Genomic DNA, 144179 nt, shown 5'->3' with positions numbered 1-144179 from the left:
TGTTGGAAAATGCACTTATCTGTGAGAGTGTCCAATCAGGAGCGGGGTGAGAGGTGAGTAACGAGGAAGAGAACAAAAATGAGATGGAGACACACGTGAAGATTGTGCTATGACGTATCTGAGATAAAAATTGGTAAAACACCAAGTTTAAGGTTTGATATTATAGGTGACATTGTATACTGCGCGAAGAGTGAGTTACAGACACTTAAATAAGTTACAGTGTGATAGTTCATGTCGTGGAATTTGCGGTTATATTTAGCATCACGAGGAGAAAGTGTGGACGGCTAATTATTACGCGCGAGCTAAGAGGACTTTGCCAGCGAGTAGCCTGCTCGGTTTCTGCGTTGAGTGCATAGCCTGAAAAGCCTAATATTCGAGGAAGAGACTGTGAAGGTTCGAAGGGATTCTTCAAGGCTGTTTGAGCATTGGAAGCATCGTGTTCAGGAGTGTTGAAGGACGACGCGGCGACTCATCAGTGCTGTTGCGTGAGTTTCATTTTGTTTGTTGCGCCGAGCTGTGAAGCGACCATTCTGTTTTAGGTCTCAACGATCTCAAGCTACACAACAGGCCTGCTACGAGTATTCATTTGACTATCAGTGTATTCAATTTGTTTATTCATGTTGATGGCCATTTAGTCATTTGCCGGCATTATATTTAGAATTTCAATTGGTTTAATTTGGGGAATTTAATGTGATTGGAAAATTGTGATTATTTGAATTTGTTTATTTGAATCTAATTGTACATTTGTGAATATTTTATATTTTCTTTAAGGAAATAGTTCATAACTATCTCCTGTGAAGATTGGGATTTTGGGTTTTATATATATTCATACGGGTGGTATATCTAAAGTAAGTAATAGCATTTATCGTGTAATAATTTGGTTTAGAGTGAACGTAATTAATTGTGTTAAAGTTATGGTAATTTAAGTAGGTGTAATACAGGATTTTCAGGTGAGTGTTCAGTTAATAAGTGTATGAGATAGAGACATAAAGTTATATATTGTGTGATTATTATAAATTAAGTAAAGTGACTATTAGGACTAAAAGTGAACATATAGTGATAAATTAGTAATTTAACTCTGTACATTAATTAATAACAGAAAGAGAGATCTTTCGCCAGGTAGGAATTCGGGGAGCGCACTTCAATAAAAATAGCTAAGACACGCCAAAGGGGTGCTACATAAAATGGGGGCTCGTCCGGGATAATTAATTAATGCAAGTAATTAATTAGTGATTTGTGCTATTAGCAATAGCAATTAGAGAGAAGTTTGTTAGTTTTCAGAGAAATTAAGCACTAATTACTGAGAATCTAAAAAAAAACTAATAGAAAATGGAAGCTAAGAGTATTGCAAGGGAGTTAGTCCAAGAGCTCAAAGAATGGTGCAGAAGAGAAGAATTGGATGATGCCCAGGCTCTCATGGTACTGATACCAGAAGATGTTGCAAATTCCCAGGTCGAAGACGCTCTAGGAACCATCTAAGCATTAGGGCGAGTACGAGTGAGAGGGTGGACAATCAGGAGTGCAGAATGCTGATCCAGAGGTTAGTCCTGGTCTGTACTTAGAAGCCATGGAGAGTGCTTTTGGTTCTGCTGAGACGGGCGAAGACCTGTATTTTGCCTTTAGATTGCTATAGCAGCAGCCAAAGGAGAAGATGTCTGACTTTCTGAGGCGCATAGAACTGTCATTGACCAAAGTAGTTTGTCGGGGAGGTTTACCCACAAGTCGTACTGACCGTGTCCGAGTGGCGCAGCTGCTAAGAGGAGCTATCCACGCAGATATGATGCTTGTTCAGCTCAAACTCCGAGAGAGAAAGGAAAACCCTACATCATTCTTGGAACTGCTGAGTGAGATCAGAAGTGAAGAAGAATATGAGTCATCAAGGATGAAGTTAAATACCTCTGTCCGAAGTGTCCACACAAATCCGACTACAGACAGAAGGCAGGATGATGTCAAGCGATTGAGAACAGAAATTCATGAACTCAAGTCAATGTTCACGGCCATGAGTACTTTACCTAGCCAGGTAGTAGAAGACCGCAAGAGACCTGATGCTATGACAAAGATGCACACTACAGAGATAAGTAACGAGAGTGAAGTAGCTGTGTTGAGAAAACAAGTGAACGACCTGCAAAAGCAACTGACAGGCCAGAAGCTTAACACCTCAGAATGCCCTACTTCAGTACTTCGAGTGGAGTCATCGAGACAAGCACCTAGTGATAGTAGAAGACAATCCTATAACGACTCAGATGGGAACTTCTGTTATCGCTGTGGTGAGAGCGGTCATTACTCTGTCAAATGTCAGAATGCAGAGAATCAGGCCCAAGTGATACAAAAGCTGATACACGCTCTAAAGAGAGCTAAACAGAGTGATACATCGTTGAAAACGGCAGGAGTTCGTAACACCGTATGTTCAGCTAAGAAGAGTGAAGTAATCACCATTGAAAGAGGCATTCCTCAAGGATTGATCGGCCCCTGTTCAATCATACCAGTGAAGATAAATGGCCAGCACTGTGAAGCACTTCTTGATAGCGGCTCTCAAATCCCAATTATCTTCGAGACCTGGTACAAGCATCACATACCTGATATCCCAATTCAGCCAGTGTCAGGGTTGGCGATTATGGGGGCTGAGAGACACAAGCTACCCTTACTTGGGATATGTAGTAGTGGAAATGGAGTTTCCAGAGAAGGTCACGGGCACCAAGGAGACACTTTCCGTCCTTGCTCTGATTTGTCAAAGTTCCAAAAGTCCTGAAAAGACACCTGTGATTCTAGGCACCAATGCCAATCTTTTTCAGCGATTGTCTATGCTCGGTCGAGAGACCACAGAAGTAGACCTTGCACAGACACTTGGCATAAGAACAAAGCACTCCCATGTTTGCACAGACACACCAATTACCGAGGGTGATGAGGGTGAAGTGGCATCTGTGAAGTGGATGGGCCCAGGCTCACTAACCTTACCTCCAGGGGGTGAATGCTGCGCTATCTGCGACGTGGAGTTGAAGAAACCGCTGGGTAAAGACATGTTGATGGTTGATGCATCACCCGCTACGCCATTACCAGCAGGAGTACTGTTGCAGCCTATGGTCGTGCATGGTACTGCCGTGGATGGTCACATCACTGTACTTATCCAGAATGAGTCTCAGAGAGAAACAGTCATTCCAGTTGGAACTGTCTTAGGTCAGCTGTGTCATGCTGATCCAGTCGTTCCATCTCTGAAGGTTGAAACGGAAACAGTGACTGTACCAACAGAGTTAGACCCTCAACTGATCCAGTTTGGCGACTCACCCATATCACCACAATGGAAAGTGCGACTCCGTCAAAAGTTATGTGAGCGAGCAAGCGTATTCTCATTGCATGAGTGGGATGTCGGCCTGGCAAAGGATGTGGAACACCATATCAGAATGACCTGACGAAAAGCCATTCAGAGAGCGGTCACGACGCTTAGCACCAGCAGACATTGATGATGTTCGTCAGCACTTGCAAGATTTGTTAAAGGCTGGGATCATTAAGGAGTCACGAAGCCAGTATGCATCACCAATTGTGATAGCCAGAAAGAAGACGGGGCGTATCAGAATGTGCATTGACTACAGGACCCTTAATCAGCTTACCACTCCAGACCAGTACACGACTCCTCGCATAGACGACGCATTGGACTGTTTGACTGGGAGCCAATGGTTTTCTGTCCTTGACTTACTTAGTGGCTACTATCAGATCGCCATGGCGGAGGAGGATAAAGAGAAAACCGCCTTCATATGTCCGTTGGGATTCTTCCAATTTGAGAGGATGCCACCGGATACTCGCCTTACTACTTGATGTTCGGTAGAGAGGTGAGACTGCCGGTAGACCAGTGTTTCGAGACGCCGAAAGATGGAACCGACGAGAGGAAACATTTCCAGTATGTTGAATGTCTGAAACGTGATTTACAAAGAGCCAACTGGCGAGGCAAGCTGCAGACAAGACTCATCTGAGGAACAAGAGAGCCTATGATCAGAAGGTCAAGTTTCAGAAAATTCAGGAAGGAGATAGAGTTCTGTTGAAGAATCTAGGACTCAAAGGGAAACATAAGTTGGAAAGCCGATGGAGTTCCATACCTCATGTAGTGGTTGGACAAATGCCGAACTTACCTGTGTTCCGGGTGAAACCTGAGGAAGAAAGAAGTAGGGAAAGAACCATACATCGAGATCATATATTACCAATTGGACAATCTGTGAGGATTCCACTGGAACAAGGGTGTGATGAAACCAACGTGAGACCCAGAACACGTTCAAGCAAAACAAGACAAAGACAAAAGAACGTGAATCAAAGAGAAGAAATGCCAGAGGTAACTGATTTATCATCTGAAGTGGAGTATGAATATTCTAGCAGACCATACATGGAGTATGTGAAACTTCTACTGAAGAGGAGAGAAACTCGTGATGGAACCTCAGTACGTTCGCAGTATGAAGAGGACAGAGAACCTGATACTGTGCAATCAGCAGAAGAACTGGATTCTGACGAAGGAAATGATGAGGAAAGTCAAGAAGAAGAGAGAGATTCGGGTTCAGATGATTCCGAAATGGATCTGGATACTGGGAGAAATGTTAAAGCACCTGGAGAAGTTAGTAGTTAGAAGTTAATAGAGTACCTAGCACCAGAGTAACTGAAAAGAGAAGAATAAAACCAGTGTTGAGATTAATATTTGATGAACCTGGAAAAGTCAGTGAGCAACCTATTACTATAGTTCATAGAGGAGTAACTATTACAATAGGCAAAAACTAGGTTTCCACTTAGTTATATGTATTCCATGCCGCGGTTCAGATTCAGGATTGGTAAACTGTAAATTACTTCCTGAAAAAGATCTAATTATATCATAATATTGCTGTTTCGTTAACCGAGTGTTGCCCTATATATATATAAAAAAAGATTATTTCCATAAGCCAATATTTTTATTTTGGTTATTTTCCTCAAAATGTACATTTCATGTTGTTAAAAATGTTTATATTCTGTTTATATGGTTAATGTATTAAGTTTGTTGGAAAATGCACTTATGTGTGAAGATTGTGCTATGACGTATCTGAGATAAAAATTAGTAAAACACCAAGTTTAAGGTTTGATATAGGTGACATTGTATACTGCGCGAAGAGTGAGTTACAGACACTTAAATAAGTCACAGTGTGACTCTTCTCCGTTTCTGCGTTGAGTGCATAGCCTGAAAAGCCTAATATTCGAGGAAGAGACTGTGAAGGTTCGAAGGGATTCTTCAAGGCTGTTTGAGCATTGGAAGCATCGTGTTCCGGAGTGTTGAAGGACGACGCGGCGACTCATCAGTGCTGTTGCGTGAGTTTCATTTTGTTTGTTGCGCCGAGCTGTGAAGCGACCATTCTGTTTTAGGTCTCAACGATCTCAAGCTACACAACAGGCCTGCTACGAGTATTCATTTGACTATCAGTGTATTCAATTTGTTTATTCATGTTGATGGCCATTTAGTCATTTGCCGGCATTATATTTAGAATTTCAATTGGTTTAATTTGGGGAATTTAATGTGATTGGAAAATTGTGATTATTGAATTTGTTTATTTGACTCTAATTGTACATTTGTGAATATTTTATATATTCTTTAAGGTAATAGTTCATAACTATCTCCTGTGAAGATTGAGATTTTGGGTTTTATATATATATTCATATACGGGTGGTATATCTAAAGTAAATAATATCATTTATCGTGTAATAATTTGGTTTAGAGTGAACGTAATTAATTGTGTTAAAGTTATGGTAATTTAAGTAGGTGTAATACAAACAATAGGATTTTCAGGTGAGTGTTCAGTTAATTAGTGTATGAAATAGAGACATAAAGTTATATATTGTGTGATTATTATAAATTAAGTAAAGTGACTATTAGCACTAAAAGTGAACATATAGTGATAAATTAGTAATTTAACTCTGTGCATTAATTAATAACAGAAAGAGAGATCTTTCACCAGGTAGGAATTCGGGGAGCGCACTTCAATAAAAATAGCTAAGACACGCTAAGGGGGCGCTACACGAGCAAAAACAAATTTACATTTTTACAGACAACATTGTAACACTGCAGTGGAGAAGGCGGGGCGAGACCGTGAGTCGAGGCCAGTGAGTGATTGTTAATGAGCGTCAGCTGTGCGCGCACCGGTCTCGCATCACAGAGGAGATCGGGAGCATAAGAGAACGAGCTACCGGACCGTCGATGAGAGAGGACCAGGCCTGGATTTTAGTTGTGGTTTGTTTTATTTCGGCGGCACTCGTCCGTTAGGGGCTGCCGGCTGTTTATGTTCTGTTATTATTTGTTTAAAGAGTACCTAGCATATGTTTTTTTAGGTCCTACTTTGATTTATGGAGTGTCCAACAACAAGTTTATGTACATACAATGTATAAAAAAAACTATAATGTCGTAATAATAGGCAGTTATTCGTACTTAACGTCTTGACTGACTCTCAAATGATTCGTTCCGCTATTCATCCGTCTAGGCCCCGCCTACCCGCTAACCTTGTGTCATGTGATTGGTCAGATGGTGTAGTCTATTGTTATTGGTCAAACGCGTTCATCATTTGTCGCAAATGGAACCCCACTACCATCATTACAGGATTACGGTTTACATGTGGTTGGATGTCATGTATATTATGTGTACACTGTAAAAAATATCTACTTGGTTCTACTTAAAATCATAAGTTAAGCAGCTGCCTCAAAATTTCAAGTAAAAACAAAATGGATTAATGAATTGTTTTAACTCATTATTTTAAGTGTTGTTAAACTGTGAATTGCCTTCTGTGAGTCAACATGACTATACCATTATTGTTGTTTCAACTTTGCTATGCAAGTTCAAAATAAAGTGAACTCATTAATGAGCATTCTGTTCACTTATCCCCATTAGTGGGTTCAACTTAGTCATTTAAATTAAGTAATGTCTTTGAATTAGGGTATCAAGTTAAGATGATCTAAAAGAACGTCTTGTTTTAACTTAACAATTAATTGTAAAAACACAAATTTGAGTACAAAAGTTTTTTTTTATTAAAACCAATGTTAAGCCAATACAAGCTATACAAACACTTCATTCATGAAATCATCTCAAAATTGTAATCAATACCAAACTTCAGTTGGGTGTGGGTCACATAATGAGGCTAAGATAAATAGAAGGGTTTCGTGTGAGCTTACACTATGAGGGGGTATCCCAAGCAGACTCCACAAGTATTTCTCAGTGTGTGTATAGAAGGTGGATGATGGGAAGTGTTTCCTGCAGTTGTCTGCAGTGCCTGTTGTCAACCAAGAAGTTGGTCATGCTGAATCTAGGCTAGATAGACCAATAGACACATACAGCAGTATAGATATCTATATTCAGCACCGTCAAAAAAAAAAATCACTGCCTGTCATCTAAGTTGTTTATCATTGTTATTGTTGTGTGACCTAATGAGGTTAAGTTGACTGATGATTACTGCAGGAAACATCTCACCTTCTATATGCACGTGCACACCCCTCTGCTTGTCATATGCCCATTAGGTCACCCAAAGCTGTACTGAACACTATTCATATTAACCCAAAAGAAAATAAATTCTTTTAAAAGCATTAGCTTTTTTCCTTACAACACTGAAATATTGAACAGGTTTTAAATGTAAACATTTAAAAAACCTTAAAAACATTAATCTCACAGATCAAGCTAACTTATACCAAAAGCTGTGCTGAACCCCAAACACAAACAAATCTAAAACTTCAGACTGCAGCTGGTTGTTTACAAATATTTGAAACTTGAATACAGTATACTTTTGACCCCATTATTTGAACAATATTCAGAATTAAATGTTTTCAGTCCAACAAAAAAATCAGGGCTCCTCTCCTGTTTGCTTAAGTGCTTTTGCCTTCAAATTTGGAACGCATGTCAACAGAAAAAAATGAATTCCAATCCTATTCTCAGGTGGGGCATGGTTTACAAATTATATCTCAGGAGCTTGTTTCGGATGCCGTGGACTCTGGCAGAGGCTTGATCTGGTTTGATCTTCATCACTACCCTCTGAATGAACTCAAAGGAATACTTCATGGCTCGTGGATACTCAAGGTTAACGCAGTAGATGATCCCTAAAAGCATGGCAAAGCTGGATGGCACATCCTTGAAGTTGTGAAGCACAACAGTCTCCTCAACCACAACTGCCACATTGAAGACCTCACGTGGAAAGGCATCCTGGTTGTCACCTTCATGGCCTATCAACAGGCCAAGTTGCATCCCCTCCATGGCTGCAGCCAGAGTCTCACCATGGGCCTTGAAAAGCAGAAAAAAAAATAGTGTGAATGTTTGGGTCAAGATGTACATGCTCTGCAAAGCTATTTAAGTCTCAGTGATCATAAACCTTGTTTTCAGGCTAATAAAATAGTCTTCTTGGGCTTTCAGTTGTGAGTGTGCATGTTTGTAGGTGCAATATTGGAACGTTACTGCAAGGGTGAAAACTTCAGTGTCCTCTCAGATCTGGGAAAGTGTATGTTGCACTGGGTCCTCTCCCCATCACTATTCTACCCCTCCTTTCTCCTCCCCCAACATTGCTCTACCCCTCCCTCCTCCCATCACCACTATTCCACCCAACCCTCGTCCTCCCCATCACTATTCTGCCCCTCACTTCTCCTTGCATCATCACCATTTTGCTGCCACAGGACTTTATCAACACCCATGAGTGTATCTAATGCAATCTCTTTGTTAAAGGTTGTCTGTGTGTGTGTGTGTGCGCGCACAAGTGTATATGTGGGTGGGTACGTTCATTTATAGGCTGTTATGCATGACAGAAAAAGGTCTTACGTCACACATCCTGATGATGTCTGATGGCTCTTCTCTTAGATAGTGTGGCAGACCCAGCAGAGCAGCAATCCTTCTCCTGTCGTTTGTGTCCTACAAGACAAAAATAAGCAGTGTTGAGATTTTATTGCAAACATCTGGTGCCCAATTTTACAATTCTCAGCTCGTCTACTCACATCTTTCTTCAGACAGTCCAAAATGGCTTTCAGTGCAGGCATCTTTGCCGACTTGGTCGCAGCTTCGTACACTTCCAGCAGTCGTGGTGCCAGGTCGTCAAGTCCATCAAGGAACGACTCGAGAAGGTCTATGCTTACGACTCTTTTGAACTCTGTCCGAACCTGAGAAGACAAAAAGGTTAAGAAATTAGAGAAAAGATTTTCAAAGCATAGAGTCATAATTTAGTAAGCTAAGGTTGTCTGTTGTCAAAGGCTTTCATCCACTCAGTAATACCAAAGTCTCTTTAATCATAGGCTGAGTGTTGTCTATTGTTATACCTGTCTCTCACAGAACATGGCCGGCCATCTAGCTATGACATCCCCAATGAGAGGTTGATCCCCTACGATCTCCTTTCTGCGCTTGGAGAACGTGGCAGACATCAGCTCATCTATCTGCTGGTGATCTGGGTCTTTTTTGAGCACTTCCACCTGAATTGGATTGCACAAGCGCAAAGGACACATAAGACAAAATAGTAGGCTTCACAGACACAAAAGCAAAGTGTAGGTAGTTACATAGGCAGGTATGTATGCAGTAATATTAGACAGGTATGATGTGTATGTGCATGTGTGTGTATGATGTACCTCCATCAACATCCGCTTTTCTTCCATGTCTTCATCACTTAGTCCTTCAGGGGGATCTGGACAGAAGTGGACCTCGCCCTTCTTTGACTTCTTCATACGTGGTCCCTTGGCTTATTCTCCTTTTCTTTTGTTGACCCTCACCTCTGGGCATCCAGCTGCACTTAACTTCTGTCGATAGTTTCCGAGCTTAAACTTCAGGCTGTGGAACCAGCCGTACCAACCCTTTCCAGACCCTGGCTCTTTTAGACTGGGATGCTTCTCCACAAGCGCTTTCGCAACATTCTCATAGTGTTGCCTCTCAGGATAAGGACTAATCTTTGACATGCTGTCTGCAAGTGTGTCCAGGATATCAGTTTTCATACCTTTAGGAATCACCAGCACAGATCCATCTTTTGCATATCTTCCATTTGCTTCTTGCAGCGTGAGTTCAACATCATGCGAGAACTCTGGAATCGGGAAGGGCTCAGGCCAGTGCTGGGAGTCAGATTCCCCACTACTGAGAGATGGAAGGCTGGCTGAATCCAATGTGGAATCCGAGCAAGCTGCATCAGCTGTGAACAACACTTTCAATGTTGCTCTCTCCTCAGGAAGGTCTCGGATGTCGGTCAAATTGGTCAGCTGATCCTTGAACGCAGGGTCCTCAAATTGTAAAATAAATCCACCTCTCAGGCCAAGGTTTGCACGCAACACCTGGCACAGTGCATCAACACTAGGGGGGGTGATTTCGATGGAAAGGCGCCTGATATCCATATCAGAGAGGACAACTCGCAGCAGCATCGTGGATCACTTCGGCCTGAAATTGGAGAAGAAAAAAGGTTTAATTCATTGTATACATACAAACAAATTGTTACTACAGAAACGATTTGGAAAACACTTCAAGAGGGTTAATTCTTTTGGATCAGGGTAGAAATACACAAACTTACAGCAGCCTTAATTCAGCAAGAATGTTCTAGGAGTGGTTAACAGGCGACCCTGGACAAGGTATGACACAAGTGGCATGTAGTCATTGAGATCCTCTGGTTTCACCAAGAGACACTCAGCAGGACTTTTCTTCACAAGATGGTAACTCCTCAAATGCTCCACATAGTAAGTCGAAAAAGGTTCAACGAAGAAACAAACATGACCATCCAGCACAATGCATATTTCCAAAATCCTTCCGAAGTTGGGTAGTCCACTTGTACTTCCAACAGAAATTATCATTCCCTTTGAATACTGCGTTCCATTTAAGAAGACATTAGGGGTCAGTCCAACTGTGTCAACATCACTGAATCTATTCAAGATTGCTAGTCTAAGACCACCATCTAAGACTCCCAGGCACACATCTGTCACTTTTGCTGTCTCAATCTCAGGCTTGAAAATGCTGGGCATTTCAAGATAATATGCAAGCATAAGTTGGTGTCTTGAGGCAAGGGTAAGCAGAATATTTTTAAAGTTATTGGCATCACGCACTACCTTCTTAAAGAAAGAATGCTTAGCCTCAAACCTGATTGTCCAACACTCTATTAAGGGTCCAAATCTTTGAATAAGGCAAGGATAATGTTCAATAAAGTGATGTTTGGGGCGCAATTTGTAATCCGGGAAAACTGTCAGTAGCAACTGTCTATGATCCGATATTTTGGACTGCAAATAACACAGCGAGTCTTCAGTGTGATATGGAGTCGCTAAGAGCTCAACCAAGTCTTTCAGCTCAAGGATTACTTCCCATGTTTGATTCCCTTCTGGAACACGGTGGCCGATGATGAGGGTAAGGAAACGCACAAGACTCCAATTTTCGTGGCCGTTACCACCTACAGTTCCACTCTTTTTAAAAGTTGAAAGAATTTTCTGAGGACAATTTCTCTTATCCGAGAATTTAAAAGGGAAGCTCTGTATTTCACTATTAAGCTCTTCTAATGTGAAATACTTCTTTGAAATCAAATCTGCAAGGCACATACTTGGTTCTACAGGCACAATCCCTTCCAGCACATCGTGTAAAAAATCAGGTGGAAAGCCTGTGCATGTGTGAAAACCTGTCAGGCTGTTGAGAGGGCAGTCTCGTTTCACACCATCAACAGATGCAAGGTCCGTCTGCTTCAAGACATTTACAGCTTCATCAAATGATTCTGGTGACCTTAAAACAAAGTTCCCAGTTCTAACATCACACGTTTGTATGTCTCGACGACTAGCTAGACAAAACCTACAGAACTTCTCAACATTGAAAGACTCTTGGAATCCACCTAAGGAATGTGCTGCCAAGTTGTCAGCAGCAACGAACAAGATGGTGCCTTTAACATTACACCCTAGTTTCTCTACAAACACACCTACTGTTTCAAGACATTTAATATCTTCAATCAGTGGCTTCAAAACACGATCATAACCATAAATCCTGACATGCTCAGCCTTGCACAGTAAAGCAAGGTAGATTGACGACAATGTTGACTTGTATCTAGAGGGTAAATTGCCAATAACCCAATACACACCACAGATTTTATGGTTTTTTTTTGATGTGCCCAAGGGATTGCAGATTTCAAAGTCATCAATATACAAAGTAATAGCTACACTTAGTTCTTGACCTGAGAGGATTCCATTCGATTTATAGAAGTCACCATCCAGAAAAGACTTGTAGTAGCCAGACTGTTCAACAGGTTTGTTTTTCCCCAGTGCTTGCAGTACCTCTTCTTTTTTAAGAAGATCTGAAAGTAACTTTAGAATAGGGATATAGATAACAGTATGAAACTTTTCTTGTCTGTTCAAAAGATATTCGACAGGTTCAATGACACTAAAGTTCTTTTTGTAATATAACTGTCTTTTGTAGTCTGTGCCTAAAGATCCTTCTCTTGAAAGGAAATTAAGTGGGTTAGCACTTTGAAATAATTCGGTCAAGGATGTCAAACATTCCTCAGATGTGCAATTATGCTTCTCCAAAACATTCTCAATTGACTCCCTAGTTATTTGTCCAGCACATTTTCCAATATCAAACAAATCATCCACAATTTCTTGAATCGCAGACTTTGACACATGAAGGACGGCTTGCAGTCGAAGGAAAAGGGATGCAATTCTGCGCTCAACTGACTTCTGTGTAGGCTGAGAGTCAGGTTCAGTCACTGAAACATCTGGTGACTCTAAATCAAAGTTATCCTGTTCATCATTGACAGAAGCTTGACTTTGACAATGGATAATAAGTTCAGGTTTGAAATTATTGAATGTAGAAGGCTGATGATATCGGCTTCTGTGAGCAGTAAAAGTTGAGGCTACTCTAGATGTAAAACAGCACCCCACAAATGGGCAATTCACAGTCTCTCTTTTTATCAAATGTCTCTTTAAATGAAGAAAATAATGTTTGATATTGCTTGGCGCTGAAAAAGTACAAAGTTCACAACGAAGTCTAGCAATGGGACTGGTTCCTTGTTTGTGGTCCGTCAAATGTTTTAAAAGTTCCACATGGGATTGAAAGACGGTAAGACAATTCGGGTAAATACAACTAAAACCTGTTCTTCCACGTCCATGCTTGTCCTTGTAATGATTCACTATAGTCTTTTCAATGTATGAGGAAAAATTGCAAAACTTACAAGTCCACTTCATCAAATGAGTAGCTGAGCCTGGTAAATCATAAAACACCTGAAACACACAAAACAGAAAAAAAAGTTTTAGCTGCCAAGTGATGTGAATTGCAAAAATGAACAAGAGCACATTTCTAATTAAGTCTAACTAACAAATTGGATATATGAATTGTTGGATTGCTCTTTAGCACTAGCTAACGCGACCGATGTTATGTAATAAATATAAAGTTCAAAAGAACAGCATTTATATAAAATAGAACTAACAATATAAGTGTCTTTACTGTAACTTTTGATCTGTTTAACTCATCCTTGATGAATAAAAGTATTGATACATCTTATTTCTTTCCCCCAAAAATAAAATAAAAATTCTTACTGACACCAAACTTTTGAACGGTAGTGTTTAATGTTACAAAAGCTTTAGATTTCAGATAAATGCTGGAAGATTTCAGATAACGCTTTATCAACCGTCTCTGACTAAACTGCTAGTTTTCTAGCTAAATGACATCACAGTTGTTGCACATATCAAAAGGTAATGATAGCTAACGTTAATCACGTTATTGGTTTCATCAACGCACATTCTTAATATCTACAAAACACTAACACTTACCAATGGCGAACTTGTTCATGCCAACACGACTCGTCTTATCTAACGGGAAAATGAGGCACCCGGCCGATTGAAGTTCGTTTGCTTGCTGGCGCGTAAATTTGTTCTTCTCGAGGCCTGGCTTCGTCGGTACGTTAGTCCCCCGCACATGCGCCAAGAGCCGTCCTCCACTCAATCTGATCATTTTAACTCATTCTTGATGAATAAAAGTATTGATTTATTTTATTTCTTTCCCCAAAAATAAAATAAAAATCCTTACTGACCCAAACTTTTGAACGGTAGTGTTTAATGTTACAAAAGCTTTAGATTTCAGATAAATGCTTAGATTTCAGATAAATGCTGGTAGATTTCAGATAACGCTTTATCAACCGTCTCTGACTGAACTAAAAGACTGAACTGCTAGTTTTCTAGCTAACGTTAACGGTCGCTGAAACGTGCCTTGCTTAAATGACATCACAGTTGTAGCACAGCACATACCACGATATTGGTTTCATCAATGCACATTCTTAATATCTACAAAACACAAACACTTACCAATAGCGAACTTGTTCATGCCAACACGACTCGTCTTATCTGACGGGAAAAATGAGGCACCAGGCCGATTGAAGTTCGTTTGCTTGTTGGCGCGTAAATTTGTTCGTCTGTAGTCCCCCGCACATGCGCAAAGAGCTGTCCTCCACTCAATACAACACGCCAAAGACTTGTAGCCCACTCAATTTAAAATGGCAAGTTCATTCAAACACCTGGAATTTGTGATTCATTGAAGTAACTTATGAACCTAAATTGGAAGATTGAAAACTCAAACAATTGAGTTGAAATTTCATAACACATTATTTTATGTCTGAGTTAATGACATATATAAGTTATCATAACTTTTTGATCAGATCATTTTTTACAGTGTAGGTAGAGATGGCGGCCATTTTACTGTACCAATTAAAGCCCGAGTCTGAGGAGGAAGAAGGTGCTAATCCACAACAAACTCCACCACGACTGGAGCACAATGTTTGTCAATGGCAAGTGACAACTCTTGTCATAAAAACTCCCAGTGTGACAACATGCATGTTGTGCTTTTGCTCATCAATGAAATAAAAAAAATATTTTTTCTTAAAATACTGTTCGTTATACTATTATTTTGTCTTAACTGTGCGTTGTCATGGTATATAGTATTTCAGAAAGTCGACGTTATAAAGAATGATTGTAGTTTCACCCAAATTGTGTCAAAATGCAAAGTTAATAGCAAGATAAACAAACTGTTACACTCCAGAAATAACGGTACATGCTAATGTTAGCGTTATATGCATTAGCTAAACACAGACATAAGGTACGAAAATATTTCTTGAAGTGAAGACAAAAATCAAGTCAGACTTACAGGTTGGGATTCGGTGGAGCTAACAGGTCCAAATAGAGTTTTTTATTTTCCCCTCTTTCAAGGATCGTCGTTTCACATACCCTGCAGTAAATGCGCCAAGATTATTGAACCAATGTTCGTTGAAATGATGCGCGCACAGTTAAACCCTGGGGTTACTCCTTTGGTATCGTTGGAAAAATGAATTGTAACCATTTTCCCCTCAGACGTTCTTCCTTTGGTAGTTGAAATAAGACCGACTGTGTCACACCGTAGAACACAGACTCAAGACATGATACACACGCATCACGATCGAGCGACAGTGTTCGCGGCAGTCTCAGCAAAACGTAGGCGGGCACTATGTATAGTGACGTAAATACGCAGGTGAACTATTCCATGTCTCGTTTGTGTGATTCAGAGTCGACTCCCATTTTTACAAGCAAATAACTTTATATATTCACCTTCGGACTTACAACTTGGCAGACAGCTTACTTTCAAACACTGTACCTTTGAACAATCACCTACATATTGAACAGTTACACTGATATGTGAAGTGTCAATGAGTTGCTGACAAGCACTTGTGAGATAAAATATTTTACATCTATATGTTTGTTTTGCTCTTTGGTGGAATTGTAAGTTCTGATTTTGTGTCTGTTTTTTCATCTGTTAACTAATTTGTTCATCATGTCCCAATCTTAAAAATACACAAAAAGTTTGTTTGAAGCAATATTTAGAAATGTTACTATCCTAACATACCACATGTGCTACATTTACTTTTAAGTAGTAGGTCTTTTTTATCAATAAATTAAATTCTTGTTTATGTCTCATTTATAAGTCATTCCTGATTCATACTCTACATTTGAACACTTTTTTGATGTGTCTGTCCATCATTGTACCAAAATAACATAATTTTATGCAAATCAGCCAAATGGTAGTAGTTTGAAATAATCGGCCTTCATTTCCTTTTAGTTGTCATTCTTTTTAGTACGCATTTCAAAATAAACGTAATTTCCTTTTGTATTATGCATTCTTAGGCACTTGTGGTTTTAACTAATTGACTTCCTAAAGAACTCATTCATTAAGGTATCATTTTCTTTGTGAATCAATTCTATGTTAAGCACTTTGAATTACCTTTGTGTTTGAATTGCGCTATATAAATAAACGTTGCCTTGCAATGCTGAACCGTGAGAGAATCGTTGATGGCAGAAAAAAGTAAAGACGAAAACGCAAAAGAGAGATAAACATTTTGTAAAGTATGAATCAAGAATAACTCATAAATGAGATATAAACAAGAATTTAATGACTTTTTATCATCCGTTGTGAAATTATTAAAAATTGAAATAATGAAATGTTTGTGAAAATAGTGCCAAATTGTACAATCTGGACAAGAGCTATTGTTACAACTGCAGAAGACTACCAAAAGAGAAATGAATGTTTGAAATTTACTTACTACTAAGACGTACTACTTAAAAGTAAATGTAGCACATGTGGTATGTTAGGATAGTAACATTTCTAAATTTTGCTCCACAAACTTTTTGTGTATTTTTAAGATTTGGACTTCAACAAATTAATTAACAGCTGAAAAAACAGAATGGAACTCTAGTTCCATTTTCATATTAACTCTGTCTAACCTATTTAAGTTTCATTTCCACTTGATTGTCAAGTATTTCATGTATTTGTTGTTTTGTTGTCTTTGTTTTGGATGATCCTTCAGTTTAATGTGCTTTTGTTCTAGTGTTTTGAGTTTATATGTATGCCAAATGCCTAAATGTATCCTTGAGGGCCATTTTTTACTGCTTTGGAGCATTCCATAGAACATTAGGTGGTGTATTTTCCTTGTTATTGTTTATCATTCAGAAGACTATTCAATCTCCATATGGTGTTCTTTTGTTGAACATCTCAATAAAGACTCAAATAAACTCCTGCATGGTCGGACACATCTCTGGCTCCTATATCACAACTTATGATTCTATATCTCTCAGAGCTGAACAAAAAAAAGTCAAACACTTGAATAGACTCTGTGAAGGTTGGGAAAAAAGGTCAATTGTTTTGTGTTTGGGTTTTAAAAGGCTTTTAAAGACCATGAATCAGACCATGTAAGTGTAAAATACTAAATCAAATTTTCTGTTTAATATATTTATCAATATAGTTAATTTAAATAAAAACTCCTGTGTAGAGATGGAAAATGAACAGGATGTATTTTCAGACAGGCCATGTTAGTTAAGCTTGCATCAGCTGATCTCATCAGTTGCAGCTAATCAATGTCAAACACAATATACTGTGTCCTATTTAAGTTGCTTTTTTATAGCTCATTTACAGCTGTTCAATTGTGCCACGCTGAAAAACCCACCTCCATCCCCAACTCCACAACATTTGACTGTGTCTATCAGATCATTTTACATCCATTTTGTTATGCATCCTGAATTAATTTTTTCCCATCTTGAAATGCATTGATCCTTGTTCAGGTGCACTCTAAAAATGGCTGGGTTAAAAACAACCCAATTGGCAACCCAGCGCTGGGTAAATATTGGACAGAACACATTGCTGGGTTAAAGTAACCCAGCACACTGGGTTACACATGTTAACCCAGCATGCTGGGTTATTGAAAAAAACCAAAATGTTGTCATTTTAACTATTCATGTGTTTAATTCTGGGTTGTTCTTGCTGGGTTATTCTTAATTTCTTCTGTACTTCATTGTCAATCAAGACAATTGACATTTATTTTTTAAAAATCATTTTTATTTGACTGTAAAAATAATTGTTAAGAAATGTTTTAACTTTTACAGCCAATAACAGCAATATTTTTAGATTTGCATGATTTAAAGAAAATGGTTTAATTATAATAAATAAAACATTTTCATATCAAACATTAACAAGCATTATAAATAGCATTACAAAATAACTAATAAAAGTCTCCACAATATGTAGCAACAAATGTCAATTAATAAAACTAACTAAATACATATAAATTATGTATAATACATTATGAATTACACTTAATACATTAAGAAACCAACCGTGTAGCAAATCAACTCATTAAATACAGGCTACCACGCTCGTCTTTCTTTACTATATGCACAAACCTTGAAAAGTTTGGTTTAAAACATAGGGAGCAATATAATTGACTGGCCGCTTAATATCCAGAGTGGACACCGAGAGAGATGTTCCTGAACCGTGAATGCTTGACCGCGCTCGAGGGGCACTCGCCGGTTTGACAACCCAGCGGCAGAAACAACCCAGCACATTAACCCAGCGGGTTTAACCCAACACCTTGAAAACTAAAACTACCCAAAAAGTGTTTAACATGTGGAAAAATAAAACAGCAAAACTACCCAACGGACTCAACCCAGTGGTATGGGTTAAAAGATAACCCAGCCATTTTTAGAGTGTGGTATCATTTAAGTATAAATATAATTTTGTTTATCACAAATCAAGGTGAAGGCATACATATTCCTGATGTGGTTCTTCATGTGGGGGATATTGCACTCCTACTCTGTTAATGCATTGCTTTATGGACCGGGTTTGTCAACAGCAGTTTCATTCGGTCAATCTTAAATATTGCTATTTTTTTAATATTTGACAATAGTGGTCCTGACAGAACTATATTTTTCAGACACGGCACAAAGAATTACGAACAAAGAGACAAAACATTATGCATGTATTACTTTATTTGGTAAATGAGGTCGATGAAGCTGTGCTGGAGATACCTCAGGTTACCTCAGGTCATGTAATGAATGCTTGCATCTAGATGAATCAGGACTAACTGGATGTCATAGTTCATTACATAAAATAGCTTGTATAGTTTCACTTGTGTATTTGCAAGTAGGGAGTGTCCTACTTAGACAAAGCCACCTTTCATTTTTTCAAGTGTTTTTATAGCAATAATCTAGTGCTTCAAGAGCCCATTGTGTTTGTGTGTGTCACAGTCCTGTAATAAACTTGTGTACATGTTTTGAAATATTTAGAAGTTTGGATAAGAGATTTTAAATTTGTATTAATTGTGACTGAACTTCTTTTTAATTTCTCTTAATTTATTTTAAACTGTTTTGGATTTAAATTCCTTTCCTTTTTTGCCCTTTTATTTTTTAGGTGTTTGCGTATTGGCTTCTGCTCATTGCTGTCATTCCATACCTCCTTTTAAACCTCCAAAGTAACCTACTTGAAAATAGATCAAAACTGCCAAAACACTTGTTGACCGCAACTCTAGGTGAGCTTTTCTTTCAAGCTGTTGTATCTATGACCTAATGAGACCTTTTAAAGTTCAGAAGGTTGTTTTAGGCAAAAGTGGAATGTAGACACATTAATAAGGAAACAGTAAACCTGATCATCTTGTCAAACATGTACAATGTTTTCAAACTTAACAACACAAAATAACACGGAACATATCAAGGTCATTGAAAATCTCATGCCAGTCTTCCACTGTAATTACGTCATCTGAATTACCTTAACAATGAAAGCTTTTACGCCCCATTAAAGAACCAGTGCAAAGCTGCAAACACTTAACAAAAATAAATAAATAAATATTAAGCCAAAATACAGTCAGGATTTATTCTAGGAAAAAGGTGAATTTGGGCATTTATTCATACATTCAGAAAAAACAGATAACATAATCTGATCAGATCACGTAATCCAATCTTGGTTTTGATTCGGATCAAACCTTTAGTTTGGGTTTTTAAGAACCTTTTTGTAGGATTTGGATCACTTTGATCCAAAAAAACTTGATTAAACTGATCCCATCAGAAGGGTGGATTCAGCATGGAATCAATGTCCAAAATGGAATGAAAACTTTAAAAATGTATAAAATAATACTATATTTCGATCATGCAGTATCTTACAAGATATTATATTTATTCATAAGGTTTTAATTTTATTTGTTCATCTGTCAGGCTACAGTGATTAGGTAAGCTTTAACGTATTCAGCCTTTCAGTATAGGCCTACTGCAAAGTAGAAAGAGTTTGGCCTCATAAAATAATCCTCCAAACAGCTGTCAAAATTGACCAAAAACAATAAATTTTATTCTGTCACTAATTGATATATATATTCATCACAATCGAAAATACTAACTAACTATTTCGTCCCTTGTTGCACATCCTGTTTGCTCGTTCTGGCAGAATGCAGGAGGTTGGTTAGGGTCTCCAAGGGGCTCAGGTGCATCATTGTCAGCAGATAGAGGGACATTGCGCTTAGTAGCGATGTTGTGCAGTACAATACAGGCAAGGGTTATGTTGCATGCTTGCTTTCTGTGGTTCCACTCTCAGAACTCCATTTAAACGCTCAATTGCTCAATTGTTTGTGTTGTAGGTCTCAGAGCAGCGGACTGCTGGAAGAGGATGGGGTGGGGTTTTTCTTGTTTTTAGTTTTTTTTAAATGTGTGTGTTTTCATGTCAAATAAAAATAAACCTATATTGACCCCACACTGGCTATTCAACTTGTTGCTCTTTACATATCTATAGTTCTACATTGCGATTTCCTATCCTGTTTGAGCACTGGTTATCCAGCACTGGTTATCCAGATTCTGGATCCTGAAAATTTCCTATCCGGATCAGATTGATCCAATCCGATGTTGCTTTAAAAAACTGGCTCCAAAAGTAAGCTGGATAATGTGATCACGGATCGCAAAAAAAGGATTACTAAATCCGGATCAATTTTATCCGGATTAAACTTTTTGAAAAACCGGGCCCAGATGTCCAAATTCACTGTTTATTTTTAAAATAATTAAATATGTAAAAGTTGACAAGCACTGTTTAATACTTTTTATTGGTTAGATATTTGCATCCAAAGGTTTATACAAGGATTCAGAATGACAGCAGTGATATGAAACATGACAATTATATATGTAGGTTAGTAAAGGGTTAAATACATTTCTTATTCAAATAATGTCAAAGCAGCGTAAATAAAAAAAAATGCAAGTTGTTTTAGATCAAGACAAAAGTTAGTTCTTTGATTTAAGCCCTGTCCGGGAAACATATTTATAAAAGTAGTTGAAGAGCAACAGTGTCTAAAGCTGAACAGAACTACACACTATAAAACAACTGGTAAAATGACCTTTTTTGTGTCAATTTGCGCAAATTTGCGCGGTTAATGTCACTTTAAAAATCTGTGAAAGACTTTATACAAAAAATATGTAAATCCTATAGTTGTTTTTTTACAGGGGAAGTATTTGTATGTTACAACGACAGAATGTTTTAAAGCTTCAAGGTTGATATGAAAATTGGTTTTACTTTATAGTACTTGTGTGGTACATGGACACATTATTACTTCAAAAGGCTCTGGGGCCACTCCAAAGGTCCCTCTCCCACTATTTTCCCTGTTCTTTCCCTTCGTGAAAACATTAGGCGGGCCTTGTACCGGCTCGAACACCAAAGTTTCAAGTGCCATTTCAGCCGATAGGAGGCTGCTTAGGCAGCAACGGCATTAAAATTCGTCTAGTTAAAAGTTGTCCTACCACTAAATTAATTTTAGAGACATTGATTTAAGATCAAAAACTTGCTCGTTGTCGCTTAAAAAGTGCCATTCCTGTAATTAACTGTAAATCACTCAATATCCGAATCTAAAGGGCGGCTGGCTTGACCATGTATTTTCAAACTGCGGGTGGCTTGACCGCAGTGAATAACTGCCCATGGCCTTATTTTTTCTAAGTTCGTGTCCCTTAAGGAAGAACAGTAATGGTTACACGTTTGTATGTATTCTGTGCAAACCAAAAATGTAAACGTTGTTTGAATCGAAGACTTCAAGCTCAAATTTAAGGAAACACAAACAGGTGAGTGATTTGGACCTTCACATTGTCTACATTTTACAGACTGTTAACTTAAGATAAGTTTGAGTATTCAATTTGATAAAATAAATAACAACAACACTGAAATCATAACTGTATTGTATTACATTGTTTTAAACATTGTTTTCTTAAAACATTTTCATTGACAATAATTCAGTTATTCTGAATATACAAGGTCAAAGTCCCAAGAGGCTAGTTGCATGATCAGCGAGTGTGGGTGGGCTTACTTCTGGTCGTTACGGGAAAATAATGTTTTTTTCCGGGCAATAATATGAGCGCTTTTTAAATAAAAAAGTTCAAATTGATTTATCCGTGATATAACAGAAAAACCTCTTTACATTGCTGAGATCCTCGATAGGCCAACACAACACGATATAACAAAAAAGAATTTCATTCTCCATGCTCATGTGGTTAACCAAAATCCATATATGGGTTAATGACAAATAAGAAAATGTCAGGTGGTGCGACCATATATTAATTTAAAATAATATACATTTAATGTATTTAGCACTGAGTATTTTTCCCCTCATATATAAGAAATTTAACATAAAATCATGCCAAAATATTTTATTAAGAATTTTATTGAGAAAATTAACATTTATTTCTCAGTTTTGTTCTCTGTTTGTATGTTCGGACGGTCGCACCACCTGACATTTTTGGTCTTTCAAACACCAAAACTCAAAAAATCTATTGAATTTCAATAAAATGAAAAGGGTTTCTTATAAAGGACATATTGTAGATCCATTTGATATATGACATGTATTTATTCAAATTCTTTTTAGGAAAATAATGAATTTGGACACAAAAAATACATGTCACGTCATTGACCCATATACAAGTCATGTAACATGAGATGTCATATGTCTATTGTGAATTTCCACAGAGCTGTTTTTGCTTTGACAGTTGTGGGACAAAGAAAAGGATTAAAAGCATTTATTTCCTCTTACGATGTGAAACCACAACACATATCTACACGGCGGTAGCTATGACTGCGCGATCAATGGAATACAAACGCATAAAATCCCCAACAAAAAATCCCCAAAACTCGTCACATGCCTTGACAAACGAAACATGCGGAATCCCGCAGGTTGAGATCCTAATCTGAAAGCCATCATTCAGTTAATACTCTCGGGCCAGTTGTTCAAAGGTAAACTGATCGGATTTTGGTTATCGGATTGGATCAAATCTTGAAAATGAGTTGTTCAAAAGGGAAAGAAGGATTCTGAAATCAGATTAGATCATGGAATCCAATCCTTGTTTTAATCTGGATCAAACCTTCAGTTTGTGTTGTTCAAAACTTGTCAGTGGGATTTGGATAACTTTGATCCAAAAAAAACAGGATTATCCTGATCCCAACAGGGGGTAGGATTTCAAGGTGGATTTCAGGAAGAAAATGTAGTAAAACTTTAAAATTGGTCAAATAATACATTTGTATCATTTAGTGTATATACTTTTATTTATATTCTGCACTTGACTTGTGTAACCGTTGTAACAGTGATAAAGTAGACATAGGCTAACAATTAAGCTATTCAGTATAGTAAAGTAAAAATAAAATAAAAATTATCGTGTCCCCATGAAATAATCCCCCAAACAGATTTCAATAAACAAAAATAATATATTCATTTTTCGGTCATTCATCACCGTATATTAATTTCAAAGAAACAATCATCAGAGATGAGCCTGTCAAAAATAATGTCTAACAATTGCATCCCTTACTATACGTCCAGTCAGTCCCTGATTCTGACAGACCACCAGAGGTTGGTCTGGTTCTTCAACAGGCTCAGGTGCATCACAAACATCATCACAGAGAGGGACATTGCGCCTGGTAGCGATGTTGTGCAGGACGATACACGCAAGTATTATGTAAAGCGTCTCTTCAGAACTCCATTTAAACGCTCAATTGCACATCTTGTTTTGCAATGAGCAGTGTTGAAGCGTGCCTGCGCAGGTGTGGTTGCTGCAAGAAAAGGAGTCATCAGCCATGGTAGGAGTGGATAGGCACTGTCTCCTAATATTATGCCATCCGGTCGGTTGGTTTGGAGCTCTCTGTATAAAGCACTCTCTCTCAGGATGCGTGCATCATGAACAGACCCAGGCCACTTCACGACACAGTTTGTGATGATGAGGTCAGCATCGCCCACAAGTTGGATGTTGATGCTGCGCCTCCCCTTTCGGTTGATGTACTCCCAATCCCTCTCATGAGGTGCTTGGATATGCACATGAGTGCAGTCAATAACCCCAATAGTATTGGGCATATTCCCCAAAAGAAAAAACTTGTGCTTGGTCTGGGCAATCTGGACATCCTTTGGAAGTGAAACAAACTGATTGACCAGGATGGCCAATGCAATTGACACAGCTTTCACTACATCACTCACAGTTGATTTGTCCACTCCTATATTGTCACCAACAACTTGGTAGAAAGTCCCAGATGCATAGAAGCGCAGAGCAATGAGGACCTGTTCTTCCACAGACAGACTGTGGCTCCTTCGGGTTCTCCGTTGAAGTTTTGGCCTGACAAGGTCTGCAATGTACTTAATATCAGCATTCCCAAAGCGAAAGCGAGCATACAGTTCTTCAGTGGTGTATTGCTCCAGTGGTTGTGCACGCTCAACATACACCCTTTGACGGTATCCTCTTCCACCAACACGGTGGTAGCGATGGACAATACCTGCCATGTCAGTGTCTCTCTCTAAGTCCTCTGAGAAAGGCTGAATATAAGATGGCTGTCAAATACCCACACACCAATTGGCTGACGTGCTTGTGTTCAATTAAATCAATCATGCCCAAGGCCTACAAATACTATGTTCACTACAACAGAAGCGGTGAAACCATGGACTCAAAAGGACCTAATTTCACTGTTGCAGAAACCCATGCACTGCTGGAGGGTGTTAAGTGCCATTATGCCTCAATAGTAGGAAGCGCTGTTGCAGGTGGAATGGTGACTAACAAAAGGAAGAAAGACATTTGGGTTGAAATCACCCAGAATGTAAATGCAATGGGGTCTGGCCAGAAGAGGACCTTGGAGCAAGTGAAATTTAGATGGAAGAATCTGAGGGCCAGAGCAACGAAGGACCTTGCTGAGGCAAAAAACACCCAAACAGGCAACAAACCCTTTAAGAAAGGTGAATACACAGATGTGGTTCTGGACATTATTGGAGGTGAGAACTCTAAAGCTCTGCATGGGATTCATGGTGTTGTAGGGGATGGTGAGCCTACAATTGTAGAGGAAAGTGAGCAGGTTCTTCCTAATGCAGAGGAAACATTCATTCTGGATCCTCACTGGTAGAGCCAGCAGTCACAGGAGCTCAGAAAAGAGGCTTGAAGCATCCTTTGCCGAATAATAATGATGATGCCTATGAATCACTTCTTAAACGAGAAACTGAAAGAGCAGAAGCACAGATACTCCTGGCAGAGGAACAAATCAAGCTGACCAAACTGCAGCAAACCAAAGCGAAACTTCAGATCCGCCTCCTAAAAGCAGGGCTTGGAAATGCTGGTCTCTCCTCCTCAGATGAAGAAGAACCCTGAACATTCTTTATTTCGTTAACAATTGGATATTTAGCCATTTTATTTTTTAAAGATGTTTTCAAAATATCCACTATGTATTTGTTAATGTATATTTGTTTTTTATTTGTTGTGGTTCAGATGAGGGGTCATAAAAGTAATTATTTAATATAATAATTATTTAATTAAAGTTAAATTATGAATGGAAGTGGATGTTTATGTTATTTTTGTGTTTTGGCTCAAAATAAACACTTACAGTGACCCTATGTTGGCTCTTACTTCTACCTGTTCTTTACATAGCCCACATTGTGATATGTTGTCCCATTTAGAGCACTGTAATCCGGATTTGGTAATCTTGAAAACTGTGTATCTGGATCAGAGTGATCCAGTCCAATGTTGCTTTGAAAAACCGGCATAAAAGTAAGATGGATTACCTGATCCTGGATAGGAAAAAAGGGGATTTCCAAATGCGGATAATTTTGATCCAGATTAAATGTTTTGAACAACTGGCCCCTCATGATACGGATTGTATAACTGGTTTAAAACACCACCACGAAAGTTTACCTTAAACTGTTTCGGGTCTCGCTTAGACTTACCTATTTTTCACCTTTTGAAACACAATACTATTTTTTACATGCTTTGCCCAAAATTACTGTTCTGACATGTTAAATACCAAGATAACTTCCTCGAATTTCTTTAGACAGAGGACTATTGTCAACACAATTTGTTCATGTCTCTCTTTCTAGATTCATTAAAGGCCCTCTGCTTCCATCTAGAGGAAAAGAACTAAAACTGCAACTACACTTGCATCCCATTCACTCAAGTATCTTTCTGTATATATGATTTTAAACACACTACAGCAAAGCTGATTAATAAAAAAGCTACATATGACCATTCTGGAACAAAAGAGAAAAATATATATATAAAATGAGAAAGATAGAAAGAGAATATCTGTGACAGATAATGCCTCTCTGTCTGGGCTCAGTTCCTGTTGCAGTGAGAATCATGAATCATGAATTTTCTCTCTAAATGTAGGATGAGGAAAACTATTAATGATGTCTTTCCTGACTGCCAAGCATATCCGCCATGCCTTTCCTGTGTTTGCGTGTTTTTTTGGTGCAGCAAAATATATATATTTCTAGAAAATATTAACAGTTTAACTTTAATATAAAACATAAGGAACTGACTTTATTTTGTTTTTTGCACCTATGATTTAGTTATAAAAAAGTCCCTATCACAAAATTCCGTGTACAGCAAGAGCAGCCGTTTTGTTCTTCATTTTTTCTAAACTGCATGTGTCTACATGCTCATGTTACAGCATGTTTCTGCATGGTTTTCCTGACTGTCACAGCATTATATAGCTGCCATGCTCTATGGTTTCCAATGGTTACTGAAACTTCATCTCAGGCATGAGGCTGGGCATTAGGGGGTCCCACCATGGAAACTGAATAAGCTTCAGTTCATTGGATCCCACGGCCCAATGCCAGGAGTCACATGGTACCACCATGACCAACCCCCCTATTCCTTCCCTTTAGAATCCATACATGAGTGGGGGAAGGGAAGGAGAGGAGGGAAGTGGAGAGAGAAAGAGTAAGGGGTTGAAAGTATCAAGGCAAGGTGTTATTTACCAAATTAGCAAATGGGAGAGAGAGATTGAGAGAGACAATGAGAGAGAGCGAGAGCGAGAGAGAGAAAGAGAAAAAGAATATCCTGTATCCTCGGTTATACTGGAGAGGAGGAAATCACAGCTACAGCATTGAACCTGTGCCTGTGCTTCAGCACATAGCCTGAAGCAAAGGAACACCACCAGAGAGAGTGAGAGAGAGAGAATAGGAATGATCAGGAGCATTTGGAAAGATAACAGGCTGTCGGAAAGAGGGGACTGAGAATGCATCTCAAAGCCTCATCTTCTGTGAGCTCCCTGGCTTTGTGAGGACATCTGTGGATTTTTGTAAGGATTCCCAAATTAGGAACGCTGTTGAGGGAATATATCACTGAGAAACAGGAACATTGGGAATACTGTGACCTGAGTGGGAACATGAGGCGGAAGAGGGATTGCTGAAGCATGGAGCAGGTGAGACAGAACAAACACTTACACACATACAGACATGTCACTCTTGCTACCAGCAATGCTTTGGACAAAGATGCTCACATCGCTTTCAGGCAGCGGAACGATCCTCAGTATATGTGTATGTTTCAGTACACTACAGTGCAGCTTGCTTTTTCTTAGCTGATGTTGTTTACATTTTGTTCTCAGGGTGATGTTGTCATGCAGAGAAAGTCCCACAGCATGTCACATACAAAAGGGATGGTGTCAAAAGTGCGAACCATTGCATATTATATTTGATACAGGGCTGCTAGAAATCTGATATTATTAAGTTTGCACTCTGAATGATGAAAATGCTCCTGTTACCTGAACAGTTCATCCTAATCGATAACCTTAAAATGGTAGTTTTTAGTTTGAATAACCATTCTCTTGCAGTTTAGAGGATGTCAATAATTGTACGTCTAAAAACATACATTATTTTTATGAAGTGTAAGATAGGCATCATTCCACAGTTGTTTCTCATCACACAGTTACAATTCACAAAAAAAGAGGCTGATTCTCAAGAATGAATTTGCAGATTGAGCATTATGTCACTCCATCTAACTGCTTAGGCATCATGACACTGCAATTCTTTGCTCTTTGCTTGTGTGTTGGCGTGTGTGTATGAGCTGTGTCTGAACGCTGTATAGCTTTCCTGAACAAGATTTATCTCTCCACAAGCATGTCACATGCTGTTTTTCCCGCTCTCTGTTGTTGAATTATTCATACACACATAGTGCACATAATGCCAATAAATCACGTCTTGCATGGGAATAACATCAGCCAGTTTAGGTGATGCCATCCACATGCAATTGTAACCATTTGTGGCACTGGATGCAACCATTGGATGGTTGCTAGGAACAAATCAGTGAAGTGTAATGTGTGCATGTGAATATAAAAATAAAGATACAATGGACACACGCTGGGTGTAACTTGTCGAAGAAGAGCGGAGAAAAAGCTTTGTTTACTGTCATATATTAAAATGTGTGAAGCAGAAGAAAATTTCTTGATTGTTACCCCCAGATTTATAGTTTGACATTCACATCTGGATACTGACATAATAAGACTGAGCTATGAGAGGAATAGGAAGATGTTGTTATGTAAAGTATCTGGACGATGTGTGTATGCTCCTGCATGGAGCATTGCCAACAGGCAAATTACTAGCTGGGCAAACAACAGACCACCGTGGGCTGAAATTAGCAGTAGATCAATAGTTAGTTAAAAACAGTAAGATACACACACGCTTGCTTCATAGGTGCAATGTTTTATGTGTAATGAAGAAATGAAACGTTAAAGCTTAAGGTTTCTGATTCTTATGGATAATATTTGTTATACTTGACAATCTACCGTATACAGTATACAACAAATAAAGTGTGTGTGTGTGCATTTAAGTGATAGGGTGTTGGTGAAGGTTGTCTCATTGATCACATATGGAATGACTCCGTACTAGATCAGTAAAACACATTAAAACCTAAAACTAAAAATAATAACTGGTATCATCTCTCTATAGTTTCACAAGAGTAGTTTGCCGGTTATTTCTTATATGTAAGAAGTAAACTGTACCACGTAAAGTTTGGTGAAATCACATATAAACTGTAACACACGTAGAAGTAGTATATTACACAGAGCAGAGACCTTTGTGTAGTGCTTTTTGTACTCTTATGCAATATATCCAGCATAATATTTTTTACAGGATTTAAATTACACAATGAACATATTAGAAAAAACATACAGGATTTGCATCTACCGATATATGTATCATATTAAACATTTAAGGATCAGAAAGGTCGTCTTGTGTTTCAACATTTGCTCAAAGGAAGTGATGTAAAGAGAGAGGAAGGGGAGGTATGTATGCCATGCCACATGTGAATTAGGAGGAAACAGGACGTTAGAGCTGTACAAGCGCAGTGAGATGCTCTCGGTGGTCAAAAACTGACTCTCAGCTCAAAAATGGAGAAAATGGTAGTTCATGTAACACAAAACCATTCATAGAATTTCCTGCTTCTGCCGACATCTTTACATTTACTAAAGTTTCCTGTTATAATATGGCAATGGCAGGTAGTTTGTGTATAAAATATACTGTAAATCCACTACAAATTTACAGTATCTGCTAGACCTGGGTTTTGTGTATTTTCTTATAGTCTATAAAAGTTTACTGAGACCAGCGAAAACTTTGAATTAAACTATATACCAAATGCATTAACTCAGATCAAATATTTACTTCATTATTAATTTAATATTCAACATTCTATATTTATTCAGGAGTCACCCAAAAATAAGTTTTACTCCATAATTTACTCCCTAACATGCCAGGCTAGGTGTTTGTGACTTTCTTCAGTCGCACAAAATTGGAGTGATTTTGAAAGATGTTCCCAGCCTAGTAATGGCATTGGTGAGTAATCAATTTTTTTAACTCTAAAAAGCGCATATATCCTTCATAAAAGTACCCTATATGACTCCAGGTGGTCAATGAATGTCTTTTGAAGCAAAATAAATATGTTTTGGGTTGAAACACAATGTTGAAATCATGAATATTTTGGGGTGAACTATTCCTTTAAGTGTAGTAATTTGTTAAACAGACAAACACATTCAATGTGCACAACAAAGCACAGTGCAGTATGCTCCTTAGATTGACTAGAGTGAACGCTTCAGATTTACAACAGCCTGTAGTAACCACTGAGGACATTGGGTCACGAACTCTGCGTCCTCTCCCCCTCAACACAGACACACACAGACACACGTCCCCGCGGACCCCTCAGATCTAAAGCTGAGTACCCTTATGGAAAGAAAATATATTTCCTATCATATAAATAAAAAATATATTAAATGACATAATGGTGTATTAGAAAATATACAGAATAATACATTGTGTAAATATATTACAATATATTGAATGATACATGAGGAATTGCCACTTTACATATATTGAAAAATAAATGACAATATATTTACTTATGTGTCAAAATATATGTCATTTTATAATCAGTAATATACTTTAAAATATATTTATGTACATGTGATAAGACGGTACTGGATGTGTTAAAATGTATTGACCATAATGTATTTACTCATGCCATATACACACACATATGGAAATATACAGTATATTGCTTATGTTACCCTTCTAAATTTCAAAGTAATACAACATTAAACACTAACAGATGGCCCCCTATATTAATATTCAGCAAAAAGACATGCAATAACACTTACATTTAAACATTTTACTCTCCTTAAGCAGTCAGAAGCAAAGCATGCGGGAACTAGAAATCTGCTTTAACAAATTCTGTGAATGTGTCCATATATGTGTATAATATACAATCACATTTATATGGGAACATATATGTGCAATATATACTCGATAAAAGATCAAATGTGATGAATATTAGATTCATTTTTGTCTTCGTTTCTAAATATATTTATATGTGCAATATATAGCCATACATTGTCAATTCATATATTGTTGTATATCGATATAAGCACCAACTTCCAATATATGGAGATGTATTATGTAAAATATAGCATTATATTTTGCGGTATATTCCAATATATTTTTGTTCCGTAAGGGTGTCCACTATAACATAAAAACCATACACTGTGTATTACAGGGTGCAGTCTCCATGATAGACTGAATGACATGAGGATGGACTGTACAGTAGCTGGAGAGCTGTATTAAGAGCACAGTGTAGATATAATGAGATAAACATATGGGAGGGATTCAGCTGTGATGAAGGCTTTGTTTAACAAACTTGAACTAACATTGGCTTTTCAACCACGGTTGGCTTCTCCTTGACTAGCAATGCCAAGATCATGGGTTTAATTTCTAGATTTATTTTAATCTTTATGGAAGCAGACAGATTTATTAAAATGATCATGAACAATCATTTCTGTCAGCTCTTTGTATTGTGGTTTTGTTATGACACATAAAGTACACAATATTCTCATGAGACTGTTTTCTCTGAATAATATTTAAAAAGCTTTGAGTATCGCAAAACACTGTTTCTTTACACTCTGCCTCTCTCTGTAATGACAGCCACATGGGTTGAGTCGGTTCCAGGGCAGAGTGCCACGTTCTCTGTATTTCTCTGCATTGTTTCAGGTTCAATGCCCTGAGGATGAGAAACTTTAAGGTGCTCCCTGATGTTGTCTAGAGTTGTGCAGTCCTAAAGTCAAAATCTCTCACAGGTATTAACACTTCAGGTCAGTTCATATTAATCCAAAAAACAAAATAAGCGTACAAATGAAAAGTTGTGTTATGTCTTTATCCCACCGTGTCCTAATTTACTCTGCTGTTGAGTTTGTTAACTTGATCAAAGTGGGATAACAAGAGAGGTCGCTTTGGGATTATTTGCCCGGTCTCTGTAAATGTGCCGCTGGTCGGACAATAACAATGAGCCAGCTTGAGTAGACTTCCTACTGTATATTTACTCAGCAGTCGTTTCACACCCAAGACTTCCCGCAAATCAAACCAACATACCACACAAAGTCAGCTACTAATATCGCTTTCTTTCAATGGAGATCAGAACATGAAACCCCTTTGTGCGCTATTTTTATTCAGTGTTTCGTAAAAAGTCCCAAATCCAACATTTCTGTGTGCTAAAAGGACAGGTCTGAAGCAGTGACCTTTAAATCAATACTACATTTGCATGTCTATTTTCTGCATCAGATTGATTGATCTGTCATGACCACAGCGTGACCTATGATCTTGACTAAAGTGCATTGCATCTTCATATTCTGCAGGTTTAATTTAATTTCAAATAGTGATATTTTACTATCGTAAACATAAAAAAAAAATATTTTATCAGAGTGAAAGTCTAGTAACCAGTGACTAGAAATATTACAGATACTGTAGCAAAGCCATGGCTAATGTAACTTCTCACTATAACAAACTCTATGTATCTCAATATCTCTATCTCTCTCTCCAAGTCCTGCACCATCATTTTTGTTCAGCTGTTATGTCTTTTCGTTCTCTTCTATCGTTTTGTCTGGGTACAAAGAGTGCTTTGTTTGCGATGGCCTTGAAAGCACCGCGCTGTGGCAAGAAGTACTCGCTGCGTCGCCTGTCATGTAATACGCCGCGCCATCGCCAGGGGGAGCGCCGCGTCTCTGACTTCACAACAGTGCATGCAGCTCGCAGTGGGACAGGCCGAAGGAGAAAGGGAGCGGATTCACATCGGGGCGAGGGAAGAGGGAGGGCGCTGCGGTCTCACCAAACAACGGGAAAATAGGCGAATGGACGGAAGAAAAGCCGATAGGTGAATGCCACGGTGCTTATGTCATTTTTAACAGACTTGTTTTTTTACATTTATGCAAAACATCGCATTTACAACACATTCAACTCGAAAGCCCCTCTCGGTGTCCCCCTGCTAAACAAGTTAAGCAGTCCAATGAATGGAGTTGCATTTTGCCTTGTCGGAATACCTCCGTATCCAGAAAACGAAGTAAGTGTAATTTACGACTTTTCCTTACTAAGGCAAACTATTGAGATTGTGTAGATGTTGAAATATTTACGCGATGTGGAGTTTGAAAGCAATGGATGTGTTTGTGTTGGTCAGAGAGAGAGAGAGAGAGAGAGAGAGAGAGAGCATGATTTCACAAGAGGATTAAGTAGCGTGGCGGTAATATGTAAAACTGAGACATAACTAATGTTAGTTACGTAAAGAAAATAATTCTAACCTTTAGTATGGATTCATAATCGGTCACATTTTTATAATCTCGACATAACGGTGAAAAGCGAGAATGTTACGCCATTCGCACATTGTTTTCAGTGTTTAGCTGTCAATCACTCCACATGCTATTTACTTATCTGATTTAAAATCTGATTTAACAGTTTAGTCACGAGTACAGTCTATTGACGTTGCGTTTTTATAAGTAAAATGTAATTTCTGGAAAAAGCTAAAGTAATATTGCTAAATAATGACGAATGAAAAACATATGTTTTGAATGAAATGTCTTTAACACTTTTACGTCATAACATTGTATCATTGTATCTGTTATCGGTTCCTCTTTCGTCTTTGTGTTGGGTGGCTTCTTAAGAAAAGGGTTTTAAAACAAAGATACATAAACAGCGTTTAAATTTGAGTTAACCGTGTATTTGTAAGGGTGTGTAACGTGCCACATTGCAGCATCACTCAATTGTATGTCTTATCTTTTCCTTTTGCTACATCTGTTCTTAAAGGGGAAAGATTTTCCCATGATCTTTTTTGTGCTGATGTAAGGCAAGAAAGAAATGAGCATCTGCAGTATATGCAGCAGGAATAGATGGATTTTGTGCATCATTAGCTAGTGTATAGATCACATTACATGATTACAGTAATAGTGGATTTACTGCACAGTTAAGTCAGCAGAATAAATGTATCTGCTCATGATAATACGGTTTAGAAGCGCAGTGGCATTCGTAATGGATCATGATTTGCATCACAGGGTCTGACCATTCTGTACCTTCATTACATTAGTCAACAAAATGCATGTGTCATGGGCAAACAATCAGAGCATGATGTATTCTTTGAGTTATAATGAAAGTAATTGTACAGGTTGAATAAAATATGCTTCTGTGAGTAACATCCCTTCCATAGATAAAAGAATGTCATATGGGTTTGAGTAATGACAGATGTTTTTCATGTACTATCCCTTTAACAGACTTGTTGGCCCTATCTTTGCAGATAATGTAAAAGTTACTGTTGACAATTGTAGCGTAATACTCTTTAAGAGTTTGAAAGTAAAGTAATCTTGATACATGTGGTGACTTGAGTATATGCTAAATTTTGTATTGAAATATAACATGAATCTAATTTGGGGACCCATGACTCAAACCTCCATCAGGAATTCAAAAGACATCTGAAAAGATCAAGAAAAGTGTGCCAGATCCCAAAGGTTGGGTGAAAGATCTAAAAGAGTATAAAATATCTTCTTAAAAAATGCCCAAATAATCTATAAATTGTCACAGAATGTTACGGACCACAGATGAGGTAATGCAGAACAATACACTTTTTAATATTGCACACATGAGAGAAACCGGATTATAGACACAAGGTTACAATGATGAGAAAGGACAATGCACAAAGGAACACAATGGGAATATATAATGTTCAGTGATGAGGCTGATGACAGTCAGGTGCTGCTGATGTCAAACACGGGACAGGTGAGGGAGTGTGGAGAATGCTGGGAGGTGTTGCCCGGGGGGGAAATTAGGGGGGAACAGGCATGGGGAAGAACGTGACATAAATTTATCCCAGTGTTGTTTTCTTCGGGTGCTTTGGTGGATGTGTGTGTGAGCGAGAGAATGTGTGTGAAAGTGTGTTGTCAACAGTGACTGCCTCTCTCTCAGTCATGCCTAATTGAACCGTGATTCAATTATCATAAAGCGGTTTGGTAGAGAGGGAAGACAGGGTTAATGGAGAGTGAAGAGAGAACATAATACGTTTCAGATCATTTGGAGAGACCAGCAGCCTTCAATAATTCTTCTACCTGTTGGGGAGATCCTACACCTACATTCCTTCTGAAACTCTGCACCTCTGTCATTTCTGCTCCCATTTCACATCTTTTGAACATGATTCTTATCTCTGCCACTGTTTACGTTCCACTCAAAACTTCTGCTGCTACCCCTATTCTTATAAAAAAACTGAACTGCTAACTTTCGTCCAATTTCCAACCTACCGTATGTCATGGAAAAGGTGGTGGCCACTCAACTACAGTCATTTCTAGCTCACAATGATCAGTTTGATGTATTCCAGTCCGGTTAACTTTCTACACCCATCACAGCACTGAAACCGCTTTAGTAAGGGTTATGAACGACCTTCTACTTATTGGTGACCCAGGTAATCTTTCCTTACTCTTACTACTTGATCTCAGCTCAGTTTTCAACTCCGTTTGTCACAAGCCGTTACTAAAGCCCCTCTCAGAGATTGGGATCACAGGAGTAGCGTTATGTTGGTTCCACTCTTATTTGGCAGACAGACAATACTACATTAACATGCATGACTATAAATCTCCAATGGTCTTACTCAAACTGGGTGTTCCACAGGGCTCAGTTCTTGGGCCATTACTACTTCTTATTTACATTATGCCAATTAGTCAAATTATCCCCCGCCATGGTTTTCAGTACCACTGCTATGCCGACGATATTCAGATTTATACCTCTTGCCGACCTGAATCTATGCACCAAACTGCTACTCTGTTGTCTTGAATTGATGAGCTAAAGACTTGACTAAACTCAAATTTCCCCAACAAAAACAAAACTATTTCTCCAAAACTCGATCTAGAAACTAAGCTACATAAGTAGATTTAGACAGTTAAAGATTCTTGATTAAACTCAGGTGCTTATATTAGCCAACTTTCTAAAGCTGCATTTTTTCAACTTTGCAGTATTGCAAAACTCCTTCACATTGGAACATGCATTTATCACATCTTGCCTCGATGGCTGTAATGCCCCTAATTCTGGACCACAAGCAAACTATGTCTCTCATTTGCAATACATTCAAAACTCTGCTGCACTCCAGTTAACTTACACCAAACATTCTGCCCATATAATTCCTGTTCTATAAAAAATTTACCTGCTACTTGTGTCCTCTCGTAATATCTAAAAAATCCTTATGCTTACCTTTAAATCGCTGTATATTCTTGCTCCTATTTGTCTCGCCGACCTACTCTCTTCCTATATCCCTGCCAGATCACTTCGATCCTTTGGTAAATTGCTATGTTTACCAAGATTTCACGTGTCATCTCTAGGATTGAGATCTTTTTTTGTAATGGCTCCTAAACTTTTGAACTCACTGCCCCTAACTCTTAGAACAATTTCCACACTGCATGAATTTAAGACTAACCTCAAAACCTATCGGTTTAATTTATAATTCAGGTCATAATCTGTTTTTTCTCAAACTGTTATGGTTGTACTTGATGTTAGCACTGCTATTGCGATATGCAACTGTAATCGCACATGTTCTGATTTGTGTTCTCCGCAATGATTGCTAGCACTGCGGATGTGAAATTCTAGCACAGAATGAACAAAAAAGTCTGCAGATGTAGTATGAACCTGGTATTGAGTAATGTCATAAGAAAAAGGAAATAATTGCATTGCAGGCTGATTTAAAATGTACAGATTATGAAAATCTTTACAATTGTACAGAAATAATAATCTGTTTAAATATGTAAAATTAGTTTTAAAATACTAGCTGCCTATGCATTTAACAGCAGGTGACAATGGTTTGGTTCTCCTCATCATTTAAAAAGAGGCAGAGGCTTCAGAGAGGCTTTAAGTGCTAAGTAAAGAGAATGTTTAAACCATAGACTGTATAAAAGATGGATGTAGTGTTTGTGATGTCATTCGTAGGTTTGTGAAGAGTAAAAATGAAGCCTAAAGTAGGCGGAGCCGGTCGTACCCATCTTGGCATCGCGCGTCACTCGCGGATAATCAAAAATGGGCAAGGAGGCAGGATGTGGGTGGAGCTAATGTGCCTGGTTAATGAAACAAGCCACGCCCGCCAAATTCAAAGGATTGGCTGTTTGTCGTCTGAAAGATTGCTGTAAAATACTGCCATAACTTTGAGGTGCTTCTTCGTTTTGGGACTAAATCATCGGCAGCAGCTGCCGATGTCTCTGATGGCTCATCTTTGCTCTCTTTGAAAGCTTTTCGATGCGGATTGATTTGCGTCGGAGTACATGCATGCTAACATTCGTATGCAAGATTATCCCAACTAACATCCGCTTGCAACATAGATACTACTATCCCCATCGACCTAAAACTTTGAACATACATAACATTTTGAGGAATTAAATAGCTAATTTATTGCAAACCATTGCGATATGCATATTGCGATATGCACGTTTGCGATATTTCGATATATTGCACAGCCCTACTAGAAATATATCCAAATTGGCTGGTCTCACATGGGGGAGTACTCATAGAAAACGCTTGCGCTGTCTCAAAAACTTCACAGTCTGGACCCTGAGACTGAATTTATAAATCTCAATTATTTATATCATTTTTCTTCTCAGAGGTGAAATCTTCATCCCCATCGACCTAAAACTTTGAACATACATAACATTTTGAGGAATTAAATAGCTAATTTATTGCAAACCATTGCGATATGCATATTGCGATATGCACGTTTGCGATATTTCGATATATTGCACAGACCTACTAGAAATATATCCAAATTGGCTGGTCTCACATGGGGGAGTACTCATAGAAAACGCTTGCGCTGTCTCAAAAACTTCACAGTCTGGACCCTGAGACTGAATTTATAAATCTCAATTATTTATATCATTTTTCTTCTCAGAGGTGAAATCTTCATCCCCATCGACCTAAAACTTTGAACATACATAACATTTTGAGGAATTAAATAGCTAATTTATTGCAAACCATTGCGATATGCATATTGCGATATGCACGTTTGCGATATTTCGATATATTGCACAGACCTACTAGAAATATATCCAAATTGGCTGGTCTCACATGGGGGAGTACTCATAGAAAACGCTTGCGCTGTCTCAAAAACTTCACAGTCTGGACCCTGAGACTGAATTTATAAATCTCAATTATTTATATCATTTTTCTTCTCAGAGGTGAAATCTTCATTTATGCATTTGGCAGAAGCTTTTATGCGAAACAAATTACAGTCACATTTAATCAGTTCTGCTATATAATTTTATGAGTTTGTCTGTGCCCTGTAAATTGAAGCCATTAGGTTTTTGCTGCTATTGCAATGCTGTACTATTTGAGGTACAGAAACTGGAAAGATCTCAGAGCTGAACATGAGTAGAGAACCATTACAAACAGAAGCCTGTGCACCCCAGCCTCATTTCATGCTGCGAAAATGACTGATGATTTCTTTGTAAATTTGTGCTTAAACATTCATCTTGCAATTGCCACTAAGATTTTATAATTAGCTGTGCATGATGACCTGACTGAAAGACAGATCGATATGGATGGAAGTAAAGTTCTGATGAAGTTTATGTGCTCTGGCTGGATTTTAGCTCACATCACTTACTGCATGGAAAATGTGTGTATGTTAGACAGAGAGAAGGAGAAAGAGAGTGCATATATGAGGGTTAGAACCCATAGAACGGAGGTCCTTTAGCACTCAGGCATTGACTTTCTCCATACGGTCATTTAGAGCTGCTTTATGTAATGTTGAACACTTTATAGTACCTTTAACTTTTCTCTCAAATTGTTATAATAGGATTTGGGCAATACTGCGATTACACTTAACCTCATTTTAATGCAATCATTCGATTTAAATTGTGATTAAGCTCATAATCCAAGTAAGCATAATCAAAGTAACATGTACGCCGGTTTTAATCTCAACATCAAGGCATGTAAACACCTTGATCCTTAACCTTTGGGTAGGCATTTCCATCGTATTTCTATTCATCACTGCGCCAAATAACCAGAAAATACGTCCACATAACAGTGTTTTGCATTTGTATCTGAGATCATTTATTGTGCTGTGTATTAAAGCAAGTAATAGGGCTGCAACAACTAATCGATAAAATAATACGTTGTCAACTTTGGCCCCAATTTGGACATTTTCACTTAGGCGTGTACTCACTTATGGCTGTGTGTTAAATTATTTTAAGGGGACAGCAAATGTACACTGTTTTACAAACTGTACACTCACTTCTTTACATTGTAGCAAAGTATTATTTCTTCAGTGTTATTACATGAAAATATATAATAAAATAGTTTCATAATGTGAGGAGTGTTCTCACTTCTGTGAGATACTGTGTATTTCTATAACCATAAGTATGTGGAAACTCAAGGATCACATCCATATTCTTGTTTAAAATTAAACCGTGAATTTAATTCATCATGGCTTCCACTCCTGTCTTTAGTAGGTGTTGGAACAAGGCCGGAGAGATTTTCTCCTATTTCGAGTATCTGTGGGGTCAGACTGATGCGGTTTGATGGGGTCTGGGATCAGTGTTCCATTTATGGTTGAAATTTGGACTCAACACCAGATTCAACAAAGCATTTCGATTGGATGAATAAATAAACCATTACTTTTTAATTGTACCCGTATTCCTTCCAATTGATCAAGTAGTCTATTAATGTCCAGTAAGTAAGTGTTTTCAATTCTCTCTCATCTCATTCTCGGATCACTTTAGTGCTTCTTTGAATTCAGGAATCTATGCAGTGATTCAGGAACTGATGCACAATTCTCCATGATGCTACAAACCCAAATTTAGATCAGCTGCCTTTTGGAGAAGTCCAAATGTCTGGGTGTGGCAAGATGACACACAGCATCCACCGCTGACCTGCGGGTTTCAATAGCATAATAGTAACTTCCTATTAATTATGTGTCTGAACTGCAGTCTCATTACTGCTGCCTGAATGTCATAATAATGCTCCACCCATTCAATATCGCTGACTCATGGTATTGAAATGCAGAAGCAAAGTGTAAGACATGTGTGAGCAGTATGTGTGCGTGCGATTGGTCTTTATTCGGGGAGTGTTAGTCGCATTGTGGAGGGCCAGTAATGTTGGAGCTGTGCTTGAAGAATGAATCGCTGTAGGCTTTAGATGTTGAACGCTGAGTCCCAGATGGGCGTTGGCCTCCACAACTACTCCCAGCGGATGACAACACAGATAATGGACTACTTATTGATCTCCTCACTCGCTCTCGCCCTCTCGATAACCCAGCGTGAACCTGAGGAACCATTACACAAATTGTCTTCATGTTCGTGATTTTTTACCATGCGGTGACTCCTGTGTTCTGTGGTAAAAGCCATGACAGTGACTCCGTCTCAACCAGAGAGTCATGTGACTGATACAGCCACAAGCTTGTTTTGTTTGCAAGCATGCTTGTGCATATAGGTTCTGCTTTTGATTATAGTCGATACAAGATTGCTTGTTATCTGTACAAAAACCATGGAAAAGGTTATTTTCTAAAATACTGAAGTTATTTACTACAGAAGTAGGGTGTTATGATATTGATAACACTGTCATCCTTTTGGTTGAGTTGCTTGTGACCTGTGTCAACATATGTTTTAATGATTTATTTAATACATTTTGTGGTTTTATTCAATTGCATTTCTATAACTCTTTTTAGAGTGTGCATTGTTGCAAAGTGGCTTTATATTAAGTTCGTATTAATGCAATAATGAGAATACATAATTGGTTCTTAAACTGTTTCGTTGTAAGGCCCCTTTTGTGTAGTGTGCATCGCTTTGCCCCCCCCCCCCATAAAGACTAATGATTTTTAATTTATAAGTTTAATTAAACCAAAAGCATTTTTAATTATACAATGCTGGAACGTCAATTCTTTTGGCTGGTCGGCTTATTTTTCTAATGTTCGATTGAATATAATATATGATAAAACTCTATATTTCATAAAATGCCACAAAATCTGTGTCCCCGGTAATCCAATAGCCCACAGTTTTGTATATTTAAAGAAACTAACTGAAAAATATATATTCAGAGTGCTATTTATCAAGACTTATGTTAGTGTATATTAGTTTAAATATATTTTTCCTGTTATAACTGTAGACTAAAGTTATCTTAGTTTAACAAAATGAAACTATGACAACATTTTTTAATGAATATGTTGCCTCAGAAATACATAAAAAAAGAAATACACAAAGATAAGTTCAAAACACTATATATATATTATATATATATATATAATATATATATATATATATATATAATAAAAAACGGGATATTAAATCTCAATTAATTAATCTTGTATAGAAACATAAAAAATTAATAAAATGACAAAAGCATATTACAAAATTGCAACAAAAAAAAACACATAATACAAACATAATGACTAAAAATCTTAAAATAAAAGCTAATTTAAAATATGAATAAAAGTACAATAAAACTCAAATCAAAACTATAATCTGCTGTAGAAAATAAATGTACGATTTAATCAGTTTGCAAATGGAAAGAGGAGTTATGACACCTACATCAAATTTGAACCATATCAATGCATCCCAGTTTGATACTCGGAGTATCTTCCCGAACACCCTGACCAGTATGACAAATGATTTCTCTGTTAGTCCGTCAAATTGGATTCAATTTTATTGTGAAATGGTTTGCAATGCATGCTTGATTATGATATTGGAGTAAAAGTCAACACTCATTCTGTCAGAACAGAGTGGGCAGAGGTTCATGTTTGGGTGAGGGTGATGAAAATGCCTTTCCTCCAAGTGCATGAACATTTCTGTGTGCCCTACAGAAAGGGTGAGAGTGGAAAACCAGAGCAGAAGTAAAGGAATATCAGGGCAGTTGGGCAGAGCTCAAGGCTGTTATTGGTATTGGATGGGTAGGCGTAATGGGAATCACACAATGGGTCTTTATTTCAGAAGAACACAGAGGACACAGCAGCTAATGTAGTTCAGCTTGTTGATGGTACACAGCTGGTGTGTGTTTGTGCATGGGCAAGAGAGAGAGAGTAAGGGAGGAAGCAGAGAAGGATAAAGAGAAAGATCAATCATACTGTATATTTAGCAGTAGTCCAAGGTGTGAGGTCATTGTCCAGTTTAATATATAATGAGTTGGGCAAGTTGATATAGGCTACATAAAATTGATATATCGGTGCAATTATACATTTTAAATGCGTTTTTTGCCCTTATTAAAAAGCATGATCTAGATAAAACTGTGAAATGTTTTATCCTGATCCAAAGTTCATGTACAAACTTGTTGACCTCATCCTCATTTGTATCCATATTTAGATACAAAAATCCAGTTATACAGACAAACACTGTCAAAAATACACCCTTTAATATAGGATTCTGTATATGACTGAACATGCAACCCTGACACAAACATCCCTCTCTGTGTCTGCATTATGGCATGAGATGTTTTTCTCTAGGGATGCATGTCCAGGCAGGCCGAGATTGGAGCCTGGGACTGGCTTTACTCGACCGGCTGATGGGGAGATAAGCCAAGCATAGGCAGAGAGAGCTACAGCCTGAGGCCAGGGAGGATACAGTAGAGCTTCCACCAAAACTTACTCATTACGCTTTCTGTGCAGGTCTGTCTTCCCCTGTTATATTCATCCATCAATCAGAATGATCTTCTTTTTCAATTTTGCATTTAGAATCCAGTCATACTTAGGTTTGTTTATTATGGACATTTTTTATCATTTCAATTGACTACATCAATTTATAATTTAAATTATGATTTATTTTCATAATTTAGCCTTTACATTAGTATTTTAAGAAGTTAACGTTAGTATTTGTTGACTTTTTTTCTTACTTTCAGAATTATAAAGTGTTTGCTGCCTTTTAGATTTATATACAGTAAATGTAAATTATACTAGTATCACTAGCAGCACAAAAGATTGTGGGTTCAGTTTCCAGAATAAAATGTATACCAGTGTAAGTCACGTGGGATAAAAGTGCCAAATGCACAAATGTAAGTGATTGGTTAATTCTGTGGATAGTTCTTTGAAACTTCCTGCTTGGAAAAATGCAGCAAAACTTCCAACTTGGAAAGGTAGAAATCCACAAGACCACATGTATATATATGTATACTGTCTCAAGGGAGATATACACGGTTGAAATTAAAACATTTTCTGAGCATCAAGCAGTGAAACGACTTTATGGTGTGAAGAGACATGAGTATTCAGCATTCAACTAGATGCAGCATAACCTCTGCTTAGTTGTAACCAATGTAAAGTAATTCACAATATCATTTAGAAAGGATGACCTGAATCCTAAAAAGAAAGTGAGATATAAATGTGGGAAGTCATGTGATAATATTCTCAAATTCTCAAATATCTGTTTCTTAGTATTTTCGTGGTCCCTTTAAAAGTTCTCAACACTTGGACATTTTGTTTATGACTCCCAACATTCCATCATACCTCGTGCCTCTTGCATTGATCCTTTCAGCTCTTTCTTGAACTCTTCTATGAGTTACTGCCTTATTTGGTTATCTGTCAGCTGAAATCTATGAATACACATTTCACTCCCTTCCCAGTTCACTCTCCGGTCCTCTTCTATCTATCTCAGCTGTTTGCGTAGGTATGCTGGAGCAGTTCTAAACCGTGTTTAAACATCGCCAGTGATGGCAAGGTCATGAGTTTGATTCCCATAAAGACAACTTACTGATCAAATGTACTGTAAAGTGCAGTTTATAGTCCTGCGTTGTGTGTACGTTGTAGGGTAGGTATGGCGTAGCCTACGCAGAGACAAGTACCCTACGCCGTTGCCTGACGCGCACCTCTCCTAATGTAACAACACGTCAACTAAATGCGGATCCTACCCATCCTCAAGCGCTGTGATTAGTCTGTTTGATCCCCTCCCTCAGGTCAAATAAATCTGTGATATCGACATTTTTACTCAAAGCATTTCCGAATGAATTATCTAAGTAAATCATTCGTTCTTCTGTATTTAACATCTCAATTTGCAACAAAAGTGACTGTTTACTTGCCGCTCCCACTCCTGATGCTTCTCAGACAACGTACACAACAAGCTGCTTCTTCTTTGGCTTTTGTCTTGGTTACACAAGCAACACACACGAGGACATTGGCGCCTAGTGGTCATTGCCTGTCGATGCGGACAATGACGCATATGGATAAATAAAAACCGCGGCAGTGCCTAAGGGGTAGGTCCTACGCATGACCATAACTTGCCCTCAAAGGACCCATTCTTTTGCTTTTTTTTAGGCTTTCATTGTGTTTTTGGGTGTTTAACAACGGATGTTCATGCTTCTATAAAAAAGACGCATTATATTTCACATATTCAAATCTATTGTTCCGCTGTCCCTCTTCTAACAAAATGACTGGATTTGTTCTGGTCTATATAAAGTCCCTCCTTCCGTCGTGATTGGTTCCCCGCTTAGAATGTGTGTGAGAAGATGTCCCACCCATACCATATCAGTGAGCTTCTGCTTCTCAGGCTGTTGTGATTGGTCGGTGCACGTGCCTCTCAGTGCATGTGTATTCCATACTATGGCTTTTAGCAATAAACAGTTTATGGCGTGTAACGGAGGTCCGCAAGTGCATGTGCAACATCAATCTTTGTTAGAGATGGTGATGTTTTTTCATACTATGGCGAGGGAAATGACACCGGACCGAATGCCGTCAGACAGGTTATATTAATAAACACTTTACTTAATTGTTTACTTTTACAGGGACAAAGGAACAATTAAAAGTAATTGCACCAGAGTTATCTTATAGCTAATTTACATCTGCTGTCCTACCAACAGAAGCAATAGTTTTGCCTTTTTATATTGGACCAGAGTTGGATAATAAAACATGCAAAGCAGGACTTAAAAGGACATTTCATTGAAGTGTTTAAGAGGTGTGCGCGCACACACACGCACACACACAATATCAGTGTATTACACAGAACAGCTATCACAGCCGATGTTAAAGTCATGGAAGCTGTTATTTGACCGTTGGTTATCTTAGAATGTGTTTAGCTGAATTCTTATTACCAGCTGTAGGACTGTGATGAAAGTGAAAGTAGTTTAGCGCGTAGCTCAGTCAAATGTTTGCAATCTCTGATAACATAACACTACTCCATGAAGGTCTCGCTCCATTATTGGCGTATTCCTTTGAGCGGAGGTTATTAAAAGCACTTGGAATAGTGACATCATGTACCCGAAAGGTAGAGGGCTGTAGTCCGATTCCAGCCGTTCTCTGTAGTCCTTGAAAAGCGAATTCTGTTAAAGACAATATCTCGCTTGGCACTGAACTGAGCTTTTCATTTTGCAGGTATTGTGTATGCTCTAGCAGCAACTTAGACTAACTAAAGGTTGAAAAATGGGATCATAGGGAATGGGATCTTTAAGTCAGTTTGGAGAAGTTTTTACATTTCTATGTTTTTTGCTGGAAGCGAAAGAGTTTTATGTACAGCTGGATATCATTTAGATTTACATTTAGGCATATAGCAGACACTTTTATCCAAAGCGACTAACAGTGGATCTGCATTGATGTGTTAGACATTTGATCGTTGTATAGTAAAGTAGTATGTTGTTATTTATGTTGGAAATGCAAACCTAAATGCAAACCTAAGCGTGTTATTTAATTTGGGCCTCCATTTCATTTTTTACATTATTTGCTCTCGAGGTCAATGTAGTTTCTTTTATAAAAAATATTTTTCCCCTCTCTCTGACCCCAATGCCTGTTGTGCCTTCAAGACTTTCTCACACCACATTGTCTTGTAAATGTGGATGGTCATGTGTTCATGAGTTCAGCTTTTTGATCCAGGGATTTGATTTATTTTTGCTTTTTGACTAGTATCATGTTTGGAAAATGGCTGTACGTTCCTTAAATCTGCACACTAAATTTAAATATCTAAATATGAAGTAAAGTTATATATTTTTGTTATATAAAAAAAAAAAAAAGTTATATATATCATATTTTTAGTCACAGTGTTTGAGGATGAGGTTAAGTAACTGATATCATAGAGACTGTCATAGGGGTTCTCGCCTAATCTCACTTTTCCGCCTTGAGAAGAAGAGAAGGAGAACAGGAAGTCCTGCCCACATGTAATCAACATTTGCGTGACTCCTCAGTCTGCCGGGTCTGTTAACATGAATCTCACATGGCAACAACAAGAGGCCGGGGGGACAATGCTCCTATCCTAGTGCCCACACAAACACACACGGACTGTATCTCTGCACATAAACAACCGGAAAAAAGTGCACAGATGACCTGATAGCAAGACGCATAATGTCTGTATTATGTATCTTTATGTGTGAGCAAAGTGTGTCATTTTTAGGACAGGAAACTGAAATTAACGATTGATAAGACTTTGAATGTTTACTAGAAATGTGCGAACTGACACATGGTTTAATCAAGTCCGTGTCTCTTCTCTTCTTTCCTCCTCTGGTTATTTATTACATTCTGTGATCCTCATTACTTTTATCCCAGTGGAAGGCTTAAGTTTCAACCGCCATGGTCCACATGTACAGTTCTGCAGATGTGAACACACACGCATACACATACACAGAAAAAAGGAAAGAAACACGTCATCCATATGGCCCAACATTATAATTTACATCTGCTAATTACATGAGACTGAGCGAGCTGAAGAGGCCCAGCAGACACAGGCCTGTGGGATGGGGGGGTGGATGTGGGGCTGCAGGGCCTCTTCTGACCACAACATGCTTTCTCTCTCTGGAGCTCTTCAGCAGCCAGGCAGAAATCACAGTGAGAGGGGTGATGGAGAGCAGGACATGATTAAGAGAAGTGGAAGTTTCTTGAAAAGTGAAAGGCGAATAAAGCAGAACTTACAGAACAGAAGAGAGATGGTTGATATCACCAGATGTGATTTTTATTTTGCTGGGGTTAAACCCCTTATGCCCAAATGTTTTACAGGGACAATATACTATATAAACATTTAAGCTGTGTTTGTTTGACAGTTCTCTCCCGTCAAATGGTCTTCATTTGTATTTTAAACATATATTCACATAAAATGATACCATTTGAGTCAGAGAGAGTTGCCTAAAGGCTTAATTTTTAGGTAAATGTAGACATTTAATCAGTGTTTAATAATCATAACGTGCTATTTAAAGACAACCACACACACAGCTGTTTTTGTAGGGTCTAAAAACAAGAAACAACTCTCTCTGTAGATGCATAATTTGATTTTTGGTTGCTTAAACGTCTAGTTTAAGTTGATTATTTGTTGCTTTGTGCACAGTTACTCTTTGGGTTGTGGAAATATTGACGCATGCCAGGAGGCATGGTTGCCATGGTGATGGGGTGTGGTTGTTAAGGCAGCTGTACTGATGTGGAATTCAGCAATGCAGAAAGAAAACCACACAGACTCTTAAACACCATTCACGCAGACATTAAATGCTCAGACTGATGCCGTGTGTATTTTCAGTGCAGTACAATTTCACCGTTTGGTTAAAATGGGTCAGTGCTGAGGTGGCTGCTGGTGAGGAGAAACTCTTTAGATATAGGGCTGAGGTATATATGAATATAGAAATTGATAGGGAATACTGGTTACTGCTTTGGGATAAAGAGTGTTTGTCTGCTGTTCTAGGATCAGAATCAACTCTCCCAATCCAAAGCTTAATTGCTAGTAAGTGTCAGTGATAAAAAAAAGGGTTGGCAAGATGAGAAAATAAAAAATCGTTTCATGTATCAGATATTTTAAAATGTATTTTTTGTATTTATGTTGATTTTGTGTAATTACAAATAACATTTGCACCGTTCTTTATAAATCAGGCCAGCCGATGGTCTATATGTGAGGCCGATATGTTTGGCCGATTTCTTTTTTCCACCTTCATCTCATAAAGGCTTATTAAGGAAAAGGAAGTGATACAAAATATTGCTTAAATTTAAAGATTTATTGATTTATTGATATAAACAGAGTCTTAACCACAGACACGTTTAAGCAGGAAAGTTAACGTGCACGTTTTAGCCAGAATTTTTTTATTTAACAATGTATATCTGCAGAGTGTGAATTGCTCCATCTCACAAGCAGCCTCACAGGGAGAGACATATTTTCTGGTACAGAAACGATTGATAACGTCTATTTATCTATACAATACGGAATACGGTAATAATTTAGCCACTTGGCTCGTCACCAGGTTTTGTTACCTGTGCATACATGTGCATACATGTAGCCTAAACTATGTGATTCCAAAAAAGAATTTAAGTGTGACCGTTTTCTTTTGAAGTTATCAGGTAGTTAAAAGGTTTGCAGGCAGAGGGAGACATCACAGTGTTATACCACAATAGGCAGCGTTGCTGGTTCCACAACAAGGCTTAAGGGCTGGTTATACTCGACGCAGTCGCTAGTTCGCCTGGGTGAGCGTGCCAAATATGACATCATCGCGGAGTTATCTGAAGTTCGCTTTGTGTGTGCACAACATTTTTTGTGACTCGAGCGAACAGTTCGCGCGGCGCCGCAGTCAACATGAAAGCTTTGAAGAGATTTTGGCTGAACATGTACGCCTGTACAATCATCTTCAATCATCAGTGTGTCTGTTTTATATTGTATTCAGAATAAAACAATATTTATAAACATTGCTCTTTTGAACTGTTCTTATATCTTCTCATTTTATAAAACAAAGACATCCAATAGGTTAATCTATGGCAATGTACATTTGGCAGTCCCTAACCAACAATATGTAGAAATGTGTCTGCATTATGCACAGAAATGAAAGAGTGAACAAAAAGTTTTTGATGTAAAAATTTATTAAATCAACAAACAATAGTTTGAAATGCATTTCCCCGTCCATCACAAACATCTGCTTCACAAGAGCGATGTATTCTACATCTCCACGTTTTGTGGCATGCAGTGGGCGAACATTCCATCTCCTTTTTCGCCATTTTTTTAATAGTCCTAAATTTATCCTAAATTTCCTTGATGATCTGACGTAATTCCGGTAAAATTCCTACTTTTCTTCTACTTCCTGCGGATTAACAGTACGATTTCGTTTGTGCGCCCCCTGTCGTTTCAAAGAATATAGTATAAACGTCTCGTCCGTTTGGGGAGTTGCACGCGCGGACAGCGGAGGCTCGCGAAGCGGATCCAGGCTCGACTATAAACAGGCCTTTAGCTGCTCACAGATGCACCTGCCTGTTAATTGGCCTAATTTACGGCACAATCGGCCACTGCCAATTAAAAAAAAACAAAAAATCGGTCGGATTAATCGGCCATCCAATCAGTCTGTTGACTTCTAAACGAATGTAAACATAGGCCTACTCATAAAAAAGTTATTTTCATAATATCATACGCAAATATATTTTATATGCTGAAATATTATTTTGGAAAAATTAGAGCTGGCGATATACCGGTTCGTACCGCATACCGGTGTGTATTTTTGGTACTATGGAAGTAAAATAGTGACTAATGTGTTTGAAGCAAAGAGACGTGCTGAAAAGCACTAACTGAAAAAAAATGCAAATTGTATTAACAGTTCTTGCATTTTAAGGTTCTGCAATTCAATATGGTTGTACATTTAAGCTGTGAATATTTCAAATTGAAAAATTTCACACTCGGTTTCACTGTCTAAAAATTAAAAAATCTAAATTCACCTTTTAAATTTCATTTAAAAAACGTAACTTGTTTTTGAATACAACCTTTAATATTCAACGGATAATTTTCAGTCCATATTATTTCGATTTAAAAATTCGCTTCCACAAATTCAGCGGTTCAAATTCGGCTTGAAATTCAAAGTTTCACATCCGGGAATCCCAGGAAAAGCAATAGAGCGCCGATTCTACAAATGCATGATCTCTTCCTGCTGCCTGACCGCTTCACCAGCAGGTGGTGTAAGTCGGTTCTGACGTAGATCAAATCGAGAAATGCAGATACTCTTTAAATGTTTGCCACAGAGTCCACTCATCTGCTCGATTAAGTGAATTTAGTTGTTCTCATATATAGCTTCTAATGTATCATCAACATTTTCAGTAATTCAACTGACGCTTGCACTGCCAGTAGTTTGCACAGACACACTCTAGGCCTATTATGCTCAGACTATGAATCTCCTCCTGTTCTGGCTAAAATGAATTAGGTTATGTTTTACTTCAACCCATCATGTTCACATAAATATTATGCATCGTCAGCATTTACAGGACATTTATTGTGTTTAACTGTTTAAAGCGGTCAAATACTGAGATCTCAACCAGCATCTCATTGATAACTGCTCCGACTTTAAAACGTATGCAACTCTCTCAGTAGTGCTTCTGTTTATATGACATAGAAGCAATCTCTACAGACTTTCTTTTAATTTTCCTCACATGATCTTTTTTTAATTTGCGACTCTCAGAAAATGCTGGATGTTGTGGAATTGTGGAAACGTTCGTCGTTTTTATTTTGTTAATACAAAATAGAAAAAACGATCTTTTAGCCAAGCGAACTTCTTGAGCAGGCCAAATAAAATTGACCAGATACAAATAGACATCACGTTCTTTAGAGCCAGAACAGACCCGAAATGTATTGTCGAAGCCAAGAAAGAGACCTCACGGCGTTATGGATCTAACAGCTGTAAGATGGTGTTTCCTAAAATGTGCGACAAATTGCTTGAGTTGCTGTCTGTTAATAAAATGCAAAAATGTCAATTACGGTATTAATCTAATAATGTATTGGAAATTTTGGTGTAACAAATATTTGTTGTTTCCATAACATTTGAACAGATTCAATTTTTGTCTTTCAAGTCGATTCGGTAAAAGTAAATTCATTTTAAATTACTAGAGACGCAATGCCATATCGGACACGATCTTTGTCAACGTTTTAGACCCGAAGCCGCTGGGACCCATAAGGATCTAACAGACCTGTACACCTCATCGCAAAGTGTCTAAAATGTATGTGTACAGTTCAGATAAACGATCAAGTTTACCCTCTTTAAACTTATGATGACTGAATGAGATGCGTAGGTAGGTGTCTTTATTATTGCAGTATTTCAGTTTGTTTTTTATTCATTCGTTCATTTAGCCAATAGACTATACTTGGCTATATTTTTCGTTCTGACCTCAGAGATTTCAGATGAAAAACAGGCATAATTATTTCCATTGATATGTCTCTTCTAAGTGGTTATTAGTTTGTTTAAGTTTAAGCGTTTATATCCTACATTTTAAAAATATTTAACAATTACGTTTTTAAGAAAATACTTTACTTTTAATTGGTTATTTATATTGTAGATTATTTTACGTTGTGATAAAATAGTTCATGGCTTGTTCTTATATCTGTTTGCACTACTTTTTCATTTCCTACTGTAGTCAGTTTTAAATGGATATTTATTGTTTTTTTTTCCTATTTAGTTTTATACCAAAATAAACTGTTTCATTTGAATCATTAAGTTTATTGTGATTGTGTTATGAACCTAATGTAATGCTTTAAAATCTTATTGTATTGTTTTCTGGCACATTTAATCATATACCATCGCATGATAGCTTCATGAAATTAACTTATTTTATTTTAAAAACTCAATACACAGTATGGTTTAGTAAAGCTCTGTTATATATCCATTTTTTCTCATCCCCGAAACTCAAACCATTATTTGATGACTTAAGATGGTGCTTATCAATAGCACGATTTTATGTTTGCATGTGGCAAGCTACAGAGATTTGCGTGCATTTGATATGCAGGTGTAATTTACCCATACCATCTTAACCAATATTGTTTTCCTTCTGTATGACATATCGCTTTATTGCTCCCTGACCTCTTTTGAAGTTAATTTGGATAAAAATGCTAAATGCTGCTAAATTACTTAATGTTAATGTATCATATGCACGTAAAAAGTAATGAATGGGTATAAATAGCAAGCCAAATACAAACGTAAACTCATACTCTAGATAGACAGTACAAGGAGATCGGGTAGAATATTAAATAATTAAATTAAAATGTATGACTAGTCTTATGATTCCAGGCCACCTAGAATTGTCCGCGTGCTCCATGTCCTTTCTAGGGCTAATAGTGGTGAGCTAAGCTGCCAGTACAAACGTCAATATTTTTTTTCTTAATGAAGCATAAGAAGCCATCTATGAGAACAACTAAATTCACTTAATCGAGCAGATGAGTGGACTCTGTGGCAAACATTTAAAGAGTATCTGCATTTCTCGATTTGATCTACGTCAGAACCGACTTACACCACCTGCTGGTGAAGCGGTCAGGCAGCAGGAAGAGATCATGCATTTGTAGAATCGGCGCTCTATTGCTTCTCCTGGGATTCCCGGATGTGAAACTTTGAATTTCAAGCCGAATTTGAACCGCTGAATTTGTGGAAGCGAATTTTTAAATCGAAATAATATGGACTGAAAATTATCCGTCGAATATTAAAGGTTGTATTTAAAAACAAGTTAAATTTTTTAAATGAAATTTAAAAGGTGAATTTAGATTTTTTAATTTTTAGAGAGTGAAACCGAGTGTGAATTTTTCAATTTGAAATATTCACAGCTTAAATGTACAACCATATTGAATTGCAGAACCTTAAAATGCAAGAACTGTTAATACAATGCAGTTTTTTTCAGTTAGTGCTTTTCAGCACGTCTCTTTGCTTCAAACACATTAGTCACTATTTTACTTCCATATGGTACGATATTATTTTTTTATATGCCGCATTACCGGAATATGCCGCTTAAACAACGTGCGGAACGCGGCGCAGCGCGACACTTTCAGTGGGGTCCCTTTTCACTGTTGCACTGTGACCGGCAATTCAGACAGAATACGTCTTTCTATGCCGCGGCTCTATTTTATCACAATATTTCTATATAAACATGCGCTAAACGGAGGCGTTTGGATGTTTGCGTGCGTCTCGCGCATTAGCGGTAACGTTACATATTTCTTTCCAGTCGCAATGGGAGCGCGCACCTCGCGGCTGAACAGCTGCACAAGTGTAGCAATTCTACGTTCGCATTACGTTATATTAAACATACTCACAAACAAATAAACATACGCATATAATATGATGTGTTTTTAGTTGGAACTGTTTCTCTATATGCTGTGATGAGAAATAAGGGTCCGTAAGGAGGCTTGACAGCATGATACGATCGCATTTCTGTCACATATCTTATGTCAGCCTTTGTTTTATGATAAAAAATATGATTTCAAGAAATCACGAATCCATTGTGACTATGTAAAACACAACAGCCATCACATGCATGTTTTAATGGTACAATTCTTACTATTTTGTTTTCAAATATACATTTTTGGGTGGATGCTTTTAGCTCTTGAAGTTGGGAGTAGTGTTTTTAAGGAAAAAAGTTAACTTCGAGCCCTGGACCCTATTTATTTGCTTAAATATTATGAATACAAGTTACCTTTGCGTGCTATTCACTTGTTAAATAATTCTAAACTTTTCAGTTAGGATAGGGGCTATTGTCACCATGACAGAATAAACGGGCACTTTAAGTCAATCAACAGCACTGTTTCCTCTCTCGGTCAGTAGAAAATGTGGTTTAAAAAATACCGCCATGTACTGGGAAACCGGTATAAATCTGGAAAACACCGTTGTAAACATTTTTGGACATACCGCCCAGCCATAGGACAAATCATGTTAAAATGGTTAAAACCATACTAATACACTAAACTAGATGCATCTCGTTTATTGCACATTCTATGTCCTGTATTTACTGTAATTTTAATTTTTATGAAAAATACTGGTAACACTAATTGAACATGTTGCTTCTTCATCCAAAGACCATTGTTTGTTGAATATATTACATGATAGTCAACAAGTTCAGCTGAAGTGGTTTTATTTTTCTCAATGCTGAAAAAAACATCTGATAACAAGAAATAATCATGTCTCGTAGTGCTTAAGGGTTAGTTCAGGGTTAGAATAAAAATTCTGTCTTGAATTACTATTCTTCAAGTCATTTCACAACAGTATGACTTCTGCGCCATTCTCCAATGTTATCATTTCTTTAAGGACTGAATTTACAGTATGTTCAAATGTATACACTCACTTTCATCTGCTACATTATTAAATCATGTATGCATATTACGTTATATTACTCATTGAAAATCTATGTTATATATGGCTTGAAATTTTAAATTAATGTGATAGAAATATGCATTAGAGCTACATATTTCTACTAATGTAAAGTAACATAAATATCTTTCTTTCTCAAAAAAAAAACACTGAACACTTGAAAATGTATTGAAAATAATTTCAAATGGTAGTTTAGTTTATTTTACAAGTACACTACATCTTTAATTAGCATCATAAGTTAGTGCTTGTTGATTAAAGTGGTCCCAAGGTTTGTTATAGATGTCCAATCGTGTAACGGGTTGCACTATTTGAGATTTCAATTTTAAATCAAACTTGACAGGCATAAATGTACACCATGTAAACACATATGTCCTTGATGGTAATATTTCAGATGAAATTTTTAAGTGAATACTCCTTTTTCAGAATAATTATGATATATCAATGTATTTCTGTGGGGATATACCTGACACACCCTAAACATGTATATATCACATTTAAAAAGAGTTTCTAACCTTTGCATGCCGCAGTTAGTTGCACCGGGATTCTTCTGTGATTTCATTTCCTTTCACGTCTTCTTGCATAATATAAACAAAAATGCTCCTTAAATGGTGGTTAGACCACATTGACACTTCATGAATTTGACTTCACTCATATTCCCCAAATTAATTATAACATTCAGAACAATGGTTTTCCATTTACTTATAGGACTAATGTAAGATTATGCCAATCTTGATATGTTGTTTTATTGAAAATTTCGTTTTAAAAAGATGGTGTATTTTTCTTGGTATCAAGTTTTAAAGGTTAAACCACAGACATTTCTGCAATCATTTCCCGATTATTCTCTCAAAATGAATTAAAACCAGAATTTCAGTCTCGGCGTTTGTGTGTGTGTATGCATGCATGTGTTCTCCACATCTGCTCTGTGTTCAGTTTCTGCTCTAATCTCTCTGGTCTCCATGTAGAACAGGTGCGAAACCCCCAAACCCCTGTATGACTTCCTCTCATGCACAGAACTCACATCCCATCACACAAGCAGCTGTGTGATGATTGGACATTTTTATCCCCTTGCCAAAATATACATTATTCATCATTACATTATTCTGAGATGTTATATCGAGTCTGCAATGTGTCTACTAATATGTGAAGGCACAGAGGACAATATGCTTTTATTTAAACATCTTAAGATGACTTTGTTATTGATGGGTTTTTTTTACACTTAAAATGCATTGAAACTATATTTCTTGTATAAAGCGTTGTACAAATAAAACTAGCTTTACTTTAGTGAGATACAGTGATGGTTAGTATTTTGGATTTTGATGTGCCAAAATGAAAATTATTTCATCATTTACTCAGCTTCATGTCATGTCATTTCATGCTGACTTTGTTTCTGCTGCGGAAAAAAAATATTTAAAAAAATGTTGGTTACCAAACAACACGGGACCCCATTGACTTCCATTGTATGCAACATTTGTCAAAATATCATCTTCTGTGTTCCACAGAAGAAAGAGTCACATACAGGTTTTCATCAACATGTGGGTGAATAGATATCTCTTTTATTTCTTCAGCCTACTGGGAAAGCATTTTCATGTTTAAACATCTGAAAACACTTAAATTAATTTGTCAGGTTTGCGCTTTTGTGCTGCCATCTGTTGGTCGACTCTTCCACTAAAAGTAATTTTGTTCAGATTCGGTTGCTCATTGGTCAAAGGCTTTGCTGAGGATTACAGCTAAAATTAACCATCTTAAAGCAGAGTAACTGTTTTTACACAGTCACAAAACATACCCAGACACTAAAACATGCATAAACAACTACATACACACAGTGATAACAAATTACTATCTAGTGCTGACCAAATAATGTGTCATCTTCTATTCTCTTAACTGTCTTTGTGTAACACTGAGCTTGTTTAAATGACTTATAATAAAAAAATCTTCTGCAGTTTTACCTTTGCTCGTGATAATGCACTTCTCAGTCATTCATGATTTAGGAATGTTGGTTGAATTCTCAGCTGTTCTTCTCTCTTGTGTGACCAGCAGGTGACAGGCTACAGCTTTCCTCTCAAGAAAGGATTTTGGAGCTTTACCTTAGATACAGACATCTATCTGTTTAATCAGCGTGTTTTGATGAATGAGGTTATGTTTTGTGTGCAAGGATGAGGGAGATTTGCTCATATCAGAGCGTGCACTGCTCACGTAGCTTTCAGAGCTCAGGGGTATTTATTTGATCATAAGGGCTCTATGGAAATGTTTGTCTTTCTCTGAGATGAAGTGCCAGAGAAGAAAACTTTATTGCTTAGAGAGGGTTAGAGTTATTCAAGTTATTCTTTATTGTCCTTGTTACAGGAAATTTGTCCTGGGCTCAATTTTTACAAGATTTGCAAGCTGTGCTTTAGATTGTACTGTAAGATTGCCATACCAAATTTGCATACCATAATTTACCAGACTTCCTAAAATTGCTTTATAAAATAACAACATAATCCCCTGACTTACTCTGAACACCTAAATTTTCGTAAAAATATAATTGTGTATGAATTTTGAACAGAGGTAGTCAATGTGGGCTTTCCAAGTCAATGAGCGATCATTAACCAACTGTAGCTCAGTGGTAAGAGCAATGCATTGAGAACGCAAGGTGGGGTTTTTTATCCCAGGGGATTTCACATACCTATGTAAAAATGTATAGGATAATGCAATGTAAGTTGCTTTGGATAAAAGTGTGTGCCAAATGCATGAATGTAAATGTACCTAATCCTCTTGGGTCTACCATAAATACCTTAGTTTTCAACAATAAGATGATTACACACCTGCATTACACACCTGAACAAAATTCCAGATTGATATTCTGATCTCTTTTTCACAGACTTGGTATTACAGTATCATCAGAGTATTTGATAATATAGTTTTTCTTGTGCATGCTCAAAAAGTCATTATTAGCATATAACGTAAACAAAATGGGAAAGCACACACAACCTTGGGGAGCATCAATACTTGTCGATTTAGCATCAGATAGAGTATTATTTACCTTAACATACTGAGTGCGATTAGTTAAAAAAGAAAATAGCCACTTAATAATAAAAGGATCATCAAAAGTTCAGGAGACAACTCATCTTAGTTATATTTCATTTATGTACCAACGTTGTCTCTGATGTTTCAACATAAAATCCTCAGGAGAGATTATCAATAAGACATACAGCAAGGGGTTGGAGCCGATAGCCTTGTGGGCAGTGCTCCGACATGTTATGCTGATGCGCATTGGGTGCCCCGGGTTCGATTCCTGTCTCGTGGTCCTTTCCCGATCCCACCCCCTTCTAGCTCCATTTTTGATTCCTCTCTCTCACTAAAGAAGTATACAAATAAAAGGCATTGCTTCCCATAGCTGTACGTGAAACTTTTCCTATAGGTTTGTTATTTTTTGTCTCTTAAGGAATTTTAGAATACTATCACATGAGGGATGTAATTTTGAATATAATTAAAGTTCGACTTTTAAAGGCAGAAATCGGTTACTTCTGATTACTGGTTTTTGCATTACTTTGCAATGCAAATTTTCTGTCGGGGCACATTTGCAGTTCATCCTACAATGCTTGTAATAATGGTTTTGTTTAGTTTATGCAGGTGACAATGAGGTGATAAGAAATATGAAGTTAAGATTAGCCTACAGGAAGTCTTGATATTTATATAATTACAGTACAACTGATTAAATATTTGTCATACACTCCAGGCCTTTATTGCATATGTTGATGCGAGGGACAGTTGCTTGGATTGGATTTGTTAGCACGTGTGTATTTAAGATGGTATAATCACAATTACGATCGTTGATATTATAATACAAATCAGAACACAAAAGAGTTTCTGTACTCGTAAGTGTTTTCGTCGGCATGTTTAAAAAAAAAGGTATGAGCTGGATATATGTGAATCAGAGCGATTGCAATTAATCTTCAATCTAGATTATTGTTGCTGCTCCCTGCTGTAAGGATTTTTATGTGCATTTTATTGTATGCTTGTCATGCCTACTATTTTGTGTGTGTTTTTTCTGTATCTTTTCGTGTTGGTACACGTCTAACAGTTGGCAGGTGAAACCAGTCTGTCTTCATTTGTAACGGATTTCAGGTGTGTGTGTGTTTGGTGAGGCTGAATGAGTGGATTTATCTCACCTATGGCCAGCTGTCTGTCACTCTCTTACACACACTGGAGTGGACACCTGTCTCTTTAGTTAGATATTTCATGTGTGTGTGTTAGTGTCAAAATTTGGTTATTTACCTGATGCAGTCGATTATTTATATATTTCTCTACATGTCGCCTTTTTTGTGTGCATGTCTCATGTTGTGTTGGTGACCGTGTGATTGTGTGTGGTTGCATAAACAAAATGATTGTTTTCTTGTTCTGGGAAGGTTAAGGAAAGGAATGCGGCATTATGAAGACAATAAAGACGTGTTGGTGTTTATTATTAAGGGATGCAGTTTTGTTTACAGTTCTGCTTAACGTTATGTGTGCTCTTTTGTGTTAAATTATTTGTTCTGTTATTGTTCAAGTATCGCTCACTCATACTAGGCCCTTCTTTACATACAGCATATAACTTCTATTGTATTCCTGTTTGTATCTGAAAAATGATTTCAGAAAAGATTCAAATGTGTCATGACTCATGACACGAATCCAATTCAATTTGTCGATTTGATCACAAGTTAGTAATCAAGATAAATCTATTTCAAGTATCGCCTGCAGAATAGAGGTTTGTGTGCATTTTAATTTTGTATTTATAGAAACATACATACATCCATACATAAAAAGCAAATATTTACATGTATTTATGTATATTACCAATAATTGAAATAATATATAAACATTTATGTTTTTTTTTTTAAATATATGTGTTTATAATAACAAAATTAATATGCACAGTATACACATTTATATATTATGTTAACACAAACTTTTATTCTGGATGCGATTAATCACAATTAATCGTTTGACAACTCTAATTTAATGCCCCATTACAATAGTTTTGTTTTGTAAAATGCAAAAGTCTATATATACACACTATATGTGAGTGTTTGTTGTTTAGTAGCAGCTGGTTTTGGTCTGTTGGTCTGGCCGCAGAGAGCAGCTGCAGCGAGGTATCTGCCACTGGTGTTTTTCTCTGGCAGCCTCTGTTTTATTCTGCTGTTTTAAGTTATTCTCTCATCCTTTGGTTTTCTTCTTTCTCATTGTCTCATTGTGTTTATTTAGTTTGAATGTATTTTTTGTTCATATTTTATCCGACTCTTTGAGGCAGAAAGTAATATTTTTACTGGAAGATTCACTGTGTTTGTCATTATTATTCTCTGAGGGGACTTTTAGAGAGCGAGAGGGGGGGGGGGGTGTTTGCATTGCTCAGTTTGATTCCCATTCCACACACACAGACAGAGAATGGGCTCTCGGAGCAGCAGCAGGTTTTAGCAGAGATCAACATGTTGGACTTACGTGGAGTTTAGACACGTAGCTTAAAGGCACATGGCTTTAGAATTTGTTTCTTTTCATGTTGTTTCTCTCCGTGGAACAAAGGCTCTGGTATCGAGAGATGGTTGGAATTGCAAGATTAGATAATATAGAAATCTGAGAGCTCTGAGGGGAGAAGCCAAAAGTTTTATGGAGTAGACAATGATGAGAGCTGACCATCGAGATGAAAGTGATAAAGAGGAAGAAAGCCAGAGGGATGCAGACGTCCAGAAGGAAACATAGCTTGAAAAGAAATAGAAATTGAGATATGAGAACATGCAAGTGAGAAAGAGATACAAACAGGAAACAGGCATGAAAGAAGAGCTAAATGAATGAATGAAGAGTGTAAGACCAAAAGAGCAAGAGAGAGAGTGGCAAGCGAGTAAGAGAAAAGAAAGGGGCCGGCCCACTCATAGTGACAGAGAGCTGGAGGTTAGAGTCATTCAGGGCAGAGAGAGAGAGAGAGAGGTGAATGATTTTGAAAGTCGAGGAGTAAAAGAGGAAAATCATTGAAGCACAGCACACGGGCAAGACTATGTTTAAAAAACTTGGATTGAATTTATTTTCCTTTACCCGGCTTTCCTGGATCCACATCTTGCCAGCACTGCCACGTGCTCACCGCAAACACATTTCACCATCTGCCAGACAGAAGTTTGTGTCTGCATCTCTTTCATCTCCCTGATCTGTGTCTATCTCACTGCGCTTGTAACACATTTGGGATGTGTGTGTGTGAACGCGTGGGAGGTGCAGAGTTTCTGTTATGGTTTGTGATATCAGTTTAACTCTGGAATCCTTTAAGAAACTCAGCGGCATGGATTAAGAAAACATGAGAGGATCTAGGCATGTTCCACGTCGGGACATTTTCCTCTCTTTTGGAGAAAACGGACACCTCTGGACTTGTTTGCTGCCTAATTCTTTTTAATTTCTCAATGGGTCTTTTGTGATTTTTGGGGAGGACTTGTGGTTCTTTGTGTTTGCGTGTGAGCTTCTGCACACTCCCGTGCGTTTATGTGCAATGTGGTCAGCGGCTCAGGTGCCACTGGCGATGCCCGCTGTGTGCCCGCGTTTGGGGGGTAAGGAATGGTGTTTTCAGAATGCGGTCGGGGTGGACTGCAGCTCTCCTGAACCTCGCTGTATCTGGGTGGCTGTGTTACATGGGGAAACACCACAAATAAACATTTCCAACCTCCAAGCCGACACTTCTGAGAGCGCAAATGGGATCAATGTTGGCAGAGATCTGCCGAAACCCTCACAGACCTGCAGGGTAAGCTGTTTTAATGTATGTGTGTGTGTGTGTGTGTGTGTGTGTGCGTGTGTGTCCGCGTGTAAATGCACACGGGTAATACTTTAGTTTAAAAGGTTTCTTTCTAAATAAATTAAAAGTTAAGTTAAAGCATAAATATATTTAGGAAAAACAGACTACCAACACATTATTTTGAAGCAAAAATGTCCTTGGGAGTTTTTTAACTGTCTTTATTGAACAAATTGTGTGAATGTTATCTACTCCATATCTACCTTAAAGCCTTCTTAAAAGCTTCCGTTCAATGTTATTTACGTCTAGGCCAAGACCACTTTAGACCAGACTTTGTGGTGGGGTCAGAACTCAGAATATACTAATTAGAAAGTAAAGACTCCAGATAAGGGACCTTTTTGTGTAACTCTGTGTTTCTACTGTATGTGTGTGTGTTAAAGGGACAGTAAACAAAAATTCTGTCATGATTTACTTACCCTCGAGTTGGTCCAAAACTGTATACATTTCTTAGTTCTAATGAACACAGAGAAAGATATTTGGAAGAATACTTGTAACCCCATTGACTGCAATGACAATGGTTGTCAAAAGTGCCCCAAAAGTGTTTGCTTTCCAACATTCTTCAAAATATCTTCTTTTGTGTTTAACAAAACAAAGATGTTATAAAGCCATTTCAGTTCCAAGAACTGTTTGGTTACAAGCATTTCTCCAAATATCTTTTTCTGTTCATCAGAAGAAAGAAATGAATACAGATTTGGAACATCATGAGGGTGTATAAATGATGACAAAATTTTCATTTTTGGATGAGCAGTTCCTTTAAACTGGCTGGCTGGTACATATAAATATTTAGGCATACATTTAGCAGGTTTAGTTTTTTGACATGTAAGAGAGTAAGTTTTTGTCTTTCACTTTCAGAAGTACACAAGCTTTCAAAAATGTATCTGGGACATCTTGAAATGCAGGATAGAAAAAGACAGAATATTTACATAGAAGTAGATGCAGACAGCTGTCAGACAGAAACACAAACAGAATGTGTACTTGGGACCTTTTAATAATATGCTAGGGTCCTAGATTAACAATTCCACATCACCCCAAAAAGGCAAACTAAGCAGCACCATGTTCAGTCCATCCATAAGAATGCCTTCACAGATGAAACCCTATGTTTATTCAGACTTTCTGTAATAGATTAAATGGTCCGAATTTTTTGTTCAGTGTCAAGCAGCAGTGTTTCTCTTGGGTTTTCGGACTAAAACAGAAGGTTGCCAGGTGGTGGCCTTGTTAAAACACGCAAGTGTTGGAGGTTTACTGTATGCCATCACCGTACAGGGAGCATCGCGGTGGTCTCTGCTCTTTTAATTTTTCTGTATTGTGTGCTTAGTGTTGGAAAAAATTTGTATATAAACATTGAGTGACTTGTAGATGTGGATATGGCAGATTTTGGTTGAGGCTTTAAGAAAAAAAATTAAACCTAAAAGGTGCTATAAGAAACACAACTGTGAACTTTGAATGTACTATAAGTTGCTTTGGAATGTGTGGACAATACTATTATATATCATGAGTCCTGGTTCAAGGTTCTTTCCTTGAACCATTCCATCTATTCTCTAAAGAAAAATATACTATACCTCTCTATAAGCAATGTTTAATATTGTGGTCTTGTTAATTTCATGTTAATTGGCATGCTGGGTACAAGTTCATTCATTCATGCTCCCTACAGCTCCGTTTCTTTTGATTCCTGGATTCAAAGGTGGAAAACCTTGTTTAACAGCGCGCTAGCGGAACTAAAAGAGCTGACAGACAGGTTTCAAAAACACTGACACACCTCCTCTCAGTCATCTGTTTTGTGTGTTTGTGTGTGTGTGTGTGTGTTGTAGTCATAGGGCAGAGTGTCAGGGATTAAACACTCAACATTAATTACACTCAACTTTTCGGCCCATTCAGCTGTCGGGTGTGTATTGTTTCTGGCCACAGTCTGTGAGCGTGTGTAAGCATAGCCTGCCAAGACAGAGGACCGGACACATACTGAAACCTTCATGACACATGGTACGCTGAGGATATTTTACATATTTTAGCAGAGAACCATGCTATTCCCCCAGGGACAGGGTTTCGACAGGGGTCTTAAAATGTATTAAAAGATGATAAATACATTTAGAGGAAATGAAGGCCCTTAAAAAGTATTGAAAAGTCCTAAATGACATTTTCCAAGATATAAAATTTTGTATCATGTTTTCATATTTTCATGAAGTTTGTTTGTTGAATTAATCATTGCGTAGGTGAATAGTGGGGGGTCCATTTACACCCAGTGGTTAAACAACATCGTTGATTAATCGGGAAATGCAAGTTTTCTGGCAAATGGTTGGATGATAAAGATTAGGAACCATGACTGAGGGCCGTCTCTAGGATTAACCATGAGGCGTACCGCTCCATGTTCCGGAAGGCGTTTGGAATAAACTTGTTTCTCTTTCTAATAAACCTTGCATTGGTTTAGTCAGTCAATTTATTCTCTGGGGCTTCATTCCCACCCTTCTGAATTATGTTGCATCAATAAGGAGTTATCACAAACTAAGACTGTTTAGTTGTGCTATCTTACAATCATTATTTTGGTAAGTGGTGATGAGGTCTTAAAATGTATGGAAATGTATTAGTTATTACCCCGTTATTATATTTACTGTATTTAGTACACAATATGTACATGGGTATCAGGACAGTGGGAAACAAACCTACTATGGTAGTCAATGGTACCCCACACTGGTTTAGTTTTTTTGTTCAAGAGAACAAAGAAATGTATATAGATTTGATACAACCTGAAGGTGACTAAATGATGGCAGAATTTTCATTTTTGTGTGAACTGTGCTTTTAATTCTTAAAATGGATGGACATTTCTGGACATCAGTGTGTACAGTTGTGTGTGGTTTTGGGGGGTAATAACAGGGTTGGTAATTCTCATGCCGAGAGGAACCTTGTGGTCGAAACCTGCATGTTGTAGCCTGCTGGAGCCACTCTCCCTCTCTGTACGTCCCCTCTCTTTCTCTCTCTCTCTCTTTCTCTCTCTCTCTGTCTCTTTTGATAGCCTTTGCGTCTATGTCTGAACATGTCTGGGCTCAACGGTAACCCTTAAGGAATTCACACATGCCCCAGTACTTTCATTCTTTCATTCTGTCATTTCCACGCCTTTTATTGTGTCTTTCATTTTTATTTTGCTGTTTAATCCAATCAGAAGGCCCATGCAAAATATGTTCGTACAAAACTGCGCAAGAGCTCAGCAAATCTCAGAAGAATTGGAACGCCTGTCATTCACAAAGTTATACATGTTACATGTTTAAATAAATTGATTATAAAATAAATTGTTTATTTTAGCTCTTGATTGTTCTTTTGGGGCAAAAGACTGTAGTAAGTCAGAAGCAATAACACGTTTTAATATATTAAAGTTGTTCCCACAAAATATATCAGATTTCCCCCTTTCCCCAGTCATCATCCACCTGTGCCAATGTGTCAATTTTTGGAGGATCTATTGAGAGAAATGCAATATAATATACACAACTATGTGTTCAGAGGTGTATAAAGACCTTACATATAAAGCGTTGTGTTTTTATGATCTTAGAATGAGCTGTTTCTATCTGCATGAACCGCGGTTCCCCTTGCGTGGAATTCACCGTGTTGTTTCTACAGTAGCCCTAAAGGGACAAACTGCTCTACAAGAGCGCGTTACGAAAATACGTTATCTCCTTCGGCAAAGAAGGGAAAACGTGATGACATCTTAGTTCTGTGTCACCCACCGTAGTCCTTTGAAAGGAAGGAGGGAGCGGTGAAGTGCCGCTAAATTGTCATACTTTTCTTTTCCTTTTTCTTGTAAGAGTTCAGACACAAGTACAGCACTATAGACAGGAATAGAGTGAGACAGAGAGAGGAGTGAGCCTGCGGTTGGCTGCTGGATTATAGAGTAGGAGTTCTGCTGAGTGCAGAGGGATGTGAGGAGTTACACGAGGTTAAGAGAACAGAAATGAGAACTGAATGACTGCTTTTCTATAAAGTATGCTGGCAATAAAAATCCCCCTGCTTTCATATATATCCAGTATATTGGCTGAATAGCTGGCACAGTTCACAGGGAACTTCCTTTGCCTTAACCATATTATTCCTGTTATAGTAAAAGCCACAGTGCTGTGAAAGGTCTTTTCTTGCAAAGTAGGGGGGTGATGATGATGTCAGTGTATATGAAACAAAACACCCAGACAAACATGTCTTTTTTCAGGGCCATTGCTTGAATGAATACACGGGGCTAGTGTCATGGCGTGTTTCTTGCTCCCCCTGTTTATTTTGGGCCAGGACAATATTCTTTTCTATAGTCATCTCTTTCATCCTTTCAAACCTCCCTTCACCGAAGTTCCATGTAGTAATCACAATCTTGACTTTCTTGGTTTATAACCGTCCATCCTCCTGTATTTGTAACTGAAGTGAATTCTGGGTTTTTTATACTTAATTCTAACTCATAGTATGGTATATGGTTTTCCATCTTTAGTAAATTATGATATGGAAGTACACACAATATTGTTAAAGAACTGAGCAAAGTTGCACCGAAACCTAATACTTTACACATGTTGAATACTAAAATACTTCCATGATAAATTGATAGGGTGAATCTTATTTATTGCGTTTTCTTTTTTCCCGTTGTGCTACAGCAAAATCGATGACTACAGGTAAAATGTATTGTTTTTATATTAGGGGTTTAGATTTATGTCTTATATTCTGTCTGATAGGACACTTCTTTTAGGTGTTCTCTATGAACTCAAAGAATGCAGTCAGCACAGATATGACATCACTACTCTCAAATGTGGCAAGATGTTTCCCATACCCTCCCCCTTTCAGTTACTTTTCCTCAAGTACCAAAGTCTTGTTTGCACAGGTGGCTTGAGTAGATTGACAGATCCGAAACAGTTGGGATGGTCATTTAAAACAACAAGGCGTTATTTCTTACAATTCCCTGCCAGGAGGATTCCACAATTATCACATTAAAAGTGACACCTTTGTCTCACAACTACACAAATATGCATTCCTTAATTTTCACTCAGGACTTGTTTCTGGCAAAGCTGGTCATGAGTCAGAGTATTAAATTAAATATGCTTTTTAACTAAATGATGAGGTATTTTACTAGATTGGAAGCTTTGGACAAAATAACATAATGTATAAATATCTCTCTCTCTTTCTATGTCCAGGCAAAGGGGCGGAGAGATGGAATCTCTTCATCCAGTGAGAACCCTCGGCCGGTGGTCAGGAGTGGGGCAGAGGGACTGGGCGTGTCCTGGCAGGGTCCACGTACACTCGTGCTCCATAAAAACTCTCAGGGCTTTGGCTTCACGTTACGTCATTTTATCGTTTACCCGCCAGAGTCTGCCCTGCACACTAATCTCAAGGTAAGAATGTCTCGGATATCGCAAAAAAAAGCTACAATATGAAAACTGTACAATCACAGTCAAGGGGCATCTGAAATGAAAGCATCCGATACGAAAATGGCATATCAGAGAGTGGATTAGAGGAGGTAAAGGAAACGTGAGTGGAATAGTCAGACGTGAAATCACTTAATTGTTCTAATCCAGCCCAACCACACTAGAAACCACAAGAAACATCCCTGTTTATAAAGGTTTATAAAGGCTCAACTTTAATCTAAAGACATACAGGCACGCAAATTCAAGAATTTGGTTATAAAATAAGGTTCTTTAATGGCTATTTGCACTACATTTAGTAAAAAAGTTTCTTATCAATAAACAATTGACCTTTGAGGTTTATTAAATATTCCAGGTTTAAATCTATACCACGCTTTATCAAAAACCATCTGTCTTACAGAAGTTTACACTTTTTGTTCAAATAAAATGTGTTGAACCACATTAGGTCAATTTTAGAAAGTATGAAATCATCCTCAACTTGTATTTTGTTTCAGAATTGAAAAAAAGTGTAAAAGTAAAGTATAGTTTTTATACTATCTTATGCCATGATATTCGTGCATTTGCAATTGAATCCAAACCATTTTTTGGGATATCCGCTTTGATGCTCATTCTCCTAGTTTGTTTCAGACTGGTGTGTGTTAAATGGTGTATATGTGTGTATGATGTTAAAGTTAGAGAAACAAAGCCCCATTATGATGATCTACATGATTGGTGGCCCTTCTGTCACCAGCTGCAGCTTGCTTTCCCAATCAAAAGGAGTATTTTGTTTGACTGGTACCACACACGCCTTGGGCTGGCCTGTACCCGTTCTGCTAGGACAATGTGTTCTGGTCCATTCACTGTTCCTTGTGTCCACTAGGTCACACGACATTATGACTTCTGTCACCCCACCAGCTGAATGTTAAAGATGCAGTTCACCCAAAAAATTCTGTCATCGTTTGCTTTTGCTTGGGTTGATGTTGGTTGTGAATTATAAATCTTAAAGTGTTTGAGTCGTGGTCGGTCTCTGCCCATCTGTTTTCCCCTCTGGCTCTCTCTTTCTGTCTTTCTCTCCGTGGTGGCAAAGCCGCAGTATTGTGTGAGTTTGTTAGGAAAGAGCAAAGTCAGCTCAGACTAAACATTGGGCTGCTCACTTTAAACTGCCAGATCAGCGTTGCGTCTGCGTGCTATTTGAGACACTAGTTTGCAGCTTATTTTTTGAGGTTGTGCATATGTTTTATCTAAACTGTGCCTTTTGTTTATAAAGATGCACACTAAATATTGTAAAGAAAGATTATGTAATTTATACTACATAAAGCACAGATTAAATCCAGGTCTTGTTGAGCATCCCAAACGTCTGGGGTGTTTGTGAATACTTGATAAGTATGGTGTTAAACAGGGGTCTTTCAAGAGGGGCTTCATAGCGATAATACAGAAAGTTGACCGTATAAATTTACATTTAGTCATTTAACAGACGCTTTTATCCAAAGCGACATACAGAGAGTTCAGGAAGCGATAAGCAATATGTCATACAGGAGCAGTAATACAATAGATGCTAATACAAAGTTACTAGTTTCAACAAAAGCTAGACCGCAAGAGAGGGTTAGTGTTAGTTTGTGTACTGTTTGATCTCTACTAATTTATATGAAAATATTTTAAAGGGTTAAACAATACACCATTAAGTTCACTTTAAAAATGCTAAAGTTGATTCTTGACCTCAGTAGGGTTTAACCCCTAAAATTAGTATGTTAACTGTTGGAGTGGTTCAGGTAAAAAGAGGTCCTAGTCCTGCCATCTAGTGGTGGGACACTGTACTGACATCACTGTGGAGGGCCCTAGCTGCTGGTGGTCAAACTAATGTGTTGCTTTTTCTTGTCTTTTTTAGGGGTAATTTTGATACATACTGTATGTAAATGAGGATAGATCCATATTACACAGGCTATATATGATTTGGGGGGTCCTGGAGATGGTTTTTTGAGAGTGAATTTCACATGATTCACATAATCGACCCATTAGCAGAGAGCTCCATGATCTGAACTGAACCTATTCTGAACTAATTTAGATTTCTATATTAAACATAACATCATTATTTCTATATCTTAATCAGTGTGGTGGCTGTGATCTAACTGTCCTTTTGTTTCTTGTTAGGATGAAGAGAACGGAAATGAAAAAGGTGAGTCTGTCCTTCATGTTTCTGTATCTGTGGATATTTTTATTCATTCGTTGCTGAAAGTCTAGACAAGACACGTGTGATTATTTGATGTTTATTTGTTTGACTTGACTCTAGCTTTTTTCTTTCTGTTCCACATTTATTGCATACTCGATTTTGTGTCATTGGCAAAATTAGGGCAAAAAATGGCACCACCTATGGGTGGAAGTTTCTGTTGCCCTTCTTTAGAGTGCAGATATAAAAATTAGATGGCATTCAACTGCACGTTTTGTATGTCCATCTGCATTCCGATCAGTCAGGCTTCTTTAATCACTTCTTTAATTCAACATGATGTGTCTGTGAAGGAGTTAAACCCTAGGAAAATGTTCCTTGATTTTCCAAATCAAACAAAAAAGGTGAATAAACACACCACAGTCCTGCATTTCACAATACTTGTGCACATGCTAAATAACAAAAGAAAACAAAAGATTTTTTAAAATAAATACCATGTCAGTGGTGCAGGTACAAAACTGAGCAACTAATACATGTTGTCATAATGTCCTATTAGTGGATACCAGGCATCTTTAAGCACTTTAAACACACGCGTATTATGGGATATGTGAGACGGAGATTGAAATCAGATCCTGCATTGTTAAGTAACTGAACAGATTGTGCGGATGATATGGCATATATCACAAGTCTCACAGGTCTCGGATCAGTTTATCTATTACTGCATCAAACCTGTTAGTTCACTGTTGCAGTCTGTCTTTGCCCCTATCCCATCATCCCATGCATCAAACACTGGCATCTGCATGCCAAACGCATTCCACATCACCAGTCTAAACATCTTCATGCACATGTTTTTTTGAAGAGTTTGTTGGGCTTTCTACACAGGAAAAACAGCTAGAGACAGCATTACAGACTTGAACAATGCAGATGTCTTGAGATGTACATTTAAAACGTAAATTTGCTTAACACAGCATTATAAAAATGTGGCATCTATGGCACCTTTGATGATGATAAAACAGCAGGATGCTTTGCACTGACTGAAGCTTTTTTTGTAAGAATGTCTTCGCTGATTTATCGCGGTCTGCGAGCCAGACCAGCTGAATAGCCTGGAATCCCTCTAAAACCAGCAAACATACCAGCCTGATTAAGCTTGTAGTCTAGCAATCCCCAATTGGCTGTTTTTCTGTTTTTTTTTTCTTCCTGTGTGGATAGCCTCTTTGTTTTAATTTGCTTATCCTTAAACATTTTAAAGAGGTTTTTTTTGTAAAGACTATCAATTATACTTTTCCTTCATTGTGTCTTCTCTGTGTCTCATATAGAGCTCCATCGGGGTCGCCTGGAGCCCATGGACACCATCTTTGTAAAGAATGTGAGGGAGAAAGGCCCCGCCCACCAGGCTGGCTTGTGTACAGGTAAAATACACTGAAAGTGTGTGAGAGAGACTCGTTTTTTTTATGTTTTCCTGCTGTTTAATCATTTAACCCTAACACACACTTAACCCTTCATGTCAATGACATATCAAGATAAAACTCTAGGTGCTGTTGACACAGATTTAGTCCTGAAGAGTTATAACCCTTGTTTGTGACTGTGTATGTTTGTTCAGTATTTGTGTGTATGCTCATGCCTTCACGTCCACAGAGATTTCAGCTTTGATTTTTACGTCATTGCCCCTGTATGTACATACAGCGTGTGATGTCTTGTTATGACTTGCTCGCTGAACTCGATGCCCCACATGGTCTTTTTCCTCTTTCGAGGCCTCCGCGAATAAAGAATCTGCCTCATGACGTCATAAGGATTTGTGTAGTTTCAAGCATACTGAATTGAAAGCACCGATGTTATCTGACACACTTGGTCATGCTTTCTGTCAACAGACTATCATGTTTATAAATGTGATTAACATGACTTTGAACTTGAGATTCAAAGTGATACATAGCTTCAACTTCCAGAGAGAAATAGTTTCTTCCTGTGATGTGCGGGTTTGTGTTTCTCACTAAAAACTTTCAGCAAGACAGACTCATTATCAGTGTGTGTGTGTGTATGTGAGAAAGACTCACGGCCTCTTCCTGGTCGGGAAAGATGTGGTGAGTTCAGCGGCATGATGTGAGGAAATATTCCAGGGAGGCTGGTGTGTAAATATTGATCAGACCTGCTCTCCTTACATTGTATTGTATCAATAGAAAATCATGGAACAAATCATGCCGTTTCATCTACAGGCATAACTTATAATAAACATATTTATTTTGATGCTATATAAGACCGACGCAAGCACAGGGTCAGCATTTGAGCATACAATTAATGGTCGTTGTATGATAATATTTGTGTAACACTTCAGTATAGGGGGCAATTTAAACTATTATCTAGTTGTCCTTAGCATGCCTATTATTGGCATATTAGCTGTTTTATTAGTACTTATAAAGCACATATTCTGCATGACCATACTCTACATCCCTAATCCTACCCAATCCCTAAACCTAATAGCTATTTTACTAACTATTAATAAACCACAAATTAAGAGTTAATTGGGGAAAAGGTCATAGTAAATGGTTTGTTAATAGCGAGAATTGCCCCCTATACTGAAGTGTGACCAATATTTATCCACAGAATGCCACAAATTCGTCGCGCCTGTCGGGTCCGGTGTAGACAGTATGTTACAGACCGTTATAAAATGTGACCCCGTCTGTGAAATCCAGGCGAGTCTCATCACCTAATTCTGAGACAACAAGCATCAAAGTTTGATTTCGACCAATTATTTCACTATGATTTCAATCTTTGACGTTCTTACTCAGTCAATATTGAAGATATTGTTTTCGCAGAACATTCTTTACATTATGTAGGAGGATTTTATATAGCAAACAGTAAATCACAAAAATGTTGAATTCTTTTTTGAAAAAAAAACCAATAAAAAATATTATTTGCAATATGTTCCGTTTTTTCTTACTTTATGTCAATACATTTAAGTAATAAACTATTTCTATCCCAAAACTTTTATTACATTTATTTCAAATACATTTTTGTAGAGGATCAGCGCCCCTTAACCTAGCCTCTTACGGCCACTGTTTGATCCTGTAATCTGACCCTGACATGAACCCTAAACATGAACTGTGTGAACACATGGAATGAGCCTACTTTATCTATGTGTCTTAAACAGACCTTGTTATAAAATGGGATTGAATTGATTTTGTATTAGTGTACACAGCAAAACTGTATTTGATACAATCTGAGTATTTTTGTCTGTGTATTCGCAGGGGACAGGCTGGTTAAAGTGAATGGAGAAAGTGTGCTGGGTAAGACGTACTCGCAGGTCATTGCACTGATTCAGAACAGGTGAGACAACATCAAATACCTCAAATATCTGCAAATATTAAGGTCGTCCACAGATATCAATGCTAACCTGGTAGTAATAATGCAGGTGAAGAATGGGGATCTACAGCATTATTGAGATGTTTAGTTAAAAGTTAAGAAACAGAACATAATTAAATGGTTACACGTGAGTCTTTTTAGTGGAATTTGTGACAGATGTTTTGACATAACAGGATGACCTCAGGCAGGTGTTTACTGTCTGTCCCATTACTGAGTGTGTGCATTACTCAGAAAGGTCGGTGTTATTGCTGACCCATAGGGTTTAGATTGTTTTTGAACGGAGATTAAAATACGATACACCTGAACTGGGGTCGGGGGATTTTATACAAAATGTTTTCTCTGTACCATCTAAGTCTCTCTCTCTCTTTATTTTCTGTCCAGTGAGAGTGTCCTGGAGCTCTCAATAATGCCAAAGGATGAGGATGTTCTACAGCTGGTGAGTCTCTCTCTCTTTCTCTCGCTCTCCGTCACAAACAAAACAAACAAACCAGATATAGAATATGTGTCTTACATTTTAAAGCATGTAACACTAGTAAATATGTAAAATAGGTTTTGAATGATAGTCACAATAGTGTTTTTATTGTTTTGTTATTTTTTACATTTTGTCAAATTTGACTTTACAGACTAAAATAAATAGTTATTTCTCAAATAATAGTATGACTCAATAGATTAATCTGGTAGCGTATCTGAATCATCAAAGGATTTTTTATTTCGCAAGCGTGCGTGTCATAAGATGAAAACACGCTTGCATTCCTGCCTCAAACACACAGCACCCAAACATTCAAGCTCACATAGTTTCTTCGCTGCACAAATTACTCCATTACCCACATGATCAGACATGCAACTCACCAAAGTCAGAGAAGAAACCTTTACGGGTTTGCACGTACAGACACACGCTTTGTACACACTTGAATGAATGCCGGGGTACTCATGCTGGGCGCATTACCCATACACCCTCTTGAGAGACCCCAATCTATCCATTCCCCTTCTCTTTCTCTCCTTTTCCATGTTAAACCCCTCCTTATATCCGCATCAGCTACATTCCAGGAATGACATCATCAGTTATGTGGCCCCTCCCACACTCCCACAGGGTGGAGAGACGACGAGACTAGGGGAGAGAGAGGAGGACAGAGAGAGAGCGAAAGAGAGGGAGAGAGCATTGGGTTGGGTAGGGCTCACCATAGACAGAAAGAGAAAAGATATACAGGGAATGACGGGAACAAAAGGAGAAATGACAACGAGACATGAACTTGGGAAAGCAAAATCAGGACTTAATAGGTAAATCGAAGTGGTGGTAGAGAACGCTATTAAGAAAAGAAGCGGGAGTGGCAACGTAAACATCGGGAAAAATGCTTCTTTAACTCTGCGAGTTTCCTTTCTCTCTGTTACATTATCTTGTGTATTTGCATGTATTGTCATCGTGCATGCGCTGTGTGAGTTGATTTGCTTGTTTTAAGTCATGCAGCTTTACGTCAGCCAGTCACTGCTTTGTTTTGATAATGCATTTTTTATGTAGCACATCTCCAGTTTGTATCAGAGTGTTTTGAGGTCAGTGGTAATGAGGGGCTGCTGCTTCTGGTGAGCTTGACTTCCTCTCTTTAGAGGAACACAGTTGTCATTGTACAGGTTGTGGAAGTTGTTGAGGTTTCAAAGTCATGCGGCTTCGTAGGAACATTATCTCGGATCTCCCTTGATTATACTGTACTTGTACATTTAGATAAACATTAACACTTACATTAGATGTTTTGTAACCAATAATTGTCTTGAAATTGGAGTTACAATTCACAAAGCTGCTTTTTATTTTCAACTGAATATTGACATTTCAATGGTTCTGAATATTGTCATATAGTGTTTTTAATAGCTTGAGTAAAGTTGTGATTAAAACATGACTTTAATGAAAAATTCTAGCTTCAACATTGATGAAATAACACCATGATAGGACTTGATTGTGATTTAGGTATGTGCTTTCAGGGTAGATTTTGATAAAAGCATTTCATTTAACAACATGTGTCATCCTATGGGAATGTTGGGGACTTATAAAATATTTGACATAAGTTATTATGTACAAGTCATTTGACCAGTGGTGAATTTTTTATAAAAATAAGTTCTGTCATGTAAAACATTTAAATATTAGGATGAAATTGCTTGTAAAGACAAATTGATTGTACTTAAAAATTCAGAGGGATAGTTTATCCAAAATTAAAATTCTTTCATAATTTATTCATTCTCATGTCACTCCAAACTTGTATATGACTCTTTCGTCTACAGAACACAAAATATATTTTAAAGACATTGGTGACCCAATAACATTGATTTCTATTATATGGACACGGCACCATTGAGACATTTCTCAAAATATCTTCTTTTGTGTTTGACAGAAGAAAGAGTCATATACAGGTTTTAAATTAAGTGGCGGTGAATTAATAACAATATGTTTGCTTTTGGATACACTAGTCCTTTTAAGGCATCAAACATTTGAGCTATTACGAAATTCACATTCATATGATCATCCTCTATTATAACCTATGAACCTCCTCTTTATGTACATTTCTTTTAGTTTTAACCCTCTCTCTCTCTCTTTTCCAGGCATACTCCCATGATGCCTACCTAATAGGTAACGATCCATACAAAGGAAAGGCCCAAAATCTTCCACCACCACCCCCTCTGCTCTACCCTCCTCATACAAAACCACAGCCTCCTGTAGAATACTCCCCCAGTTCTTCCCCAGCCTCTCCACTCATGGGGCAAAACCAGCTGGACAACTGGAGCCGCTGGCCCGGCTCCCCTCCGGGTCCCTCTCCACCCCTTGACAACCGCACAGTCACTTCCAGCAACACTTTCTGGGCCGCCGAAGGAACGAGCTGTGAGCCAGGCAGTTTTGGTCACAGTAGCCCTGCCCACCGAACTGAGGAGATCCAGTATGGAATGACTGACAGGGGACAGCAAGCAACTAGGCAAATGAGAGGAAGCGCATACTCATCCTTCTCTTCCTCCGTAGGATTGATGAGCCCACTGCATCAGGCTCATTTTGCCAATCACAACGTAGGTACTTCCATGGGGCACACTGGTGGTCGCAAGGATAGTCCGCCCTGGGTGAGCCCTTCTCTGTCGACTTCCAGCCGTGGCGGACGGACCCAACAAGCTCTTACCAACTGGTACTACAGTCAGGTACCGGGTCGGGAGCGTGAGCGGGAACGATCCAGTCCTCGCTCCATGAATCCACGCCACAGGAGTTTCTCACAGGATCGTCTGGGTGAGCTTGGGAGAGCCAGACGTTCCCAGCATGCATGTTTTCCCAACAGCGTGTCGCAAGACACTTTGTTGCTGCTACAGCAGCAGCAGCAGAGCTCCGCCGTGTACACTGACCCATACTGGAGCCACGGAGACTGGCGGGGTGAGCGTACTTATGCGCAGCACCAATCTGCCGTGTTGTATGGGCACAAACGCTCTGAAAACCTCTTGGCAAGCCGGTACGGCCATTCGGGGCGTTCACTGGAAACTCTCAACCGAGATGTTGTAGGGACGTTCTCACCCAAGCTGGATAGACCAACCAGGGTCCAGCAGCCCCCAAACAGGACTGATTGCTATCCGAGGCGGTTCGGCCAACACAGAGAATTACATAATCACACAACCCAACATGAACAGCACCAAATTCAACATCACACAACCCATCACCTTCAACACACACCTCAGCATCCAAACCTCACACATGCAACACAACACACGCACCACTCGTCTCAGGCACCACCACAACCTCAGCAGGCAGCTTTACCGACAAGACATTTACCCTCTTGCCAGAGTCTAGATGAGGAGCCGATCGGCTACCGCAGTTACAGCCCATCTTTTAACCGCAAGACTGGTCGCATCCTGCAGCAAGCACAGTCATTTCGAGACCCCTCCTATACAGGTCCACATTTCAGTTGGACCCCTTCACCCAAAACCAGTCCTCCGGATGGGCTTCCCACCTCGACTGCTCCCTCCCCAGCCCCAACGACCACCAACTCCACATCTTCAATTTCCACACCCCCTGAAGGACAAGACAAAACTTACCGCCCACTAATCACGACAGAGGGGCAGGGGAAGCAACAGGTGAAGCCCTGGCTCAGACACAGGAAGTGGTACTACGCCAGAAACCACCTGTTGGCCGCAGGGGTGCAAATGCTTATGCCATAGCTCTTGATTCCAGTGACCCTCTACTCTTTACCTCTGACCCTACGGACCCCCCTGCCAAAGCTGAACGGGCTATTTCACATCGCCGCACGAATGGTAACCTACCACCCCTCTCCATAGAGGATGACTCTCTGGCGTCAATTCCATTCATAGGTAAGTCCTTTATGCTCATTCACATCTTATTCTGTTCTCCTTCTTAACTTAGATCTTTGTTTTTGTGCAGATTTCCTCATTTTCAGCAGTGGTTCTTAAACTTTTTCATTGTAAGGCCCCCTTTCAGTAGAGTGCATCATTTTGTGGCTCCCCAAATAAAGACTTATGATATTAAACTAAGAATCTTATTTAAACCAAAAACATATTCAGTTATACAATGATGGGTCATCAATTCTTTTGGTTGGTGTGCTTAAAAATAAAATTTATAAAAAATGTATATATTTCATTGAATACCATAAAATCTGTGGCGCCCCTGGATCCATCTTGGACCAGTAGTCCAAGTCCATGTACAGTAGACAAAGTTTGTTTTTACCACTTCTTCTTTGTTTCATTTTCCCGCTCTTTTCTACTCTTTTCACACTGTTGTGACTTCAACAGGAAAATGAAATAAATATCCAGACATCATTAAAACAGACTTATGGAAATGTTACACTTGCCATAATAACTCACAACCCCTCTGGTCTTACAGTTCATTTCCTCTGTCTGCTCTACCAGTCTTTACATTTGGTAACTCTGGAATCTCCCATGGTCAGGCTGACAGTATTAGTCTTCTGGAGGTGAATCAGACTTACTGGATTAAAATTAGTTCACTTTGTTTTTCACAATCACGTTTTCCCTCTGTTCCAGTGCCTCACCCAATCCATCCTGTTTCTATACTTGATCTGCAACAAAATGATTCAATAGTTGTTACGAGAAGTGATATTTCATTAGCTGTTTTTACATGATAGGTTTACACATTTGTGAGTGTGTTTCGGAGATGCACCATATTTTCTAAATCTGACTAAAATAAATAAAATAACATCCTCACACAAAACGTTGTATGAATAAGGAACACATATTTTGATTTTAAAGTTTGGTAGTTCTCTTTCATTATGTTTTTCTTGTGGATGAGACAAACGTAAATGTGTTGTGTTTGTGCATTCGTTCTGGCCTCCAGCTCGTGCTAATCTTGTCTCTGCTTGCCCTTTATTGCCAAACCAGAGTGCAGAAGGAAATCTACTGAAAAATGGCTATCTGAATGCAGAACATTCAAAACAAACTATGACACACACGTACCACTAAAACTTGTCGAGCTGCATGTGCTTATGGCTCAGAGACGGTTGGCAATGAACCTCTAATTCGTCTAATTATACGTTACAGTTGTATCAGCTGGAGTGGTATTGATTTTGCAGTTTTCCTTAAAAGCTTTGAGATGGGCTGTTTGGCATCCTTTTAGTGCTATCAAGAGTTGTAATGGAAACATTAGAACATAACAACCACAGCAATACACAGCCGATTCACAGATTACCGTTGAACGGTTTCTTACACATTGTTTTGATTGCATAAAGTGTTGTTAGTGCTGTGCTTTCATTCCTGAGGAGGGTTAAGCCTAAAACCACTACGCTTTGCATAAAGCCCCACCTTTAGCATTCAGTACTCGCGCACATCAAAGTGACAGATGCACAGTGATGTGAATATGCACTTTTGCAGGATAACACACCCAGTGTATACAGGGTACGAGTCTTCAGTTTGTACATTTGTGTTTGTGAAAATATGTGAAATAGAGTGAGAATGTACATATTCAGGATTGGTTGCTTACTGGAGGCAGATCAATTAAAAGGAAACTAACAGAAACAAGCTTAGGCATGCACGACCAGAATGATAGCACACCAGAGTTTCAATCTCTACCTGACATTTAAGTGCATCTTTTTGAACATAGACATGGTATACATTGTTGTACATACTGTATATGAGTTTTTTACCCTCGTTTAAATTGTATTAAATCATGCATAGAAAGGACTTTTTGGAGAGCGAGTAATTTTTTTAATCAAACAATTGACCTTTTGCTAAGCTTTAAGGAGGGATGTGGAGATTTTAGCGGCATCTAGCGGTGAGGTTGCAAATTGAAATCAACGGCTCACTCCACCCCTTTCTTTCAAAGCACTATGGTGCTTGACACAGGACTAATGTGTCGTTAGGTTTCCGAAGGAGATAACGAATTTACAAATCGCACTCTGGAGAGCAGTTTGTCCGTTTAGGGCTACTGTAGGAACCACATGCTGAATTCCATGAAAGAGGACCATTGGTGTGTATTTACATATAAATAGTTCATTCTAAGGTTATAAAAACAAAACACTTCGTTATGTAAGGTCTTTATAGACCTCTGAAGAAGACAGTTGTTTATTATTGCATAGATCCTCCTGAATAGTACACACTGCACCTTTAGTACATTATTGGCCAATCCTATTTATGGAAATTCTGTTGCAACCTGCCAGTTTATTAAAGAGTAACTGTCATTGTAATGAAATTACATTTCATGCAATGAATAATGTTGCTGTGTTTGAATGTAAGCTGTCTGCAAAGTTGTAAACCCGAAAGTGAACGAATAACAAAGTTATTTGCTTGGGAAAAATGGAGTCGACTCTGAATCAGACGAATGAGTCTTCGACGTTCTAATTTTAGTTCCGGGTCATATTGGCGTCACTGTTTTTAATGCCCGCCTACGTCCCATTTGCGAAACTGCATGCGGTAGACCAATCACAGCAGACTAGACCATCTGATCAATCAGATCAGAATGGGCTGACAGAAAGTAGGGGATTAGACAGATGAATCGCCGAACAAATCATTTGAGAGTCAGTCGAGAAGTTAGTTAATTATAACTGCCTATTTTTAGAAAATGAAATAGTTTTTACACCTTGTATGCAAGTAAACTTACATTTACATTTACATTTAGTCATTTAGCAGACGCTTTTATCCAATGCGACTTAAAGGTGGGGTAGGCAATAGAAGCAATTGGGACAGCATAAGTACAACAAAAGCATAAGTGCAATCAAAAAAAGAGGACTAGTCTCATATAACCTAACACAGTATACAGAACCATTCATTCATTCATATTTTTTTTTAAAGAGTAGAGAAGAAAATAGAGTTAGAACAGATCAGTCAGATGTTGACGGAAGAGCTGTGTTTTCAGACGTTTCTTAAAGATGGCTACAGAATCTGCAGATCTTGTAGCAGCAGGTATATCATTCCACATAGATGGAACAGATCCGGAGAAGGTGCGCGAGAGAGATTTTTTACCTTTTTGGGATGGCACCACAAGACGCTGTTCATTTGCAGAGCGTAGGGATCTGGCGGGTACATATGTCTGCAGTAGTGAGTGAAGATGAGGTGGTGCCGAACCAGTGTTGGTCTTGTAGGCCAGGAGCAGAGTCTTGAATTTGATGCGAGCGACTATAGGGAGCCAATGTAGCTTAATGAGTAGAGGAGTGACGTGTGCTCTCTTCGGTTCATTAAAGATATCTTGCCGCAGCATTCTGGATCATCTGTAGAGGTTTGGTTGTGCAAACTGGAAGTCCACCCAGTAGCGCATTGCAGTACTCCAGTCTGGACAGGACCAGAGCCTGTACTAGGACTTGCGTAACATGCTCTGATAGGAAGGGTCTAATTTTCCTAATATTGTAGAGGATGAATCTACAGGACCGGGCGGTGCTAGCAATTAGATCTGTCAAGTTGAGCTGATCATCGATCACCACTCCCAGGTTTTTTTTGCCTTTCTGGAAGATGTGATGGTTGATGAGCCCAGTTGAATGGAGAGGCTGTGATGAGTCTTTGTATCGGCCGGGATTGCAAGCAGTTCTGTTTTTGAAAGGTTCAGCGGCAGGTGATGGTCATTCATCCAGAGCGAGATGTCGGCTAGGCAAGCTGAGATGCGTGCAGAAACATTCGGATCGTCTGGGCGAAAAGAAAGGTAGAGTTGTGTATCATCCGCATAGCAGTGATAGGGAAAGCCATGTTTCCGGATGACAGAGCCTAGGGATGACATGTATACAGAGAATAGCAACGGACCAAGCACTGAGCCCCTGAGGCACACCTGTGTCGAGATGTTGTGTCGAGAAACTTGTTGTTGGAGACTCCGGAAAATCAAAGTAGGACCTTAAAAATCACAAAATATTTACTCTTTAAACAACTATAAGTCTATGTGAAGTCTTTTCGTTTTGGAAATGATTCACAAATACAGTCAAACATTTCCAAGACATTTTTCCCTAGTCTTCAAATAAACATGAGATGTGCTTGCTGTGGATTAAATATGTCTCATTCATATTCAATTGGTTTAAAAAAACAACCGAAATTTGGTAGACCTTTTTAGCATCATTTTGAAGCAACTCTTTTGAGAGTAGATGAGAGTAGAGGGGCTGGTGAGAAGGGTTTTTTGGGGTTAAGGGTGAGGGACACACACATACACACTCTTACACACTCAGATATTACTGGACACAATTGGCACACTCGGCTCTTTCTGTAATCAATGTGCTCTTTGTGTCTCCAATTAAACAGAGTCTTCACTGACTATTTACACGCGAACACACCAGAGACACATGCACATGCCTTACTTATAGGAATATGAACATTCTTTCATAAAATCACATCATGTTTTCCACCGTTTTGTCTTTTTAGCCTCACAACATGCTTGGTTACATTTTGATTTGTGACGCTATGAAAAGAAACATCCCTTGTTTGTTATTTTTGCATTCTTCGCAATTTGGTTTTGTGGAAATGCTAGACAGACTGCACATCATGGCCAGTGAGGGTTCGCTTATGGGGTTTGTTTTGTCAGGCTCGGATCATATTTATAGCATCTTGACTTAACCTCAGAAAATGGCTGTAATGCAGAATTGATGTTTCAGAACTGTTCACATGGATTTTGGATGTTAAAGTTTTACATGTCCATAATGTAGACTGGCTGGAGGAGAGAGAGAGAGAGAGAGAGTGAGAGAGAGAGAGAGAGAGAGAGATCGTACTCGGGCTGCAGTAATGATGGCCTTTGTTAAAGCCACAGAACATCTATTTCTGCCAGTGGCTGGAAAACAGGCACAGTCCAGATTCCACATCCAAGATTGGGAATGTTTCCGCCCCTGCTCCCCTCCAAAGAGAGAGAGGGGGATTGGGAATGCCTGTGCCTCTCCTTGGGCTCCTCGGCCACTTATAGCATTGAAAACTGTGGATAAAGTTGAGATATAAATGAAAGTAAAACATGATGCATTTGGTTTAAGGCAGATTTATTAGGATGTGATCAGAACCATTGATAGAGAGAGTCGTGTCTTCTTCATGGACTCCAATGGAACAGTTTTTTCATAGTTTCAATAGTTCCCGGAAGTCACCAGTAACACATGGAGCTGCGACTTAACAGACCAACTGAGGTAAACTTCTAACCCATTTAAAGACAAAAGCCATTTAATGAATAAAAAATGAAATAAATAAAGCATTTGAAGAGAAAACATAACTTCCTGGAACTATCTGAAGGCTCTATGAATCACGTGAAGGTCCAGCGTTTTGGACTTCTGTTGGCAGAACCCTCAATGGCTGTCACACCAATTGGATAGTTATGTGTACTATTAACTACTGTCCCTACATCCTAGTGTAAAGACTGTGCTTCATGCTTTTCGCCTCACACTTTCTTGTTTAATTGATTTTGAATGTGTAAAATTATTATAAAAACATGAATTAAAATATAAATAATGAGAGGTTAAAGCACCGTATGAAAATCTTCAACAAGAATCTTCATGTGATCTCTAAAGAGACAATTGTGTTAGTCAGACTGTTGTCACTGTGAGACAAAAAGATAAAATAAATCAAGAGATATGCACATTTAATACCTTTAACAGGGGAACGAGATTTTTGGATGTTTAGAAATTCTTGTTAATGTTTTAGTTGTAGTTATATGCTGCTGCCACCTGGTGGTATAGTGATATTGCTTTGATGTCAATGTGCTGGGAGGTTTTGAACATATAATGATATTCCTGCAGATCACGAAAGACCTGATATATAACCAGACCTTTAACTGCTGTGGTCAAAGAGGAAGTGGAAGCACTTGTAGATGAGTGCTTTGAAACAGACTTTACATGTCTTTTTTTGCCACTATAGTATCATCAAAACTGCAAAAGTAATTGCTGTATCAAACAATTTTTTTTTTAACTTCCCAATCGTTAATCAGGCAAACAGATAGTCCCGCCTCCATAGTGCTGTGTTGGATTGTTTAAACAATGTTTTTACAGAAAACTTTTGGAAAGTTCATTTGGAAAGTCCATGACAAATTTACATTTTAGGTGGTCCAAAAATGTCTATATGTTCTCAAAAATGGTCCAGCAAGTGTGTAAAGATAAAGAAGAATGATAAAGATATTTGGAAGAATGCTTATAACCAGACAGATCGCCCCCATTGACTGCCATTGTAGGAAAAAATACAATGGTAGTCAAAAGTGCCCCAGAACTGTTTGCTGTCCTACATTCCTCAAAATGTCTTTTGTGTTCAACAGAGCAAAAAAATGATAAGTAATGTTTCCTACTGTGGGTGTCGATGCGTGGCTAAATCTCTCTGGTTATAAGACCACATTTTCATTTCCTGGTGAATTATCACTTTAAATAAAGCATACCTGCATCAGCAAACCACTCCCCATCACACACGCTTGCCCACACACATCACTTTGGGAAGAACTGAAACCATGTCTTAATACAAAAAGAGCTTGTACATTTCATTTCCCGTTTGAGCACACATTAGTTGATATTTCATGGAGGGCTGCGAGTCAGGTACAGATTGTTTATTCTGTCAACTGATTTTTTATTGTTTGTTTGTTTGGTTTCATTGCTCATTTACCATTGCCATTCACAGTTCGTTCGCACTGATGTGTGCCTTTTGTTCAATTTCAGTAACACTCGATTATTTCAGTGAGACTGAGCTGTAAGATATAATTTTTATTTATATGGGAATGCAGTTTTTGCAATTTTTTTATAAGCGCATGTGTACGTGTGTCCGAGTGAAAGTGAAACTCTTGTGTTTTGGTGTTTCATGATATCTGAACATCTTGATCATTTAAATTAACTGTGCAACACTTTGCCTTTTTTCTAACCTTCCATTCTTCCTTTGCTTACCTTAAATTTTTTGTTTCCTTTTTTACAATCTTACTCCTTTTACCAATTTAACTGTCTCTTATTCTTGTCTGTATTCCTTCCTTCCTTCCTTCTCTTCTTTCGCTCCACTCCTCCCACAGATGAGCCGACCAGTCCAACTGCAGATCTGCGGGCACGTCATGTACCTGCCTCCTCCGTCGTTTCGAGTGGCGGTATTAACTCCGCCCCTGCTGTGGTCACAAGCCCCGCCTCCCCAACCTTCACCTTTCCCCTCCACCGTCTTTTCTCCCTCGACTGCAGTGAGTGACGAGAAAAAAGAGAGCCGTGTTTTGTTTCGACGAAAAATCAATTTCTCCTGTTCTGATTTACTGTCTTGTGGAATTGAAGCATTAAGTATAGATGTAACTATTCCTGCCTGCGACCGTATATACAAACATCTAAACCAATTTCTACCAGGTTTTATGGTCGTTACTCATTTGATAAGTCGAATATTCAGAAAATGCATGTCAACAATCTAGAGATCCCTTGTATTGCATGAATACTCATACTGCACCAATATGTGATGTTACCTGTGAGTAGAAAGGAACGCGTGCATGTCGTACTCCAAATGTTCACGTGATCAGTCGGGAATGCCGTTCCATTGCCTTTGGACTTCACCAAAGACCTCTAAATCCCCTCTTAATATTGTGATGTCACTTCCTTTACTCACCTGATCTCACAATGCACTCTTCCTATACTCAACTATCCTTAGTATTTCTCTTTTACTCTGAATAATGACCATTTTTGCCTGTTTGTAATGAACTCCCTCTTTCTGTTTCTCTCTCAATAAGAAGGTGATGTCAAGTCTAATCGTCGCTCCTCTTACCTGTTGGCCATTACCACTGAACGCTCCAAGTCATGTGATGAGGGGCTAAACGTGTATCGAGAAGAGGGGAGGGTCTTGTCGTAAGTGTTGAATCAAAGTCATTTTTTAAAACATCTACATTTGATACAGCTTTTTACACTCTTAGTTATTTTGTCTTCGGTTGATTTGATGTTATTATGGTCTTTTAACAGGAGGCTTCCAAAAAGAGACAAAAGCTTTTTCAACGAAGGGGTGAGTTCAGTTTACTAAATGAAAAGATAATTAAATATGCACTATGAACCAAATACTACTTTAATTTTCTGTTCCTGTTATTGTCTGTATAGTGTACCGCAGAGATGACGTATTTTTGTATGCAAACCAGTGAAGCGAGTTAACATTTTAGCACTTCCGCCTCAAAGTCAATGGATTTTTTTAATTGTTTTTTGGTAAATCAACTGAAACAAAACCGCTAAATATTTACAAGTTGCTAAAAGCGACTACGTCCTTTTGCGGGGACCAGAGCCATTGAGAGAGAAAGTTGTGACAAAAAGTTCAAAATGTTCACGTGTCACGTGATTCATGGAGCCTTCTTATAGTTTCAGGAAGTTATGTTTTCTCTTTAAATGCTTTATTGCTTTCATTTTTTTTATTCATTAAATGACTTTAAACTGATTAAAAGTTCATCACAATCTGTCTGTTTAGCCACAGCTCTATGCGTTACTTGTTACTTTCGGGAACTATTGAGAGCCTCCATGAACCGCCATTGCTGTGAAAAACCGGTCCATTGGAGTCAACCGTGTTGACCCAACTCACCCTCTCAACGGTTCTGGCGGGGACATAAGACGCATATAAATCTTCACAATCAGGCATTTAAATCTCTCAAATAATGCAACCTGGGCACAAATCTCTTAAAACGTTAATGGGGATTCGTTCTCAGAGCAATTACTTGTTTTTAATAAAGTTTGCAAAAGTTGTCAGAGCCTTGGTGGTGGTGACTTTGATATTGAGCGACCAAAGTGTACTCTTTTTATAGCCTCATGTCAGCTTTTTACTTCAGGTGATTGTATTCAAGCTCCAAACCATTGTGTTTATTTGTAAAGATTATCTTGATCGACAAAACCTCTAATTATTGCAAACCTTTGTCAATCACTGAGCTTATTTGTTAACAAACTTCCAATGGTCTATGGGTAAAAAACACAGGCTTTCGGTTGAGGGAACTAGTGAGGCGCAAAATTTTCGGTTGGCCTACAAAAATACGTCATCCCTGCAACACTATAGTTTTTAAAGCAGTAATTCATGTTAGCGTTAAACACATCACTTATGTTTAAACCTAACTTGCGTCATGTTTTAGTCTCTGGACAGTCTGGTTGCCGCTGAAGAGGTTCGCTCTAAACGACACTCTACCTCTGAGCTGGGGAGTATCAGCTACAGTGACGTGAAAAGAGAAGGCTGGCTACACTTTAAACAGATCCACACTGAGAGGGGCAAGGTAAGATGAAGAAACAACCAGAGATGTTAAAACAACTTTCATGCAGTTTTATTGTAACTGTTGTTGTTTTGGAAGATCTGAGCTGGTAAGCGTAAGGTTGAATAATCATGGCCAAAACTATTGGTAGTGACATAAATTTTGTGTTCTGCTTCTGTATTTGTAGATTATTTTTCCACATGGCCAAAACATAGAACATTTAAGCAGTCAATGTTCACAGTTTTGGGCCTTGTTTTTCACAGCCTATGCAATTTGCTCTGGCATGCTGGATATTACCTTCTGGGCCAAATCCTGACTAAGGATGAACATTTCTTGCCTTATTAGTGCCATAAATTCATCTTGCTTCTACTTAACCACTCGGTTTTTGAGGATTGACCACAGGTTCTCTGTATGGGATTGACATCATGGGGCATTTATATCACTGCCAATACTTTTTGCCATGACTTTAGGTTTAAACCCCTAAATGGCAATAGTTCACCCAAAAATGGCGAAATTGGCGAACATTTACACGACTTCATTTCATACGACAGAATGTCCTTCTTCTAGAAGGAAGATATTTTGAAGAATATTGGCAACCAAACAACACTGGCCCCCATTGACTTCCATTGTATGGACACAAAACCACCGAAACATTTCTCAAAACTCTTATCTTCTACTGTGTTTTACAAAAGAAAGATTCATAAACAGATTTCAAACAGCATGAGGGTGAATAAATGATGACAGAACAGCTGTCTCGGCTATTCTGCGTGAACTGTTTCTGTGGGTTGAACCCTCAGATAAATAAATTGCGCAAAACCAATGACATGTTCTCTGATTTGATCTTGCAGAAGGTAGGAAGTGCCATCTGGCCCTGGAGAAGGGTCTTCTCTGTGCTACGATCGCACTCACTGTTCCTCTACAAGGACAAGCGAGAGGCGGTGCTTAAAGGGGCAGCATTGGGAGGCGGAGCTGAGGAAGAACAGCCCATCAGCATCCGGGGTTGCCTATTAGACATAGCGTACTGCGAAACCAAACGCAAGAACGCCCTGAGATTGACAACACAGGACTTCTGTGAATATCTGCTTCAGGCGGAGGACAGAGAAGACATGCTGGAGTGGATCAAAGTCATCACAGAGGACAGCAAGACAGACAATGAGGTGAAAAAACCCTTTCAGCATCGTTCATTTGAGTTTTCCAGCACAACAACACAAACTCAAATTTAATTTTGGGGTGGGACTGTCTGTTTGTCAGACCAATGACGGATGGGGGAGTGTCTATGAAACTAATTCCTTAAGTTTAATTGTTCTTTATTCATGTGCTCCTGCAGGAACTGGGTTTCTCACGACAGGCTCTCATCAACAAGAAACTTAATGACTACAGGAAGCAGAGGTGAGTTTAGAGAGCATTGTAAGCGTGCGCTGCCGCCATTCGTTGTCACCAACATTATTATCATTTACAATAATCAACTTCCTGTTGGTCGCCTCCTGCAGTCCAACGGGTAATAAACCAGACTTCTCACCCAGAGTGCCTCGCATGACATTTCTCCACAGCCATGCACCTCCACGCTCACCAAAACACGAGGTCAAAGATGAGAGCAGCCCGCCTAAATCTCCATGGGGCATAAACATAATGAAGAAAGCTAAGAAGAACAGTCCGAAAGCTTTTGGAGTGCGTCTTGAAGATTGCCAGCCCGCCACCAACAATAAGGTGTGTCCATAATGTTTGTATTACTATAATATTTGAGTCAAATATACGAAAATAACAGTTACATTTGACCTCGATAAATAAACAGATGTGTGTTTGTGTGTGTGTAGTTTATCCCACTGATTGTGGAGATCTGCTGTGGGTTGCTTGAGGACATGGGGTTGGAGTATACAGGGATCTACAGAGTACCAGGAAACAACGCAGTCGTGTCCAGTCTACAGGAACAGCTCGACAAAGGCTGCGACATCAACACTGCTGAGGAGGTGAGGTGTTTACTCACACACTTGATCTTTGTCAGACACTGGCTCTTTAAGCCCGAGTCAATATACTGGTTATATTCACTTCCCATGTGTGAGAGATGCTTCCTCATAATGACACTCAACGACAGGCTCTTCTGTTGAAAAAAAACTCTCTATAACTGCTTTCACGTTTTTTACTCATGTGCAGAAATGGCAGGACCTGAATGTGGTCTGTAGTCTGCTGAAGTCCTTCTTCCGGAAACTTCCTGAACCTCTCTTCACTGATGGTGAGATATGAGGAAGCTAATTGTTATTTCAGTGTTATTTTAGGTCCATGAAAATACAATTGTTATGTTTTGAAATGTCCTTAGAAGCACTTTACGTCATGCATTTATATTTTCTTGTTCTTATGCTGTTTTTTTCTCTCGATTCCCTTTGTAGACAAATACAATGATTTTATTGAGGCCAATCGTAAGGAGAATGCCAGTGATAGACTTAGAACCATGAAGAAACTGGTATGACTGTATTTTCAGCGTGTCATTTTAAAAACCACATTCTGACGAAAATATACCCATACATTTCATTCTCTGTTGATTCTTACCTCTCTCTCTCTCTCTCTCTCTCTCTCACTAGATCCGTGATCTGCCAGATCATTATTTCCACACTTTAAAGTTTTTAATTGTTCATCTAAAGACTGTGGCAGACCACTGTGAGAAGAACAAGGCAAGTAATACATGATGTTTGATGGGATTTATTTTTGTAATGAATAATCAATTACAAAGTAAAACAACCCCTTTCCACTAGAGGGCAGTGTTTTGCATCAGCTGATGGGAATTTTCATGGTTAACTTGATAATATGAATATATTTGTTACTAATATTTTAATATTATAATTTTATTATAATTTAAATTGATGTATAACTCATTTTGAGAATAACCAGAACCGGCCATGACCACCGTAGGCATTAACCTCCATCCCTTAATATTTAATATAAGTTGACATGTGTTGTTAAATTGTACTTCGTTACATGTGGTCCCCTCAAATCACAATACTGGGATTTCTTTATCCCATGTCTAATTTTTTACATGTAATTGTGTACAGATGGAGCCACGTAACTTGGCGCTAGTCTTTGGGCCCACTCTTGTCCGGACGTCAGAGGACAACATGACAGACATGGTCACCCACATGCCTGATCGATACAAGATTGTGGAGACACTCATTCAGCATGTGAGTCACACGAGTAGATCATACAGCAGATTTCACAGCTAGTCTTTGTTTAAATGATGAGCCCATCTATCATCCTTTCTGTCTGTACAGTCTGCCTGGTTTTTCAGTGAAGAACATGAAAAGGATGAAAAGGTTAGTTTGTCTTGTTTAGTAAGTTATTAGTTATTTACATGATGCTTAGTAATAACCTTGTAGGAATAAGTACGTAGGAATGTAACGTTTCACTGTGAGCCGGTAGAAAATCGATTTTAATATGTGAGGATTCAAGTCGATAGAGATGTTAAACGAATCGCCACACATGTTTTAAACAGCAGGGGCCTCTTTGTTTACTGCCAACTTGGAAACTGTTGATATGCTTATATTTGTTTAAAAAAAATCCAAGTTAGGAAAAGCACAAAATCTTATTTCTTTATTAATTAAAAAATTATATTAAAGAGACTTTTGCATTATTATTTTTTTATTTGATTTGGAATTTGTTTTGAAATTGCAATTAGTTTTGTTATTTGACATAAAATATATATTTATTTTACAAAGAAATGTGCAGCATTTACGAAAGAAAAAAAGCTTTACATTTTTATCGTGAGATCATTATCGTGAATTGACTTTAACAGTTATTGTAAAATGTATACAAATATTTATGATATTATCACGTCAGCGGTGGTGTAAAAAGTATTAAAAAGAGCTTGCTAGAATATGAATCTCCCCTCCCCCTGTACTACATGCTACTGACTACTAATAACAAGTAGCAAATCATGGTTTTAGTAGTCTGTAATAGTAAACAAAATGAATCAACATGAAAAAAATGTCTAAACATTGCATGTCGCCCCTCAGACACCGGTGGACACAGAGGATGTACAGCCTGCACCTAACATAGATCATCTCCTGTCTAACATCGGCCGAACAGGCCTGCTAGGGGAGGCGTCAGGTGAGAGAGATTTATAATTCAAAGCCGGCAGTGTCCAATCATCTCACTGTCCATAACAACAGCCAATCGGTGCTACAGATAGTACTGTCAAAAACGACTAGTCATATTCCACGACAGATGACTAACACTTCGTATAAATGCTTTCATCTGCATGTCTGGATGTACAGGTCTGTTGAGAGTGGACTGTATAGTAGTGGATTGCACGCTCATATTTCGTTTTTCCTGCATGTTGAATACACTAGACTTCTGTGTGTTTGTTTTCATTCGACAAATCTTTTTCATTACATTCACTTTCTGCTGTCTTTCTTTGTACATTTCTGCATCCATCTCTTAGCTGACCCTTTGGAACAGCCACTGCGGTAGGATGGGTTCACCCTGCCATGACCTCTGTGTGTGCGCGTGTCTCTGTGCATGTACATGATTGTGTGTTTTACTGCTTACGTGCTGTATATACTGTACACACAATGATGGAAGTGTGTGTGTGAGCCTTCTCCCCCTCTGACAATCAAAGTTTCTGCCCCTGCTCCTCCATTGTCTTCTTTCATGGGTCCATGTCATCAGTATGTTCCGTGATGTACTCAGTGTGTGCTATATCATACCTGCTGCTGATATGGGGTGCTTCTCAATACTCAAATTGTCGTTTCCTCATTTCCTATCTGGAAGTCATGTGTTGAGACCACTGACTATATTAATGACTGGATTGCTCATGACGTCACTGCACTGAAGCTACTGCGCCACCTTGTTGGTATGCCCAAACGTTATATTAAATGAATAGGGAGTTGTCACATGTTAATGATAAAACAGTAACTTACCAGTCCCTGTTTTTATATCTAAAGTCTCACACTTATCAGGAATTTCTGGAAGTCTTGTTAGATATAGAGTTAGACTCCTTTTCATAACAGTAGTGTACATTTTAGATCAGCAGACTAACAAGACACCTCGACACACGAAAATGTGTTATTTCAGATCGTCATTTTGACTGTTAGTCAATGGCGCTCTCTGTCAGTTGGGCATACCAAGGTGGCGGCGTGATCGCTTCCGGCGGCTTCATTTCCTGTCGTTGGTTTGGCGTTCTAGCGACAATATAGTCATTTATATAGATCAGTGTTTGAGACGTGTGTTGCATGCTAGATACATGACGGCGGATCTTTTGAACGCAGTGACATTGCTCAAAGAAATGTTCTAGAAGTTCTTGAAGGAAGTGAGGATGCACAGTGAAAGAAATGAGAAGCGCCCATGATCCCCTTTGCTTGATGACCCTGTTCACATTGGAGCTTATTTATTCTACTGATGTGGTTTGTAATGGATCTTGTGTGAACACTGTCTTATAATCACTGGTTTTGGTGATAATGTTTAATGATCGACACAGAGGTTGAAACCGGTCTGTGCAGATTAATATATAAGGTGCTGACAGTTACAGGAAGTGATGTCATAGGAGTTTTATCCTCCTCTGTGTCTCTCATTAGTACAGCATATTAATTTAACATGGCACAGATATATTCTCTGTTTTACTAACTTTCTTACCATCTCTCTCCCTGTCTCTGTCTCTCTTATAAACGGGCAGACTCAACCAACAGTGATTCTGCAAAATCAAAGGTCAGTATTGACCAAAAGTCATGTACAATTTCTTTTTTCAAAGTTGATAACCTTGTTGCAGAAATTGCAGTTTGAATGCTATGATTAAGGATTACATTTGTGTTAAAGAAATTCTGTGATTTCCTATTGATTATGACTGTGGGTTTGTTCACACAACAGTGATATACTTAAAGGTCCATTGTGTCATTTTTTAGAGGATATATTCAATATTATATACATAATTGTGTGTTCAGAGGTGTATAAAGATCTTACATAATGAAGTGTTAGGTTTTATTAGCTTAGAATGAGCTTTATCTATCTACAGACACCACGGGTCCCCTTGCATTGAATTCTCCATGTTGTTTCTACAGTAGCCCTGAATGGACAAACTGCTCTACAGAGCGTGTTTTGAAAATACGTTATCTCTTTCGTCAAAGACGCAAAAGGATGACAATATGTCAGACTTGTTTTCAGCTGCTTCGAAAGGGAGGGGAGGAGTGAGCTGTTGGTTGCAATTCGCAACCTCACTGCTAGATGATGTTTAAGTTCATACACTGCACCTTTAAAGCAGAAAAGGTTTTGCGTACAGACAACAACGTTGTGCATGTAAATACACGTTTATGAAATTCTTAAAGACAATAAAGGTATTGTTTTCCAAAACTTTGAAACATTTGAAAGTATTTTAAATAACTAATTAAAACGAAGAGTCAAAACAAGCGCATACTCAGTTTTCCATTTTGGGTTAAAAAAGTTTTTAATGTAAATGACTCTTTAGTGTTTTATGTTTTCTGAATAACTAGTTTATTATCATGATTTTTCAACTTTTCCCTTCTTTTCACATTTCTCTTAGGGATCATGGGGAACAAAACGTGACTTCACTGCCAAGGATATCCTGACATTATCTATTATGTCGGCTGTTACCCGCAAACGCAGAAAACCACGTAACGGCCGACTCCTGGGCAACAGCACAGATGACGATTCTGAGCATGAGCCTGGTAAATCAAGCGTCTCCGAAACAGACGATTTACAAGAGATGTGCCAAGTGGCATCCTTCTCAGCCCCACGAGCGGAGGGAGAGGACGATGAAGATGAGGAGGAGGAGGAGGAGGAAGAAGCGCAAAGGCAGAAAGTGCAAGTGCTGAAGGAGAAGGAAGTTGTTCCCTGCATTTCCGCAACAGAGGAAGCCACGCCTGTAGTGCTACTAAGTGAAGAGGAGGAGCAGAAGTCAGAGGTGAAAGGTCGCAGTTGGAGGGGAGACGACGCACGTTCAATTGTTTCAGGATACTCCACTCTTTCCACATTAGGGCGGAGTTTAGCATCAGAGGGGCGTGGCGAGGACGCAGATGACGAACACAGTGAACTGATCAGTGAAACTGACAACGAAAGCGGTTTCGCTTCGCGCTCCCTCACCCAGGAGCGCCCAGAGAAACCATCTCGCTCCACCCAAAACCCAAACGCGTCACCCGAACCAGCCCCGCCGCGAAGTTACCTCTATTCGCACTGTAAATTGCCTACTCCCTCTAGCTCCACCTTCCATCCGCCTACTCCTTCCATCCACATCACCCCCAACCCCGAAGACAGAGTGACTGATGCCCGCTCCTCCACGCCCTCCAGCTCCTCATCTGCTTCCCAGCGCCAACACAGCCGCCACTCCTTTAACTCCCATCGGCTCATACAGTGCGACACGCTGGCACGCCGTCGGCTTAAAGGAGACAAAACCAAAGCTTCTTCCATGGACCTTTCAGACCTTTCCAGCTCCTCTGCAACCGAAGGGGGGAAGCGACCCACACAGGGTCATGTTCCTGATTCCAATTCCAAATCCCCCAATGGTGTTGACGTGAGAAACGAGTGTACTGTGTCTGGAAACAAAAGCTGCTCTTCGTCTCCGGGACAGGGGTCCCTGGCAGATCAGGTACGAGCTCGGCTCCTCCTGGGCTCAGCTGAGGACCTCCGCAACGTCGGGCTGAGGAAACAACTGTCGCCCGAGACACGCAGAAAGAAACGGGCGTGGAGGAGACACACAGTGGTGGTCTCCCCTACGGATTGTTCCGACAAGACAGCTGCCCTCGCTCGCTCTAACAGCAACAAAAACCTACAAACTCATTCCCCCAAACCACTATCTTCACCCTCTGCTGAACGACGGGACAGTAGGGGGTCACATCCTGAGAGATTAGAGACTGAAGCCCTTAATGCACGACGGGCAATGCCTACCTCTCGCTTCCGTGATTTCTTATAACAGTGGAAGACAACTTTGTGTACAGGCTAGTGAACCAAAAGATCTGTATTTGGATTTCGTTGTAGCGGTGTCTTCTAAAGTTACTTCTGCTATCTGACAGCGATAAAATCCCTGTCAGAGCCCTCCTACTTAAATGCAGAAAACGGCTAAATCATGAGGTGGATCACACATCCAGTCTTCACTCCCATTGGTGGTTGATACATTGCGTCATCGCTCTTTTGCGATTCAACTCTCATTGAAAATGACTTTCGATCGAGAATACAGACTCGCCTTCTGTCCAAAATCTAATTTATTTTACTGTTCTCAGACCTGCATGGCAAATGGGCTTTAAATTGTTGCCAAAGTTCTTTTCTTTTGCGTGCTTGATCAGTCACATGATATCATCTCCTGCTTTACTGCCAGGACACTCATGTCACGGAGTGCTATCTTCTCAACAAAAAAACCCAAATGAACCAATTCTCTAAAAGCGCCGGTACAGTATTGGTTGAACAGTGTTAGCAAACAGAAACAGTGTTGATTGTGACCGTATAGTTTTAACACCAGGTGCATAATTTTACCCGTAGCTTTTATGCTACATTAAGAACATAAGAGGCCGTGTGGTGCGTTCACCTTATTCATTTTGAGTAACGGTTCGTTGATGAAATCTCGTGTACGTGTGTATGAGGTTGAGTGTGTGTGTCAAACAATTTTGTAACATTTGTACAAAGCCTTGCTTAAGTTAACCTTGTAAATACACATATTATATTATCATTTCTTTTTTATTTAGGTTTTATATGGTTTACAAAAGTGCACTTAGGTGCGCGGTCGTTTTTTTTTCAAGTTGTTACTTGAAATGTTTTCTGAAATATTTTTGTTTGTTTGTTTTATACACAGTATATATATTATACATATATTTTGTATGAATTGAATAAGTACTTTTATTTTGGAAATCTTGGGGTGTATGTGTTTTAACTCCGCTAGACTGTTTTTCCCCAGTTAATGGCCTTTCTCTGTGACTTACGAATACTATGCAGAAATCTATACACCTCAATGCAAAGAAAAGAGCTCTAACCTGCAAGGAGTGTCTGTCACAAGCTATAATAAATTGTTATTGCTGAGCATATTTCAGTCTGTTTTTGTGGTTTGTCTCAAAGCTGGAGGTGCAAACTCAGAACAAGATTATTGCTGTAAAAGAGAAATATCTACCTATGTTTGTGAGAGACAACATGTATTATCAAGACAGATGTCACAAAGTGCTTCACAGCTATACACAGATAAACTAAAGGAAAAAGTTAAACAAATGATCTGCTTTTTCCACAGATTGTACATTCAAATTTTAAAAGAAAGTTTAAAGCTTTGAAAGTAATCACAATATTTCAAACTGGATTATACCTGGAAGCAGTAAGTGAACTAAGCAGCTGCTAAGGGCCTCGCCGCACAAGAGTTCATGTAATAACAGCTTTTTGTGATATATATTTGTGTGGGCCGTGCCCACTTTTTTTCTGTGGCGTGTGTCAAAATTTGTGAAATTACGGACTAAACGCAACATTGCAATATCAAAATAAGTGATGTGGCCAATCAAATGAAAGGAGGCGAGAGTTACTGGTTACATAGCCGAGCAGTGACTCATCAAATCAAAAAAGACGGAGCTACTGTCACATCTTAAACTGTAGTTCAGCAGCAGTTTTAAAATTGAGAGAACTGTGCAACACACAACATACTGTAAGTGACTAAAAGCATTCAATAGCCTACTTGACAACTGTTTAGTGTTTAACGATAGAAAGGTTGAACATCTGACAGTATTCATTGATGCAAACGAAAAATGATGATTTAGATGAAAATTATGTAATTTATGTGATTCGTGTAATCTATAAATTCAGCGTTTTATTTGTGATAAGGTTAAGAATAACTGTGTAAATATTGTAAATTAATTTAATGGTTATCATTACAAAAAATAAAAAAGATTATCAAGGGCTGTGTGGGTTTAAGATGGAGTTTTATAGGTTGTGATTAAAATAAAATAAAGATAACAAAAAATTTTTTTAATAAAATCTCTGCAAATAGTACACCAAATACCAACATTGTACGATTAACTACAAGCTCTGTATGCTCTGTGCTTGAAATGTACAGTTAATCTTAAATTGGAAGTCAAAATGTTTTGACAATCACAATACACTTGTAATGCAAGGTTGATGTGTTTTTGTTTTTATGACATTCCTACATCCCAAACACATCTACAACTAATAGAATTGGGTGTGCAAGGAGGCGCACAGATGGCACTAGGAACGGGTGTTACATGATCTCCTCAGATTCGGTGAGGGTGACTCGATCCGTCCCCCTCACTGTCCCTACGAAAGGTGATAAACATCAGAAAGACTAAGGATTAATCAGGGTTTCCACAATGTACATTTTCCTAAGTAGTGGCAGACATGCCCGCCGCTCCCTTAATTAATTTTCTGTCACTGCTTCAGAATTGGGTTGGGGCAGACACAGTCTGATCCACAATAACAGGCCTGCCAACCCACACGCATTCGATGTGAGACTCATGCAATTTACAGTTTTTTCAATGATTTGATTTAAAAAGACAATGAACAAAGGCCTTCTGGAAGAACACTAGCAGTGCATGAGCAAACTGTTATTTGTCTAGTATGCCAATCAACCACCTAAACTTCATGCCTTCTTCAAAATATATTTGATTTAAACATAAATCAGTAAATTTACCTCAGTCAACGTATACAGTATATTGGGTTAGATGATAAAGTTATGCCGGGACCCTAATTTAGCTAAACTAGATAAAACTTTTTTTTTAATTTTAAAAATGTAGTTTTGTAAAACTTAGATAAAACTCTATGCATGCGTGAGTGTGGTGGTGCTTATGGGTTGTAGGTAAATGGGCTGGGAGGGAAACGGCAAAAAAAAAACCTAGACTGCACCACAGGTTAATTTTATTCGTTACCTAAAAACACAGAAATGAGTCTGTATTTCCTGACGATAAATTGTTTGATTAATTCAACCATTCTTTTTGTTTTAATTCGCTATTTGCCTCTGTCAATTCACCTAATTTGCACAGTCATGCTCTCCACATTTTGCTGTTTTTGCTAAGTGCAAAAGACTAGATATACAAATAAATAAAACAATTCTGCCACATCTGGGAAAAGGTTGTGGAGGAACTGCAGGGGGCATGAGATGGTAAGTTGAATAAAAAGCACAAATACCTTGCATTAGAAGTATTGTGATAACAATTTCATCACTTTCAAAAATTTTATGTGAACTGTCCCTTTACATTTTGAGCACAGACCAGACAAGAGCTGTGCCCTCCAGAAGTCACATTTTGTCAACAGTATACATAATCGAGATGTCTCATTTTCGTTAAAAACATAATAAAATTAAGATTTAATTCTCTTAAGTTGTAATCATTGAAATTTAACTGTTGCCAGAAATAAGGACACGCGAGTACATGATGTATTCAGGCACGCAGATGGCACTAGGGACGGGGGAACATGACCCCCTATGATTTATGGAGAGCATGACTTTGCAATTAGGTGAGTGGACAAAGACAAATGGTGAATTAAAACAATAAGAATGATTGGATGAATCAAACAATTTATCGTCAGGAAATACAAATCCATATCTGTGTTTTTAGGTCACAGATAAAATTAACCTGTGGTGTAGTCTAGTTTTTTTTTTGGTGTTTCCCTCCTAGCCCTCTCACCCGTTCCAGACCGAGAACCCAAAAGCACCACCATACTCACGCATGCATAGAGTTTTATCTGGAATTGCACGATGCATAACATTATCATCTAACACAATGTGCTGTATACGTTTACTGAGTTAAATCTAATGATTTATGTTTAAATGTTTAAATAAAAAACTTATTTTGAAGAAGGCATGAAGTTTTGGTGGGTGATTGGCATACTAGACAAATAACAGTTTGCTCATGCACTGCTAGTGTTCTTCCGGAAGGCCTTTGTTCATTGTTGTTTATCCAGGATGTCAAATAAGAATCCTCCAATGGCTTTCAGTGCAAACGATTAGCCCAAATAACGCAAAGTAACAACTTGAGGACTAGATAAAGCCCAAATTACACAAAAGTTGAAAATCATTTGGTGACCGCGTGGTCCCCCCAGTAAAAAAAAATCCCATCTCCGCCCCTGGTTTAAAGTGTGCATGCAAATGATTAAACATTGACAATAATAGATTGTATTGGGGGCACAGGCGGACTCCCAAATAAAATTCTGTTTAGGCTTGGAGCAGCCCTGCCTGGATTATAACTGGAAGGCAATGTAATGTAATTAAACTGGTGCTACAATATTGCTGACCATTGGTAAAAACTAATTGTGTATTATTAAAACAGACGAGTCATAATAATCAAAACGAGATGAAATGATTATTTGCGCGCTAACCTCAATAAAGTGTCTGTCAAATTCTTATTAATCTGATTTTGGTTCATCTTGCCAAAAGGTCACAAGGCAGATGACTGTCTCTGTTTTTGAGAAGGGGAGATATGAGTCTTGCGAGAAGTGCTTTTCTTCACATTGAAGAACACTTCTAATAAAAATATTTTCTACAGTAAACTTAAAAATAAAAAATGAGGTATAATTAAGCGTGTAGAACTTAAATGCAATGAACAACAGATAACCATAACAAACTGTGGTCAATATTTACTATGGTAAATAGGCTTTATTATCGAAGAGTGACATAATAAAGTAAGATAGTAAAAACAACAAAAAGCTTGATTTCTTAAAATATCTGAGGACTATTATGGAAATGATGGTTTCTGATTATGAAACTGTATAGTAAATGTGTCATAAAGTGTGGTACAGGACGACTCTTCTTTTAGATGTGATGTGAGTATTTACCGCTCAGGGCTGGAGTCAAGTTACGCGCTTCACTTCAACACGCGTCAAGTGTCTCACCAGGCGTCACAGCAGCGCACTGATTTACACGCATCGACCGACAGATTAAAACGCGTTTCTCGATCGCTCTGTCTGTTATTCACATTCACAGCTCGGGTCAGGACGCTTTCAAGGAGTTCCGGAGGACACTCAACATGCTGGGGAGAAAGAAGAAACCAGCGACCGAAACTGATCGCAAAGTACACGACCCGAAAGCCCACGATCCGCTGCGCAGGCTCGGTGAGAAAACCATATAATATAATAAAAACATTAGAAATACGCATACGCAGGAAAAACACTGTACGTATGCAATGCATAGTTTCGTTGACTTAGTAAAGAGAAAGTAAACTCGGTTTCAGCTGTTTAACTCGTCGAAGTGTCAAGTTTTTGAAAAGTGAAGAGTTACGTTAGCTACGAAAGTCTTTCGTGACATCAAAGTGTTCAAATGTTCTTATGACGAACTGCTATAGTCATACGTGTTAAATAGTGTTATTGGTTTGATTTAGCATGCTGACATTTAAACCAGACTTACGTTTAGCGTTTAACTATTGTTTTATTGTTTTAAAGGTGGTGCAGGCTAATACATTGTTCCCTTGAAAGATTTTCTATTTTATCGCGTCATTTATCGTGGTTATGGATCGTTGAGTGTAAACCTTTCTCAAAAACCAAGACTATGTAATCGTGTGCAAGTTTTTGCGTTTTGATCTTAGAGGTATTTAACAGTTCATTCAGATTGTGAGACATTTTCACATGTCATTATGACTGATATGCCATGTAATCTTTTAACACACTTTACAGTTGTGTGACGCAATGATTATTCCACAGCATTTGTTGACAATTGCTTACGTGATTGTATGTTTTTATATCTTTGCACCAGTGGTGTTTGAATAAAGCGGTTTCATTAGCCTTCCAATGTCAATGTTTACAGCACACCTCCATAAAAACCGCTTTTATCAGCTTTATGGCACCTGTGCCTGTTTTAGATCAGGTTTCAACAACGTTTGTGTTGCCATATCAAGTCAAATATCTGTTGTGGGAACCTTGTCTGCATTTACAACAAGTACGCAACTGCACAATTTCTGAGGGATATGCGAGATCAGTTTTTGCGCCATCGATATTGAAAAATTAAAAAATCTGTAGACAGGTTGTATATCACCTTTGGAGTCTTTCTAGTTATATTTTAAGTCACGTGAAGATGACAATCAGATTTGCATCTATTATAGAAGCATAAAGGTTATTATTTTAGATAAACACTTTTCCAACTGCTTCAGTGTAACAGATGCACAATTCTGAAAAGATATAACACATCTGAAAACTGATAAAACAATGGAGTAAAAAGTAGTCAAAGTTTATGTAATTAACGTATTTTATTACGTTTTATTAAAAAAAAACTTCAAATAATATTTTGGCACAATGGCCACCCCCCTTGTGCGTGGCCCCATAAGCACTGCATATGCTGCATACCCCATTTTTGTGCCACTGAAGAGTACTGTGCATTACACAAGAGTTTTAGGAGTGGGCATTACGTGAACCACCATGGCCCTGGTCAATCTCTGCCAATGCTACACTTTCGTTATAAATATAAATTTGCTATGGCTTTCAGTTATTGCACTTGTTAAATGGTGTTGTGTGGATTTTTTGGAGAGGCGTTGAGAGTGATTTCATGTTGCTTTTTTAAAGCACTTCACAACAGAAAAATCAAGTGGTTCTCTTATATCTTTAGTATGTGAGAGAAAGAGAAAAATAAGAGTGAATACAATATTTCAGCTGGTTAAGGGGTCTGCAAAAATTAATTTCTCTCATATTTCTTTCACATTAACACTCACTATGCACTGTTGGCATGCTGTCAGAGCCGGTCTGTCCTATACGAGATATACTTTAGGCACTAGGCTTGGGCCACTTTGTACTTTGGCAGCCCCTTAAAGAGGCCCCATAATAAACACACAAGAAAAGTTGCACAACACTGCTTGTATCTACACAAAAGATATAGCCCACTATTTCTACTCATTTATTCAACTTATTTATATTACATGATTTAGTTTTATGTTTGTGTTGGTTCCCAGACTTGTAGAGTCTAGAGGCTGACAAGTCTTTACTGGTTACCTTGGTGACGGGATCTTTTCTGCAGAAACTTGGCTCTTCCTCAGTAGTGGTCAAGGCATTTGCAATCTTTTCACTTATTCTTTTCTTTCTTCTGTCTTTGATCTTTTTTTTAATCAGAGAGTTAATTTCACTTTTCATTTGAAAAAAAAATGATGGTAAAACATAAAGACTGTAATTTTTTTAAACAAGATGGAGAGGAGGCTGGAGGGTAGTGGTAACCGGGGCAGATCTCCATGTGAATGCAGCCATTTCAATGTGAGCAGGACGGCTCTATTTCTTCCGGTCTTTTGTGCTTCATTGAATCTCTGGCATACATAGATAATCAGTATGTTTTTTCAGTACGTAATGGCACTGCACAACAGCTCACAATTCACCCCCCCCCAAAAACATTTGTCATTATCTACTTGTTGAAAGGATTGTTTTTTTAACATATTAGTCCAGGGCCCATATTCTTTAAGAATCCTATCTTCTAAGAATCCTCAAATAATTTAGCTTAAAAACTTCTACGTAGAAGATTCAGGACCAATCTGAGAGAAACATCGAGCAAGGAAAAGACAAAAACAATTACCTTAGTGAGGAGGTTGGGCAGACCCGGTTTCTACGTATGACACAGTTTTTTATATTCTGCGATTGGTTGGTTGACCAAGAAAGAAAAAAGAGCGCTTTTAAGTATAGGGTCATTAGTTTGAAATTGCACATGTATTTTTTGCTGTTTTACCCTACTCACTTACTCACCACTATATATATATACGCAGTATACATTTTTTATTTATTTATTTATTTATTATTTACTACAATGTCAATGTATTTGATAGAAAATGAACAGTGATACAACCAGTTTCTTTAAGTGCTGTAATTGTTTGTGTGATCAGTATAGAAAGATGTGACCGTGCCAAATCGTTTCTGCTGCATAGAACGATTTCTCCAGTTGCTAAATATGTTAATGTAGTGATTTCTTCTATTTCTGGCGCGATGGCATTTCTGCGCTGTTTTGGAGATGTAGCGTGACTCTAATACGATCAGTCACAAACATCTTATGTGTTGTGTCTTATTAAATCACTGTCATTCAATTCAATGTAATTTTATTTTATAACGCTTTTACAATTTGCATTTCATCAAAGCAGCTATACAAGAAAACCAAAATCAAGATTATGAAAAGTTGAACGCACACACAAAAAACAATGAAACAAAAATCTGATAAACCTTAAAAGTAATGTGGAAGTGTCATCTATTGCAACACATTTCTTCTCACTTTTCGTGTTTAGTCTATTTTCTCTGCTTTTAAAGAAGTTCTTAAAAGTCTCTTAAAAGTTCTCCTCGCTACTCCTAAAATTTTGGAACTTAAGAGCTTTTTTAAGGGTTAAGATTTTTTATGAATTACTTTTTTCTTTAATAGGATGTTTTCTGTAATTCTAAGGGGAAACGCCCACATTTCAAAGAATTTTCTAACTAGGAGCAACACTTTGCACTAAGGGCCCTGATCTTATTTCAACGCACACTGACACTTTTAATGCTTCTTGGGGCTTGCCATTGTGTGGAAAACAGCTTTGTGAAGATTCTTCTTTTCCCATTTGTGTCACAGTAAAACTAAAGGCAAACAGGTTAGGAAAAATTAATGAGGGAATTTCCATGTTTTGCAACTATTGATGGCTTTAGAAAGTCTGTAAAGTGCTCACTGTGCTTTTTAGGTAGTTTTGCAATCTTTGCTCTTTGTAAATATTTTATTCCAGCATTGCACAAACCTGTGAGGTAAACAATATTTGAAACAACCGCACTATACTTAGTAAGGCTCAAAACACAAAAAGTTAAAACAATTATTTGCTGTTTATTTACTCTTTCTTGGCAACCCAAACAAGGTCTCTTCAATTTACCTATTGTTTTCATATTAAACCCTGCTTTTAAAAATTCTATTGAGAATTGCACTGATCCTTGAAAGTTACAGCTGACGTTGTTGACTGAAATCACTGTGGAGTTACATCATTTCTCATCATGTTTGTGACACTGACCCTTATGTTAGTTGCTGAATATGAGATCAACTTTTGGCCAACACATTAGGAGTGAATTCTCACGGTGTGTGTAACTCTTGTAGATTTGACATATAGGATTTACAGCATGTAACAGGTGTGTTAGACAGAGGGGACTGGAAAACATTTAGGAGGTCATTGTATTTTAATGTTGCGTTTGTTTGTGTGTATGTGTCTCCAAGGTGTGTTGGACGATGAAGATGTGTGTGTGATGCTGAAGGGATCAAAGATGGTGAAGGTTCGATCTCTGCGTTGGCGGAAGGACAGGAGACTGAAGCTTTTGGACGACTGTGTGACGGTGTGGTGCGAGTCCAGCAAATCTTCCCGCAAGAGAGAGCAGACATGTGAGTAAATCATCTGGAAGAACTGTGCTGCAAACAAAATTAAAAACCCAAATCCAGTACAGTAAATGTCTACATATGAAGCATTAGGAGGTGAAAGCAGATATTGGTTCTGATCCATGATGATCCATTAGCACTACTTCAATATAATCTCTAATATTATGGATTAGTCAATTATGTTTGTTGACCTCTCATAGAACTTCAGCGACTAGAATTTCAACATTCAGGAGTGTACTTGCTTTGAATCAATTGTTCATTATGTGTTCCTGGAAACAAATAAGATAAACAAATTCATGATCATCATGAACAAATCCCCCCCAGCTTAGACTAGCATTCGCTTTAAAACTGGTGTGATCTACTACAATAGTGTGACTACAGGTTCTTTTGAATGGGAATGCTGCTTTGCCATTTGTGAAGTCAGGAGTTCCCTTTCTGTCGGTCTCTCGACGTTGTGTCGAGAACGACAGATGGGGTTCGCCCTTGAGAACCAATCAACTCTGACTACTATAGAAAAGGCCAATGAAATTTGGCGAATGCAATTTGCATGCCGGGCTCCGCCCCCGGAAATCCGGTATAAAAGGAGGCCGGCTTGCAGCATTCACTTACCTTTTGTTCTTCAGAGCCATCGCTCATGAGTACAACTCAGGATTCAATCCTCTACAACTACACGCTGGTGCTACGACGTGTTACAGCAGATCGTCCCTTCCTGCAGCGACCTTCCCCTGGGCGTCTCGGCGGTTCCGGAGGTGTTAGAGATTTTTTCTAAAAGTCCTTTTCAGGACTGACTGAGCATTCTCCAGCGCGGCATGTCCCGCTGTTCTCTTGGGTGCGGCACCCTCATCGAGGAGGGGGATGGACACGATTGCTGCATTAGGTGTCTGGGCGTCCAGCACACTGAAGCAGCGTTCGTTGACACATCTGCCTGCACTGCGGGCAGATTGTCATTCAGAAGTTGCGGTCACGGGTGGCTGTCTTCCTACGGGAACCAGCCACCATTTCGTCTGCTACCCGGGCTGTGACATCTGTGGCTACGGCCCCGATGACCACCCACGTTAGCAGCGTTAGTGATACGGGGAACTCTGCGAACGTAAACCCGCCAGCCAAGTGCTCACGGGCCGATCGCACCCCGATTCGCTCTTCTGAACGTTCCCCAACCGGCGGTGGCATACCGTCCGGATCCTCACGCACACACTCGGAAACGATGTGTGACGTAGATGAGATGTCGCTCGCAGCATCGGAGGGAGACTGGCATCCGACTCTGCCGAATCCAAACTCCACCCCCAGCGGTCGAGTTCAGGAGGAAGCAGAAGTGATGTCATCCGTGCTAACCCGGGGATACGTGGTTCCCGAGGTCGGTGCGCGGTGCAAACCGCGCCCACCCCGGGTGCCATGTTTTTCCCGGAGGTGCATGAGGAGCTGTGTAAAACTTGGAACGCTCCACTCACGGACCGTTCCAGTGAAACCAGCTCCGGCTCCCTTACTTCCCTCGATGGTGAGGCAGCCAAGGACTGCGTCGAGATCCCCCAGGTGGAACGTCCGCCTGCGGTGCACCTGTGCCGCGGACGGCTACCACCTGGGGGGGGATCGACCACTCCTACCGTCCAAAGCACGTAAGACTTCGGCATCACTGGTGTCGAAAGCTTGCGATGTTGCGGGCCAGGCTGCCTCCTCTCTCTATGCCTTGGCCATCCTGCAGGTCCGCCAGGCCAGGGCGTTGAGAGGGCTCCACGAGGGTAAGGCCGACCCGGGTATAATGCAGGATCTCCGTGCCACCGCTGACAGCGCTCTACGGGCGACTAAGGCGGCGGCACGGGCCCTGGGTCGGACGATGTCCACGGTAGTGGTCCAGGAGAGACACCCCCGGCTATACCTTGTGCAGAAGAGTGACAGCAAGGAAGTCCGCTTTCTTGATGCACTCATCTCGCAGGGTGGGTTGTTGGTAACACCGTCGAGGACTGCGCTCAGCAGTTTTTTGACGGCGAAGCAGACAGTGGCAATTAACCACATTTTTTTCACGCCGCGACTCGGCCGCCTACAGGCCTCCGAGATCTCACGTGACGTCTGCTTCCCTGCAACCCAGGACCCTTTCGACATCGGCTCCGGTTCCTGTGCCCCCACAGGCGGCACCCCGGAAGCAGAGGTCGAGGGGGAAACCTCCACCCCGTCAGCAACCTCCTCGCGAGAAGGGACACTGACGGGAAGACCCCAGGGAGAACAACATCGGGCCCGAACCTTCACAGCCACGGCTCTGATGGGTCGGTACGGGACGACTCCTGCCTCGTCACCAAAGCCGGGCCCTTGTTAGGGCTTGGCGCCCACTTACTCACTGAGTTTTCTGTTCTCCCCGGGTTTACTTGCAGCCGATCGCACACTCCACTGGACTGTGCTCGGCGAACCGACCTCACACCCTGGCGAGGCGTGAGGTCGTACACATACGACAGCCGTCACCACTCTCAAACCGACAGTGCGTGCCGTTGTCCCGCCAGGCAGGTAAGCAGGCGGAGCAAAAACCTTCCCTCCGGGGACTCCCCGCGACATGGTTAGCTCCGCCAGCCGACGAACCACCCCCCGTGGGAATGATGAAGCAGACCGTCCCCTTGGTCACCCTGTCACAGTCCCTGGGAGCTCGAGAGCTGCCCACACTGTCTCGCTGGCTAATGAGGGCGGTCCGTCTTGGTTACTCGATCCAGTTCGCCAGAGACTCACCCAAGTTTCGCGGCATCATCTCTCCCTCTGTCAGAGGCAGGGACGCCTCCGTACTTCGGGTAGAGGTCACCACCCTTCTGGCAAAACAGGCATCGAGTTCGTCCCTCAAAACCAAGATGTTCAGTGGGTCACCACCCGCACTTCATCGTTCCCAAGAAAGACGGCGGGTTGCCCCCAAAGGCTGCGTACCCTGAACAGAGCACCTTCACAAGCTGCCATTCAGGGTGCTCACACAGAGGCGCGTCCTGACATCTATGAGGTGTCAGGATTGGTTCGTGGCAATCGACCTGAAGGACGCTTACTTTCATGTCTCGATCCTCCTCGACACCGGCCGTTCCCACGGTTCGCGTGCGAGAGGCGGGCATATCAGTACAGAGTCCTCCCTTTCGGTCTGTCCCTGACCGCCCTTTCTCCCTGAGAGGAGGAAGGTGAGCGGGTACTAAACTATCTCAGCGACTGGCCTATCTTGGCACACTCGCGAGATCTGTTATGTACACAAAGGGACCTGGTGCTCCGGCACCTAGGTCGATTGGGACTCCAGGTCAACCAAGAGAGGGGCAAGCTCTCCCCAGTGCAGAGCATCCTCTTTCTCGGTATGGAACTCAGCTCTGTCACCATGTCGGCACACCTGTCCGCAGTTGTGCCCAACCAGTGTTGAACTGTCTGAAATGAACATTTTAGGCAGACAGTGGTCCCCCTGAAACAATTCAGAGGCTCCTGGGACACATGGCGTCCTCGCGGGTTAATACCCCTCGAGTTGATGCACATGACACCGCTCCAACACTGGTTTCAGAGTCGAGTTCCGAGGAGAGCGTGGCACACCGGCAGCAGGCGCATGGTGATGCCGCCCTGCTGCCGACGCACCATAACCCCTAGTCTTTATGACTTTTTCGACGGACTCAGGTCCCTCTGAGCAGGTTATGAGGCAGGTCGTGGTGACGACTGAAGTCTCCCTGCAGGGGTGCGGTGTAGTGTGCAACGGGCACGCAGGTGGGGTGTTGGACGAACCCCCGCCTGCGCTGGCATATCAATTGCCAAGAGTTGTGGGCTATGCTACTTGCACTGAGCAGGCTACGGCCTCTCGTGCGAGACATGCACGTGCTGTTCCGAGGACAGCACTATAGCTGTAGCGAATACAGATCGTCAGGGTGGCGTTCGCACACAGCAGCTAAACACAACTTGCTCGACGCCTCCTCCGGTGGAGTCAACAGGTGACTCGTTCCCTGCAGGCCACACACCCCGGGCAAACTGAACTAGACAGCCGACGTGCTTTCTCGCCAGTTTATGCCTCGTGGAGAGTGGCGACTCCACCCCCGTGCAGTCCAGCTCATTTGGAGGCTGTTCGGGTAGGCCCAGGTAAAACCTGTTCACCTCCCGTAACACCACCATTTGCCCGCTTGATAGTCCCTGCCCTCTGCACGGATATCCTTGCGCACAGCTGGCCGCGGGATGGGCGGAAGCACACCTTCCCCCCCCCAGGAGCCTTCTTGTACAGACTCTGTGCAAGGTCAGGGAGCAGGAGCACCAAGTTTTATTGGTTACACCACACCGGTCTAACCGCACTTGGCCTCAGAGCCGATGCTCTGGACAGCGACTCCCCCTGAACCATTCCCCTGACAGAGGACCTGCTCTCTCAGGGGAAGGACACGTTCTGGCATCCCAGATCAGACCTCTGGAACACCCATGTCTGGTCTCTAGACGGGACGAGAAGATCCTAAGATGGCTACTCCCCCTATACGGCTGAGACCATCACTCAGGCTAGGGCCCCATCTACTAGGCGGTTACACGCCTCTAGACGGTGCCTCTTCTCGTCCTGGTGTCTTTCTCAACGAGAAAGACCCACTGAGGTGCTTGATCAGGATTGTGTTCCCCTCCTCACGAGACTGGAGACTAACATCTCCCTTCCACACTGAAAGTGTATGTAGTCGCTATTGCCACTCATCACGACTCAGTCGGTGGAAAGTTTCTAGGGCAACACGACCTGGTCACCAGGTTCCTAAGCAGCGAGAGGGCGGAATCCGCCTCATCTCCGCTCCATACCCTCTTGGGACCCTAAGTGGTCCTGGGGAGCCTCAGGGCCCCCCAAAGAGCCCCTCGGAGGTTCCGATCTTCCTCATAGAGTAAGACGGCCCTCCTGACGGCGCTCACTTCCTTCAAGAGGGTAGGGGACCACCGAGCATCCTCCGTGTCCCTGGATTGCCTTAAACTCGGCCCTGGAAACTCTCACGTTATCTTGAGACCCAGGCCCGGATGCGTGCCCAAGAAGTTCCCACTACTCCCTCCGGGGCCAAGTGGTGAACTTGCAGGCGCTCCCCATAGGGGAGGAAGACCCAACCCGATTAGTGTTGTGTCCAGTACGTACTGGACCGCACGCAGAGCTCTGAAGCTCTGACCAGCTCCGTGTCTGTTGGAGGACAGCAGAAGGGGAAGGCTGTCTCCAAACAGAGGCTGGCGCACTGGGTCGTGGACGCCGTTACGACGGCATTCCGATCTCAGAATCTCCCATGCCCATTGGCAGTGAGGGCTCACTCCACACGGAGTTTAGCCACCTCCTGGACACTGGCAGAAGCGCCTCTCTAGCAGACATCTGTAGAGCTGCGGGTTGGGCTATGCCCAAACACCTTCGCAAGGGTTTACAACCTTCGCGTAAACCCGGTGTCAGCCCACGTCCTGCGTGGCGACATGTAGGACTGGCATCCGGGGGGGCGTATGCCTGCGAAAGCACCTTTCCACCCTCTAACAGGTTGGGTCAGTGTGCTATTTACCTTTTCTTCTTACCCGAACACATCGCTAAGAAACTGGTACCTCACCAGCCTCCCTTCTTACCCAGACACTGGTTAAGAATAGGCATTCCATCCATCACCAAACAAGCACCCCCTGGGGGCTGGCTGGGCAGAGCAGCCTTCCCCCTTAGGCCGGGATACCATGTGAGCTATCACAGATAGCTCTAACCGGACCTAGTGCTACCGGACGTCTGTAACACCCCCTCCGTGGGCTGTTCCGTCTGATGTATCCTCATGAGAATGGTTCCCACTCCTGGTAACCCATGAGCTTCCCCAGGTGGGCCTCCACCTCGCGGTTAACTACTCAGTCCGCACGTTCCATGCGTTCTCCTCCAAGGACGAGACCATACCTATATCCACCATATTCCTCCCCACGGGTAGGAGGTGGCCTCTGTAGCGCTTCTCTGATTAAGAGTCGCGCTTACCCGGTGTAAACTGATCTGGACGGCCTCTCGCCTATAGAGAGCTAAGGCCCCGTCCGTGAAAGTTACCGGTCAGGGCTGTACCCATCTTTCTCCAAGAAAGCTCTGGAACCCCCCGACCACCACACTGGAAGGTTACAGTCTCACGAAAGCTTCGAGATGACACGCCCAGGCTTGTTACCGTCGCTTCGCTAGAGATTGTGACGCGATACAGCGTTGTGGCGTTTTCCATAGGCAACCCCATCTGTCGTTCTCGACACAACGTCGAGAGACCGACAGAAAGGGAACGTCTTGGTTACGTATGTAACCTCAGTTCCCTGATGGAGGGAACGAGACGTTGTGTCCCTTATGCCACGAACACGTATCGTATTCTGCTGCAGTTTGAGAGGTCTCAGGCTCTTCAGAACAAAGGTAAGTGAATGCTGCACGCCGGCCTCCTTTTATACCGGATTTCCGGGGGCGGAGCCCGGCATGCAAATTGCATTCGCCAAATTTCATTGGCCTTTTCTATAGTAGTCAGAGTTGATTGGTTCTCAAGGGCGAACCCCATCTGTCGTTCTCGACACAACGTCTCGTTCCCTCCATCAGGGAACTGAGGTTACATACGTAACCAAGACGTTTTCTATACATTCAGTCAGATCAGGGACACGCCTTAGAGGAAGAATACACATTCCAGGAACAACAAACACTCGTTCTCTCCTGTCAACACCTTTTCATAGCAAGAATGCTGTCCCCATATGCATTGAATGGTCCAGTGTCAATTTGTGATCCCAATGTGTGGTTTGCTTGTCCTGATCACAAACAGTTGAGTCGACTTGCCGTATCACTTTAATATCAGTGAAATATGAACACAAAGTAATCATATCTGCATTTACAGATTGATGATATTTAAACTCCATCTACTAGAATTATGCTACTTCCTCTCTTATTTGTACTGTATCTGAATGAGCAACTGTTTACTGGCTACAATTTCAAACACATATAATTCTTTTAAACAGTTCAATTGTTGTTTCCGATGGCATTTTGTTACGAATTTAAATTAAATATTGTGCAAAGAATAGTGATTGGATCAGTCTGTCTAGACTCTAGATACAGAAGATGCTTGATGTAAACAAATATAAATGCACCAAGTTTTCCTTGGATGGTTATTGGATGAGTACATTTACAGAATTTGTAAACATGGCCTTTGAATTCATATTGTTTATAACCTTCTCCCAAAGTATACATCAGTAATGAAATGCAGTGATGTTTAGTTTTCAGAAATTGAATGCTTGCAACAGGGCGGATGTGTTAGGCTTAATGTAATGTACTGGACTATAAACCTCAGGAAAGAGGTCAAAATGGTGCCATCACAATACGTGTACACTGTAAAACAACCAACTCACAAAACGTTCTCCCTACAAAGATAAACAAGTATCTTGAACATAGAATTTTTAGTTAAAGGAGTCAAATTATTTTTTTGTATATACTAAACAAAATTACTCTAAACATGTCTCTAACAAAGATTTTTTGTTGACTGGACTTTGAAGTTTTTTGCCAAAATGCATTAAAAGTTTGCCCCGCTTAAAAAAACTGTGTATTCTGAACAAACAGCTAGAGTTGTTAGAGTTTGAAAGTTCCCAAGATGTATTGCAGCATGTGTAATTCTGTGTTTCTTATATTTTTTATTTTTCTATTTTATTTTCTATTATATGTTTTTTGATTGCTACCATTATTGAGGTTTGTGTGTTCAATGTTGTCAATTTTTATCTTTTTTTAATCTTTTTTATGATTCCAGTTCTGGAAATCAAGCTTAGGTTACATTGTGAACACACACTACATTGCCAAAATGATGTAGGCACTTGAACACCTGACCCATTATAAAGAAAATCTGTTCTAACCCAAACCATATCTTTAAAGGGGGCATATCGACCGAATACCTGTTTTTCTGCGTCTTCGGTGTGTTATAAGTTGCCCATGCATGTATTAGACACGTAAAATTGCTAAAATTAAGTGTCGGAACAAAAGATGCAATCTTTGCAAAAGCGCATTAAATTGCTTGTGAACATGATGTTCTTAATATGTTGAGAGGCGTTACATTTCCCTCACACTCTTGCAGTATTCGACCAATCACTAAACACTGGTTAACTGGCCAATCAAAGCACACCTCGCTTTTCAGAGTGATGATCTTTGTTAAAAATCAGCGCTTTTCGGAGAGGCGGGGCAAAGAGGAGATAGAAACATGCACGGTATGTGGAAAATACAGCGTTTTCAATCTTAAATCGTGTATAGTATTACATCAAAAAATTCTAATTCTAGAACTTTTGGCCATGTAATGTATCTAAAACACACCAAAGCTTTAAAGAGATACATGAGAGATTTAGAGGTCCCAATGCTCCCTTCACTTCTCTGTACATTGTTAATCTATCTGTAATCGCACAGATTCACCCATAGCTCCCAGCATGTTGGAAACATGCCTTATATTCTGCTCTGACAAAAGGCATTATGGGATATGTGATGTTCTGTCATCTCTAATCTGTCTCCAGCCTTTTAGATGAAAGCTAATCTCTTTTTAATCACATTTATGATATGATAATCCCAAATGAGAGTGAAGAAAATCGGACTTCCTGCTATAATCCCATTCATGCCGCTTCACTGGAGCATCTGAGTGTTTTTGATTGTGGCCTTTCTCACACTGTAAACAATATTTGAAAAACATTTCTAACAAACCTGCTTAAACAGGACCACCCATTTATGAACTCGGCCCATCCCAGAAACGTTAAAGTGATATTTACACTAAAGTTCAATGTTGTTTAAACAATCAGATATCTAAAAACACATGGGCTTTTCACATTTTTTTTTATATCTGTATAAAATGTGTACTTGATTATATTATTGTGTGGATGTCACCTTTGTTCATTCAAACGCAACCTTGTAGAACTTTTATTATAAAACCCCTTTATAAATCTGCAGCAATCACATTCTCAATAACATAAACCCCACCCTCAGTTTCTGGCCTATGCATAAACCCTATGGCCCACTTTACATATCAGAGAAGCTTCCCAGGCTATTTTTAAGGACTCAGATCAGGTATATATGACTAAACATGATGTTTGTACTTTTACAGTAGGCTATACTGACATACAGTGCCATGTGTACATGTGTAAAGTGTAGCGTCAGTTCTGCCAGGTCACGTGAGACTAGCTTGCATCAGCCAATCACATCAGGTGCAACTAATCAACGTTAACCAATAGTCATACAACACATACTAGACTGCGTCCAATTAAAGTTGCCTTTCTCTGCTACTTATCAGCTACTTATTTGTGCAGCAGTAACAATCCACATCCATCAAATCTGCAGAGCAAAAAGTCTTGTAGTATATTTAAGCCTTTAGTGAACACTGGACATGTTCCTGCGATAGATTAACTTGATCGATTACTGTCAAGATTAAAACTGATACAAAAGAACCGATTCAACATCGGGCATCACATGAATAGATAACACGAGTTTCTCAAAAATAAATGGAGCCCAATTCTTCATTCATTCATGGAACACATACAGTATTTCGTCAGCCAGGTCTGCCTTTGATAACTATTGATCCCACGTTGATTTATTCGTAGTGCAGTTAGACCAAAAGTAGATCACATTTTCAGTTTCTCTGCTAGGTCACACGGGGTTCTGGAATGCAAGTTCAGCTGCTCATCCCCTCACATAGCACAGCATGCCCCTCACACTTCACCCACTGCCAGGCACTTGAGTGAAAAACAAAGTTCACTAAGGACATCCACTGCACTGTTACAACTTATTTTTGGATAAAAATATGATGCTTTTGAAAATAAAAAACGATTAGTGTAATTTACTACTCAAGTTGTCTAGGAACACAATGACTGTATGTCAGTGCAGTTTTTTAGTCAATCAAACCAGCAGGTGATTTGGAGTTTTGCATTTCTCAAATCCTGCATGACAAATAGGCAGACACTAAAAAGGTTAATTCTGAGAAATCTGAGACACCTGATCTAAAAAAAAAATTAAATGTTAGTGCGTGCCGCATTACATCATATAATCATCTTCAGTGCAACACTTTATCCCTTGGTTATTTTGGCTATTTAATAAAGTGGATAAAGATAGAAGACACATGGTAAAGTCATAAGTGTTAAATACCCAGCTCTCAAATTATAAATCTGGGTAGTAGACAAATCTATCCGGGTGTCATGCTCACAGTAGGCACGTCCTCTTTACTGGGCAGCAGATGTACGGCTGGGCTCGTAAAGCATTGAGGATCCTGTGGATCTCAGATAAGCCCTGTATGCAGAGGGTATTAGTGAGGAATGCCAGTGGCATCGTGAACGCCCATTCAATGCCAGTGTGCGCATGCCACGGTACATGCTCTCTGTTAAAATGAACACCCCGCTTCTCTGTGCACACAAACACATCAATTTATGTTTGTCAGACAGGAGTTGAAAGTGGGCAGAAAATATTTTTTCTGAAAGGCCATTTGTGCATGTGCCCAGTGTCTCAGCAGTGTCTTTTTGTTGAGATGAAAGAAGTTATTGTTGCCAAATGCTTTTCACATTTTATAGAAAATAAAGTTTATTTTGATAGCTGCTAGAAATTTATTTTTTTACTATACTAAGTATTCTTGAAAATGCCATCCTGCAAAGTTATCATGCAGTTAGTTCAAACGAGGAAAAATGTCAGATTTGTTTCCATAGATGCGTGTCAGTTTTAATAAACAGTAATGAGAGCACATGGTGACATTCTTTGGCTTTGCTTTGCTCAGGTCATGTTTTACAAGAGTCAAATTGATCCTCTCTCTCTCACACACACATTATGTGTCACAGACAGCAGTGACATGTTTGACCATCTCCTAAAAGATAATTACTAACTGAAAGATTAATTCAGTTTTGTTTATTTGGATTGGCTAAGGAAATGTCAATATTTGTCTTTATGTAATGATTTGTTTTCTTAGTGTGACATGTGTGCGTGTGTTTTCCTTCAGTCTCAGTGACGGAGGTGGAGTGTGTGCGTGAGGGCTGTCAGTCAGAATGTCTGCGGCGGTTGGCCGGTCTGGTCCCTGAGAGCCACTGCTTTACTGTGGTGTTCCGCGGAGCCAGGAAAAGTCTGGATCTGTGCTGCCCCACGCAAGAGGAAGCCCAGCACTGGGTCCGAGGCATCCGCCTGCTCAAAGGCCGCGTGGCCAACATGAGCCAGAAAGATAAGCTGGACCAATATCCTTCAGGTGCACCAAATGCAGAGTGCTACTAATAAACATACAGCGTGTAGACACATGCCCTGTGGATTATTGCCATTTACAGTGTTGAGAACAGGTTTGGTTACCTTAGCTACCATTTGCCACAAATCCACTTGTAAGCGAACTCTTCCTTGATGTATAATATTGCTCAAATGAGCGGTGACTAAATATAGAATATAAATAGTCTGCAACTGCACTTGTGACTCACACTTTATACATGTTTATCTCTTCACCTGAAAATAACCTTAATAATACTTCCTTATGTCTTTTTTACCATATTTTATTCCATTACGAGATAAAGTAAACACAGAGGTCTGCACTTTAATTAGAGTTTGATATATTTTATATGATCTTGTAGCATATGCGCTGATGTCATTGTGTAGTTTCCCTAACCGCACACACTTGGATTCGAGGCTATCTGAGACGTGCAGATCAGAACAAGGATGGCAAGATGACCTACGATGAAGTGAAACACCTGCTACAGCTGATCAACATCGATCTGAATGAACTGTACGCACGCACACTTTTTAAGGTGAGCCTGTGTCTCCGAGTACATTGGTAATGTTTATCTTTTGATCTTCTCATCCTTCTTCTTCTCTGTAGAAGTGTGACCGGTCCTGTGATGGACGGCTGGATCACGTGGAGATTGAGGAATTCTGCCGGGAGCTGATGCGCAGGCCGGAGCTGGATGCGGTGTTCCGACACTATTCCAGTAACGGATGTGTGCTCACCACCATGGAGCTGCGGGACTTTCTGGGTGATCAGGGCGAGGACGCGTCGCTGGCACACGCTCAGAATCTCATCCTCACATATGAGCTCAATCACTGGGGTACGAATGCATCATTATTCAGTATTACTGTGACCGTTACCATAGGTGTATGATGTGGTTTGGACAAGGTTCCGTGTGCACTGAATATAGATTTTTGCCCTTACTGAAGGAAAGAAATCACACAAATAATATAATTTAAATGCAAAATATTTTTTGTTGTAAAATTTTGAATACCAAATTATGTAAGCGATGCATTTCAAAACATTGTAGATTTTAATAGCTCTGTATGTTAACACGTGTTTCATTGTTGTAATCCATTACTGAGGTTTCCAGGTCTCATAGGTTGTAAAGAGCTGCCTTTGAGCAGTCAAAATGAAAACTAATAAAACAGATATTCTTCAACAAATTCTTAATATTTACTCTTTTAATCATTTTAATAACATAACACTTGAAATATCAAGTTATTTAAAAAGCTCAAATTAGCAGTACAAATCAATTGAATTTAAATTATATTTAACTGACTTCAAAAAACCTATTACATTTTGATAATTAATAAAATGAAGTTGAAATTAATTCAATTATTTTGATGGGTTCATGTTCTTTTTAAGAGAAAAGGAAGTTGGTGTATATTGTAAAACATTTCTGGTCCCTAAGTGTTCCAAACACAAAAGCTCATGTTATTATTATGACGTGAACAATGACAAACAAAATGATGAGTTTGAGTAAATAGATGGCTGGAGTGCAGTTTCAACATTAAACTGTAAAACCACACCCTCCAGCAAACTCAACCTTCAGCTCATGTGAGAGCATAGTTTAGTAATGTGTCATTGGTACTGGTGACTTAAATATCTGACGAACTACACCTTGGTTATTCTTGTCAGTTGTAGTTGAAATATATTGTGATTCATCAAAAATACTAAGTAATCATATGTTTGTCCTTGTGACCCACAGCCCAGAAGAATCTGTTCATGACTCAGAACGGTTTCACCATGTACATGCTGTCGAATGAGAATGATGTGTTCAACCCTGATCATGCTCGTGTGTATCAGGACATGAGCAGACCATTGGCTCACTACTTTATCTCTTCATCTCATAATACCTACCTCACCAAAGACCAGGTGACCAGCACCAGCAGCACAGAGCCTTATATCAGGTACAGAACACACACACAATGCACTGCAGAAGTCTATTATATGCTACACAAGTGATAGTTGACCAAAAAAAACATTTTTCGGTCATCATCTACTCGTCTTCTTGCAATTTCAAACCTTTATGACTTTCTTTCTTCTGCAGAACACAACAGAAGATATTTTGAAGAATGTTGGTAATGACTGGAAAACACTACAATATATTTTTTTAAACTAGATATCATACACTTGCAGACTTTTTGAAAGTTTCAGATAGAAGCACACTATCTGATCAAATCTGCAGACTGGCACAGACTTTCTGCAACAAGTCTAGACTGTAAGTCTGGGCAAAATCGGAGCAAATGTTTTGTAGTGTATTTTAGCCTTAACCAAACAACGGCTGAACCAATGACTTACATTGTTTTTTTGTCTATACAATAGAAGTAAATGGGAACCGCTATTGTTTGGTTACCAACATTCTTCAAAATATATAAATGATGACAGAATGTTAATTTTGGGGAAAATATCCCTTTAACACAATGTACACAGTGCAGTATATTTGTTTTCTATTTGATTTTGGAGGAAAAGGGTAAAAATGATAAGCATTTAATTAATTTAGTTTTTATAGATCACTGTACTTACTATTACTAACAAATCAACCTATAGTACAAAGTTAAAATCGACCTATTGTACACTAAAAAATGTCCCACTCCTCCTCATCCTTGAAAAACTTATAAAATATATATAGGTGCACACCCAGTTCATGTCAATCCCAGCACTAAGCATATATAACCTTTTAAGATTTTACAACACACATGAAACACACAGAACTGAGTCACATGCTGTCTTTGTTTACGTGTGTGTCTGTGGTGGATGCATGGGTGTGTTTGTGTGTTCAGGGCTTTGAATCAAGGCTGTCGCTGTGTTGAGCTGGACTGCTGGGACGGCGATAAAGGAGAACCCATGATCTTCCACGGGCACACGCTGACCTCTAAAGTCCTGTTTAAAGAAGTAATTGAGACCATTGCACAGTATGCCTTCAAGGTACAGTCACACTATGCATAACATAATGGCTTCTATATTATACCGCAGCGTGGGATAAAGAGTGTTTGAATGTTAAGTAACTGAATCTTCCTCTCTTCATAGACGTCTCCATATCCTCTGATTTTGTCCATCGAGAATCACTGCTCAGTGGAACAACAGGTGGTCATGGCAAACCATCTTCAATCCATTTTGGGCAAAAAGCTCCTTAAACAGCCACTCAATGATCAACTCAAAGATCTGCCTTCACCTGAGGTTAAACACATTTACATCTTTTTCCTTTATACTTCACCCATTTAAATGTACAAACTGTGCAGATGTTTTTATCCAAAACGTCTTCTGTGCATATCCCTTGGTATCAAATCTATGATCTTGGTGTTCTGTCTTCCAGCCTCTTCTGTTTACTTTGTGAATATTATTAGTAGAAACACGGCAACCTTCAAAAATAATTCCAGTAACTTCTGAGGATTTCAAGGAAATAGACCGTCATTGAGTACTGGGAACAATCTTAAATCAATAAAACCGCGGTGCTCATAGTTATAGTGTAAGCTTTTAAAGTGCCTCCAGCCTCCCATTCCATATTCATAATCTTCTGTTTCTCTTACACTTGCGCTGTTTGCAAAATTCTTCTTTCATCACGTCATGTTGTGTTTTTTAGTGGTGCTGTGTTTCAACATTCCAGCGCTGAAATAAATTGTTGTTATTTCAAATACTGCCTTTATGTGCTTTCCTGTAGCTCAGTGGTAAGAGCATGGCGCTAACAATGCCAAGGTCGTTAGTTCCATCCCAGGGGATTGCACATACTTAGAAACTAATGTGTAGGATAATGCAATGTAGGTCACTTTGGATAAAAGCGTCTGCCAAATGCTTAAATGTAAATGTGCTCTCAGAAATTCTAAATCCCACTTCAACCCGGAAATAATTTATGGAACAGATACTTGTAATGTTGTAATGCCACTAAAATATCCAACATCCGAGTTGTCTTGAACACAGCTGACACTGAAAAAAAAATATTTCTTGGTGAACAGTCACTCGCATTTTTCCCTGTAGGAGATGATGGGGCGGATCCTGATAAAAGGAAAGAAGTTGAGTGGTCAGCTGGGGAAGACTGACAGCTATACTAGCTTCACATCTAGCTCAGATGAAGAATCAGCTTCTGGAGGGGGCGCGGACAAGGGCTCTAGCAAAAAGGACCCTGGCAAGGTGAGTTCTGATTGGTTGGTTATGTGTTTTATTTGTGTTTATTATGTGGTTGTCGTAAAATCTGAGTGACATTAATTAGTTACTTTTTTTGCATAATGACAACTAAAAGTTTATTTCATCTTTAAACTTGTATGTAAATGAAAACATTGGTTGGAAGAAATTGCACATATTGCTGCATGACAAAGAACCTGTGCTGTGACAAAGTTTGTCTTTTATCAAGTGAATGAATAGGTTAGAACCACCTCAAGCAACAGGTATACTATAATGTGTATGTGTTGTATGGTATGGATTAACATGCATATTTCTTTCCTCAGCCTGTGAGCTCTAAACTGAGTCCTGAGCTGTCAGATTTGGTGGTGTACTGTCAAAGTGTGCCATTCCAAGGTTTCGAGGCAGCCAATCAGAAACCTCCTAGTATGATGTCATCTTTCTCTGAGAACGAGGCTCTCAAACTTATCAAAGACTCAGGTGAGATCAACCTAACCAAACACGTACAATGTACATTTATTGAAATCTTGTCATGTGCTTTAGGTCTGATTTAGGTCTTACCCTGTAAGGAATTGGATAGCATTCATTTTTTGCCTTTGGCCTTCTTAATTATTAAATAAGACTTACATTAACTTTGCTTTTAGTTATTGTATGTGTGTATGTTTTTGAACCCTATAGGAAAGCTGTTTATTCGACACAACAGTGTTCAGTTGAGCAGGGTTTATCCATCAGGTCAAAGGTTACAGTCCTCCAACTACGACCCACAGGACATGTGGAACGGAGGCTGTCAGATGGGTGAGCTCTCTATCAGACAACTAGTGCAGTTACAATGCAGAGAGAAATATTTTGATTCAGTCTTTTTCGTGTTGCTTAATCTGTCTCTCCGTTCCTCAGTGGCTCTGAATTTCCAGACACCAGGAGAGCAGATGGATCTAAACCAGGGACGCTTTCTACCCAACGGTCGCTGTGGTTACGTACTGAAATCTGACTTCATGTGTCACCCAAAATCTAACTTTGACCCTGAGAAAACAGGTGGAGGGCCAGGACATATACCCACCCAACTTACAATACGAGTGAGCAACATTTTCCCTCTGCGTTTTTATGATTCGACTTCCCATGTGCTTTTAAATGTCTTTGATAAGTTTGTATTAAATCATGTTTTTTACTTTGTATTTTGTCTTTTTTCTACAGGTGATTTCAGCTCAGCAGCTTCCCAAGATTGACATCGACAAACCCAACTCCATTGTTGACCCTCAGGTCTGGGTGGAGATCCACGGAGTTTCAATTGATAAGGCTCGTGCCAAAACTCAGCGCATTGATAACAATGGTGAGGAAGTCCGATGGTTTACTTGCATACTATTATGATTTTAAATTGGGTAAGATCGTGATAGTTTTTAATCTATGTTTAGGAGCAACGTATTGTTTGTTTAAGAGCTGTTAGTCCATTCCTAAGTTACAGCAGAACTGTGGATGCATTGCACTATAGTGGCATTCATTTTTGTTAAAGATGACAAAGATAAAAAAAATATGTACGTAAGCCATTTTGGAGAAAATTGCATTGTTTTATAGAACATTTTAGTGATATTAATATTGTTTTTGACCATGTGTATTCAATATGTTAAATGGTGTTTTATTAAAAACTCCTCTGACTTGATTCAGATAAACAGCCTTTATTCAGCGCAGGTTCCAGCACCACACAAGATCACCAATTCAGATTCTGACACTGTGTGGGTGCGCTTGTCTCTCTCTGCAGGTTTCAACCCACGCTGGAACTGTACTCTGAGCTTTCAATTGCAGGTGCCTGAACTGGCGTTGGTGCGTTTTGTGGTGGAAGATCACGATCACACAGCGAAGAACGATTTCATTGGCCAGTTCACTTTGCCCTTCACCAGCTTTAGAACAGGTGTGTTCAGCGGGGTAGGCTTACACTTAAGGCATTATGTTGTTATGACAACAGAATTATTATGTACACATGCTTTCTGGTGAAAATATGTTCCTTTTCATTTTTTAAGACTGCTTCTGTAATAAACACTTTTGCATAAACTATTATATAAAGGATATTTTTAAAAATAGCACCAACCTCTGCCCTCAAAACAGCTTCAGTTCTGCTGGAATGCTGTCATTCAAGTCTATGTCTTATCTTAAAGAATAATAGTTAGACTTCATTGAGAGGTAAGGGTGATGGAAATTTTTATCTTGGTATGTTGTTCAAAACAAAATGGTTTCTTGTAAAGCCCACTGTAGTCTAAAGTTCAAGGGCACAAATGCATTTGACATTACACCGATGTTTGATACAGCTCTGAAAGTTTTATCGTTTGTTATCGACAACAACAAGACAGAAAAGTAGTTTTAACAAAGCCTATGTGCTCTGTAAAATGGAGTTTACACCTTATGCATCTTTAAGGATTAGGTTTGATACAAACATTTTAATTCACCTTTAGATTCCTGCCCTGACAGGTTCCCAATATGACTTTTGTTTAGCTAATTTAAAGAGATATTCACCCCAAAATAACAATTATGTAATAATTTATGCACAGTTATGTCGTTTAAAACTTTTATATTAATTTTTCTTCTGTGGGACCATTGTTGCTTTGTTTCCAACATTCTTTGAAATATCTTATTTTGTGTTTTGCAGAAGAATCTTATGTTATTTAGGATTTTGTGGAGATATAATTTAATGTATAGACCTATTATGACCAGTGACCAGTGACTACTTTTCAGTGGCTTCGTATTTCTTTTAAAATGTTTGACGTTAAACAAAACATTTTGTGATGTGTGTTTTATTTTGAACTATACATTTCATTCATTTTTGTGTTATGTTGCAGGTTACCGTCATATACATCTTCTAAAAGCAGATGGATCCAGTTTGTCTCCTGCCACACTTTTCATTCATGTCAAGGTGGTACGGCGAGGAGTTCCTATTAAAACGGTGTCTGAGCGTGTGGGCAAGGCCTGAAGTTCTTTTATCATGATCCTTATGAAGGCTTATTTCTGGATGAACCCTACTGATGGGAAAGTCCATTACCTGGTGCTCTTGAAATAACAGAGCTACCTACCTGTGAAAGCACCTGACTGAACGAGTCACCGTGGATTCACAAGAAAAGTCAGTGTTTGTTTATGAAACCTGACTTGTTATGGACTGGTTAGTGGAGTCTTAAGCGTTATGAAGACAGTATTTTTTAATCTACAAGTCAGTATTGTTTTTATTTGACTCTTTGAATGGGGTAAAGATTTTTATAGTCTCTGTGAGCCTTGAAATAAGGAATGTGAACATGTTTTGTTAATGTAAGTAAATGCAGGGTCTCCAGTAGAATTTATGGGGCTTGGGACAAAATTATTGATGTGCTGACCTTCGGGTGCCAAGAAGATAAGAATGTGATGTTGGAAAACATCTTGATAGCCTACTGTAAAATAAGAGTCATGTTTCCAAGAAGTTGTGACTAAGAAAAGTTTGCGTTTATCGATGTTCAATTTAATCAAAACCATAAAATCAATTTTAATTGTAGAATAATATATCCGAATAATACTTTTAACAAGTAACACTATTAATGATATTAGTAATTAGAATAGGCTGACCAGACGTTTACTGGGGACATCCAGGGGAGTCCCTGCGGAACTAGTCTCTAAACTTATCGCCGCTTTCTTTGGCAAGGCTCGCCCAAGAGGCCATATGACTGACAGTTAAAGCAACCAATCACTTATTGCCGTTTTCTTAGGCAAGGCCCGCCCAAAAGGCCATATGACTGACAGTTAAAGCAACCAATCACTTATCGCCGTTTTCTTAGGCAAGGCCCGCCCAAAAGGCCATATGACTGACAGATGAAGCAGCCAATCACATTTCGTTTTGTGCCCCGTCATGTTTAGAGGAGTGTAAATGTCCCCGCAGTATCAGTGCGGTGTTAATTCACAAACGTGTAATTTAATAGCAACCATATGATATTAAGTTTATGCCGCGAACCACACATACATTTAAGAATTAAGCGTTTAGTCAATCGTGATGAATTACCTCTATGTCAGACGATTTCGTGCTGTTTGCAGGCGTACCGTTAAAGAACGCGACACACACAGGAAATCTTGTGATATTCAACCAATCAGATGGAGACTTCGAACGTGCTGAAGTGTTTAAAGACGTGCATCAGACGTTAAGGTCCGTGGGCGTGACGTCTGAGGCTGAGACTACTTTGTAACTGTACCATTTTACAGCAGTTTTATCAGTTGTCACTGTTGGTTTAGTCCTAAATTAGGATAATCTGGAGATTCTATTAGAAAAAGATCACTGAATAGTTTATATTACTGTGAATGTTTCAATTACTCCCTTTGTTCATAGTTATATTATATATACTAATTATTTAATACAAACAATGCTAAAAGCAGTGTTGTTTCTCATGCGTTCTCATATTTATTTTGTTTCATTTTTGTAATGTGTTTTGTAAAGTCATTTCTAGATAGTGTTTTGAATAGCGTTGATCGGTTTGCTATTTCCAATGGGTTCTATACAATATTTCAAAATGTGTGGTGCATTGTATTAAAATCAGTCAAGGTGAGTTTGACCTGAAAACATCATTATAATTATGAATTATTATACAATGGTAATCAATAAAAAGAATAACTACAATTATATTTTTCTGCTCCCAGAAAAATAATTTCTTTCCACCCTCACCTCCACCCCAGCATCAAGGGCTCTGATGTAGTACATAGTGAATGTAATGGTATTTGTAGTCATGTTAACTCGTTGATTTATTTAAATGTATCAGGTTATGAAAGGAAAAGAAAAATGTAAAAGAAATAAAAGAACATCTAAGGAAAAAAGAGTTGGAGAAGCATGTTTAGAAGACTGATTCCATTTAAGTGTTGCATTTGTAAACATTTCCATTTACTACCATCCATATAACAATAAAATACAACCTGCGTGTAAATAAAATACAATCATAAAAACTGTGTCCTTGAACGTGTGTTTCTAGGTATCGTTGAAGTACAGTAAATGGTCCTCCAGGAACAGGGCCTGACCCTGAATACCTTTTATTTTATATTGTTATAGTCAATTCTCAATAGTCATTCATTCACTGACTCAATTATGCATTCATTTATCATATTTAACTGTCTCTGAGTAGTTTCCAGTCACAGATCCTGTGTTAGTTCATAGTTAATCTCAGTTAATAGTTAACTGAGATTAATTTTAGTTACCTGAGTTAATCTTAGTTAATCTCAGGTATTTCGAAGTGTTACCAGGACAAGCTATCTTTTTACTGTTCTACACCCAGGCAACCCCTAGGTTGGCTAAGAATCTGCTAAGGGGATCTCCAGGGGTGTACATTTGGTCCCTTTAAGTAAATAATTTAGAAGTCTAATAGGACAGACGCATTATGAGACTTGAAACATTACTGCCATCTCTCGATGAGCAAAGCAATAAACATGTTACTAACCAGAATCCCAATACTTGTGACGAGGTGGAGCCTAAAGGATGAGCTATAAAACAACTACAGATCCCATCAGACCTTGCATGCAGTCCACCAATAGTTATGCGGTATGTGAGAACGCAGGGCCAGATCTCACTTCCTAGTTAAAGATGGCGGATGAGAATGAGACAGCACCGAACCAGGAGAAAGAAACGGAGGTAGAAGAGGACCATGGACACTGCAGCAATTGTGAAAATGAAGAACATCACTCTGATGATGGGTGAGCGTGCATGCGTTTTGTTGTTAGGTTAAAATGTAAAACCGTCCTTCTGTCGGTCTTGTAACACAGGGCCCTTGCTTCGCGAGGTTGAAGCACGCTAACTGTATAGGAAGCCGCCCCCTGGTGTTACGCTACTGGCTGATTCGTTTGATTGGCATCGCGAACTTGAAAACGATTGGCCCAGGCGCCGTCAATCAGACAAGAGGACGAACCCATATGGCCGATTCTCTGGAATCATGGGCATTTAATAGAGCAGTCTCACAGCCTTATAGTATTCCTGGTTTGGATAAAAGAATAAAATGTCTTATGTAAACTCTCGTTGTTAAATTGTGATTCTCTCCAATGACCTATCATAAAATATGGCCACAATAAAACAACCAAAACGCCTTTTCAAAGCCAGTCATGCATGTCTTTATTGCCGTCTCTGTCCACTATGTTAGTCACATGTATCAGCTGTCACTAACCGAGGGTTTGACAGGATCTAATGTAGTTATCTTGACCCCAGGATCAGTTAACGTTTATCCGGCTACTGATGTGCTTTCGGTCGGTCAGGCGTGTTCATCAGTGGGTTTCACTTTCAGGACACAGAGCTCCTCTACAAAATCTTCATTTAGCCTTCTTTTGGGGGTTTACACCCTGAAAAACACGGAAAAAGCAATTGCTGAACTTTTAGGCCTATGCTTTTTTCACTCAAACTCGGAATTCTGTCAAATTATTATGTTGAGAGCAAAAGTATGTTTTCTGACTGAAAAAAATGGCAGTGTGTCGAAAATCACGTGCAATGAATGCATCGTTAATCCTGTCGGGATTCGCCTCTTTGCTTTGCTTACGATAATATCTGGTCGATACGATTTACGTCCAGCTTCATCTATGTGATATTTTCTGTATTGTTTTAATCGTGGGTCAATTTAAAGTAGCAACGCCCTTTAAATCATAAATCAATCACGCCTTACACATGTACACGACGATCGTCCATTATGATCTGAAGGCATCTTGATGCATTTATCTATTGAAGCAATATGCACATAAATGTTGCATGAGGTTCATGAAAAACAAAAGCATGTCTAACAGGAGCTGGATAAATCCTGTCAAAGCACCTATTCCATCAGTCTTTTGTCATATCCCACATCCCCTCAAACAAAACACACGTTTTTCAGCAGGTCATGTGATGTGATGGACCATCTGTCCCCCATTAACAAATGTGGCTCAGTACTGTCGCTTCTCCCCCATGAACAATAATAAGATTAGCTGGCCGTCTCTTTGTTTGCTGTGTTGTAGTCATCCAATTTCATTTAGGTACGTCCTGCTCTGTTAGACTACTATAAAAGATATTTTTCCTGTGCTTCAGAAATTTACTTTGTCCACAAATTGAGGTGAATATGTTTATGTCAATTCAATGCAATTGTATTGCACTATAGCAATAACCTAGAACATTTCTTTCGCATGCCTGGAACATTTTCTGTTTGAAATGTAAAGCTGTGTTCCCCGGCGTTCTTTTACATCAGTCAAAAGGTCAGGTCTAAAAGAATGCAGACCGCTTAAGAAACAATAATGGCTTCATTGGGGTGACGTCTGTTCCCCTTTCACCCGAATCACACAAAGTTAGTGCTGAGTGGACATTGCCTTGCATTGTAGCCGCTCATGTCAACTGGATTCATGTGACCTGCAGGGAAAAGGGTGATGCAGGTGCAAAGAAGAAGAAAAAGAAGCAGAAGAAAAAGAACAAGGACAAATCTGGAGCCCCAGATGAAGTACAAGATCCGCTGGCCAAAGTGAGTGGCTGTGTTTGACTGTGTGTCTTTAAATCAATATCTGTGAAAAGAATAATTAAACTCGAAAAGATTTATATTTTTTGTATCAGGGTGGTGTTACTGTGATTTGGGTGTCTGCTTAAACATTTGTAATGCAGAACAAACCCTCACAACCATGATATTACCATCACGTGGTGCATGCATTCAGTCATTTTAGTTGAATTCAAAAAAAATTCTTTTCACAGGTGAACTCCCTCCCTGCCGATAAGTTACAGGAAATTCAAAAGGCCATAGAGCTCTTCTCAGTGGGTCAGGGTCCAGCTAAAACCATGGAAGAGGCCACACGTCGCAGTTATCAGTTCTGGGACACTCAGCCAGTTCCCAAACTTGGTATTGAACCGTTACACTAATATTCTTTGACACATTCATTTTTAATTTTTAAGCATACTTTAATAGCAAGTGAAAATTTCCCCATGTTTTACTCACCCTCAAGGCATCCTTACTGAATACGGTTTTCTTGAAGAATAATGCAGTCGGAGTTATAATACCGCGTATCATTTACGTCCAAGCGTTGAGAGTGAATGGTTGTTGACTTTTTGAAGCTCCAAAAAGAACGAGTAGAGTATGAGTTAAACACCGGGGAAATATTGATTTACGAGTAAAGTATCCCTTTAAGGCTTAGGATCTTCATTTCCTTTTTGCACAGATTTAGGTTCCGCAAATTTAAGACATGTTTGTTTCTTTGTTTGTGAAGGAGAGACTGTGACATCACATGGTTGCATTGAAGCAGATAAAGATTCCATAAGAGATGAGCCATACAGCCTCCCACAGGGCTTCGTCTGGGACGCTCTTGACCTGGGAAACGCTGCAGTGGTATGACAATCTCTCCATGAGTCTTTTATACAAGTGTTGCAAATATATTCCTGCAAACTACACAGGCACTGGGAAACAATTCAGTTTCTTCTTCTGTCGTAGCTAAAAGAGTTGTACACTCTTCTCAATGAGAACTATGTGGAGGACGATGACAACATGTTTCGTTTTGATTACTCCCCAGAGTTTCTGCTTTGGTAAGCAAAAACGTGTGCTTTAAAAACTTTAAGAACTATAAAAACTTCACGGAGAACCAAATGAACCGTTTTTGTTCTCCTTGTTTGTATAGTTAAAGGTTTATCTAGGTTTAAATGAATCTGAGTTGTGTTTGTATGTATCTGTCTCCAGGGCTCTGCGTCCTCCAGGCTGGCTGCCTCATTGGCATTGTGGAGTGAGAGTGAACTCTAATCATAAGCTAGTTGGTTTCATCAGTGCCATTCCAGCCAACATTCGCATCTATGACATGTAAGCAGTTATGAGCACAAATCTATACATGGTTTCAACGGCAACAACATACACAAACGATATGTGAGACCTAGTAAAAACATGACTTCGAGGAGATCTCCACAAAGAATCTAGAAATGTTGTGTACTTTGATAGTAATTTAATACAATTAATATACAATAAAGTATTTATATAAATGAACAGTATTATAAATAAGGGGTTATATTATAACCAAACACAGACAGGAAGTTAAGTTTAGACCAGGCGTGTGCGACTGGTGAAACCGTGTAGGGTTTACATTTATTCATTTGGCAGACGCTCTTATCCAAAGCGACTTAAAAGTAGTAGAGCAAGTAAAGCTTTAGTCAACACGTCAAACAATACCGTTAGTTTACAAGGCCATGCTAACAGCAGGATTAAAGCTGGTGTAAGCAAAGGAGAGAATGAACAACAAGATTTTTTTTGACACAAGACCAATAGAGTTAACCATGTATTATTCTCTAAAACATGTTTCCAAAAAGACAGTCAAAGTGTTCATGCATTTTTGTTTTCCTCACGAGTGCATGTCGCTTTGTAAGCGTCTGCAAAATGTAAATGTGTGTGAGCTAAAATAACATGCTAACAAGTTGCTTATTGAAGTGAGTGATTTTTACACCGTTGATTTCTCAAAGCCTTCTACCCATATCCGCTCATTGATCCTTCCAGAGAGAAGAAAATGGTGGAGATTAACTTTCTGTGTGTGCATAAGAAACTTCGCTCGAAACGAGTGGCTCCGGTACTTATCAGGGAGATCACCAGACGGGTCAACCTGGAGGGCATCTTTCAAGCTGTGTACACTGCAGGCGTGGTACTGCCAAAACCCGTGGGCACTTGCAGGTAAGACACATTCACCCTCTCACAGGATTTACAAGGACCTCAGCGTCTAGTCTGGTGATCTGAAAGCAAATGTTTGTGCTTAGTAACAGGTTAAATAATGTTCCTCCAGGGGGCGCATATCTTTCAATCATACCCACAAAATTCAACCCTCTGTGTTTTTACTATGATTAGAGATATTTGTGCACAAAAAGCCTTCTAATAAAACTTATAATAAAGTAAAAACTAACATAATTTTTTCAAGCATTTGAAAACCATAAATTGTAAAAACGTTAAAATTATTATTTAGACCCATTTAGTCACAAAGCTGCACCCATTTTCAAGAACCCATATGTCCTGTTACTTGGTGTTTTACCTGTTTGTATGATGTATGTACGTGTAGGTACTGGCACCGATCACTGAACCCACGAAAGCTGATTGAGGTGAAATTTTCTCATCTGAGTCGGAACATGACTATGCAACGTACCATGAAGCTCTACCGGCTCCCAGAGGTGTGTGCATGCTTATTTAACCCTAATATGAATTAAACTGTCTTATTTTCTCACTGTCAACATCCTCTTACAAACCCACAAACAAATGCTGACCAGGAAGAGGTTATAGTTAATTATAACCCACTTGTTCTGTTTGTGATTTGCTTCACTTCCTCATTTTTTGGGTAGACAAATGAATGATTCAAGTGTGAAAATGAACTGAAATAAACTCATGTTACTTCTTAAATGATAGTTTCTATAACTGAATATAGAAATACGTGTAATTTATTGAAGTATGAATGGAAAAGCAACTAAATACAGAAATGCTTGTTTTATGTTGACCTTGGGTGCCAAACAGATTCAAAGCATGGGAAAATCCTTGGTCACAAAAACATTTATTTCTGGGGTCTTTACATTAATAGTCATGTGATAACAGTCAAAAACATTATAATTGAGTTAACAACGCATTTCTAAAAATATTATGTACATAGGAAAAGTCATAAAATATTAAAATTCTGTCCGTTCTGAGAAAATGTTTCTTGTTTCTCAGAAAATGCTTATGCTCCTATTTTTTCTCATTTTATTATTCTGAAGGCTCCCAAGAGTTCAAGCCTGAGGGCGATGACAGTTAAGGACGTGCCATTGGTTCATCGGCTGTTGAAGGAGTACCTGAGTCAGTTCCACCTGGTGCCTGTCATGAGCCCAGATGAGGTTCAGCACTGGCTACTGCCTCAGGAGAACATCATTGACACCTATGTAGTGGAGGTATGAAACTCATAAAGCCTTCAAGATGGACTGAGTGTTATCTATGTCATATCTCTCGCTGTTGCTCTAAACCTGCCCCTAAGAACACTGAAAGCTGTAGTCCCTAGAGGGAACACATCATGTTTATATCATAAATGCATTAGTGCTGCAGCTAAAGCAATATGAATACTAAACAGAATATATAAATATTAGGGCTGTCAACGTTAATCAGTAATCAGAGACATCAGTAACAGTACTTATATCAGAATGTTGGCTTTCATTCATAAAATGATGTAGTTAAAAATCTGTTGTTTTTACATTCATTTGAACACTAAATGTGAAATTATTAGATTGTAAAGTATTTTTTAAAACATTAATGTTTTGTGCGATTAATCGTGATCGATCACAGAAAAAATGTGTGATTTATGGGATTTTTTTTTATCGATTGACAGCACTAATAAATATCTACAATAATTAAAATGATATGAAATATTAAATCCATTTTATTGGTGGTTTTATGCTAATAATGTTTAGCACAACTATGTATACACAAGTAAACTATATACTGTTTAAACACTTGACTTGATTGGCTAATTAATGAAGTTTAATATGCTTTAGAATCCAGAGGGGAAAATTACTGACTTCTTGAGTTTCTATACACTGCCGTCAACCATCATGAACCATCCTGTGCACCGCAGTCTGAAAGCAGCATACTCCTTCTATAACGTACACACCACAACACCCCTGCTGGACCTGATGGGAGATGCTCTTATCCTTGCCAAGTCGGTCAGTGACTGGATGTTTTACCAAAATTATTAAATGTTTTTACATAGCATCATTATTCACTGTTGCATCTTTTTTGTTACTTTGACAAGTATTTTCTGCAAGATAAAGACAAAATGAAATAGAAATTGTTTTTAACTAAACACGTACAATATTTCAGAAAAAATATAAGATATATATAGATATATATTCTGTGTTTATTGGAGCTTTTCTTGTCTCATTTCCGCTTTAGAAAGGATTTGATGTCTTTAATGCACTGGACCTAATGGAGAACAAGACATTTTTGGAGAAGCTCAAGTTTGGCATCGGAGATGGAAATCTGCAGTATTATCTCTACAATTGGAAATGTCCCAGCATGGGCGCAGAAAAGGTGCATATTTTCACTGAAAAGGAAATCATTAGCGTTTGACATTCTCAAAAGTCTAGTGTATGAAATTTGCCGGTGTCCGGAAATTTCATCCTACCCGTCATATTATCCTACCAGGCATGCGCACATTTAATGTGTAAATTAATCTTTCATGTTTTGTTTATGATGGTAGGACAGTCTGACACACTATTTTGCAGTGTAAAATAATCCTACCTGTTTATTTATTCAATGTGGTTTAGGTAAAATTATGACTGGGAGATATGTATCACAATTCACACTAATTATACATGTCTAAATCGATTCTGTGTTATATATGGCTGTTCCGTGAATTACGGCTGAGATGTTCTCACGTTTTTTTCTTATGCTGAAGGCGATAACATGTTTGCGAAACGCGCTCTGTAGATCAGTTTGTCTGTTTTTGGGCTACTGTAGAAACGACATGGTGGATTATATACCTCTGAAGACATGTGTATAGTATATTGTATTTCTGTCAATAGATCTTCCACAAAAATGACATATTGAACCTTTTAAGTATGTGCACAAGGTGCCCATTGTTTTATAATCTTTTTTACTGGGTAACATGAGAGCTCTTTGTCACACAAGGCAGGGATGTTTATTTGCCATTTATTACCACAAAGTTACTATACAGTTACCTAAAGTATAACTGTGTTCATTTCTAGGTGGGTTTGGTACTGCAGTGATCCATTTTACCATCAGTAACCTTGGTCTCGCGTGACAGCGAGTCCAAGTTATGACATCACGCACTGACCACCTGCCAGATGCTAAAAATGGACTTACTGCTTCAGGAAGAAGAATTCACCGGCCATTTGAACTTTGACCTTTTGGACCTGCACTACTGCTGCCAGGATGAGAGGATTTGATTGATCATATTTCCTCTTCCCCCTCTCTCTCTCTATCTATCTATCTCTCTCTCGCTCACTCGTTCGCTCCATCTTTTTTTCTTATACTCTCTCTGCGCATGGACCCAAAGCCATTGTAATTACCATCATCAGAGATGAGGAACTTTAATCTGTTATGATTGTTATTAATGGCACTCACACACAGACACGCAAAGCCACCCGTACATAACTACCAGACACGCTCCCATCAGTGTGGTCCAACTCATTCAGAGTAACACTCCCTGGCCTGCGGCAGGTGCTTTTGCAAAAAAGAATGAAAACGTTCATTCACCTCAGTGTTTTAGACAAGAATATAATAAAACAATCAAAAGACAAGTGAGATAATAAACACCCAAAATGGACATGACAAGGGCTGCTGTCAATGATTTTCTTTGGTCGTTTTCTTCCTGCATCCTTAGATTGTTTGTTGCCATGGAAACCATCTCCTCTTTCTTTTGACATACTTTGACCAATCAGTGGGTGTGGTACGCAGTGAGAGATCTATTTGTCTCGGTTTTGCTTTGACATTGCTTTGAGTCTTTCGTCTCTAATCGGTTTATTGCTTATTTGACTCTTAACTGCCTGTGATTTCCTCTCAAAGTATTGCCAACATATAAGCGCCTATGTAAATAACCAAGGATACAAGATAAAAACCTAGAAGATCTACAAGTTGACAGTGATTAAATCTACATTTTACAGATGGTTAAGGGATTAAATTAGCAATAATTATGTTTTTGAGAAAACTGTTTTGATCGGGGAGGGTGGGAGGTTGGGCAAGTGCGAAGAAATGTGTTAAGAATGAATTGTGATGTGTCTTAGAGAATAGATTTTGCCAATTCAAAGTTTTACTGCTCTAAAGGATGTGTGAAAATCCTAACTATATTTACACTTTAAAACTTATTTATGACTGTTGTTCAGAGCTGCAGTGTCATTTTAGGAAACAGAAGAGCATAGAACCAGAGCAGTAAAGAACTGTGAGTAACCGGCACTATCTACTCTAAACTTGTGGTATTCATAGTTATAGGGTAAAAGAAGAGTGATTTGAGGAAACTGGTTGTGTATGAACAATGGCAGCGACTAAAATATTTCAGCTTTTATGAAATGAGTGAAAGATGTCATGTTTTTTTTGTTGTGCTAAATAAAAAGTAGCAGCTGCTGTGACTTTACTTTGCGGTTTGCTATGTAAGAGTTTGGAACCTGTAGTGTGAATGTTCCTCGTGGAAAGTACGAACAAACTCTCTACAAACGGAAACGATATGAATTGGTATTTACCTTCGTATGTATAGTTTGATGGTAATTTTTTTTCTTTTAAGAATGTACCTAGATTATAACATCCAATCTGGTTTTCTAAACTTCCTTTTCTTTAGTGTGTAATTCGCTAAATAATATCTGAGTTTCATGAGCCAGTAATGCCCTGTGGCGAAGTTTAGATCCAGGTCTGTTAAATTCAGTGATATAATAGATCTTATCATAGTGTTTGTGTTTTTAAGGAAGCAAATGTTTCAGGTTTGCCGGACAAGCGTGTTTTGAACAAGGAGAGATTCTATGTGTTCCATGACAAATGAATACACTGGATACAAAGCAGAAAATACTGTCGAGCCCGGATTGGAGACCTGGTCATGATCAACAGCAATGAAGAGCAGGTACAATTCAGATCTGTGGTATTTGCTAAGGATCAAATGTGTGATATGCACACGAGTGATGCCTAAAATTGTACTGCATGGCTTTCTGAGAAGAAAGATGTTTTCTTCACTATAAAAGATGTTCAAATTAGATTTCGGTTGAATGTTGAACTAGACTCACCCAAGGCACTTGCGAATGAACTCTCATCTCATCTATCATATAAATGTAATTTGATTTGTGTTAAAATGTATTTAGATACACACAAATGTAAATTATTCTTGATCAGTTAGTCTACATATTTTGGTTTTTATTGTATAAAAATTGTATTTTTTGGAATTTCTTGCTCTGCACATTAGACACATTGACGCTACACTGGATTGGCCTGACTGAAAACCAGACTGAGGGGGTGTTGCTTTGGGTAGACAACACCCCCTTAAACACTTATCTCACACAAGTATCATTTCAAATCTGGAATGACATCTAATGCGTATCTGCTATGCTTAGATTTGTGTCTTGTGAGCTGCAGCAGTGCTTGTTGTAAGATTTAAAGTTCTTAAATGCATATGCATCATACACAGATCTTTTAGGTTATCTTTCAGATGGTGGATTTACCCTCCCGATGATGATGATGAACATCATGATCACTTGGGGGAAGACTGTGGTGTATAGATTTACAAAAAAATGGGGAGATTTTTCTTGCTTAAACAAGGAGAGAAGCATTTGCAGCATTCCATGTTCTAGTGAATAATTTGTAGGGATTGCCCATAGGATGCTTTTAATAATATTCTGAGGGTTGTTTTAAAGATCAGTGTCAGATGGACGCAAAGCATACAGATTAAAATTTCAGCCTCTCATTATAATAATCCCATAATAAAATACCCTAATTCCTGACTTCCTGTGATTTAACTTCAGTTTTTATTAAATTACAATGGTTTTGCAATAGTTTCGGTGGTGAAACATTTTATGTGTCTATGTGGCATGTGACAATGCAATGACTGAACAGCGTTGACGACACAAAAAAACAGATGTCCTTTCAATACTGCTCTTCAACCACACTGAAACCTGCCCTGACTTATGTGGCCCAACTTGCCCCATAGTTAACATTTTTGTGTTTTAAGTAAAAAAACAATTTTATTGGTTGAATTATAAAAAATATATAGGTTGTTTTATCAAAAAATGTTTTTGCACATACAAAATGGGGTGTGGTTGCTTTTGCACTCTAAAAATTTTAACACATTCTAGATCCTTTTGTGAACTGTGAACAGGAACAGACTTTGTCTGACGAAAGTTCACTACTTCTTAGCAACACTTCTGCATAGATCATCATAGTTACATGGTTTGATTGTCATTTTATTCTACTTATTACATACATTGATAAGAAAAGGATACCAACGCCAGATCCTCAATCTTTTTTCAACTTTCATGTCTTTCCTATTCTGCCCTATTATTTGACTTATTAAATTGATGCGTTCTTTCTTAACAGTCATATATGTATCACACAGTATGTACACATGTGAAATTACCGTATTTACTACCAGCACTGAACGCATATTAACCCACTAACCTATAATGTTGGGTGGGGTTTGTGCAGAGGGTGCGGAGGAATCTTGGCCATTTTCATGATTAGTATTTTATAGGCCAAATACAATAAATAAATCGTAATTAGGGACCCAAATCTACCTTGAAAAACAAAGAAACAGGGCTAGAGACACCGTATTGAACATGGTACCCGTAACAACCAATGAACAACTGACAGGATATGATTACAGGAAATATAACAAGTGATCTGGCTTCGTAAGGTCCACACTTCAGTCCTTGCTTCTGTGCATGCAAAACATGCATGAGAATATTTATTGCAATACTGTTCTAAAGACCACGTCAAGACCATCAAGTAAATCTGGACAAAATTTTTTGTATTGATACATTGAACTGAATGCATGAGTAGTTTATTGTATGTTATTTTAACTTGTTTTTTAGATAAAAACTCTTTCAGCAAGGAACGAGGCGGGACTGTGGTTCTCTTTGTTGCCCTCTTCCTGTCTTCGGTGGCTAATGCGGTGTTGGTATATCTGCGTGAGTAACCTCATGATTTACATGAACCCACACAATACCAGAATATGTGGTTAAAAGAATAAAAACATTTATTTATTATACATTATCAAAACAATATACTTTTTCTGTATCACTAACAATTACAGCACACATCAAATACGCGCATGTTTAGTGTATTTTTTTTCTCTTATTTCTATGCATTCAGGTTTTAAAATCTTGGATTATTGACTATCAAATAGACTATATGAAAATATTCACTTTCTTTTGCATGTAGTGTTGAGGTTATGTGTAGGTATTCACACTGTGATACGGACTTTGTATAATGTATGATCATATTTTTATGACAGATTACAGAGATGGTTGCGAGCCAGTTACAAACTGCACAGATCCCGGTACTGTATATCAAGTCCACACCGTTTCCTTCTACATGATAACACAAAGATGATTTTTGCATGTGTTTTAATTGTTTCTCCATTTAAGTGCTTCATGAAGCACTAGATGACGAACACAATGCACAAAACATATGGATCCATCCCAAGGATAATAAAGACTGGACAGCAGCTCATAACTGTCCAGAAAAAAGCAAGTGATACATTACTCAGTCATGTCACATTTTAGACGTAAATCAAATTTGTTATTATTACTTATTATGTTTTGTCCATTTCTGTCGCAAAAGATTTTGCTGAGGTATGGTTCAAGGGCAAGGGTAGATTCTATGTTTTCTCTACGGATGCAAAGAACTGGAACAGCAGCAGGGAACGCTGTCAGGCTCTGGGTGGAGACCTGGTGATCATCAATAGTAAAGAGGAGCAGGTATAGAAGGAGATCATTATTCTTTTTATTTGCTACACATCATATTAAAGTATGTATACTGTAGTATCTGCATTTTAAATGGTCTATCTGTCATGCAGGAATATGTTGCTGGCCTGATATTGAATACGACAACAAAAGCATTATATTGGATTGGTCTGAGCGATAGCCACGATGAGGGGAAGTGGCGGTGGGTGGACGACACCCACTTAACTCATAGGCAAGTATCAATTGAAATCTTGTGTGTTGATGGGATTCAAATTGTCTCTTCAATTTTAGACTTGGTTGGATTAGTGCAAATAACTATAAGCCAGGATAAAGCCATAATAATTGTTTTTTCTTAAAATGTATGTGTCAGATTTTGGGCATCTGATCCGGATAACTACACATCGCCTGAGTATCCTGAAGGTGAAGATTGTGTTATTTTAAATGGACGGATCACAGAAGCAAAATGGGGAGATGTTTCTTGCTTAAGGAAAGAGAGAGGGATTTGTGAAATTTTGTGTGCTTAGTAAATGTTTGCCATATGAATTACTTTGACCTGTGGTTTACCATACAGGTGCACGAAAATCTGAAAAATTACAATCAATTTAATAGTTTTTAACAATATAACGTTAAAGCAGATGTGTATCAGATTATTGAATGTATTGAATCAAAATGGTATTTTACGTATGAAGAGTCTATTTACAAAAACAGATAAACATTTTTTATTATTATTTTTATGTGTCATGTTTTTTGTGTTTTATTATGTTAGTTAGCTTTATTTTTTAGTTGTTATTATTTAATCTAAATATCTTAATAATAAACTGCAGTTGATTGATATTCATTGTAATGCACAATAAAAACATGATTTTACAAATTGTTCTACAAATGAACTCTTCATGTATTCTGTCTTCTGAGTTGTGGTTTGAAGATACACAATAAAAACTATTTTGCATGGTTACACATGTTGTTTCATTCCAATTTCTACATTGATTTTAATAAATGATTAAGGACATATTTATCTTAATGGGCTGATCTACATATTCGCAGCAATTGCGTATAAATAACACGCGCTGTGCATTATCGTATAATAGGCTACGGACGCCAAATTGCGTTTTTACGTGCATAAATACGCCTATTTTTGCGTGCATATGATACCCCAATTACCGTGTTTGCATATTAAACAGTAATTTGTCTCATTACCCTGTCCCCTTACCCAAACCCTAAACCTAATGTTAGCGTCCGTGTATATTATAACCTTTAACCCAAACCCTAAACCTAACAGTATTATTTTAATTATTTTTAAAATGTCTGATCTCCTCCCAGGTACAAGCAAACATTGGCGTATCATGCACGCAAAATCGCAATTTGGCGTACGTATTAGACAATAATGCCACAGCGTGTTATTTATACGCAATTGGTGCGACCAGGTTGATTGTATCTATATTTTATTATATATAGTTGTACATTATTTAGCAACAATTTACGCTTTTTACAGTGTAGGACAGATTAACATGCTATAGTTTGTGGTTTGTCTTCACACCTACAAAATGTTCTGACAAATGTTCACAGGAAATGACGATCTGTGTGTATTAGAGGGTTAGCACTGATCTGATACCCAGAGGCAGCTTTATCAGAGCAAGCGTCACATCTCTATTTGACAATAATGGCCAAACATGACATGTGTGATCATGTTTATGATAACACCAAATGGATGAAAAAGAACATATGTGAGGGTGAGTGCTTGATATTTATTAAAGTTAAAAAGTGTTTCATCTGTGTTCACCAGCTGCGTGGAACAGTCTCTTTTAAGAATTTCGTCTCTTTTAAGAATATGTTACTTGTGTTTAACATCCATGTGCATGCTATGATCCTTCTGATAAATGTGTTCTGCTAGTACGTACCGCTTTACAGGTCACCTGTGGCTCATATTAAACTTTCTCTTAACTGTTGGTTTCGCGCATTGCTGGTGTGCTTAAACTCATAAGCAAATCCAGAGTCACTACATTTTAATTGTAAGAATTGCTCTAATTTGACAAAATAAATTGTTACATTTCTAAATGATCTTCACGGTTACCTGTTAATATTTAAGATCAACCCTACAGCGGAAAACTAAGTAAAATAGACAAACTGATAAAAATATAATACACATACTTCTCTTTTTCGCATCCTAAAATAATCTAATGCAGTAATGTCTTTCAAAATTTATTTTCAATTTACGTCAAAATTTGTAAACAAATGGCTGTTGATGGGTATAATGGCATCCCCAACAAGAAACAATGTTTTTTTAAAGGCAATGTGTAGCTAATTATGAAAACCTCTTTCTTTGCATTTGTTTTTCCTCATTGTCCATTTTAATATGTATTTTATAGACAGGAGGGCTGGTACCAAGAAGAAAAGTTATATCTTCGTCGTGGTTCTATTTGTTCTCTTACTATCTCTTTTGACTAATGCAGCGCTAGGATCCTGGTGTAAGTATGACAAACACGACTCACAAGTCAAACATCAAACAAGCAAACAAACTTATCAAAGCAATATTTACATATACATTTGTTCACTACAGATTTCATGAAGGAAACTAGTACATTTTGGCACTGTGCACCAGTAAGAAACTGCTCAAATTCAGGTAAAAGCTCTCTGTAAACTTTTGTTTTATAGAGAGACAATGTAAGATATTACTACATAAATTTCACACATTTTTTCAGAAGGTAATCCAAGTTGCAAATATGAGGAGAAGGAATTATTAAACTACTGCCCAGGTAAAACTCTCTTTTCTTTTTATTCAGCATACTGTCCATAGGATTATGCTTGTAACAGACTGTTCCCGGATATATATTTTGCCACCTTTATGCTTGTGACTAATGAGTTCTTTATACAGTAAAACCATGTTGTGCTCTGTATCTCCACGGGCCTATAGTCTTGTATTATTTATAACAACCAGTCAGTCAGACGTACTGAGGAAATACATTTACAAGTATGTAAAGGTGCAGCGAACTGGGTACATTACTGTATTTTTAGTCAAGCCACAGACTTTCATTTCCTTTTCTACATCATTGTAAAAAATGTCTTTGTAGATTTGCCAGAGCAGTGGGTAAAAGGCAACGGCAGTTTCTATGTTTTCTCCAGCTTTAACCTGACCTGGAACATCAGCAGAAAACACTGTAAGAAACATGGAGGAGATCTGGTCATCATCAACAACACGGATAAAAAGGTAGCGTACATTAAATTGTATTTTACTTATATTTTTTTAAACAAGGAAGAATGTATGATGGAGAGGAAAAGAGTAAGAAGTATGTCCACTTATGTAGACCTCTGTTTTCTTGCATACAAAATAGTATTTCATCTCATTCCGATAAATACAAATATTTTATTTAGAAAATATTATAATATGTATAACAGAAATTATAAAAAATATATATTTATTTGAAATGCAGGCATTTCTGGCTAATAGAATATGCATGACTGGAGAATCTTATCTTTACTGGACTGGCAACCGTGGGGGGAACTGGGAAGGACAGGAACAAGTCAACTGTGACACACTTAAAGGAAATAAACAAGGGGATGCATCTTGCCATAGGGAAGAGAGAAGCATTTGTGAGATTCCATGCCTCTGATTTAAAAATATGACTGATTCATTTTATGTTGTTAATCGTAAAATCATCATAAGATGTTACTGCACTATAGTAAATGTATATATGAATATATATATATGAATGCATTTGCTATAATGTGATAATTTTTTTAAATGTGCACTATTCTTTATTTTACTTCATTTTTTCCCTTCATAATTGTGGATATGAGTTACAATGGGCAGAATATTGCGACCATTTCTATAATGTTTCATTAACTGTCCACCCCAAATAAAGACCCAGTCGGTCATTTGTACAAGCACCTTATTTCGACAAAAAATTACAGTTTATTATGAAGTACATTCATTCCATTGCTTTAGCTTGTTCACTTTTTATGGATTTAATTCTTCGTATTTGTTATAGTATACATTATAATTTCATCAATATTTATAGTTTTAAAGATATTTTTGAACCCCTAACCCAACCCCCACCCTAAACCTAAATGCAACTCAAACAATCAAAACGCAACACATGTAAATGTACAGCCAGTCACAGGTATTTATTGCATAAATTGACAAACAAACAGTATATTCCAAAACAAATTGCGTTGCAAACCTTCTGAATTGTGGCCAGAAATAAGTTTAGACGAAGATCATCAATGTGTGCAACGCATACAGAGCTCGTTCAGAATGACGTCATGACGCTGTCGAGAGCCAATAAGACTTCACAGTCAGCGCAGACGTACTAATGCAATCGCAATAAAACACACACTTTACTAAATGGTGTCTTACAAATGTAAACTGTTAAGTTAGATTTTTTTTACTTATTCAATTGATGTAACAATTTGTGCCACATATTAACCGTGACATATTTTGCCAAAAAAGAGAATCACTTATAAAAACTATTGCATATATGTTTTTCTATATTTAAATAAAAAAATATATAAATAAAAAATATTTCTCACTCACACATATAATTTTTATATTATATTTTGATTGGTATTCAAAAATAAAATAGTATGAAAATAATAAAAAAAAGACAAACCCTTTTCCGCTCAAAAGGGTAGAGTTGCCTATCCCTCGTTGAGTAAATTCCTAAAAACCATTACAAATTGTAATTTGTTTAATGTCTTTCGAAGTAAAGTGCAATTCTCAATTAAGAGTTTACATTTATATTTACACTTAGTCATTTGGCAGACGCTTTTATCCAAAGCGACTTACAGTGCACTTATTACAGGGACAATCCCCCTGGAGCAACATGGAGTAAAGTGTCTTGCTCAAGGACACACTGGTGGTGGATGCTGGGATCAAACCAGCAACCTTTGATTTACCAGTTCAGTGGTTTAACCCACTAGACCACCATCTCAGTTTATAAAAAAAATATTTCCGGAATGGAACGAGTTGTGTCAAACTACTTTTTTTTTAAACTGCCGTAAATTGTTTCGGCCGGAAGTAGACATCTACTTTCGTCTACTTCCGGGCGAAACAATTTACGCCAGTTATCATTTTTTAATAAACTCTTTATTGAAAATTGCACTCAACATCAAAAGACATTACAATTTGTAGTTACTTATTCCATTGAGAGGTTACAGAGCCTGTATTTTTGCGGATGCCTGAGGGATCAATTCTCCAATGCAAAGGATGACTTTATGTCGGTATTTCAGTATCAAGAAGACAAGGAAACATTTTTTGGCATACTGTATTGAATCTAACAAGACCTAAAGTTCAATGCCATTCTAATCAATTAGCAATTTCAGTATATGCATAGATGAATGAGGGATAGAGGACAAATCACCAAACATATGACAGACTCCACCTTTTTCCGCTAAGAGCATGTCTAATACTAATCTATTTTGTACGGCCATTAATGAGGTGGGCGCTTATTGTTCAGATAGTCCCTCTACTGCATCCCTGGACAGATTGGCTAATCTCATAACATTGTAATGAACATAATTAATCCTATCTTCATTTTTGTTAGGGGTGACTGGGAAGATTATAGATAGAACTGGTATATTCTCAAATCCTGGAGCTATCTGGTCAGCTAATTCATATTCATATGGGACACCGCGTGGAACTCCTATGGCATCTATATATGTGGGACTGTTTATTGATAAATCAATGATAGCTGCAGCTCGTTTACTCAACACATGGTGTCTTCTTCATTTTGTTAAACTTCCTACACCTTGTTGTTGTAACTCCACCACCTTTTCTCCTATTAATGTTAAAGGAGCTCCTAGCCTGACCATAGCACATAAACATATTGTTTTTTTTGTTTTTTTGGTACTCTGGTGAACAGTCGTCTGTCACCACAACTCCCCCTGTGGTGAACATAAAATGCTTGCTCCCAGTTTAATCAGTAAATATCTCCCCAGTAGGGGTACCGGGACATCTGATGAGTACAGAAATGAGTGTGAAAGGCTCTGATTCGTCACCTTGGTGGTAAGGTTTTTAGTCATTGGCCAGTGTTCTAACCCACCAGAGAAGCCCATAACTCCCGCTGTTTTATCACTTATGTCTTTGTCAGTGATTGTGCCTCTTGTTACAGTGGAGTATGTTGCTCCGGTATCTACCAGAGCTGTTAGTGGTCTGTTGTTAACCACTATGTCCATGAGGAACTCAGCCATTCCGCTCATGATGGGTCTCTGTGGGCCCCTTCGACAATCCCCCGCGTCTTCCCCCTGGCCCCATGTTGGGTGCATGGGCGCCTGAAAACTGGGTGGAGACGGATGTTGTTGCCCCGGGTATCGTGAGGCTTGTGGTCCCCTGCCACGACCACTGGGTCCACCCTGCTGAGGACCCCATCCCCCTCGAGGTGGCCCCGTAAACTGACCATCCCCTGCCATGGGACATTCATTTCTCCAATGATCAGTGTCCCCACACCCAAAACATGCACCCCTCGGTTGCCCTCTACCCCTACTTCCCATGTTACCTCCCCTCTGTCCCCTATAACCTCCCCAGGGACCTATTGGTGAAGGGGTTAGTTGGTAGTTCCCTCCCTGATCATACCCAAAGTAAGGGGAAATAAGTGATTGGGTAGGTGGGTCATTTGTTGAGTGTTGGGGCATTTGTTTTTGTCTTTTTCGGGCCATTGGCTCTAGCTAAATCCAGTTGGAGTTTTAGCAGCTGTGTTTTAGTTTTTTTCTATTTCCGCCTCATGGTTAAGTTTTTTATAATACACTCGTTAAAAAAAAAATGGAAATAAATGACTCAAAATACATGATTTAAAGTAAACAACAATAATGGCCAATGATAATGGTATAAACTTGATTATAATGAGTATATTGTTATCACCATGTCCTCTTTCGCAAACACTTTGCTTAAAATGTTTTGTACCCTCTGAAATGTTTATCCAGTCCACACCCCAACCTTGGTACTGAAACTCTTTTTACTTTATTTTGTACACACGAGTCTTTCATATGCTTTAAACTGTTTGTAAAGTCTTCATATGTTGGGAGATCGGTGCATTTTGTTTTTGTGATTAAATGGAAAATTGTTCTACCATCTTCTTCTTGAGTTACTGCACATTCCCCTGGTTTCTTGTTTTGTTTTCTCACTTTTTCTACACCATACCTACTCTTAAATGTTACTGCAATACCTGTCCCATATGCACAATCTTCACTTACACAGTGCGCTAGAGGTTCCTATGGTAAAAATATCACCTTTCTTGTGTATGACCTGTAATGTTCCCTTTTCTGCGCTCCCTTGTACTTCACCTTCAACACCCTCCCTCTCTTGGACCTGAGATCTCAGGTCCACAGCCGTCTATTCCAGAGACCTGCCTGGTGGATGACAAGCAGCACAAGAAGACAAATGGTACCACATGTCACCTTTCCCTTCAAGGCGGACACAATGCGATGTTCGGGAGGTGACACGCAATGTGTTGACCACCGTGGTTCGCTCCACCTCCTGCGGAAGGTTCTCAGTCATACCCACTCCATGGGTCGTGGAATAGGTTCTGGTTCAGGTCCTGGTGTGACTTTCTGGGAAAAGTTTTTGATCAGAGCAGTTAGTTTGTCAAAATATGCACAATGTGACAACGGTTTAATGGTGTCTGGTCTCAGTGGTGTGGTTGGTCCTGGAAAAGATCGACCTGTAAGCAATTTAAATGGTGTAAAGCCTGAAATCCTGTTAACAGAATAAACGTACAGACATTAATGCTAGAGGGAGTGCAGATAACCAGGTCAATTTTGTCTGTGCACAGATTTTAGCCAATTTCAGTTTCAGAGTGAGATTCTTTCTCTTGACTTTGCAATTGTTCCTTCAGCACTATCTAAACTCTGTCTGCTATGCAATGAAACACGGGGTGTGTGGTGATTTATTAGCTCCCCACACTGCTCTTCCCCCTCCCCTTGTGGAATTTGTTCTCCCTGTTCTTCTCCCTCGGGGGCTAACTGCTGTGCTGTTCAACTGGCTAATCTTGTTATTTGGTGTAATTGCTGTCTTATTTCATTTATATCAAACATTGTGTCAGGCAATTCTTTACTATGTTTCCTTGGTTTAATTTTACCATAACTTGCTGCAGTTTTGCGTCATACGGTGGTGGTTTTGTCAATAGTTGCAAGTCTTGATATAGTTTTGGGGGTGGGGAATATGCTGTTTGTTCAGAGGTGTCTCCCTGTTCACTTCCTGACTTCTTTGTCTGCACATTTTCTCCCCCCTCTCTTTTAACCGGACTCAGAGCAGTGGCCGTAAGCGCAATGCATTTCCATAGTCTTAATTCTTCCATCATTTTAACTTCTTTATTTTTATGTTTATTCTTTTCTAACCACTTTATATTTTTTCTTTTTTTTCTTCATCAACATGTCTCTAACGTTTGCCGGCAATCTAACCAACAGTTTTTCCGGATCTACCCATCCGTTTTCAATACACATCTGACTCCATTTCCCTTCCCAAATTTTCCTCTCTTTCTTATGATTTTTCGGCTCTGACTGAGCCATTAATATATCCGCTACATTTCCCCATTGTTTTGTCACAGGGGGACACCTATTCTTCACATTCCCTCTCAAATTCAGACATTTTAATAATTAACTCAATAAACCTAAGCATATAAATAATATGAAAACACATCAATAACTATCTTAATCTGATGACAAAAATGTCTTATTATCATGTGCAAACGAAATACAGCGGATTGCAGTGATGTGCATTATAGCTGAGACTCACAAGAACCTTGTACGGTTTGTTTTGTGACTGTAAGCCGTTCCCTGTTGAGCTTTAAATAATGGTATATTTTGTGAATGAACTCATACAGTAGTGAAATACAGAGCAATATTTACATATTATTTGACAGAAGTTGTGCATTATCCAGACAAATGAACACAGCTGGTTTTGTGACTGTAAGTCATTCCCTTTAACTGCTATTGAAGTTAGAAACGTGTATTTGTGTAGCATATGTAACTTTTGAGACGACCCCTAAATAGTTAAAACAAGTTAAACGGCACCTGTGTGCCAGTGGAAAAACATTAAATTAATAAATCTGTACTTGCATAATTTGGCAAAACTGAATTAGACTTTGAAAATAGTACAAAACACATGCCTTCTTGTTCTTTGCTTCGCGTTGTGTCTTCCCGCTACAGACGCTTTCCGTTTTAAAGCCATGGCCATGTAAAAACGCATCATTACATCAAGCGCATGTTATCAAAATAAACAGGTAATGCGATTTTACATATCTGTCATGAAAATGTTATTATTAGCATGTGTTTCAAGCTTTGATATATTCAAGTGCAAAAATATGTTAATGAATGCATCACATC

The 144179-nt window shown here is 38.9% G+C and overlaps 7 protein-coding genes across 9 annotated transcripts; 5 read left to right on the top strand and 2 right to left on the bottom strand.

Moving 5' to 3' along the window:
- Window positions 1-6993: 6993 nt before the first annotated feature.
- On the bottom strand, window positions 6994-14594 carry LOC130426970 (uncharacterized). Of its 3 annotated transcripts, none has more exons than XM_056753999.1 (7): window positions 14257-14594; window positions 10503-13176; window positions 9580-10372; window positions 9277-9426; window positions 8959-9120; window positions 8786-8875; window positions 6994-8257 (listed from the first exon to the last, which is right to left on the bottom strand). In XM_056753999.1, exons 3-7 carry the CDS (start codon window positions 9673-9675, stop codon window positions 7928-7930), a joined length of 828 nt encoding a protein of 275 aa, XP_056609977.1. In that variant the 5' UTR covers window positions 9676-10372; window positions 10503-13176; window positions 14257-14594; the 3' UTR covers window positions 6994-7927. The 3 variants fall into 3 exon arrangements, with proteins under 3 accessions (XP_056609977.1, XP_056609978.1, XP_056609976.1); XM_056754000.1 differs by having other exon boundaries at window positions 13128-13176; XM_056753998.1 differs by lacking the exons at window positions 6994-8257; window positions 8786-8875; window positions 8959-9120; window positions 9277-9426 and having other exon boundaries at window positions 9702-10372.
- A 9108-nt stretch (window positions 14595-23702) lies between these two features.
- Window positions 23703-24518, bottom strand: LOC130425860 (putative nuclease HARBI1). Its single transcript, XM_056752273.1, has one exon. The coding sequence runs from the start codon at window positions 24516-24518 to the stop codon at window positions 23703-23705; it is 816 nt and encodes a 271-aa protein (XP_056608251.1).
- A 35138-nt stretch (window positions 24519-59656) lies between these two features.
- On the top strand, window positions 59657-94005 carry arhgap23a (Rho GTPase activating protein 23a). The gene is given in 24 exon segments (XM_056753995.1): window positions 59657-60507; window positions 65700-65897; window positions 68055-68079; window positions 69384-69476; window positions 71310-71388; window positions 71806-71860; window positions 74011-75472; window positions 75475-75747; window positions 82829-82987; window positions 83522-83633; window positions 83745-83784; window positions 84884-85021; window positions 85846-86154; window positions 86325-86386; window positions 86548-86704; window positions 86812-86964; window positions 87149-87227; window positions 87382-87455; window positions 87574-87663; window positions 88042-88167; window positions 88258-88299; window positions 88999-89092; window positions 90657-90688; window positions 91518-94005. Coding segments are annotated over 24 exon segments (5487 nt in total). The 5' UTR covers window positions 59657-60258; the 3' UTR covers window positions 92904-94005.
- Window positions 94006-97743: 3738 nt separating this feature from the next.
- On the top strand, window positions 97744-122452 carry plcd3a (phospholipase C, delta 3a). Its single transcript, XM_056754001.1, has 15 exons — window positions 97744-98017; window positions 102087-102248; window positions 113135-113363; window positions 113789-113918; window positions 113990-114215; window positions 115107-115308; window positions 116182-116326; window positions 116429-116578; window positions 117374-117526; window positions 117841-117994; window positions 118193-118309; window positions 118409-118587; window positions 118706-118841; window positions 119268-119417; window positions 120340-122452. The coding sequence occupies exons 1-15, from the start codon at window positions 97933-97935 to the stop codon at window positions 120468-120470; spliced, it is 2349 nt and encodes a 782-aa protein (XP_056609979.1). The 5' UTR covers window positions 97744-97932; the 3' UTR covers window positions 120471-122452.
- Window positions 122453-123032: 580 nt separating this feature from the next.
- On the top strand, window positions 123033-131557 carry nmt1a (N-myristoyltransferase 1a). Its single transcript, XM_056754004.1, has 12 exons — window positions 123033-123190; window positions 124860-124962; window positions 125187-125331; window positions 125696-125814; window positions 125917-126008; window positions 126160-126276; window positions 126961-127131; window positions 127511-127619; window positions 128193-128363; window positions 128961-129128; window positions 129358-129495; window positions 130173-131557. The coding sequence occupies exons 1-12, from the start codon at window positions 123081-123083 to the stop codon at window positions 130191-130193; spliced, it is 1464 nt and encodes a 487-aa protein (XP_056609982.1). The 5' UTR covers window positions 123033-123080; the 3' UTR covers window positions 130194-131557.
- A 2083-nt stretch (window positions 131558-133640) lies between these two features.
- On the top strand, window positions 133641-135819 carry LOC130426622 (perlucin-like protein). Its single transcript, XM_056753495.1, has 7 exons — window positions 133641-133905; window positions 133992-134087; window positions 134414-134458; window positions 134547-134648; window positions 134743-134879; window positions 134978-135096; window positions 135235-135819. Exons 1-7 carry the CDS (start codon window positions 133842-133844, stop codon window positions 135386-135388), a joined length of 717 nt encoding a protein of 238 aa, XP_056609473.1. The 5' UTR covers window positions 133641-133841; the 3' UTR covers window positions 135389-135819.
- Window positions 135820-136450: 631 nt separating this feature from the next.
- LOC130426643 (uncharacterized) lies at window positions 136451-138749 on the top strand. Its single transcript, XM_056753522.1, has 6 exons — window positions 136451-136594; window positions 137231-137329; window positions 137422-137484; window positions 137564-137617; window positions 137933-138069; window positions 138293-138749. Exons 1-6 carry the CDS (start codon window positions 136525-136527, stop codon window positions 138470-138472), a joined length of 603 nt encoding a protein of 200 aa, XP_056609500.1. The 5' UTR covers window positions 136451-136524; the 3' UTR covers window positions 138473-138749.
- Window positions 138750-144179: the final 5430 nt, after the last annotated feature.

The sequence above is a fragment of the Triplophysa dalaica genome, chromosome 7 (assembly GCF_015846415.1).
Source record: "Triplophysa dalaica isolate WHDGS20190420 chromosome 7, ASM1584641v1, whole genome shotgun sequence".
NCBI classification, from domain to species: domain Eukaryota; kingdom Metazoa; phylum Chordata; class Actinopteri; order Cypriniformes; family Nemacheilidae; genus Triplophysa; species Triplophysa dalaica.
Note: the sequence above shows the minus strand (reverse complement) of the source record. Positions and strands in the feature narration are given on the sequence as shown.

What these genes read in the sequence shown, in the direction of transcription:
- LOC130426622 (XM_056753495.1), top strand. Translation starts at nt 133,842, where the DNA reads ATGCAAAACATGCATGAGAATATTTATTGCAATACTGTTCTAAAGACC. An exon ending in TGCGGTGTTGGTATATCTGC is followed by an intron (nt 134,088 to 134,413) that starts GTGAGTAACCTC and finishes TTTTTATGACAG; the next exon opens with ATTACAGAGATGGTTGCGAG. An exon ending in TACAAACTGCACAGATCCCG is followed by an intron (nt 134,459 to 134,546) that starts GTACTGTATATC and finishes TCTCCATTTAAG; the next exon opens with TGCTTCATGAAGCACTAGAT.
- LOC130426970 (XM_056753998.1), bottom strand. Translation starts at nt 13,140, where the DNA reads ATGAAGTGGACTTGTAAGTTTTGCAATTTTTCCTCATACATTGAAAAG.
- LOC130426643 (XM_056753522.1), top strand. Translation starts at nt 136,525, where the DNA reads ATGGCCAAACATGACATGTGTGATCATGTTTATGATAACACCAAATGG. An exon ending in TGCAGCGCTAGGATCCTGGT is followed by an intron (nt 137,330 to 137,421) that starts GTAAGTATGACA and finishes TGTTCACTACAG; the next exon opens with ATTTCATGAAGGAAACTAGT. An exon ending in AAGAAACTGCTCAAATTCAG is followed by an intron (nt 137,485 to 137,563) that starts GTAAAAGCTCTC and finishes ACATTTTTTCAG; the next exon opens with AAGGTAATCCAAGTTGCAAA.
- nmt1a (XM_056754004.1), top strand. Translation starts at nt 123,081, where the DNA reads ATGGCGGATGAGAATGAGACAGCACCGAACCAGGAGAAAGAAACGGAG. An exon ending in TCAGCCAGTTCCCAAACTTG is followed by an intron (nt 125,332 to 125,695) that starts GTATTGAACCGT and finishes TTGTTTGTGAAG; the next exon opens with GAGAGACTGTGACATCACAT. An exon ending in TCCCCAGAGTTTCTGCTTTG is followed by an intron (nt 126,009 to 126,159) that starts GTAAGCAAAAAC and finishes ATCTGTCTCCAG; the next exon opens with GGCTCTGCGTCCTCCAGGCT.
- LOC130425860 (XM_056752273.1), bottom strand. Translation starts at nt 24,518, where the DNA reads ATGGCAGGTATTGTCCATCGCTACCACCGTGTTGGTGGAAGAGGATAC.
- plcd3a (XM_056754001.1), top strand. Translation starts at nt 97,933, where the DNA reads ATGCTGGGGAGAAAGAAGAAACCAGCGACCGAAACTGATCGCAAAGTA. An exon ending in ATATGAGCTCAATCACTGGG is followed by an intron (nt 114,216 to 115,106) that starts GTACGAATGCAT and finishes TGTGACCCACAG; the next exon opens with CCCAGAAGAATCTGTTCATG. An exon ending in AAGATCTGCCTTCACCTGAG is followed by an intron (nt 116,579 to 117,373) that starts GTTAAACACATT and finishes TTTTCCCTGTAG; the next exon opens with GAGATGATGGGGCGGATCCT.